Source organism: Xiphophorus hellerii, chromosome 24 (genome assembly GCF_003331165.1).
Source record: "Xiphophorus hellerii strain 12219 chromosome 24, Xiphophorus_hellerii-4.1, whole genome shotgun sequence".
Classification (NCBI taxonomy): Eukaryota; Metazoa; Chordata; class Actinopteri; order Cyprinodontiformes; family Poeciliidae; genus Xiphophorus; species Xiphophorus hellerii.
The window spans coordinates 6992205-7115711 of NC_045695.1; the positions used below are offsets into that span (position 1 = coordinate 6992205).

The following is a 123507-nucleotide window of genomic DNA, read 5'->3' on the forward strand; positions in this document are numbered from 1 at the left end:
AATATGGAAACATCTCCATATCATGACACCTAAGCTGGAAGTTCTCCTTGGAGTGACTCTAAAAACACCTACCGGTACATGAAAAATTAAAATTAATACATAACGCATATTTCAGTCGTTAATTGCAAAATTAATTTAATCTTGATGAATCTTTTTAATATGCCAAATCCTGAATGAGTTGCTCATTTTGTTCTGGAAGTGACAAATTCAGCAGCTTCAAGTGTGAAACGCGACAGACTGAGATGGTAGTAATTTATTATTAATAATAACAATAATAATAACAATAACAACAATAATAATAATAATTATGAAACTTTCAGCAGCATTCACCAGGAGATTAAAGAATGGGAGGTGAGGAAAGACTGAATTTCAAATATGGGGGAGGGGGAGGGAAAAAAAGGAGAAAGGAAAAGCTTTTTCAGTCAGCATGCTGAGGAGGGCGAATGTGTGGAGTGAAGAAAGTGTTTGAGCTGAAAAAGAGGAGAGGAAGAGAGAGGCAGAGAGGTGAGAGGGGTGGGATTGCAGCACATCCGTGCGTAAATGTGACCATCCTCGCCGCGGTCCCTCCATCCCTCCATCCCCTCCGTCCTCGCCCCCCTTTGCCTGCCTCTAGCGGCTCCATCTCTCCGCCTCTGCGAGCCGGGATCACCCGCGCGGTGCTCGGCGGAAACAACCACGGACCGTGGAGTCCCCGCTGTCTCGGCTCGGCGCCCTCCTCCAGGGCTTGGGAGGAGCGCCGGGGAACTCCTCCAGGTTCCTGCCGGGCTTCGTGACCACCGCCGCGGAGAGCCATGGCTCGGAGCGCAGGGAAAGACGCGGCTCGACGCGCTCCCGGATGCCGGTGATGCGGGGTCTGATTGCGCCTCAGAACACCTTCCTGGACACCATCGCCACTCGGTTCGATGGGACCCGTGAGTGCACCAATCTCTGTATTTCAGTGCGAAACCACCTTTTTTTTTTTTTTTTTTTTTATCACTTTAGGGACTTCTTTTATTTCTGTTCTTGGCCAGATTTGTTTATTGTAGAAATATGAAACTCCGGGAAAAAAAATAACTTGCTGATTTGGGAAATAAATCATGGTGAATTAATCCAAAGATGTAAACTTGTGTAGGTCTGGTTGCTAATATGAAGACAGAGAGATTCCTACTTATGCATGCTGCAAATAAGTTGTGAAATTCTTTTTAAAAAATGGACAGTGCTAAGTGACCCGTCTAATCTACAAGGATTTTCACAAAAGATTAAAAAATATAGAATGGAGAGTAGTAATCATATATTTTTCAACATTTAAACTACCAACATTAACTCAATTTATAGCAATCGCATGTGATAAACCAACATAAAGTAGTGAAGAACGCCGTTTTGGCAAATAAAAATCTGTAAAGTGTGGCATGTATACCTCTAGAGAGAACCCAGTGCAACCAACTATTCCAACTTATCTTTATTTAAATAAACAGTGTTCATACATATTATAATTCCTTGTCAGTGCACACTCTCTTCGCCAACAAAGGCGATAACCTAATTAATAATTTAAAGTCTAAATGTGTGTAATTTAAAAGCCGTAAGACAAGCCATGGAGGGGGAACAAGACAGCAAAATGAAAGTGCTGTTAGATTAAAGAGGAAAAACTGTCACATGGTGAAACACGGTGGCGGTAGCATCATGATGGCTAGCAGGAAAATAACCATAATTTATTTAACTGCTTAGGTCGAAGCATTTAGAATGGTCCAATCAAAGTCTGGATCTAAATACAATTGAGAAATTGATACTGGCCACAAAGTTAATAGAAATGCACAAAAAGAAAAGGTCAAGGTGCATTCACTGTATACTCAGAATGCTAATAATTATGTATCCTTTTCCAGCTTCGTCACAATTACGCACTTCTTTGTGTTGGTCTATCTCATCAAATGCAAATTACATTCAACTATAGTCATATTAAAGTCAGTACACCACAAACCTAAGGTATAAGATCCAACACAATCCATAGAAACAGAGGTTTCAGAATCAGAAGACAAACCAGAACACGTTTGAGGCTTTGCAGCCTGGCCACTGCCACTCTGTCAAAGTCTTACCTTTTAAAATTGAGAGCAAATTTGGTTCCCCCCCCCCAACAAAAACTCAGTTCAGTGGAAAAACCAGGTCATCACTTTTACGATGCAAATGTGTGGTCTCCTGACAGCATCTGTGGTGAGAATACATTCAGCTCCTGCATAATGTACTACTGTCCTTTCAATCTATAGTGGTAATTAATGCAGATTTGTAATTTATTCTAAAGCGTATGCTGAAATGTTTGAACATGACAACTGTCCGTCATGCTTCCACACAGCGCCGCTTTTAATCCACATCCAAACATGCCAGCCAGGCAGTCGGTTGGTTGTCAGGGCAGGACAGGTAGGGGGTGTGGGAAACTGAAATTGACTGTCAGGCTCCGATTAGCAGCTTGTTCCCACTTCTGTCGTCGTAGTGTGTCATTTTTCAAAGATTTAATCATTTCCTGTCCGATCTGGCGATGTCCTGAGTCACTTTTGACTCCGGTTTTTATCAACTTTCAGTCAGCCTTCGCCGCAGAGTCGGCCGCAAGCCTTGGCTGTGAGTTTCCTGCCAGCTTCGCACATCTGCAGACTTAAATCTTCCACCGGTTCCTCTCGGTCAGAACATCCGCGGAGTTAAATTTCCTAGTCTCGCCAAAGACTTGGAAATTCCTGGCTCCAAAAATAACAATCATCGGAGCGACAGAGCAGATTTGAATCAACACAATGAGGGGTCATTCATTAACACCGCCAAACATCTCTCATCCAAATACTATTCACCTGGTTTGCACTCGCTGCAAATCCCAGCTCATCCCTCTGAGTATTAACCCCACATTTAGTGTAAAGAGACTCCTGTCAATCAATACGCAAACCGTCATTGTTTCAGTTTAAGCGTCTTACGTAACGAGGTCCTGAAGGCGCATGCCAACAAGCAAGGAGGTGCTCCGTTCTGAAATGGAGATCCAAACCAAAGGAAATGTATATTTATAAATTTATATACAAGATAAACATTGCTGGTGTTTGCCACAGTCATATTTTTGCTTTCATAAAATGGAATAATCAGTCAAATACTGATAATCGGGGATATCTGGGAGAATTCTGTTTTCTATCTGTCTTAGAAGCTAATCAATAATCACTACCCGCTTATTCAGCATTGAGCATAGTTAAATAATTTTGTCAATTATTAATTTACATCATACGTCTTCTGTGCTCATTGTTAGATATATTAATGGTTTCATACATTTTGCAACCTGAGCAATTTTAAAAGCTTTATTTAGTAAATTGTGTCAAAATATCTTTAAAAAACTCTCAAAAAGAGTTCTACAGTCCAGTTTGGGAATTTAAACCCACAAGTCTTCCTAATTCAGTTCAGTTCATTCAATTAAATTCATATCTGGATCATCACAATCCGTCTTCTTTCCTCCTCAATTCCTGGTGACATAGATGTGGCTAGAGCCGCACATCTGCAGTCAGCTGCAAGCAAAAACCGACTGAAGCCGTTATCCGGGCTAACCCCCGCATCACCCCGAGGGATGAAATCGTCCCTCTGGACAGACTGCAGGTGTTTTCTGCAGGTAGATAAGTGAGGCTTATTTTTTACTCCCAAGAGCCCGAAGAGAAGGCTGCTGATAATTTGGCTCTTGCCTCCTCTGATTCATTTGGATTCCTCCATAATGTGCTTCTCAGCTCTCTCATTTTGAAGTGTTTAATCAGAAAGAGGCTTCACTCTGCATTGAGAGGTTGGTGTGCTGGTTACCTAAGAGATGAAGTCCTGAAGTGGTGAAGTCCAACTTTGACAATACGAGTTTGTCGCTGTGACTTTCACCATCCCTAAAGTTCGTTTGATCTGCATCCAGAGAACATGTAGATGTACATATTTTAGATGCAAATGCAGGATAAAAATGCAAACGATGTCATTCAAAGTGTCAGTTTGACTTTGCGTTTGGATAAAAAAAACAAAACAGATCAAATCTGTACTGTGTGATACGAATGAGGGTTGAAAAAGTTAGAAACCTGGACGATGAGCGCAGATAGCAATACTTCAAAAGACTATATCGTCATTTTCCTTTGTAGTTGTGTTGAGATATGTTTTGAAAAAGTATTTTTAAAAAAGAAAAGAAAAGGCACAAAGAAGTCAAGAAAGCAGCTTAATTTGCGGAAGCGTGGGGATGATACCTTTGGAAATGCTGAACTTGGGGATCAAAGCAAAACTAAAATGACAGCCAAGGCTAAAGTAGTGAGAGGAAAATCTCCAAGACAAATTTTTGTTTTGTAGAAACTAAAATTTATCCAGTGAGGAGGAGGAAGTCCTGAGAAATAACAGCGGGGAGTGGTTTGGAGACCTAACACACCAGCAACCTATAGAGAAATTTTAAAGCACTCTGACACAGGCTGCGTCTGATTGTAATTCACTAAAATGGTGAAAATATGTTATTTCAAAAGATTAAAATTATTAGGATTTTGAAGATGCTTCAACTATTTTACCATCATCTGAAAAATGGGACACAACAGATTTGGGATAACACACAAAAAAAAAGTCTAGCCAGGGAACACCAACTGGATTTTATGCGAACAACTTGCAATTTCTTGAAATACTGGTTAAACCATGATCCAACTTTATTCCTTTGTTTAATGTCATGGAAAAGTATAATCAAGTGACCACCAAGATGGTCTTTACATCAAGCCGAGTATCAAATTAAATTCAAAAGTACTTTATTGATCCCGAAGGGAAATTAATCCTATTCTCCTGGAGCGTTGGTTAGGAACAGGTGCACCATGGATCAAATAACTAACAATCTGATCTGTTAACAAGGAAATCAGCACTCATGTTTGGTATTTAGGATCTCTAATTCAGACTCTAACGTACCCAGTGCAGCTGAACCGCAGTATCAGTTCCAAACTATGCCATGCTGAGCGACCGCTGCTATCTCTTTTAAACACGGCGTAGTATCTGATGTGCAAAGATTTCCGCACGCTGTGCATGTTTGAGATAACAGCAAAAAAAAAAAAAAAATCACGATTGAAGTCTTTTCCAATGTGCATGATGCAACCCAGGGCAACCCAACAAGGCGAACGTACAGTTTTACGTCGCTATGTAGGTCGCACATTAGAGACAGAGCGGTGAGGATGAATGCTAACACAACATATTTCCTGTTAGCGCTGGTAGAATCAAGAGGATTGTTTTGCAATTGCTTTGGAAAGCTAGGGAAACTTCATCATCGAAAAGGCATCTTATTTTAAAAATCTAATAAAGGAAGTGAAACAGTTGCTCTCAAGCTATTGTGATAATCACTGTGGAGGAATTTTGGCCCACTCTACTTTACAGAATCCTTGTAAATCAGTCACACTTGGGAGTGTTTCAGGCTGTTTAGAGGTGAACCTGCAGATCATTGTTCTGTTACATAACCCACTGGGCTTCAACTGAACGTCACAAACCATCACACTGCCACCGGCATGCTTAACTGTCGGTCCATTCCTTGTAGATCTCCCACAAATCATACATTTTTGCAGCTGTTGCTTCCACACGTTTTCCTTCCACTCGATCTTCCACTCATATGCTTGTGAACAGCCAGCTTATTTTAGCACAGACCTTCTCGCGGGTGGCCTGAACATTTCTGTATTTTTATTGGTGTTATGTAACTAGAACTTATTGAGAAAGTGAATTTGTGTTATTCAAATTATCATCTAAAGAAACTGTGCGTAATGGATCATATTTGAGTTTCGATAACTGACCTGAATAGATTTTTTTTCTCTTCTTTTTTGATTACGTGTGGCATCATATGCTGAATCACGATGTTCCCACCTCCAAACTCAAACTGTTCAGTTCTTTGCATCGATTGCGGTGGTGTATTGGGTCGGCCGCGAGCCTGGCTGCCACAGCCACAGTGTAAGCACCAGGGTTTATCGGGGTTCCCGGAGCTCAGCGGCTGAGCGTGACGGGGGTTTGGAGTTCATCTCGTCGTTATTACGCCCGGATTGCAGTGGGGATGGGACGGGCCTGCCTGGCGTCTGGGGAGAGAGCAGGCGCTGAATGAAAGAAGAAATGATCAGAACCAAAAGCCAGGAGGGAAGTAATGGCGCACCAACAGTGTGACCAGATTTTTTCTTACAAAAAAACCCAAAACAAAACAAATGGCTCAATGAGTGGAAAACAATTTAAAATATTTAAATGCAAAGATCTGAGTTAGTACTAGTGCGTGTTCTTGCATTTATTTCAGCAGGAGTTAAAATAAAAATGTAATTTATATTTCTAGGATTTCACATGGCAGATCAACACATAGGAGTGTGCATTTGTGAAATGTGAAAGAAAAGATTCATTGTTTTAGAATGGTTTTCATGTAAAAATCTGAAAAGTGTGGCTTTTATTTGCATTTAGCCTAATTTATTTTAATACCCCATATGATGACAGAATTTTATTCTTCTTTTTAATAAAATCACAGGTCAAATATCAACATTTGAACCTGGAAAAAAATATTGCTCTTTAGAGAAAACAACAGAAGCTAATTTTAAGACTTTAACATCTTTAACATGGATATCTTGGAGTTATCTGCTACAGGTAAGACATTTACTACCCATAATCTCTCAAGAGAAGCTCACTGTAAAAAAAAAAAAATCTGAATAATCTCTTAAAATGCTCTTTTTTTGCCTGGCTGAACTATGACATGAAACAGTAATAATTTGGTTGACATATTCTCAAGAATAAAAAAAAAACAATCATTAAGCCACAATTCAAGCAACGACTGGGTTACTTTCCCTAAATAATACAATGTTCATCTTTTCTGCCAGTTAATCATCCCAAGAGCACAAGACTTTTTTTTTTTTCTCTGCAAAGTGATTCATCCAATCCTATTATACTTTCTCACACTCTTTAAAGTCTCTGGCGGCGTCATACTTATGGCTCAGAGTCACAGTGAGCCTCCGCCCCCTGCTTCAACACACAACCTCTTGAACAATCAGACAATATTACAGCCTTTCCCCGTCTATTTAGGACACCTGGTGGAAATGACACGCTCAAGGAGACGACAACGCCGTCGCTGTTGTCGGCATAAATCCGTCTGACTCACTGCACTTTGCGTTCTGTGCCAAGATCTACTGCTTGGAGACCTGTATTATATTTGCAAGACCTGAGCAGTAGGTAGGAGCTGGGAAAGAGATTAATAGCTCACACAGAAAATTATTAAAATGAAACTTTAACCGGGTGAATCTAACAGGGACAAGTCAGGTCCTTTTTAAGTGGGGTTTTGAGGAGAGGATGCTAGCAGTCACCGTTTCATCTGCTTCAGATCCGTTTTTCCTCGAGGCTAAAGATCCGATCCGACTTATTCGCCAAGCACGTTTAAAAGCAACAAATGTTTGATCAAAGAGAGGTAAATAACGAGAAAACGTAAAAATAGCAGATGAAGTCAAAAACAGACATGAAACAGTGTTAGGTGCAAGCGATAATAAAGGCGTGGATGATGCTTTCAAAATCCTGCCTGGACAAATTTTATAAAATATTTGACAAATCTAAGGTCCAGTATTTAATTTTTTTTAAGGAAAGAAAGGTCACAGTTGAACCCAGACCAAATAAAAACTGAAGGTAAAGAAATATTATAATGGTTAAAAAAAAAGTTGTTAAAGTAGGTGAAAGGTCAAATCTGACATGTTTGTGTGCACTGCACTGCATTCAGCCTCTGTTTTTGTTCAAAAGAAAACCGTTTACCATATACCCCATGATCAGCTCCTGTAGAAATAATACCATTTACTTTAAACTCTAGGATTACACATTATTTGCTTTTTCATAACTAAAAAAATCACAGATAAAATCTTTAGAAGCGTATCACTTACAAGTCAACTATGTTGTAATGAGCAATTCTCATACACAAGCCACAAAACGTCCCCCTTGCACATGTGCTTCCTTCAGCACTGAGAGGCTGTTTGTCAGACTCATGTTTAGATTAACGTTCTTTGTTAATATACAAATCATAAAACACCATTATCCGCCGTTCATCGTCTCTGCTGATCTCTGCTCTGTCCGCTCGTCTTCTCGCTCCCATCATTTATGCTCCTGCCTGTTCCGCCTGACTTTTTATTGCTTGCATTCTTCAAAGCGAGCGCTAATGTCAATCCGGATTCATTTATGTTGGGACTTTAATTATCTCCGTTGAAAATGAATGATTCGTCGGCTTCACTTCTTTACATTTCATTATGTCCTCAGTCCAGATTGTTCCAATACCTCAGGCTGTCAAGTCGCTCGTCAAAACTGCGGCTTTTATCGCTGCCTGATAACTTTATAGTTGTTCAAGAGCACGCAATCTTTTTGATTCGCAATCAGTGCCAGCGGAAAGCTTTAAAAATATTGTTGTTTTTGCTCTGACTCTTTTCCAAACTAAAAAAAGTCTGCTGAAAGTGATTGAGTTCAAAATGTAGAAATTATGTCAAAACTGTCCATATTTCTACAAGGATTTATGGAGTTTCAAGTGGTACTGTATTTTCAGACTCGGCAGAAATCAATGACCAATATTTGTTTATCTGTGTGTGGACTTTGTTCATTTTGTTGTGTATCTTGGAATTAAATGTCTATTTTTAGCCTCAGGAAAGCCCTTCGTCTGTATGAAAATATCCATAAATAAAATCTGAATGAAGGATCTCGGTGAGAAAATCCCTCTGCTAGTGTGGGAATAAATGTGTGGATGAAAACTGAATTGCAAAATGTTAAATTTAAGTTATAAAGATTAAATAATACGATGGAGCACAAAAAAAGTATTTTCTTCAAAGAACAATTTCCAAATTCCGACCTTGAGAACACTGTTAATGCTATCATAGCTGCAGGCTGATGACATGCACAGATTACTTTTAATAACCGCCTTTGCCCCATAGCTACAGGTTATCTTTGTAGCTCAGAGCAATATATTTTCGGATTTTTGCAGCAACACTTCTCTAAAATAAAGCCTTGTAGAGGGAATAGAGGTGGTAGAGCAGAGGTGACGTGAACTAAAATGGATAAGAAGAGAAACAAGAGAGTATGGTAGTAATGTAGAGTTCATTGAAAATCAGGAGGCTTGCTAAATACTCATCAAAGACTCGCCTTCAAAGTGGGATGAATTGCTTTCCAGAGCTTAGACCCAAATGCAGAAGGAGACCAAGAGAAGACGTTTTTGCATAAATGTTGCCTTCTGTGAATTAGCATGAAATCCTGGGGAAATTGTAGGTCAAGACCTCTCGACTTCATAAATCATGAAAAGCGTGAAAATGACGGCGCGAGTAGCGCAATTCATCTTTAAAGAGGCGCTTCACAATTGCCCCACATTCATCCGGCGGGCTTTGTTTATGAACAGCGGGAAGGAAAACCCAGATGTTTCTTCTGAAAATTACGCATTTCAGCGCTGTCATGTAAACACAGTATTACATGATGCTATTGTTTTTGTTCTTCATCACATTTACACGGTTTCACTGCACATCAATTGTTGTCTCATCAATACAGAAAAAAAATTCTCCCAAAAGCCTTGAAGATCATTGAAATCTTTTGGTAAATGAACATTGGAGCTCTCCTTAGGATGCCACTTCCACATAGTCTATCTTCCTTATTGTTGAACTCTGACCTTAGCTGAGACAGAACAAGTTCAAGAACAGATGACAGATAACCTGCAGACCTGTTAATAATATTTTTTTTGTCATCTCTTCTTGAATTTGGTCTGTCAGTCGACTTTATGTTGTCAGTTTGGTTTTGATTGTATCAGTAGGTTTGTGACTCATCTGTCCAAAAGAAAAATTGGTTTTATTTAGCTTACCATTGTCTGACAAAAGAAATTTGAGTGGTTTAAAGCAACTAAGTGTGAAGGGACAAAAGCAACAATAACAAAAAAATTAACCCTGTGGTACCACTAACTGTCTTTTCCTTCCCTGTGTGGTGTTTTCGTTTTCTTCCCTCTACCCAGACAGTAACTTTGTTCTGGGAAACGCTCAAGTCCAGTCCGTCTTCCCCATTGTCTACTGCTCCGATGGCTTCTGCGAGCTGACCGGCTTCGCCCGCGGCGAGCTGATGCAGAAGAGCTGCATGTGCCACTTCCTGTACGGCGGCGAAACCAGCGACCGGATCACCTCACAGATGCAAAAGGCTCTGGACGAACGGCGGGAGTTCAAGACTGAGATCGTTCTGTACAAGAAGAGCGGTAAGGGGAAGGAGCTGTCACACTCACACTATTATGTATATTTGTATATATACAGTATATACAGTATCACTGCAAAAATGATGTTCATGTTTGCACTTCTTCAACAAAAGGCTCCAAGTTCTGGTGTCTGCTGGACATAGTTCCCATCAAGAATGAGAAGAGCGAGGTGGTTCTCTTCCTGGTCTCGCACAAGGACATCACAGAAAATAAGGACCTGGACCAGAGCAATGATTCTGACATCGGTGAGCGAGAAAATGAGAAAAAGAAAAAAAAAAAAATCCAATTCCACTGTAATTCACATGAAATGATTCAGTGGAGGGACTGCAGCTGAGCTTTTATTAAGAAGGGAGTTTGGTAAGAGGTGAAACAAATCTTTTTCAGAAATATATTGGGTTCTTTGGTCATGAATCCTCCTTTCTGCTCAGGACTTCCTCCCATTTTGGTGAATAAACATGCCAAAGTGGTGAAATTTGTGCACCACTTTGCACCAGGCCAATATGCTAAATACATTAAAATGTGGACACTGTGCAATAAAAAAAAATATTCTGTGGTATTTCATTTGCAAACACAGGAATTGTAGGAAAAGTTCAGTCTGCATCCTTTCTTTCTGGGGATTAGAACTGAATGAAGATGGTCAAAAGAGACCTAAATTATGAACGTGCACCACCATCAAATACTCACCTTCAAATACAAACTTCTGAAAATGTAACATTTCTTTCTGTAAGCTTTTCTCCCTCACCCAAAATCTTTGCAAATATATACTTCCGGAAGGAATGGGATTGTTCTGAGGATGTGATTGATTTGATATGGCTTGTTCGCGAGAAAATCTGGCCTTTCCCTGTGAGGAAAGGCCAGGAAAACTTTCATCAACGCTCCGGATTCCCCAGTCCTTCCCTCCGCAGTCAACAGTTGCGCATTCCTGCAAGATGCTGCTCGGCTCTTTGACAACCATAGTAATTAATCCCTGCAACAGCAGCAGAGGGTTGTAAGAAGATAGCTTTGCGTTTCCACAGAGCTGCTTCCTGCCTTTGTAATGCAGTCAGAAGAAGCAACTGATAAATGCAACACTGAAAGACAAGCTAAGGCCTGCAAATGCAGAAACTGAGACCAATGAAAGCTTTGGGGGTGCTGTTTAAAACCGTAATATTTTTTATATATTCATTTTTTAAAAGTATTTATATGGAAGTCAAGGGAGACAAGACTTAATAAGATTTAATAATGTATCATGTACAATTTGTGGTTCAGTATTTGCAAATTGTTCTGTGGTTTTACGTGAATACTGAACAATGAATAACTTGGCTTGTTGGACTTTTTTGTGGATTTTTTTCAGATGAGGAAAAGGGATTGGAGGTCCATCAGGTCAATCGGCCCCCGGGGTGCAACATGGAGCGCCGGCGCAGTCGTGCCGTCCTCTACCATCTCTCTGGTCATCTCCAGAAACAGGACAAAACCAAGAGCAAACTGAAAATCAACAATGTGAGACATACTGTGTTTGAACATCTTTTACCAAGCGCTGTTGTAATCCAGGTGGATGGGTGGTAGAGATTGAAGCGGTGACCCGTTAGAACAAGTATTTGTTTTGAGCCTTCCAACTTTTTATGGTCTCTAGGGTGAGTTTTTGGTTACACGTGCTTCTCTGTTTGAAGAGTGTTCTCGGAGCCAATGCCAACCCAGTCCCAGAGTATAAGGTGGCCGACGTCCAAAAGTCCCGCTTCATCCTCCTTCACTACGGTGCGTTCAAGGCCGGCTGGGACTGGCTCATCCTTCTGGCCACCTTCTACGTAGCCGTCACTGTTCCCTACAACGTCTGCTTCACCGCTGTAGAGATACGGGAAGACGGCGCCTCAGCGGCCAGAAACCCTCCGAGTGTCAGCGACATCTTGGTGGAGATACTTTTCATCATCGGTAAGATTTCTATGTCTCATATGCATTTACTTATTCAATTATTTTACTTTGGCAGAAGCATTACTGATCTTTCATCCTTGGTTATCTTTTTATGATGGATCGTACTCCACCTACATCTTATTATTTCCTTCCCAACATGGCAAAACTGAGGTGTGCCATGTAATCGGATTCGTTGAAGTGCTGTACAGTTTATGCAGCATATGTTATCCGTTACCCTCAGCCCTTGAAACAGCTCCCTCTGTCACAATTTGCCGTTGACTGTCTGAGTGATTTATTTCCCTGAACGATTTCACGAACCAGGTCAAGCTCACATCCCATCCGTAACAAACTCCAAGACTGGGTGAACACAGTTTGCCCCTGAGTTTTATTTTTTCATATTTGCAATCTGGGTCAACCTGAGAGTGAAATTTGTGGTACCTGACCAGGTGTATGAAGAGATAACTTCTGTTTGGGAAGGAGAAATACTCAGTACTCACTGATAACTTGTCTTACACATAAAGCAATGAAATCTTCCATGTTTTTTGAGTTTCTTGGGACTAAAATAACTAAAAAAAAATAAAATAAAAAATGAAAGCTGAATTAGTTCAGTTATTTTTGTATGACATAAAAGCTTTGTTCATCTAAGACGCAAAATTTCAAAGACAGAAGAAGTGCGTGAGAGTGTAATTACGTTTTTACAGCACCGTACATCTATAATGTGCTGCTGATTTAACTGTTCACAGCCTTACCACACTACATACACTGGCACCATTTTACTGTTTGCCACAGGAAGTTGTATAAATGGTGTCTGTAAAGCGCCTGTTGGCTCTATTTGAGTTTCAATGGCTTCTTTTCTAAAGCTGCTGCAGGAAGTTTGTGTAAATTTAAATTTAGGTTATCTGGCAGCTCTTTTTTACTTCTGGTGGTGTTAGATTTGATCGGTTTTGGTTTGGAAATTTTAGAATTTTTTTTTTTTTTTGCAATCCTCCTCGTTTTATTAAGCTAAGCTACTAGTTTTTGCTGAACATTCCCCATATGGTAAAATAATAAGTTTTAAAAATAAGCGTACGTCCCAATATTTTGTGCCGCAGAAGTAAGTGATTGTCGCTGCCTCTCTGTTCATACACTGTGTTTACGTTGCAGATATTGTCCTAAATTTCAGAACGACCTACGTTAGCACATCGGGGCAGGTCGTGTACGACGCCCGCTCCATTTGCATTCATTACGTCACCTCCTGGCTGTCTGTGGATCTGATTGCAGCGTTGCCCTTTGACCTTCTGTACGCCTTCAACATCAGTGTGGTGAGTCTGACGCATTCAAAGACGTCCGTAAGCTGGCAGACCTCTCTTGTAGGAAACACAAAAGGTCACTCCTTCACTTCCCCGCGTTTAAGTGCGCAGACGTCATTCGAGTTTACCCCCAGTAGCCTCCCCCTGCTGTTAGTCTCTCTACAGGCATTGACTTAAGTAGATTTTAAATAAGGCTGCAAATGTTCGGCTAACACCATGGCAACAAAATTATATCAAGTGCGCGCAATTAGAATGTGGACAACAATATTTCCCTGAATTCCAGCCCTTTCAAAATGTGTTTTACTGTTCCTTCAAGGCAGAAAAAAACCAAAGACTTCAAGCTTCATTGTGTAACTCCTCATTAGTTAGCTGGCGATTAGGCTGATAAATGAGGAGGCTGAGGATAAATTACAGTTTAAAGGAACCAGATTAAATAAATGATGCCAAGCGGATGCAAGCTGTTGAAAATGCCAACTGAACTGTGGGGAGGCATCACTAGATCTTTTAGATCTCTACAAAATAAATGGCAATGAAATTATTACACATCAGAGAATATACAATAAATTTATAACCCTGAAACTCTTCCACATTATGTTGAGTCACAGTAATGGAACTTGACTGTATTTTATCTAGGATTTATGCGATAAACCGACACAACGTAGTGCATTTCGCCAATGAAAATCAAAAAAGCAGCCAAGAGGCCCATGGTAGCTCTGGAATAGCTGCAGAGATCCACCGCTCAGGCTCAGCTGCAGCGTAAGCAGATTTAGTTTTCTGACCACCTGTTGCTACTCAAAAAAAACACATGATGCTGCAGGAAAATCCGATCTATGATAACTGCAACAGGGTCCCAGTTTCAGTATAAACATATTTATCCATCACTAATCTCTGATCAGATGCTTATTTAATCTATTGTAAGTCTGTACGGCATTTCTGAATGCTTAAGTGTCATTAAAAACAGGAGTGATTCAAATTACTAAAGTTTTCTGACTGCAGGCTGATTAAAGTCACTCAAAACAGTGTACTCCATCTCAGAATAACTAATCACTTCCTAATATCCAATTCTTCTTACTTGTTTAATTTTATTGGACTTCAACCTTTTCCCAGAACTTTGGGGTCCACCTGCTGAAGACGGTGCGTCTCCTTCGGCTTCTTCGCCTCCTGCAGAAGCTGGATCGTTACTCCCAGTACAGCGCCGTGGTCCTCACGCTGCTCATGTCCACATTCGCCCTCCTGGCACACTGGATGGCCTGTGTCTGGTACTTCATCGGGCGCAGCGAGATTGAGACCAATAACCCCGCCTCCTGGGACATAGGTTGGTCTATCAGTCTGCTTGGATGGATGGATGGATGGATGGATGTCTTTCCATCATAGTACGTCTAACATAGTAAGCCCCTCATCATTCGTCCTGATGATCAACCATCATCTTAGCTGAACTCTTGTCTTCTTCTTCTATTGTTTAAAGTCTGAAGTTTTTTCCCTGAGGCTCAGTGAAAAGTCAAAAGTACTGACGTACATATTTCAGTGGCTGTCTCTGGCATTTAGAAACTCAATTGCTGAACCTTCCCAGAAAGCTCATGTATCACCAGACGTAAGATGGTCCTTCATAGTTTGTAGCATGTGAATTACTTTCCGGCAGAGCATCCAGGCACTAGGTGTTTGCCTGTTCTCTTCCTGAGAAAACACTTCTAATTCTGGAGATCCGTTCCCCCTCCCACTGCGCTCACCAGTGCTAAACAACAACACGATAAAGGCGTAAGTGAAGCTAGTGGCTGTACTGCTCTGGGGATTTAAATCAGAAAACTGTGATAAAAAAAAGGTTGCGACTGGTCATAAACAAATGGAAAGGTCTCTCCTTGGATGCAAATATGACCATAAACTGGGGGTGGGCTGCAACGCAGATGGTGAAGAGGGTCAGCCATTAATCAGAGGGTGTGTAATTGAGCAAGATAAAACTGCTTCCGATGGGCAGAGCAGTGCTCCTACACTCAGGGTTAATGAGTATGTGGATGCATGGCTTTTAAAATGTCGCAAAATACAATCACAAATTCAGAATCCTTCATCTGTAACCCTCAGCTGCTTTCATATTGTGATAAAAGTGAGCAAGTCTTTTTAAAAACATAGCACACTGAACTATAACCATCTAAAGACAAGATAAGCTCTTAATTTAAAGGCAAGACAAAATAATAATAATAATAATAATAATAATAATAATAATAATAATAATAATAATAATAATAATAATAATAATAATAATAATAATCTCCATCGCATGAGGAAATGTGGAAAATATATTTACACACTATAAATCATTACACTGAAAAGGATATTGTTTTGGTTCAAAGAAATAATGTAGGTAAGCAAATTCGTATCTCAGTCTGGACCATGAGGTGCCAGTACTACAATCAAAAACTAGAATTTACTGCTTATTTTCCTAAAACCTCCAAAGTAATTCTCCCAAAACTTACCAAGAACTTCCTGAAACATACCAGATACTTCCCAAATCTTAGCAAACACTTTAATAGAACTTACTAGTTACTTTCCTGTAACATTCCAGATAATTTGCAGCTTACCAGGAACTTTACTGAAACTTTAATTGGACTTGCTGACTTTATCGGAACTTTCCAGCAGCTTTACTCAAACAGATGCATTCTGGATCTTACCTTGTACTTTCCCCAAACTTTCTTGAATGACACCAGATCCTTTCCTGGCTCTTAAATGTTCCTTTTCAGAACTTCACTGAAAGTAATAGTTTCAGGAACTTCAGGAATGGTAAGTCTTGGAAAGTACTTAAGGGCTTTCTGAAAGTATCTGCTAAGTTCTGGGATAAGAGCCAGAAAGTTCCAGGAAAGTAGTTGGCAAGTAACCGTTAAGTCTTGAGGAAGAAATCTTTGAGTTTTGGTATAGAAAAGGCCGTAAAACTCTTATTTGTTTCCACACCAAAAGAAGGGATTGCAGCAAAGTCAGTGACTCTATTCCACCCACTGAGCTTGCTTAGGCTGCAAACTTTTTACCATTTCGGTATTAGGAAGTTATTTACTTACTGTATGTATCTACCTAACTAATTTTTTTCATTTCTATCAATGTTTCCTTCCAAACAACAAATAAAAATGTTGCATCTTCACTGAAAGGAAAAGGTGACCAATCTAATCTGTGTACAAAAATAAATGCATCCTGACATCTCCTGAAATGTTAGAGAGCCATTACTGTCTATCTGAATTCACAAACATGACAAAGTTCCTGCTGCGCTCCAAACATTGTTTTCACTGCAAAACCTTAAAGAAAAGGTCACCTATGTATTCTCATTAAGCTAACAACCTCTTCTGGACGGTCCCTCTTCTCCCACCAGGCTGGCTCCATGAACTGGCCAAACGTCTGGGAACGCCATACTTCCTGACTCCTCTCACCTCCCTGCTGGGCATTTCGGATTCCCCTCACGGTGCAGTGACAGCCGCCAACTCCAGTCACTGGAACGCTTCGGGGCTGGAGGCGCTGAATGTGACGGGGGCGGCGGGCCCGAGCCAGTGGAACGGCACCAGGACCAGACTGAGGATGTTGAACGGCTCGGGGATGATGCTGAGCGGCGGGCCGTCTGTCAGGAGCTCCTACGTGACATCGCTGTACTTCGCCCTGAGCAGTCTCACCAGCGTGGGCTTTGGCAATGTCTCGGCCAACACCGACTCCGAGAAGATCTTCTCGATTTGCACCATGCTGATAGGAGGTGAGCTAAACCTCAACAACTGTACTGAGGATTATCTTCATAATCTGATGATTAATCTGTTAAAAATTTATACATTTGGCAGATTTTCCTTTTAAGTTAGGTTAAAAAAGACAACAACAACAACCACTCCAAAGCTCACTGGCATTACCAAACCTTGATATCAACCACCAAAGTTTTTCTGCTCCTTCTGCTGGTGTTTTATGTAGATTATATGTCAACTGGATGTTTGAGAGGAAAACCAAGAAACAGCCTGCCATCACAAATGCAAATTCATGCCGTTTTCTGAACATACCTCTAAGTATGATGACAGAAAGGGAATTGCCTTATGAAATCTTTGAAATACTCCTCTCCTGGAGGTTTCGGCAGGAGAATATAAACAAAATACGAAAAACAACAAGAGAAGAGCCCGTATAAAGCCCGTCTATCCCTTCTGCTGTCTCCTCCGTAGCCTTAATGCATGCTGTGGTTTTCGGAAATGTGACGGCCATCATTCAGAGGATGTACTCGCGTCGCTCCCTCTACCACACCCGCACCAAGGACCTGAAGGACTTCATCCGTGTGCATCGGCTACCGAAGGCCTTGGAGCAGCGCATGATGGAGTGCTTCCAGACAACCTGGTCCGTCAACAACGGCATCGACGTCAGTGAGGTAGGAGGGCTCAACTGCATGAGCCAGACATGGAACTGTTCACCTTCAGACACCAAATGCCGAGGTATCGTACGCAAACGTCGAGACATTCAGAAACGACTCTGACATGTTATGTCTCTCATTATGTGGCATTCAGCAAATATAAATACTATTAAGAAGAGAAGCTGTTTGTAAATGTTTGGTTTTTGAAAGGTCAAGTGTCCAACAATCACTTCAATTCTTTGAAATGTGTCATAAAGCGTAAAACGTTTTCATTTGGATTGACTTTGCATGTAGCAGTAGGATTAATTTGATCTGAGGCCTCCTTTCAGTGGACAGGGAGGATTTGGGTTGTGTTTTGGCTCCCATCATGCTGGAGTGATTCTTAATTTAACAGATTAATGAACAGACATGAAGTTCAGACTTGGTTGGGCCTTTCCATGAATTCAAATCTAGATAATCCTTTTTTTTTTTTTAAACGTTAAGATGATGGTAAGCAGACTGTGTAGTAAGAAGAAGGAATAACTTGCGTTCCATAGATTCGATTTTACTTTCAGTGCTCTGAAAAAGTATTTGTCTCCTTACAGATTTATATTTCTTTTCTTCATGTGACATGTAAATTTGGCAGATCATCAAACTAATTTTAATATAAATCAACGATGAACTGATTTAAATTATGATTTTTCTATCCAAATCAACCGATTTCTGCAGATTCAGGAGATCTTTTGCCTATTACCTGTTGTCAAACAGGTGCTAGCGTAGGTCTGGTAGTATTTAAGTAGAAATTATTTTTAAAAAGGCATTTAGTTTTACTCAGGTTATCTTAATTTGATATAAAAATCAGTTTTATGAGTTGAAGCATTTGCTGTAAATCTGCGGAGACGCTGCGTAGCTGTTTGCTAGATGCATGTATCGGTTGTGAATATGTGGGAAGGTGAAAGGTTCAATTTTGCCAGTTACTTCCCCCCTCCCACACAGTAATGGTCAGAGAACGAAGCAGAAAGAGAAGACGTCTCTTAAACCAACGTAAAGACTTGGGCGTAGCCCATGTAGTGACGATTTTCTCCTGAATTTCTCCCCAGCTGCTGAAGGACTTCCCGGACGAGCTGAGAGCTGACATAGCCATGCACTTGAATAAAGAGCTGCTGCAGCTGCCGCTGTTTGAGTCAGCCAGCAGGGGCTGTCTCCGGTCCCTATCGCTCATCATCAAGACCTCCTTTTGTGCTCCAGGAGAGTTCCTCATCCGCCAGGGCGACGCTCTCCAGGCGATATACTTCGTCTGCTCAGGATCTATGGAGGTTCTGAAGGATAACACCGTTCTGGCCATTCTGGGTAAATGAAACCGTGTTACAGTGACCGTCATCAAAAGCTTACGTCCATGTTAGCTCCAGGATTTTATGTTCTGCTTCATCTATTGTCAGTAAGCTCATCAGATTCGGTGCGTACCAGGCGTTCGACGCTAATCAGAGCCATTTTTCCACCTGAATCTTGAAGGTCTTTTTTGTTGAGGAGTCCAAACCAAAGAAGCCCTCCTAGATTCCGGTAGGAAGGTGACTCAAAAACTGACACGTTGGAGCTTGGCTTAAGAAAACGTAGCGAATGCTGCATCATCATCGAGAAGAAGAAGAGTCCAATTATGATAAAAATCACTATGAACTCCGTTCTGACAAACGTTTCTGAATGATTATTGCAACCTGTAAAAAGGACCTATGAGGAAAAAGAAGCCATTCAGCACTTATGAAGTCATTGATCATTCAATGTTTTGCAGAGAGTCAGAACCTAATCAAGCACAGGCTCAGTATTCACAAAGCTGCAGTAATGTTGGTATTAAGCTGCCCCTCTGGAAAAACAATTCACGCCCCATCAAGTGGAATATGGAGTTTCACTGAGATGGTTAGCAGAGCCCTGAGGTCCTGATAAACTTTAAACTGCATGAATGTGAAATTTAAACTCACTTTCCGACACTGGTTAAACCCGAAATGTTGGTATCAGGGATCAACACTGGAAAATGAATTCCCGTTTGCAAATCCAGCTCCGGTCCAAACAGATTTCCGCAGTTTTTGCTTTCTTTGTCACGCTCAAAAATGCTGAGTGAACAGAAAAATCCAAACCAGAGTCTGAAATCTTGAACCTAAACATCAATGGCGCTGCCCTTCTTCACAACAATGATGTTGTTGTGATTCTTTACCATCTATCTCAGATGCTTGACATAAACGACAATGAGTCCTTTCCGTTGCTGGAGGAATGTTGTTCGTCTCTTCTTTGCAGAATTGTTTTAATGTAGGCACATTGGATTATATTTCATAGTGTTTAACGACAAGTACAGTAGAAAAAAAGAGCCTAAACTGAAGCTTTTGTAAAAGGCCAGTAAAAGTCTGAACTGAAAAACAACAGAGTTGCTTTAGCATTGCAAATCTCCTTCAGGATTTTCTGCTAGAGAGCAAAAAGTATTATCAATCCTAAAGCAGCAAAGCAGCTCCACATCACCACACTGCCACCACCATGTTTGACAGTGGGTATGATGCTCTTTGCTAGCTTAATGCCAAACTTAAAGTACCATTTTTGTCTCAATGGTCCACAAAATATTTTCCCAAAAGTCTTGGGCACCAAGATGTTTTTGGTAAAAGTGAATCGGGCTTTTGTTTTTCATCTCTGAGTTTCAGACTCAAACTCAGAGTTTTGCTTTCTGAGAGCTTTTTTGCCTTCTTCATGTTGTAAGACAAGTGTTGTTTTAGTAATCTCTTGAATTCTAACTGAAATAAAAACAAAAAAAACAATCCCAGTTTGTGGATAAACCAGAGGGGCACTTGTATTTTCACACAGGGTCAGGTTGGTTAGTATAGCTGTTTTTCCTAAAAGATGGAATCATCATTTGAAAACTGCTTTTTGAAGTTCAATCTTAAAAATTTGTTTGCTGACCTAAAACATGACCAAAAAAAGCAAAAAGTGAAGAAACTGGTAGCACAAGTGCAACCTGTAATTCAATAGGATAAAAAAAAGACCAAAAAAAATTCATAACCAAAGAAAATAATGAGTGGAAAAAAAAGCTAAACACTTCCCCCTTTGTTGAAAAGCCTCAGACGTGTGTCAGTATTACTCCTCCAGATAAAAGAGCCTCTCCAGGGTCATGTCCCGCAACGTGAACGCTGACACTCCTTCCCGTCCACAGAACAAGGATAAAACAGAATACAGAAGCACAAACAGAATCCCAAACAGTCCTGGAAACAGTTCAGCCTCATACAGAGCGCCGACCAAAAATTACCAACGCAGCTTTTTAAACCAAAGGCCTAACTGCTGTAAATAATAAAATGAGCGCTGCCCACAGAGGATAGACGCCGTGCTCATTAGTTTGATGCTCGTGCGCCGGCATGTGGATATTAAAACAGCACTGAGCTCTTTCTGCTCCCTCCTCCTCGTGTGTTTTCCCAGAAACACAAACACACACACACACCCACACACGACACTCTCTCCTGTGCAAAAGGAGAATTAGGAAATGCATGTGCTATTCTTCTTCCTTGTTGTTGTTCTCCCTTACATAACCACGTGAGCACTGAGCGGCTTTGGCAGTGCCACTTCGGCTTTGCGGCGCAGGTGGAAACGGTGCGCAAAGCAAGGAGGCAGAAGCAACAACGAGTAACACTGGGCCACTTTGCTTTCCAACGCTTCGCTCCGCACAGAAGAGAGAACACAATCAGTCGTGGCTTTGAAAGTTTTGTACAAATAAAAACCTGGCACGTCTCTTGGAAGTCACCTAATGAGTAAAAAGTTGTTTGAAATGTTATCTCAGGTTTGTCAGAGAACAATACTGAACAAACATGAATACTTACAACAGAACAGCCACTACTTGTGTTTTGAACAAATTTGGCCATCATGGAATCATGACAAGACTTTGACACAAGGTTTCTAAAGTGTTTGCGTATTTTAGTTATTTTGGTTCTTGTTCCTAACCCCTGCAAATACAACTCAACAGCACCAATCAGTTTTTTTTTACCTAAAAGCCTCTGGTGTGTGCAAGGAAGATGAAGAGAGATTTGATTTTTTTTCATCTTCACAGTTGAACACCAATCTTTAAGAGAGGGAAAGTTAAGGGAGAATTAAAATATCTGGAGAAAGGATGGTCTCATAATCTAAGGACTTGCACATCCTTTCTAACAGCAAAGTGTGCAAATACTTCCAAGTGAAAATGTGGGATTCTGACAGACTCCGGAGAAAGAGCGGCAAATGCCAAAACTGAATCAAAAAGTTATTCGGCGTGATATTAGTTCAAGGTTGTGAACACTTACAGAACCAAATTATTGCGCATACAGATTTGCTCGTATTTCAGGTTGTCCACGTATGATATGGCATTTATTCTGTTCAGTGCTGAAATGATCCTTCCTCTTTACAAGATTCAGATAATATGCATTAAAATTTGTGGCTTTAAGGTGGCAAACGGAGAAAAACTTTAGAAGGTATTAATAATTCAATATTTATTTGTATCATTGTTGTATTCTTAATACCGATCCTTCCATGCCGTGCATGCTTTAAAAACCACAACACACCGAGTGTTAGAAGCCATGTTACGAGACACAACTTCACTGGGAAAAAAGAAAAGATTTTCTCAGACAGTTTTTTTTTTCACGCTCGCCTTCAAGTACCTGTGTCTTTCCCTCTAAGGTCGGGGTGACCTGATCGGCTCCGACTGCCTCACCCAGGAGGAGGTGATTAAGACCAATGCCTGCGTGAAGGCCCTCACCTACTGCGACCTGCAGTACATCAGCCTCAAAGGGCTCCGCGAGGTGCTCTGCCTCTACCCCGACTACGCCCAAAAGTTCATCACCGAGATCCAGCACGACCTGACGTACAACCTGCGAGAGGGACACAGCACCGAGGTACAGCCGCAAGTCGCTGTCAGCAAAAAATAAATAAATAAATAAAAATGTTGGTTTTGTTGGCAAGGACGGCAGTATCAAGACATATTTTAAAAGATTTTTAAAAATATAGCAAGTTTTCTATGACTTGTATGCATGTGTGGTTCATGGTGAGTTAGGACTGCTCTGCGTTTTACCCGGTGGAGGTGATTTCCAGCATTTTGATTGGTTAGGGGTGCAGCACAAGGGAGGCAATAGTCACTGAGCTCTTAAGTAAAAATATGAATCCACTGATGTCAACAAACAAGGGCCGCGTTTCTAATTAAACTCAGAAATGAGAAGTTTTAGGTTGAGGTAAGGTTCGAGATAAGGACGACTTTGGCTCCTAGAAAGGCTTGAGGTCAAATCGCTGGGTTAGAGATTGAAAAATGAATCACAACATACCACACAGTGTGCAGGACTGTTCTGTGCACAAGCCATTACTCATATCTCTACATCTTGCTTCCAATAGGGGAGACCTTCCCGTAATCCTTCTTAAGTTTTGATTGAAAGTTTCAAAGACTCTCTCAAAGCTGCTGCTACTTTCTGGCCGGCTCTCAGTCTGACGCTTCAAGTTTTCGCTGGAACAATGAAGAGTGGCAAGCAAAAAGAAGTGCTTTGTCACAAGCTTGAAGAAAAACAGATGAAAAGGTTCTCTGGACTGATGAGACCAAAAGCAACCTTTTTGGCCTAAATGGAAAGTGCTCTGTGGCGAAACACGGTGCAAGCAGCATCATGCTGTGGGGATAGCATTCAGCATAGAAAGAAGAACTGGTTAAGTTGATGGGCAAACATGGAAGAAAACCTGAGACTGAGGTGTAGGTTCATCTTACACCTCAGTGTAAGATGAATGGAATGGTTTGGATCAAAGCATATGTACTGGAACGGCCCAGTCAAAGTCCAGATCTAAATCCAATTCACAATTTGTCGCAAGAGCCAAGCTTACTGAGTTCGCCGCTATTTTATAGAGCTGGTGGAGACATTCCCTCAAAAGACTAGGAGAAAAAATAAAAAATTGTTTTTTATTTGTAAAAACATTGAAAAACATGTTTCCTTTCTCTTCAACATTACACATTAATAATTTTCAACAAATAGAACCAGAATGAGAAGAGTCCCAATAAAGTACATTGGCGTTTGTGGTCTTTAGAACGTGGAGAACCTCAAGGGGCCCTAACACATCTGACAAAATGTAATGTCTCCTGCTTGTTTCATAATGGGTGACTGTGATGTTCTGATTATGGAAAGCACTTTGCACCGCCTTGCTGCTGAAATGTTCTACACAAATAAACTTGACTTGACGAAACGCAGAGTCCTCAAGCTTAAACTTGCACTCGTCTCCTAAGAAACGCAGGAGGAAAGCCATCCTCAGCCAGACGGAGCACAAAATCCCCTCAGCATGTTCCACCTCTGCTGAGCAGCTTTCTCCTCGTTCGGCATGCTCTCTTGTGTTCTCCTCAGATGCTGAAACGTCAGAAGATTTGTCTGGAACTGCGAAGACAACCGACTTTCCGGTTACCATTTCATTTGCTCTTTCTGGGTATCGCTTATCCACCTGCTGCTATCAAGAGCTTTTAATAGCCTCCTTTCATTTTAATCAGCAAATGCATAGTGTTTCCACCAGCTAAATTACAGTGATCCAAATTACTCTTAATGCTTTTTTTGTTTGTTTTTGGTTTTTGTTAGCTGATTGTTGATTGCGCCTTAAATCGAGAAATGATTTGCACCTTCACAGATTTCTCTTGTTTTTTCTTTTCTTTTTTTTTTTTTTGGTGTCACACTTAAATGTTTAAGTTGAGTAAATTAAATAAGGACAATTTTCAAGCATGAACAGCTTATTTAAGGTCATGCTAATTGTCTCAAATGGATTTCACAATTAGGATCTGCTTTACTGGCCATATCGGGTTCAAAAATTAGGAATCTGACTTCTTTGTCAAGCGATCACTGAGTACAGACCTAAAGCATAAATATGTAAGGTATGGAGGGATGAAAGTAGAGCACAAATTCAGAAAATACACACGAGTGGCAGTTTAATGTGCCTTCTTCAGTGGAAGAGTCCAAACATTTTTAAAGGTGCTCCAAAACCTTCATTTTTGCATAATCCAAGTGTGCTTTAGATTAAGGTCGCAAATTTATAGCTTATATGTCTTTAGTCAGGGGTCGAGTGAGGTCTGCAGGGTTCAGGGTTCATCTGTGACCTCCTGGATCAAATGCTGATGCGCTCCCTGGAGTAATTTTGGTTGGCCGGGGAAGGTGTTCCACGTTTTATTTGTGAAAGAGAAACTGATTTTCTAACTACTAGTGGCAATTCACGGCTCTCCACTCTTTACATCTAACATCCGGCTCCCACTTTTGCCCAACTGGAGATGTTTGATCAGGGTTTATTTTTCTACCTCCTGCATGACCGCTCACAGCACCCTCTCTATCTTAGACTTCTCTAATCTACAAACTCCTCTTCCTCCAATTTTAAATTTTTTTCTTTACACAATGCCTTTGCAGTTGAGAAGGATTAGCCATCTGGTCTGTGTGTGTGTGGGGGGTGAGCAGAGGAATCCACGGTTTCTGCTTGAGAGGCCGCCAACAGATGACAGACACGAGCTGCGGATTCAGATGCTGGGAATCTAGCGTCGGATCTCAGCTGTAGTCCACACATGAATGAATAGCTTCTGTTGGAAACAGCTAGGTCACATTTTCTCTGTGAGTAAACATGTTAATTAGAGCAGTGATTCCAGGGAAGCATCAAGAAAGAAGAAAGAGGGAAATGTGCACCCTTAGCTTAAGAATTAAAATATCACCGCAGCGTGTTCTGAGGTTTATTTTTTCACCTCAGAAGTGCAGGTGCATTCTCAATAAATGGAAATATCACTAAGAAGTGATTTTGCTTCAGTGAAACTAATTTGATATGGATTCCTGGCACACAGACCTTGATATTACAGAGGCTGACAGAGTGCTGGGTCTAGAGATGTTAACGGGAAGTTGAGTGGAAGGAAAATCTGCGGTAGAAGAAGGTGGATAACCACTTCCAAACTGCTGAAAACGATTCACTGAAAAAGAAAGTTATACAGTACAATGCATAAACTTACAGAAATGTTATGTAAGGTATTGGCAGCTACTATTTTAACATAGTAAGAAGCCCATTTTTCAAATGGTTTTATTTTGTTTACAGACGACGCTGTTTAATTTCACAGTTGCACCTGCAGGTTTGGTGTTGTGGAGCCAAATTTCGGCCCTCAGCCAGGAGGTAAGCAGGTGGAGAGCAGGAGATGGCTTTAATTAAAAAGAAAAAAAAAACTGCACATCAACGGGAGCAGCTCTTATTCTGAAACACTGCCAGCCAGAACAAAGCAACGCTCAGAAAGCAAGGATCCAATACAAGAAACCTGAAGTATGAAGTTTTCTGCATGCTAAGTGCTTATAGGGGCTGACGTTGCTTTTTTCTGATTAAAATAGCAAACAATTCTTTGTCCATTTGGGGGATGTTAATAGACTGTGTGCAAAGTATTGAACTTCCACCCCAAGAAGGTTAAGCAATACAAGCAATGACACATCATACTTGAGACACATACTTACAGGACTTTAACAAAATAAAGCAAATTTTAGATACACCTTTATGTGTGGCAATAATATAAATAATAAACATTGTGACCACAATTTTAATGAATATAAACCGAGAACATGAACTTAGAAGCGTGCAAACCAAGCTGGAGCCACAACCAGCAGCCAGGTGGAGATTATTCACCCAACTCTTTTCTGCCCTGATGCTCCTTCCACTCATTGCCCGTCTTTATGCCAGCTGAGCTGATCTCCTGACTTCAGCTTCATGTCTGCTAGAGAGTCCTGTCAGTCCTCTAATTTTATTCAGGCTGTGCTATATGAAGCCCCGCTGCATTAAAAATCTTTGTTTTGTGATTTATTTAAAGTATTACAACAAAACCGCGACTGCACAGCGTCTCATTTGATAAAGAGCAAATATGACTATGTTGAAAACAGTGATGAACTTCTGCAAATCTGGGTGAAAAAAAAAATTAGAAAAAGGGGAAATTGCCTGCATAGGAGTAAGCATATTACATGCAACATATCTATGCACGTGCAGGGAATTCAGTGGCGCATCCTCAATCGACCGCGGTGAGAGACTAAAAATAGCGCCGTCAGATGGGTGGGGGAGGGACAGGGTCATCCCTAACTGGATAAAAATAGAGCACCAACCAGATGGAGACAAGACGATAGAACATCAGGAATGAAGGGAAGTGGCAGGGGAGGAAAAGAGGAAGAAACTCGCTGATATTTGCATTCACGTGCCACCACACAGAGTCACAGCCGTGTCTTCACCGCGTCTAGATCTATTAGACTCTTCTCCTGAAGGCTTAACCTCACCCCTTACTCTTACCTCAAGCCATGCTTCACCTTGAGATTAAATTATTAACATCATGGCACTGCAGCGGCCACGATGTGACTGTGCAGAGAATCCCACATTACAGTTTCATAGACCTACATAGCGAAGCCCGGCAGATTTGTCCTTGCACAAAGATGGAAAGTTCATCCTCAGTGTGGAATCCGAAACTGCTCCTGGCCATATTTCAGCTCGCAAAAAGCATGCATGGTGCCTGCATGTCACCATGCATGATTACCCTCGCAGAATGCACGCGTTTACATCTGAAAACACGCATTATTGTGTTGGCACGCTGCTTTTTGAGGCGGCACGTGCTGCTCTCACATAAACAGACACTTGATTCTAAACAGTCCCTTCTCCACTCACTCCGCCCCCCTCACCCCTCCACTGCTCCTCCACAGGCAAACCTCTGCTAAAATTAAACCTCTGTGATCTATAAATACCAGTCGGGCATGTGAGCCAAGAACTGGATGGAGAAGACGGCAAACAGAGGGTGTGAGACGGGTGACAGAGGGAGATGGATAAAGAGTGAAGGGAAGAATGAAAGCTGTGTTTTAATCAGCTTTGAGAGAAAATGTGCAGAATCCCCCCCAAAAAATAACATGCCTGCATGTAGCAACAATGACTGCAGGTCTGCTTTAATGCAACTTGTTGGGATTTACAAACTAAACGAGGCCCTTCACATTTTTCATCTTAAGAACTCAAACGATTTCCATGCCTGCTTGATTTTGAATGGAGATGCTTCTTTGCTGTGCTCTCTGTTAAGCTGAATGGACATCAGCACAAATGCGGCTCTTGTGAATGGCGTTCGTTCCCTTTCACTTTTACTTTTAGTGACTCAGCTGCACCCCCTCCTGACTAAAAAGGGAAATGACAGCAACCGTAGTGAGAGGCATGAGAGGTTTCAAAAATATGAGATCATTACTGTTAAGGAACAAATAATGAATAAAAAAACATAACACTATGTGTACCCAATAAAGAGACCGTTGAGTATGTGCAACATTATAGGAACATTTAGTATGCAGGTTTTTGTAAGTGATTATAGTAAGAGAAATTAGGCATATTTCTTAAATGTGTGAGAGAAAGTAGCAATTCACACAACATGGCCAAGATGAATAATACTTGAAACTTGGTAATCTCAACTAGGACAAAGAACCCAAAATGTTTAGTTTAAACTCAGAAAAACTTACAGTTTAATGTTGTCTCCGATCTGGCAGAGTTTTTAAAAAACTTGCAGCTGGTGTCTCTTCCCCACACTTCTTCGTAGCATGAGTACTTTCTATGAAAAGGGCAAACAAAGAGTAAACAAATGTAATAACTGCAATACATCTTGTTGTAGCTCTATCTAAACAAGAAAACAGCAACAACAAGGGCACCAAAGTTGTCACAAAAGTTAGGTATTTGGGTTTAAGCTGGCCTGTTCAGTAAAAGTCCAACAGGTGGTGGATATGCTCTTCTGAATTGGCCAGACCACAAAATAGCACTCGTGGAAATGATGTAGTAGAGGCAACGGTACCAAAAGGTTTATCTTCTAAGTAAGGGACACAATTAAACATTGTATTATATGTATTACATGCAGTGTTTTTGGATGTCTTTATATTATAGTTGGTCATTACTCTTGTTTTATCATAACTGTAAGTAAAAGAGGTTGTCGAACAGCAGCCGTTAGCTTGTAAGTTGTTAAGAATATGAGAATCAGTTTTAGAACAGAGGTCAAGAATGTCTCTCCAATTTGTGATTTCCTTCATCCAGGCAGACTATGAGAGCAACGGAGGCCTTGTGAAGAAACTCCCCTCCATCAAGGAGGATGAGGAAGGGTCCGGGTCTGAGGGGGAACACTCTCCTCTGCCTAAGATCTCTTCCTTGGGGAGGTTGGGCCGAGGTCTGCGCTCTCCTCTGCGCTCCCCGCTGCGTTCCCCGCTGCTGCCACCGCGACCTTTCAGGCCGATAAGTGAGCCGGCTCGACCCTCCAGCCTGCAGATCCCCGTGGTGAGCTTCAGCTGCCTGCAGCCGGACCTCAGCCCTCGGTAAGGAGCCAATTAACTTCCATCTCTGTTGAACTTCACCCCGGCATTGATCTGGGTTAGTAGGATTCAGTCCTATAGAAATTCTTTAACGAATGTTTTCATTGTATGTTTTAAAAATGCAAAGAATGGGTACCTTTGCATATATCTTACCGTTTTACAGTCGCATCTCTGTCTAGCATGGAAGTAAACCCATTCATAAACCCCAGAAGACGGATTGTGAATCTAGGCCACTCAGACACACTCTTCAGGTCTGTAGATATATGGAAGTCTGGCTGGTAATTGTCATGCAGGTGTGTGCTGCTTCTCTCCAACAGTCCATCATCTGCTGTCGCTGAGCACGACCTCTGACCTTCCATCTTTTGACAGCTGGACAACGTCTCAGAAAAGCTCTCCTTGTAATGATGTATTTTTAGGCAGGTGCAGGAAGTCTCTGGCATTGAGATTTTAAAAAAACAGAGGCAGGTTGCAAGGCTACAATGTTTTCAGGATCCTGAAGTGTTTCTTCTTTTGTAAAGACTTGACAAGTCTCAGTGGCTTTTTGTTTACTGTAACCTGGACTCCAAACTGGCACCGCTCTCTCAGACCACATCAGGATGCAGGAACGATACCACAGGTATCGTCCGTGCAATATACTTTTATGGCCATGACCTGGATGTCATCTGGAAAATTTTTTACCTATATGGAATCCATGTCTAATGGTAAGACTATGGTCTAACCATTAGATCAGAGTCCAAGGAACAGCTAAGAAAGAGCAAAATCCTCAAACTCACAGTCCTCTGGTAGAGGAAACTAAGTTGAAGCAAATCCACCCAGGTGATTAAAGTGAGTGGGAAGTTATTAAAAATTTGAGGTTTTTGCACCTCCACCATCAGTTTCAGCCACATCACAGACAAGAAGTATCTTCATTAGCTTATCAACTTCATTTGGAAGGCTGCATGGTTTCTAGTATCAGTGGAACCAGAGTAGACCCATCATCACTGAGCCACCACCATGCCTCCAAATGGACACAATGTTCTTTTCAGCATAAGCTTCATCTTAAAACTGACAAGTTTCAGTTTTTATTCCGATCTCAAAACCTTTTTTGGTTTATTGATGTAGTTGCAAGCAAAGTGGAGGCGAGTTTTCTTGTGCTTTTTGGGTCAACAGTGGTGTACAGCTTGGAATTCAAGCATGAAATCCTTCAAGCTTAGGTATGTCCTGTCCTGTGTATGTTCAGATCTTGATACAAGTCTTTAACAGTCAGTCAGGAGTTTGTAACCAAGTGATTCCTGAAAAATCTGCAGGTGGAAGTTAACTTCCTCTCTCTGCCAAATCCAGTTGTAACTACTGTTCTTAGCAAGAAATGCTTCCTACTATATTTCTAGGAAGATTCAGTGACTTTATCCAGTTTGTGACCTCTTCTCTGAATGTTTTAGAGAATTATATCACCAGATATTTAACATGCAACAAAATATTCCTATGAGCAGTCCAGGTATTTGAGGTGTTTAACCCAAAAACCGATGATGGGGCCAATAAAACCATTTATTGCTCCTGAAACTGCATCTTATTTGCAAAACGCCTACTTTTTAGATTAATTCTGTGTAGGGGATTAAATAATTTTAGGCACAACTATAAATGCTGCTTATCAGAAATCACCCATGTTTTGCAACCATGTTTTGGTTGGAAATTCCTACACAGACAATAACAGTGCTACCATTAGCACTGCCACCTTTTTTCTGCAAACTGTCTCATTAGCATAAATTGACTGAGGCTATTCCTGCTCCCAGAGGGACGGACGTCGCTTTCGCAGCCCTGAGGAGAAGCTGTTTTGAGTCCGCCATGAGGAGAGGCAGTGGATTAAATCATGAATCAAGTCGAGAGTAAAAATTTTAATTGAAATGTTTGCTGATAGTCTCTGGCTGTGCCTCAATTACATCTCTAATTAGAACTTTAATAGAACTCTGTGGGATTGGTTTATTATTACAGCATCTCTACAGCACTAATGACGACCCTCTACTCTCTATCAAGTCTGGTGCTAAATCTAATTAGTGTTTTGTTTTTTTTTTGTTTTCTGTCTGCTGTGGAGACTAAGGGTCTTTTTTGCATTAATAAGGTACATTTCGATTCTAGTCAAATGCAGTGTGCCGTTGTTTTAAATGATCTGCTGCCCCCATGTGGAACGTCTTTCTTACTGCATCATAGTTATTTAAATCAAGCTAGATTCTCGCTCACTGATTGAGATGACTCCAGATCTTTTTTGCTGTGAATCTTCAGGTTTGTGGATGGGATTGAGACTGAAAACCACACCAGCTCGGCTCAGAGGTTTGACTTTTCTCCCAGTGCGACGCAGAGTTTTCTCCCCAGCCCTGATTTAGCCACCCCAGGTGACAGTTTGCACAAAAATTACCACAAAAAGCAACAAATAAGTCGATCTACGTTTAACAGCTTCCTGTTTCAACGGACTGTTATGTGTACCCAGGGGCCCAGGACGGAGGGGACACCATGGAGACTATTGAAAAGCTAAAACATGAGGTAAATTTGCTCCCCCATCTAAAAATGCGAATAGTACACTTTCTTGATACATTTTTGCAGAAAGGAGCATAGGTGTTATTTACTTTATGTATTTTTAGTTCATTCAAGTGTCCAGGAACTTTTAATGAGCAGGTTTGTGTTTTCCTGGGGGATGAATATGTGATAGAGGTCCATTTCTATCCTTTAAATGTTTCCGATGTCAGACTCATTATAAAATCAGACTAAGATAATCTGAGTAAATACAAAATGCTGTATTAATTTATTGTCTTATTTCAAGTGAACAAAGGTATTTTTACTAGAAACTACACCAAATATTTGGTAATATTTTGTGTTTTTTGCCATGCAAATTGGAAAGAAATCCTAATAAAACATCATACGGTTGCTGTCTGACCTCATTAATTGCCCAGTGATTTGCACAAATGCTCAACAACTTGCAGTGTTTCTCCTCCATCTCTCATCTCTTTCCCCAGATGTGCATCCTTTCACGCCAGGTAACAGCTGTGAGTCAGGAGCTGCAGGAAATGACCCGCCTCCTAAAGCCTCTCTTCCACAACTCGTCCACGCTGCTGATGCCCTGCACTGTGACTCCGCCCCCCAGCGTGTCCCCTCGCTGCTGCTCGCCAGGCCCCACAGTTTTAACCCAACAGGCTCCAGCGGATCCGCCGGACAGACGAAACGAAGCTGACCTCCACTCACCCCGGCTGGACATGGGAGCCGAATTTCAGGGGCAGTTTGATCCCCTCCGTTGCTCCCTAACCATCTCCCCTCCCCCTACCTCCCAGCAGATCCACCCCGCTCCCCCGCTTTCTCATCGCTCAGCTCCCCCTTCGCTCAACAGCTCCCCTCATGAGCACGCCGCTGTGTCGCACCCCTGCCTTTCGACCTCTATCCCCTCCCTCCCATTGGTCACCACTCCCCTCCTGGTAGATTTATCAGAACCAGGCACCAAGCTGCAGACCCTGACCCTCCCAGCAGCATCCCACTCACACATCCAGCCCTTTTTCCAAACCTCCAGCATGGCAACAACAAACTCCCAGATGCCCATACTGAACCTGCATGATGTGCAGCTCAGCTTCGTCGATGAGGGACGGCCGTCAGTGTGACGGGACTTTAAATCAGATCTGAACCGACGGAGGCGACACGACTTACTGCATGATGAACAGTCTGCCTGAAGTTTGCCATGTTACAGTGTAAATATGATGTTTTTAAGCTGTTCTCATGAGCACTCTGTATGAAATCTGATAATAAACTTGCTAAGCAGTTTTACTTCATGGGTTTGGCACTTCAGTGATTTTAGAAACAAATTAAGGGAATTCTGGGAATTGGAGAAAGTAAATCCTCAGGTTTGAATTATTAACTTTACAGATGCTCCTCTTTGTTAGCTTTGGGCTTTTAATGATTTATTTTAACTATTTCCGTCCGGAGTGGTGTAACTACGACTGCCTGGTGGCTCAGTTGGTAACACTGTTGCCTTGCAGCAAGAAGAATATCATGTGAACTGCATTTAAAACCAGAATTAGGTGCTTAAGTTTGAGTTTAGATTTTTTTTGTTATTGTTTTAAAAATCCCCAGATGGTTGAAGCGATAAAAGGCTTCAAAAAAGTTGAAACCAGCAGTTTAAATACACTGAATAGGAAAAAAAACTATTTTGTTCCTTATTCCCATGACAAATTGAGTCACATTAGACTTTTGTTTTGTCTTAATTTAATTCGAACTACCAAAATTATTTATATTCTCGATGTGCCAGTGGCTTAGCCAGAAGAAAATAAAGTTTTCAAATAAAAACTCATAAATCTGGTAAGGACTTGCAGGACTTAAGAGGCAAATATCAAGATTTGCATGTTAAGTGTTACACACTTACACAACTATGCATTGAAATACTGCCGTATTCTAATCAGATATTTAATCCTTCAAACTGAAGTTTTTTTTTTTTTTTTAGATGCAGGGTCACACAAGGATTGTTGTTTGTGGTCGCCTTTGATGTATATTCGCATGTGTTTATGTAAAGTCTCATTTTGGCCTCTTTTATGCCATCTGAGCCCTCTGTAATTGAGACAAGTGCTTTGTCATGGGAACCAGATCCAAAATATGACTCCATGGTTCCACTGCTGCTCCTGTTCCCCCCGCCCCGGAGAGAAGATGAGGAATTACTCCACAAAAAAAAAAAAAAAAGAAGTTCAACCACTGGAAACCTCACACTCTTTGATGATTTTGCACAATTTCAAACAAAAAGAGGTTCTCTGTTGTCTTTCTCATGCAGTGGGAAGGAAAAAAAAAAATCAACCTGTCAGCTGTCTGACTAAACCGTAACATCAACAGACGCCTCTAACAATGATTTTCCTGTTTAAATTTATGCTTACATTAAAAAAAAAGAGCAGAACAAAATAACAGTTGGACTGCTTTAAATTATGTCAGGTAAGGGGAACAATCATGGGAAACAACCCACTTTTATCAATCAAAATATGCTGCAACACATATTTATATAATTTCTGTTTAAACTTAATAAAGTTTGTTCTGGAAATATAAGAATATGATGACATTTTTAATAAATAAATAAATTCAGAAGGTACAGTTTTGGCATGTTATGAATCCAAGTATGGAAACGCAGCACTCTCATTGGTTCAACGTCGTTACCACGGAGTCACCACAGTGAGGCAGCATTTCTATTTCTACCATCTATGGTGGCCACTTAACGCTACTGCAGTCTGGGGTCCTTGTTTAGGTTTCCTGCTGGATGAACATTTGTTAGGGAAGAAATGATAACTATTTTTGTTAGAGCTGTATCAGCAAACAGGAAATGTCTCTATTTTTGAGTCAAAAAAAAATATTTGAGGTTATAACAGATGGATTTTATTGCACATTTAGTTTTTTGTGTCTTGCTGTTTTTCCCATAGTTATTTAAATAATAATATGGTACAGTCTGTGTGTATTTGCTTCTGTATGTGTGGAATGATAAACTGTAGTGGATCAATGCACTGATCCATCACCACTGATTATGAAAACTTCACACCGGTCCCCATCCAACTTGGACCCTGTACCTGTCCAGTGTTTATCCGGGCTCTGGGACATACATCTTTTAGGTGAAATGAAATCTGAAAAGAGCAATCGTCTGAGCCTTTTTCACCTTAACCTCAAGTAAGATGCTTCTAATCTGCCATCCCTGTTGCCACTGTACGCTTTTGTCCCATAGTTTTTCCTGCCACCAAACGTTCCATTCATCAGCTACATACAGCACTGCAGAAAGTTTCTTCAACGTCTTCAGCCCCCAAAAAACGAAGCTATTTTCCAATTAATTGTACTACTGTAATCAAGATGCATACTTCCATCTGAGATATTAACCCTATATGCCTATTTTTAACTGTAATACAATAAATACAAATATAAATTTGTTTCATAATTTTCTTTTTTATCTATGTGGTTGCTGACTTGCCTCCCACCTCTGGCACTAATTAAGATAATAACATTATTTTGCAGCCCTATTGATTATATTTTTCTAGCATTGCATTTTTGTTTTTGGAAAATAACCCTATGGTATTGAAAATGCTATTGATTATCAAGTATTTTTCTTAGTATCAGGACCAACTTTGAAAATTTAGGTACACAACAATTCCCTCCTCTGTATATACAATGCTATTTCCTTATCTCTAATGCATTTTTTACTTAAAAATTGCTTCAACAACATGTGATGTAAGTCAACTGGAGGAATAGCCAAAATGATTTACTCTGACACCATAATGCAACCAGACCCACATGTCCTTAGTGTGCTGCCAGTAGAGCACACACACAAAATAAAAGAAAAAGTCAAAATTTGTTATTACTTGACTTTTAATGTTTAATGTCAATTTTGTAGAGGAGCATTACAGTTATAAAGATATAAAAATGAGCAAATTAGTACTGGAAGTTGACTTTTCTGATTGTTTTAAGTGCTTGCTCCTAAGTTCATACACACTGTGTAAGTTAGGTAACATAAACACAATCAGGAGTGCCTGATGATGAACAACATGACTCTCTGCTGAAGCAGGTTAAGACCCTGGCATGCTTTCATTCAAGCCTTGGGAAGCCACTGCTAAGCCTACATGATGCTGAGTGACTTGCGGTGGAATGTCAAACACGTTTAAGATGATGCTGCACAGGTGGAGTGTTGGCAGCGACGAAAACCACAGAGGAGGAGGCAGACGGGCTGAGTGGTAATGATAGGTGACGATTCCTCCATCTTAAATAAATCAAAAACTGCTGACCACGCTGTTGGTTAGCAGCAGGCCTGTGATTTGGACGAGCCAGCGATGAACAGACCGCGCATATTTGGGAAATCCCGATCAGGATGGCCTAATTTTTGTTGCCCTCCTTGAAAAGAAAAGGATATATGTTTTTGATGATTTATTCGCTGAGGCATTTTAACCTCTGACCAGTCATGTTATTTTTTTTTCCCCCCCTCTGTTCCCAGTCATGCTGGGCCAGCTGCCACATAGTTCCTGCAAATGAGTAACAACATGGATCCTGTGAAGTCATTCCCCTAAAAAAAAACACACAATATGCAGAAAGACTAATAACAACTCATGAAGCAATTAAAATTGACCTACTAAAATAGATCATAAAACTAAATACTAGCCCTTTATAAAAAAAAATCAAGGTCATGCGCTTTACTGTATATATTTGTTTCTATTACAGGGAAAGCCATTGACAGGACCATTACTGTCATTATAGCCGTATTCTCTGAACGTTGTCCCTTTCCAAAAGAAAATCCTCCTGACTCAGCACTACTGTGTTAACCTGTGTCTTTTTCCTAAATAAAGCCATTTATAGAACTACTAGAGTTAACTTTGGGTTTGTAACTAACTAACTCTATCTGACTGTATTATAATGTGTAGTCAAATTATTCAGATTCTATGTAGTTAGATGAAATGGAGCCACATAAATAAACTAAATTGAAGCCATTTCAGCTGATTTATGGGTACACCTAAAAAAAAAAAAATCATATCGTGGAAAAAGTTTCAACAAATTTCTGTCCCTCATTTCAGAAAGTGAAATATTTCAAGCCTTTATCACTTGTAACATTGATTATTATGGCTCAAAGAGAATGAAAATTCAAAAATCCAAGTATGGAAATATTGCATAAGAGCAATAAAAGGGATATTTTAAGCAGAAATATCAGGTTTCTGAAAAATATATTCATTCTGTACTTGGTTGGGGCTTCTTATAAAGGAATCACTGCATCAATGCGGCGTGGCATGGAGCTTGTGGTTCTGCCGAGGCGTTCGGAAAGCTAAGGTTGTTTTGAAGTCATCTTCATCTTCGCGTTCCAAAATGAGTGAGAAACATTTTTTTAACGATATTCTAGTTGTTTTTTTTTATATGTACATATAGGCATATGTTAATGAATGCAAAAGAAAACATTACAAAAAAGCGTCAGAAATTAAAAGAGGCACTGACTGCACAAAGGATTGTGGGAAATGTTGCATTAAGGGAACAGGAATATGAACATTCCAGCTTGTATCCAAAAAAGTGGTGTCAAGGAAATTAAAGTATGTTTTATAGTTTCCCTTTTCACCAGCAGAGGGGACAAAGAACTCCGCCTGAGAGTGATGTGAAGCCGAGATAAAACTTCTAAAAAATGGTCAGAACTTCAGTATTTTCTTGAAAATAATAGATGTTCAGTCAGATGCACCCACTTCTAATTATACAGTATCAAGGTGTGACGTTCACATATTAATCACCTTCCATCATATTCCCCCCCCTCCTCCTCCTCCTGTTCTCCTGCCATCACAGCATCTGGGACATTAATAAGCTTTTCTAAATCTGCCATCACATTACTCATTGATGGTTTGAAATAATTAAGAAGCGCTTCAAATTCCATCCCAGCCTACAAGATCTCAAGCTAAACATTTACTTGGTGTTTTTTTGTTGTTGTTTTTGACTTAAAAGAATGTGTTTTTTTTGTCGTTGTTGTTTGGAAGGAAAAAAGATGCAGTTGTTCATACATGTTGTTTTGCCTCAGGATCTCCCTCCCTCCTCTTGCTCCCTCCCTCCCTTCCTTCTCTACATGTGTCATTTTACATCTCCTTACCGCGTCGGCAGCAGCAGTCTGCCCTTGTCACTCCTCCTCTGTGCATCTCCTGCTCTGCGTTCTGTCAAGAAAAAGGGGGGAAACGTTGGGGAATTCATATTTTTTCCAGGCTGGATTCACTCGTTTTCACCAATGGATGGAGTTTGTCGCCCGGCGTGCACAGTGACTTCCTAAAAAGTGAGTGAGTATTTGCTGGAAACTTTTCTATCAGGCGTGGAATTGAGAAATTTGCTTGTTTTGTTTTTATGAAGAACTTATGTGAACTTCTAGAAAAGCCTGCAAAATAAGAATTGTTCCACTTATATACTGTATGGCAATATTCTGTTTCTTTCTATGTAACTGCAAATGAATTGAACCTGTCAGGTGTTTTGACATTTGTTATAATTTGGCTAACTACAGGCAAATGCATCATGTTTTTTTTAAATGTTCTAGATTTCAAAACAGCAAAAAATATATTGTATTTTTGTCATCAGTTTTTATTTAAACAGTTATTCTTATTAACACTTAAATGGTTGGTTACTATACAATACCTACTGTCTGCTTCTGGTCGACACAATTTCAAAATTTAAGAAAATATTGAAGATAGTTGCTGCGTTTATTCTGAAAATAAATGCAGCAATTTTAAGTTTAGCATAAAACAGAGAGGCGGGGGGGGGGGGGGGGGGGGGGGGGGGGGGGGGGGGGGGGGGGGGGAGCAATAGTTCAAAACCTAAATAGTCCTAGTTTTAAAGCAAAAAAATAAAAAATAAAATAAAATGGGCCAGTATGGCAATAAATAACATTTTGTCCAAAACTTGACTCAAGTGAAGAATATTTTACAACAAGATAAATTGTTTTCACTCAAATTTACTTACACATGTCCAATTTAACTTCTAGAAACCTGAATGTTTCAGTTTTTAATGTCAACAATCACTTACCCACTAACAGCTCCTCCTTTTAATCCTACAATTGGTTAAACGCAGCTGCAGCTAATAAAATTATTAATATGTCCGATTAAGCATTCGCCTGAGCATGAATAATTAGCCGTTTTGTTGTTTCCCCCTCTCACATTAGGATTACATTGTAATTTTTGTGCTCCACTTGGGACACCTGGATCAAACGGAGCCATTATTAGCCTGATTTTATTAGCCGCAGCTGTGTGTTTTTGTAGCACACCGAGCTCTGATTTTATTTGGCGTTGCCTCTCCAGTTGAAATTTAACGACTGACGACGATCATACAGTGAGTGATAATGAGCATTTATGTATGCCGAATTTTTTACAAGGACATGAAGATTTAGGAAGCGTAGTAAAACATATTAATTTGACTCAAATTAGCTGTTATCAGTGACTTTTTCTCTATAAATACAGATTATTTCAAGGTAATTTGGTATTTAAGGAAAAACTAGTAGATTTGTTTTGATAAATTTTTCAAGGTTAAGTAACAGTGAGACTTATTAAGCGTATCGAAATTGCTTACAATTCTTAAACGTATATAAAATAAAATGTCAAAAGGCTAACATTTAAAGGTGAAGATGCTTTTATAGCTTTGGTTTGAAACGTTCACGGTTGAATCACCCAAAAATGAATATTTTTTTTTTTTTTTTTTTTGCTTGAACACAAAAAGATGAACTGTGGCATTTGAAATAAGAATATGAGTATAAACTATATAAGTAAAATATAAGAATTTGGTCATTTCAAATAAGTTAAAGTAGCTTATTAGGGGGAGAAATGTTGAATTTTGAAGTGCTTTGATATTTGTTTACCCATATAGGCTATATCCTATTCTCTGTTTCATAGATTCACGTGGATTCAGTCAGCATATTGATATTATTTTTATTTAAAGTAGATATATGCTTGGGGTGTGTGATTATAATTGATCCACAGGAGAGCAATATAAATTTTCTAGGCCAATTAGGCTCATCTAATAATTGATTCCAATTCTAGCAATGAAATCCAACTTAGAGCCACTGCTTGTTTTGATTAGAAATACTTGGCTATTTTACCAACTTGTTTGTTTGAATTCTCTGAAAACTTTCCTGACAGGTTTAATTAACCTGCTGTCCAATTAAATCCCCTTTAAATCATATGAACTCAAGAGAGATTTCATCAGACCCCCAGAAAGACCCTCAAGCCTCTGCTACACACCCTTTACATTAGACCCCTGTCTTAATAAATCAACTTTCATGCTCGCTTTGTCAATCAGTGGCTACCGAGTGCATGACATTTGTCCTCCATGTGTGCTAGTAAAGTGAACACAGTCTGTGCTGGGAGTGTGTGGTCCCTTAAGCTGTACACCCACCTAATATGTTGCTTGAAGTGGGTTTTAAATGCGTTTTAGGCCGCCCAAAACTTAAATCAAGGCTTTCATTGTGAGTGTTTATTCATTTAACATTTAAATAGATAGTAATTAAGTTGAAAATTTAAGAAAATAAGATGTGAAATGGTCCTTTAGTGTTTTTTTTCATTTTGCCTGTTTTGATATAGGCTCTCGTAGTTCGCCTTGCTCTGCATGTTTTTGGGTCACGAATGACTCAAGCTTACAGCATTTTCTTTTTTAAATTTCCATAACGTTTTCACCCAGAAAAACATTATGAGTGGCAAAAACTTCTGTATTGTTCTAATGCGTGTCATTGATGGATTCCATACCTTCTTATTCAGCAGTACTTCTATCGTTGTGTCAGACGTTTCCAAAGAAGAAGGCTATTTTTCTTTTTTTTCTTTTTTGACCTCTTAAAATTTTTTACGACACTCTTTTTAATTCAAGTTGCATATTTATTCCTCATGCAATAGCTTTCCTTGTGTGTTCTTCAAACACCACAACCATCCTTTTTTTTTTTTTTTCTGTTCCCACATTTTATGTCTCCCTCATTAATGGCTTGATAATTGCTCTCGTTAGAGGAGGAAATATGAAGCAGGGGAGAAGTGGAGGGGCAGGAGAGGGGGGCGATTATAATCCATTACCCCAAATATTCCAAAAACGTGTTTATTAGAAGCAGATGAAACTCAAGCTGAGGGAGCACTTTGTACGTCTGAGTTGCATCAAACCTTTCCTGCGCGGTACTAAAATGCATATTTGAGGGGATTTACTGAGAAAAAAAGGGGAGCAGGGGAGATGAGTTGACTGGAGAAGATTTGAGATGGGGTTTTTTTTAGGTTTTGGTGGAAGGGGTCATTAAATCAAGATAAAGGATTGATGGGTGAATTAGAAAAGACAGCGTGGGATGGACAGCTGCACCCAGAGGGACTCTGATAGGAGGAGATCGGCCTCTCGGTGATGCAACATCTGTTGTGGAGAAACATAAGAGGGAGGACATTTTGGAAGGAAAAATTGGCCACACACTTGACTACAATGTGCAACTAAAGTGTAAAATTCAACTGTAAAATGGTCATTTGATTGTATTTAGGAGCAGTGAATCAAAAAATGTGTTTGACTCAGAACAGAGAGCTTTAAATGCATTTATTTCTACGTGATGATTGTGGATTGACTCTCTCGTCCTCTCTTCAGCAACTCCTGCCGAGTCTGGCTCGGATTAACTTTGTGAGAGTTTGGACAGACTCAAAACTGCTGTCACTGTGGAAGCAAAACAACACACAAAAAAAAAAGAGGAAAGAAGCGTTTAGTTTGCTGTTGGCTCTTTGTTTCTTTTTGTTTTGTTTTTTTATGACTTTGATTGTTAAAGAAATTTAGAAGATCTGACTTCTGTCAATTCTAGACAATTCAGGTATAAGACTGTCACGATCTTAAATCAGGTTCAGCAAAAGAAGATATGATCTAAAATTGTTCCTGTTACTGCACAAATTATATTTACATCCAGATTACCTATGACATGTATCTTTTGTTGCTACAAAAACAGAAGAAACGATAAGCACCACTAAATGTAGTCATATTTTGGTAAATGTTGGTAAATTTGGGCAGAATTTGTTTTGCTTTTCTGCTCTTTATAGAGTAACGCAAGTTTAACAAACTGTTATTAGCTGGTTAGTTGGGCTTCTTGGTTTGTCAGCTAGCCAGCAGTCAGATGCCTACTGTAGTTTTAAAGTTGTTTTATAAGAATGAACGATGGGTTGCGTTCCTTTAGTTTCTCCATCACTGCATGACGACTGCAACCCGAAATGTTTAAGTTCTTTCAAGTGACCAGAATGGGTAGTATCCCCTTTCTTTTCAGCCAGCTATCTGGCAGTGTGCAGCAACAAGTGTTGGAAGGGCAAAAATTCTGGCCTCTTTGGCATCTAAAAAACACTACAGGTTGCAGAAATACAGCCGTTTTGTAGTTAAAACTTTACAAAAATTGGGTCTTTTGTCTCTCTGCAATAAATGAATAACAGTAAATGTTGGCCGAAGTTCACATTACACGGAGTTGCAACAAGCTACATTAAAATTTCATTTCATACAGCTTTATATGCCATTTGATCACATCTTTAAATCATCTTTTGGGAGATCTCAAACTGTTACCTTTGCTAAAGGCAATTTATAACTCATTTTGCAAATGCGGCTCATTTAGCCGCTTCTGCATCTGATTTAAACATCATTGTTTAATGTTTCTTTTAACAGAAATTAAGTCGGTCAGAGCATAAAGCAGCGTTATTTTCAGGTCCTGAAGTCAGATTTAGAGCTTATTAATCGTTCCAGATGATCATAAGTTATAAACCCACTTTTTAAAGTATCTTGTATTTCGTACTTTTGCAGGAAAAAGTTTAAATCGAGTCCAACAATTTGAGTTTTCTAGAAAGTAAAGAAAAGCAAAGGCGTGTTTTGGTGAGTAGTTGTTTAGAAACAATGGAGGGGGGAAAAATTTGTTGAACTCATGTCTTAGATTTCAAACTGATACTTTCAACAAAGATTATTGCATTAAAAATTCATACACAAATGCTTCCGGGTAAAAAAAAACAAAAAAAAACAGCTTTATGGATTTGATTTCTATCAGCAGGATTAGGAACTTGGACTTTGGCGTTACTGTGTGCAGCTGTAGCTAAAGAAATCCTTCTAGAAATGTGAAGATCAAATACAGAGACTTAAAATGACTCCTTGAGCTCAGTTGTATTTATTTGTAACTACAGTGCATTGTTATAATGTTCCGTCCACGCCTTAAACGCCTTCACGTCTTTCATGGTAGCCTGTTGTGTACTCCTGTGTCTAAACAGAGGATAATAAACAGTTCTGTATTTAGTCTGCTGTGGCCTTCCATGCCTCCTTTTTCTGTAAATAACTAAGATATTGGTTGGTTGTATTGACTAAAAAAAGAAAAAACGCAGAGTAAGATTATATATCCTCTGTGAGTAAACGTACGAGCAGTCTCATGTCAGAAGTGACGGTTCTGCATATGCTATTAAATCACGCTGGTGTTTAAGTTTTAAGACTGTTCCTCATACAATGGCTGTAATTATCGGGCCCTTTCTCGAGTTACGACTGTAGATCTTCCCCTTTCTCCACCAGCGTCCTACACCGTGCTGGGCGCTCCTCTCGAAGGTTATCTTGGGATGGAGCAGTGCGGAGGAGCAGGAGGGGGGCCGGAGAGCCCGGACCTTCCTGACCGAGCCAGCCCGGAGGAGAGGGGGGCAAAACCCGAGAGCCCGGCCTGCAGCGGACCCCCGCAGTGCAAGATGAGCCGCCTGGAGGTGAACGGCAGCCCGGCTAACCCGCAGATCCAGCAGAACGGCGGCACACCGCTGAGACCGTTAGGAGGTAAGGTGTCAAGGATTCCACACAGAGACCTGCGCGAACATCTAAATATATAGATTTTTTTTTAGATGTGAAATTCTCATGTACTTGAGCATAAGCAATAAATCAATGAATCACATGATAAATTAACATGAGTGCAATATTCAGCAGATGCTCACCTTTTAATATCGATGAAAATCGTTTTGAGAAACGCTTCAAATATTTGACACCCAGTTAGTTTGAACTGAATGCCACTTTTGCTTGTTTTTCCCCATCTAAACTAATTTATTTTATTTTTTTAATGCAATTTTGGTTACTGAAACTTCATAATCGAATTTACTTAGTTTCAGTTGCTTCTATTTTGAATATTTAAAATGTTTTCCAGTCCCAGTGGGATTTTTTTGTTCTTTTTAGAAATTAAAGGTTTTTTTAATCTTTATATTTGCATTAATAAGCCATTCATATAATATTAGCTAAAAATAGTCTCAAATAGTATTGTTTATTGCAATTCTAAAACCTCATTGTTGTTGTTGTTTTAGTTTTTGAAAAAATTTTCTTTAGAAACTAAAGTTGTTTTGATCTTTGAGTGGGTATACTTGTATTAATAGACCATTAATACTATCATAATTGTTAAAAAATGATCTCAAAATAATATTATTTTATTGCAATAATTTCTTAAACAATTTATTGTCCAGCAAAGTTTGTTACCATGATAGGCCTATTTTGCATGAGGACTGGAAAAATGACCGGAGAACTACGTCTACATTTGCCACACTAAGTCCAAATTAGAGAAGTTTATAAAGACGTGATTGTGTATTTCCTTTTAAAAAGTTATAAAGGAAACAAGTTTCACTGGTTAAATCTGAAAAGGTTTCATATTTAGTGCTGTTAGAGAAAAGAAACTCATGTTTTTGAGCAAAGTTTGAAACAAAAGTAAAATTAAATGCTGGAAATGTTTGAGCTGAATTTCATTAACTCTTATTTCTGACTCTGTCAGGTAAAAGGGATGATGTAAAAGTCACATATACAGAAAAAAAAACACTTTTTTTATTTACCAGGGCAGCAAATTGACCAGAATACACACATAACACCCTAATCTAGAGAACATCATCATGCATCATCACACAAACTATCTGTTCACACATGGACGCGTTGTGCCACCGCCTCCCTCCGCCCTTCCACTGAGCGGTCTGGTTATTGGCCGATGGCGTGCCTGGTGCTGCTGCGGCTTTGGCTCCGCTGATGTGTCCCGTTCTCGTCAGGAGAAGGATTGATAGCTTGCTAATTAACAGCTCCTGTGGGACAGACTGGTGGACTGGATGGGTGTGAACTGCTGCACAGCTCTTCGGCGCTCTGAGTGCCTGCCCCCAAAAAAAAAGTATAAGAGAAAACCCAAGTCCGGCCCAACCCGCTGAAACCGGTTGTACCGCTGGAGTTGTGGCGCAGCTCCTGAGTCCTGGATGAAGTGCTTTAATAGTGGTTCTGGAAGCGAGTTTTATCCCATGTGGGTTTTAATATGTGGTTGAAGCATAAATGCAGTTGTGCAACGTTACGACGAAATGCATTCACACAGTCGTCTCCCCGGTTGTACAAAAAGACCACCAAGCCGGCTTCCTCCAGAAACATGGACTGTACTGAGCAGACGACACAAACACAGAAAGGGCGACATTAATGATGACTTCCGGAGAAATACTGGTAACAGATGAACTTAAAATAATGTTGCAAAGAATAAGTGAGCCAGAGCCTCTTCCTCTACATATTCTGCTGGATTAGGTTAGGAAAAGATGCGATACTGGTGAAGGTTGTGATAAATTTTAAAAAATGCAACTATTTTATAGCCCTACTTTAGATATTTCAACATTGTCAGCTGTTTCTTTGCTCAAACATGGCTCAAGATGATGCAGAGCATCAGTATTTAAATCTAAAATCACTGGATTTAGGTCTGGATTTGACTAGGCCATTCATGCTCACGAAGATGCTTTGCTCTAACCCGCTCCGTTCTACCTCTGGTTGTGGGTTTAGTTTTGTTTGTCCTGTTTAAAGGTCAACCCATCTTCTCTGACCAGCTTCATAGGAATTTCACAGAATTGAAATAACCTTTATTGTCCCTCAATGGGTGAATTCAGGTGAGTCAGCAGTAAAATGACAGAAGGATCTAGATTCACAAAAGTAAAAATCATAAAGTATAGTCGGGGCTAAATTACAGAATAAGAAAGTGTCCATAAAAAGCATGATGCTGCCACTACCATGTTTCACTGTAGAGATGATGTGTTCAGGGCGATGTACAGTGTTGGTTTTCCAACCCCTCATCGTTTTGTCTGGCAAAAAAAGCTTAAATTTGATCTATTCTGGCTTGAACTTCTTTTGGTGTGGCTTTCTGGCATTATGGATATGAACGTTTCAGATTTTTCTTTGTTGGAAATTTTTTTTATTATTTTATTTTTCTATGAATCTGCCACATAAAACTGAAACCTTTGCATGTAACGTGATCAAATCTGATTATTTGGGGCAGCACAATGTGTTTTATCTCAACTTTTTCAAGTCTGCTGTAAACACTAGAATAGAAACAACCTTTATTGTCCCACAAAGGAGAAATTCAGGTTGATTTGTGTCCCTGGAATCTCACGTTTAGCTCTTTAAATGTTTGAATTAAAGACTTGGAATGTGGGAGAAAGTGCAACATTTCCTTTAAAACGTGTTAATTTCCCATTTGTGAAAGGTGTGTACGCCTCTTTTCACGGCAGGTTTGATGATCCCCATCTACTGCGTGGTGGAGCACGTAGACGCAGCCGGCGACTGCGACAGCCGCAGCGACCGTCACGCCGAGTTTGTGCTGGTCCGTAAAGACGTGCTCTTTACGCAGCTGGTGGAAACGGCACTCGTTGCCCTGGGATACTCGCACAACTCAGCAGCGCAGGCTCGAGGTAAGTCGATGGAAGATACAAATAGTCTTAATTTTTTTATTATTTCTTTTATAGCTTGTACTAAAAGATGTACTAAAGCTAGTCATTAGGATCCTTTTTTGCACCTGTTCCAATAAAATGTTATGAGTTTTTGATTTTTTAATTTTTCTTTAACAAAGCAACCCCAAAGTTTAAGTAAACTCCATTGCAGGTCGTTTCTGGGTTTTACAAAGTAACAAATAATGAAAAATCAAATCTTTACTGATGCTTTCAGTCATCCTTACTTAAATTAAATGTAGCTGGAGTGCTTTATTTTAAAAACTACAGCTTTTCTCCCCTATAGGTTTGGCCCTACCGTTTTTAGCTGCCTGTACTTTGGCAGCATATGAAGTTTTACCACCAACATGCCAGACATTAAGTGGCCGTCTGCTCAGTTTATCCACTTGAAAGGAAAACAGTTTTTCCTACCACTGTGTTGTTGCTGATGAGTAATTATTAACGGAAGCGGCTGAGTTAAAATGCGACTGTTTCCCAGATGTGCTGGCTTTATCGGACGACATGAAACATGCAGGAAAGGTATTTTATAGATAAAACCTGTCTGCTTTCTCTTTCCTTATCTCCTCCTGCGATTCAGTCCGGTCTGCCCACTCGGCATCATAATGGCTAACCCCAACAATAAGCTTATATCAGACAAACGCCACTCTTTTTTTTTTCTCCCCCAATCAGTCTGAGATCCAACCTAGAAGACGATGGTGTTCAATTTGTGATAAGGAAAAGCCTACAGACATGTGCACAGGGCACACACACATAAAATAGAGCAGTTTGACATTCCTGGTGTCCCGTAAACACAGGCCACTCTGACCAAGTGGCCAACGCCCTGCGACCCGTCCCCTCCTCCCCCCTGTCCTTCACCTCTCCTAAATAGCTAGGTTTTGTTCTGAAAAATAAGCCTTTTCTTTTCAAATAAATAATTTTTGGCTGGAGTCTTGCATTTTTTCCCCCAGTGTGGTTGCAACCAAAATTATACAGAGTCTCTTCTATTTTCTTCCGTGATTGAATTGCATCTTGCAGGGTTCTGACTGGATGATTATTTTTAAACTCCTAACAGATTCTCACTGGGATTTTCCTGTAGTTCCACAAAAAAAGCCGTTTCTTTTCTTGGGGGTGCGGGGGGTTAATAGTCGCTTCTGGTTTTTGTATAAGCTGAGGTGACAAATAAAGGTAATAAAACCAAAATGAATCTCACTTAAGACCCTTATTTCTAATGAGTAATGACCACAGAGGAAACTATTTGTCCTGAAGTTTTATGTAAAGCTGCCCAACATTCCCACTGGAGGCTCAGTGAGCCGCTGAATGAGCAGCTCCAAGAGAAAACAAAACTACCTGAGGAGTCTTTACATAAGATTAACAGTACAAAGGTTTATAACTTTCTTACACCAGTCTGTTAAATACGATTCAGTAAAATCCCGAATTGTCCTGCAGTTGGACATTTTCTTCTGGCTTGCTTAAAATGCCAAGCAGTCAAAATAAGATAAGTTGACAAAATGTGAAGTTAGTGTTATCTGAAACAAGCTGAGTCACTGCAGTGGGGAAAAATAAAGCAAGTGATTCAGCTTTAAAAAAATTTATTTGCTACAAGTAATCAAGTAAAGTTTGTCCAAGTGAATATTAAGTTGTCATGTTAAAGAATGAGAACATTTTGACAAACTTAATTTGATTACATGTAACCTTTTAACTCTGTTTTTTGTGTGTCTGTCTGTATTTTTTTTTTTTTCATTGTCTTTTTCAGTGCCAGACGGGGTTTTTAAAGTTTTTCAAAACTGCTGAAATGTTTTATCATAAAGCTCTGATGATTTTCAAGACTTTTACTAAGAAAGTTTTGGAATTTCAAGATTTTTCTGAAATGATGCAAAAAATTCTCTAAAAAACTAAATCTATCTGTATTGTCAGGATTGTTTGTTTTATTACTTTTTTTTTCCAGAGAAAGTATCAAAAAATATCAAATCAAAAAATATATTTATTAAGTGCAGTTTGGTGATGAATTGCATTTTATGTGACTTGTCCTAAAGAAGAGTATTACAAATGTTTATTTTTAAAGAGCAGTATTTGTTTGCTGTGTCAGGCAGTATTTGTTCATACAATTACCAAAAAAAAAAGTCTTAACAAATCATTCTTGTCACTTTTATTGGTCTCGCAATTATACCACAAAATATTGTGATAAAATCATAATAAATCCATATTGCACATCCTTCGATTTGAGCGTAGCATAATCCAACACTGCCCTTCCCCTACCTGTTGCTGCACCTTGCCAGCAGAAAGACAGACCGGACTGGAAGCATTATTTTCCAGGCGCTTCTCATTGCCAGTAATGAGAAGCAGATATGGTGCAGATAGATGAAACCTGCTCACATTCCAGGTTTGATTCACTCCTTGATCTTTGCACTGATTTCATATTTCTCCTCTGATTAATCAACTAGAGTCCAAATAGACAGTATTTTTGTTTCTCTTTTCCTCCTTGCAATTAAAAGAAGCGTCCATGCACACGCAAACAAGGCCATCCAAGGCTACACAGCCTGTGTTTGATTTCTGGAGATCCTAATGTGATTAGGTGTGTTTACATTTGTGCTTCCAGTCGAGGGTCGGTCTGAGGCTAGGTGAGCGTTTGGGCGACGCTCCAAGGCCAGGACAAGCACGTTCCGATTAAAGGAGATTTTTTACACTTGAGCTCTGTTTGTGTTTTCTTGCAGGCATTATTAAAGTAGGACGATGGAAGCCGATGCCCATCCATTACCTGACGGACGCTCCAGAAGCAACAGTGGCGGACATGTTGCTGGATGTTTACCACATGGTTACGCTGCGGATTCTCTTGCACAGGTCAGCTCACTGCAGGGAAACTGGGTCAAAGTTTCAACTTCAGCTAGCAGGGGGAATGATGGTGCCTCAACACTACCAACCTAAATTGTCCCAAAACGAAAGGAGTTAATTTAAAGGTCAGGAACGACCAGGGTGGAAAATGTAGCAAAGTTTACATGACTGAAACACGTCAACAACATGCAGATCACTAGGCTAAGTTTCCCTGGCACTTAGCCCTTTAAAAATCAAACAGAAATCTAGCAGAAGCTTGTTGTTGACTGAAAAGTGTGTAGTTTCTCTGAAACTTCAAACCAACAAAATATTAGTGCAGCTTATCAATAGATATACAGTATGCCATAATGTTGAATTTCCACCTTGTTTGGATTGGAGAAAAGAATTTTTTTTAAAAAAGTCCTCTCAAATCTTTTTAAAAATAATTTTATATTTGACTTATACCAAACTAGAATAGGCAAAGTTGAAATAAATCATTTAAAACCTCATGTTGAGTGTATGTTTAATTCCTAAACATATTAGAAGAGGTGAGACGGTTTGCCGTAACTTTTAAAACTTGACCGAAAAGAAGATTAACTCAATCATTATTGTGATTATCTAAATTCTTGGCTGAAATTCTTGGTTTTACAAATAAAAGGTTGACTTTAGGACCAAGATCTCTCCCAATTACTGCAACACAAATATCCTGAGCCCTATTTTGTGGTTCACCAATTAAGTCTCCAACCTTTTTTTACTAATTTAAGAACTGTGTGAATGTGAAATATTTGTTCCGCGTCAGCTCCAAATGAATATTTATATTGCAGCTTTTCTCGGCTGGAGGATCTGCCGTCGGAGCAGTGGACCCACGCCACAGTGAGAAACGCGCTCAAAGAGCTCCTCAGAGAAACCAACCAGAGCACTGTGGCTAAGGAGAGTCCCCTGTCCCAGGTATCTGCTGCAAGACCACACTACACTCTAGACAGGTGTAAGAAACAAAAACAATCCGTTCGGATATCGCATTCCGAGGCGGTGGAGTTAGGTTTCGATTCACACAAATGTGCAAGCAGAGATAGCCAAGTATTTTCTCTAAACACATGTTTCATCATCAGTTCACCACACACTTAGTGCAGTATGTAATCTGACTCAGTCACACGCGCAAAATATCGATACCATCCCATGGGAAAGGATGCAAGCACGCACACCTCAATTATCCTGCTGCTCACACACACCCTGTAGTCATTAGCCTCCAGTGTGTCATTTCGACTTGTGATTTATACACAAGACTTAGTCATGATGTAATTAGTGATTAGGGGAAGCGTGTGGGTGGTGTACATTCGCAGCCTGACTCATGTGAGTTTTCATCTTCAGCATTTCCCATGTTGAGTTTGTGCATCCCCTGCTCTGCGGAGGTGACCACAGGTTATATTAGGAAGGGAGGGCAGTAAGTGTTAATAAATCAGCACCGAGTCTCAAAATACCGTCACTCCCAGCACAAATACGCAGGTGAAGTGGTGTCAAAGATGAGTTTTGGAGCACTGCAGAGTGACATCCTCTAAAGAACTGTAAAATAGATTCGCTTTTGTGAAAATGTATTCACGTTTTGTCCCGTCACAACCACAAACTTGATTGTTTGCAGCGATTTCGCGTGACAGAAGTGCAAACAATTGTTGCTTGGTTGTAAAGAGGAACCAAAATGTTCCAAGAGTTTAATTCATATTCTGCCCTGCTGAGACAGCACTTTTAAGATATGACTCCATCAGGCTTGCAGACCGAGAGACTGAAAGGTTTCATCACTCTTTGCAAAATTGATCAAACTCAGTCAGATTGGATGGAGAACATCTGAATATACTTTGAATTATACTCTCATCAACAAGCTATTTCATTTGCCAGTTTTTTTTTGGTGGGAAATGGACTTGGACGTCAGGTAGATCCGAAACTCAAAGGGCTTTGGACGTTTTACCTTATTGGAAGAAAAATATCCAGTTTGCGAATTTTTTTTGAAGGGCTCCATTTTTTTTTTTTTTTTTAAGGAAACAAAAACAGGAACAGTCTATTCTCAGAAATAACAGGGTTTTGGTTGCTCTTTGTTAAATACAGCAATTGTTTTCAAACAAAGTTAAGCTAATTAAACGCAGATTTGGGTGCATCAAAGTCTTTTTCTTTTTTGAGTAAAAGTCTCTGGATAGATGTGGTCCTATTTACTATGAAATTAAAGACGAGGCAAAAAGCCTACTCGTAAAAAGACAAATACTTTGTGTTGCCACAAATAGCCCTCTGGGATGCACTTTGGACACCCCTGGCTTAAAACTTTGACTGGTCCATTCTAACAGATGAATATAATCTGATCTAATCCAGTATGTGTAGTTGTCCTGCAGGAGGTGTTGAATGTTTTGCAATGTTTGTGCTCTTCTTGTCTGGTCTCTCAGTTTAGTCAGAGCTCCACATTAGTGCCATAATGTTTCCATTTCAGGTGATGGATAGAGCAAGACTGTAAAATATTCAAAGCTTGTACACATGAAATAAACAAGAAGTCAATATTAAGAAATTATTTACTTAAAACAAACTCCTGTAGCTTGCTGAAAATGTATTTGTACTGTAAGTTCGTTTTGTCAACAGCATTTTATTCAAGGGTGTCAGATTTTAAAAGGTTGAATGGAAATGCATACTGCACACTTCATGTTTTTATTTGTAAAACCTCAGTTATGATCTACTTTTTGTTCGCTTGTCTCAGCTTCAGACCTTGACATTTCTGGATGCAATTTGACAGACTGGTTCAAATTATTTGAACACAAAGCACTGTAGTCAGGCCTTCCTTTAGCTTCAGTAACCAATGAGCTCAGGCTAATGTGTTTTCCTGTTTGTTTGTTTTTTCCCCTAAGAGTATGATCTCAGCGATTGTGAACAGTTCCTACTACGCAACTGTCTCCACCTCCAAATGCCACGAGTTTGGGCGCTGGTACAAGAGATACAAACGCTTTAAAGGTAACTTTAAACCCATACTCTAATTTTAAACGGTTAATAAAATAAACTTCATCACTTTCAGAAGGCAGATGAATGTCAGCAGCAGGTTCCCTTTGAGCTCTAAAGCACCACGTTAGCCTCTGAGGTTTCTGCTCCCTGTGAGGCAAATCCCCATTTTTCATCACAACACAACGATGTTGGAAATGTTTGGTATCTGTCAAAGTCGACAGCATGCAAAGATTTACCAGATCAGTTAGTAATTAGCTGCAGAGCTTAATGCCATTTGAATTCCTGAATAAATTACAGTTGTAAGATGTTAGGTTTTTTCTTCTGTTTTTTTTTTTTACTAAAAGCCGTCACAAGAGAAAATTGTTCCTTTATATTTAATCAGTTTCAGTAAAACTAAATTGTTTATGGTTACCCGATGTTGCAAATGACTTCTTGTAGTACACAACTGATTGTAAGAATTGAAATCCCTTTTAAAAAAAAAATTTTTTTCCAATTGGGTGAGTTTACAATTTTGTTGTTTTTTTTGTTTTTTTTAATACAGCTATGAATTTAAGCAAGGTGATTCTGTATACGTTTGGTATAGATATATTGGTCTATACAAAAGTTTTAGTAAAAAGTCTGAACCATAATATCAAATTTTGAGGACTTTTCTTGACCTTTTACCTCCTGATCTTCTTGACAGCCACATGTGGTGTGCTCTGACATCAACAACATGTTGTTCTCCACACCGCCGCCCCAAACTGAGTACTTTGTCATTTTTGAGTCCATTCTCAGGAAAGCAGGAAAATGGCTGAATGTGAAAATCCCAGTAAATCATCAGTGTTGAAATGCTCAGACCACCCCGTCTTCCATTGACAAACATTCAGAATCCATTTTCCACCTCATTCTGCATTCCAGCAAGTCATCTTCAGCATGCCTGTATACTATCTTGATCGGCAGAGTCACTATCTTTGATGATAATGACATTCCTTAAACGACTCACAAAGATAGACGAACTTCTACTTAAATGATTACAAAGTGCTCTAAATCCAAATTCATAAAATGGCTTCAGACGTTGACGCCAAACAACTCCACACCAGATTAATCCTTTGTCTTGGCACTGGTTTCTTTTGTGTTTTTTGTAAATATGTTTATTCTCTCATTTGTGGCGTTTGTTCCCTCAAAAGTTGTCTCCCTGCCGTCACGTTAGAAACTTTGACAGTCTGCCTCCCCTGCACCTCAGCCACCAGCAGTGTTTATACAGCTTTTTTTACTTAATGAAACCTCCTAAAGACACTCAGACACTCTAAAACCGACACTTACTGCTTGTCATGTCTTAAGTTAATAACTCACCTACCCAAGTGCCTTCATTTTCCTGATGTTTTCACACTCCCCTGTCCGCCCCCTGTATGCATATGAATATTTACCTCGGCCTTTACATGCCGACTGTGCTGCATGAGACGTCCGTCAGCGACGGCTCTCATTAGGAAGGAACTGTCACACATGGTTCACATTAACGTCACCCTTAATACACATGACAAAACTAAATGCTCTTAACTCCTAATGGAAAACAGCAGTACCTCCCTCCCCCCAAAACACACACACACGCAGTCTCTCTAAACCAGCAAACACCAAGAGTCGCGCACGTAAAGAGAAAATCTGATGCCCTACCAAGATGTATCAAGTTTTTAAGTTGCCAAATAATAGAAAATGTGACTATAAATACAGAAAATGACCATTTAAAATATAAAGGCAACATCCATACATCATGGTAGTTTCATTTTAATTTTAAGTAGACCCGACGTGTTTAATAGTGATGAATCGATGAAATGAACTAAATTAGTTTAGTTATCTATTAATTGTTAACTTCAGTATACAGACTCAAAATGCCTTCTGATGGGGGGAAAAAAAGAAAAATTCAAAACTGTACAAACAATATGTACATTTCTCATTTAACATAAAAATACCTTTGTCTGTAAACAAAATTTTGGCTAATGTGTAGCGTTAGCTTTAGTTCAAATTTACTACATTTTTGCATTTTAGGCAATAAAATATTTCTCATTAAAAAAAGGAATTGAACTGTTGTATCTTTTCATGCATTTGTAAAACTGTATGAAAAGGTGTAAGTGTTTGAAAAAACATCTGTAGAATGGGACGCTTTTTAAATCGGGTTCATTGCATGTTTCTCAGCTTCTCCAACTTTTAAAACCAAGCAATCTGGTGGAGAGCAATTGTTGTGGATTTTATTTAAAGACTTGCTGTTATGTCATGTCACCCCAGGTGAATACAATGAAAAGATGTGGTCCTCACTGGAAAAGTCGGACATAAAAGGTATTTGTGCCTACTTCGTCCATATTCAGTATTCACAAGTTCAACTGTTTTTTTCCCCTTTTTTGGGAGGGAGTGTGATTTTTTTTAATTTTTTTTTACTGTGTGTTGGTACAGTAGAGAGAGATTTGGACCTGAGTATCCTCAACCACCGTCCTCCACCTCTGCTTCCGTCTCCCGGCCATTTGGCCACGTTGGGCGCTCCAGGAGCCCTTCCCATCAAAAGCACCCTGGGTGACGCTCACTCCCCCCCTCAGCCTCACAGTCTGCCTCATCCTGCCGGCCCGAACCACCCTAGACCCCCACTCCGTCCCCAGGCCTCCACCCTGCTGGGTCACGGCGGACTGCTGTCCCCCCAGCTCTCCCCGCAGCTCGTTCGCCAGCAGCTCGCCATGGCTCACCTCATCAACCAGCAGCTGGCAGTCAGCCGCCTACTCGCCCACCAGCACCCTCAGGGAGTCAACCAGCAGTTCCTCAATCACCCGCCCATCTCGCGGACCTGTAAGGTGTCCGGGGTCGCTGCAGACCCCGGCCTGAGCTGCTCGGGTGCTGAAGTCTCCTCTGACATCTATCAGCAAGTCAGGAATGAACTGAAAAGAGCGAGCGTTTCTCAAGCCGTGTTTGCCCGCGTTGCTTTCAACCGCACGCAGGTAAGAGTTGCTGTTCCAGATTTAGCGCTGTTGCAAAGAAAAGAACTTCATAAAGTGAAGCTGGATCTCCTGCAGGGGTTGCTGTCGGAGATCCTTCGGAAGGAGGAGGACCCTCGCTCGGCCTCGCAGTCTCTGCTCGTCAACCTCAAGGCGATGCAAAACTTCCTCAACCTGCCAGAGGCCGAGCGAGACCGCATCTACCAGGAGGAGAGAGAGCGGAGCACCAGCACCAACCACGCCACCACCCACATCTCCAGCAGCAGCAGCTGCAGCAGCAGCAGCAGCACAATCAGACACACACAGGTACACACACACATTAAACTCTGTGAAGGATTTTTCTTATTCTAGCTAAAGTTATGTTAGCTCAACACATATCACATATATTACATTGCAACAGCTAATTTTTATATTTTAAAATATTGAATAACTTGTAAGTTAGTTTTGTCTTATTTCAAAACTAACTTGGTAGTTTTTGGTCTACATGTAAGTTAAACCAAAAACTAACTTACAAGTTATTTTACAGCAAAAAATAAGAACTTGTTGTAAGTAAATTCCTTAATATTGATGAAAAGGTACTAGTTATAAGTGAAATAATCAACCAGTAGAAGATGATATTTTTTTTCAAATATTATAAGTTAAGATGGGTTTTTTTTTCCAATGGCAAATTATTCCAAATGTTACTATTTTTTTCATCAATATTGACTTAAAACAAGCTCCTATATTTTGCTGAAGAGCTACTTGTAACTTTTTTAGATTTGATTTGTTTTGTTTTTTTGTTTTTTTCAATGAACAAATTTAGAACAGCCTGGTCAAAGTACAGACCTGAATTATTTTGCGGCCAGATATAAAAATTGATGTTCACAGGCGATTTCCATCCAATCTGACTGAGCTTGAAAGTTTGCGAAAGAAAAATTGGTCAAATAATTCATTTTCAAGATGTGCCAAGCTGGTAGAGACCCGACCCAAACCGCAGCAGCTTTAACTTCAGCAACGCAAAGCACTTTACTTGAAGTTTAAATACAAATAAACAATACAGTGTGATTCTTAGATCTTTATGTATAAAGAAAACCATACAAATTTGACAAAATATGAATAATTTAAAACTGTACAACTCTCTTTACGTGGCTCTTTTTTTGAACCATGTTTACATTTTCTGTCCCTTCCTAGACTAAATGCACCATCTCCGGTCCAGAGCTGCAGCTGAAGCTCGACTCGCTCGCCAACATCACGTCGGGGATCTACGAGGAGATCCAGCAGGAGATGAAGCGGGCGAAGGTCTCCCAGGCTCTGTTCGCTAAGGTCGCTGCTAATAAGAGTCAGGTCAGTTTCAACAACAACAAAAAAAACGCCTCCACACCCCTTGATGTTACTGTGATAATCCAAACATGCACAAACACCAGACTATCTACAAAAACTCAAGTCTAAACCTGTATGAATGATTTCCTGCTGCCACAGACTCTCCAGATAAAAAAAACCCAACAAAACATGAACCCAAAAATATTCAAAGCTTAAAAACCTGAGGCTTCTCTGATTCAACTTGAACATGTTTACACACATTAAACTCCTGTTATACAATCCTATACACAGACACATAGAAACACTAGCTGAGTTGATCATGTTTGAAGGAGCTGATGAGGTGTGTGTGTGGGTGTGTGGGGTATCTGATTACCCGCTGTGGCATGCCATCATGACTGCATCCTCCGATAAACAATGCGGGCGATCAAGATCAAAGCGCAGTCTTGCACTGGAGATGGAGACAACATCAGGAGAGTTCAGAGTGAAAATAACAAATCTCCGCTGATTCTCTGTGCAGAACAGACATATTTTCATAGCTGCAGAAAGAATCTAAAAGAAAAAAAAATGCCTGAGAGTTGAAGGATGATGCTGTAAAAGAAGCAAGACACAGATGGATGATTGGTTTAGTAGCATTAATTCATAGGATGAAAGCTGCTTGTTAAACAGCTGGTGGTAGATTCTGGGTCAGAGAAAGCAATCTTTGCGCATTCTCAACACTCGACTCGGATTCTGCTTCTCTTCCAACCTTTACCTTGGGAATAACATTTGCTGTTATCTTCTAAGGTGTTGGGAGAGTGCTAACGAGCTAACATGGACCACAAGTTGCTGAACTGAAATTACCTCATGTCGCGAAGAAATACAGAATATAAAATGGCGTATACAAATTAATACTTTTTCTCATAAGGAATTAATTGGAACACCTGTACATTCATTCTAACTTAGTCTCTAAGTTCTCCTAACTGAAATGAGAATGAACATAATATCCAAAAATGTGTCTGAGGTCTTCAGGAAGAAGCTTATGGGTGTGATGACGGCTTTTTTGCGTCTGATGCGCTCGACATGTTAAATGCTCAACACACTCCACACAGTTCAAATCACGCCCCACTAGACGCTGGAAAAGAACCGCAAAGGGCCCTCGACGCTCCTCCTCACAGACTTTGAATGTAAACCACACACGCCTGACGCTCAAAACGTGTTTGGTGTGAACATTTAGATGCACAAAAACACAACCTACCTAGCAAAGCTAAAGCATTCAAAAAAAGAATATCTTCCTAACTGTGAGGCATTGTGAGTCTGATGGAAGTCTCACTACCGTAGAATCCACTGGACATAAAACATAACATTCTTTTGGAGTTAAATGTTTTATCCGCTTCTTTCTGTTTCTGTGCCTTCGATCTGTTGATGGAGATGTTTCAGGTTGACTCGCGTCCATCATGTTTTGGCATCTGCTCTGACTCACAACCTCGGAATAACATGTTCCTCAGTAAATCTGATAATATCAGAGCTACTTGTTATCAGACCTGTTGCCAATAGGAACTCACTGCTTACTAAGCTACAACTGATTGGACGTTCCAAACACCTGAAGTCCAAGGAGATCGTCTTATGGCTGCTGATTTTGGAGAGTCTTTGTCCTTATTTAACCTGGAAAAATGGAAAAATGTATTCCTCGTTTATCCTGAAGAAAGACATTGAAAATCCAGCTTGTTCAGCTCATTTGATAAAACCCAAACATCTTTTTTTCAATCACATTTACATATTGGCAGTAAACTTTAGCTGTGCTTTTATTTCTTTAAAATTACTTTTATCCATTTTGTGTCATTGTGTTTTAGGGATATTTGGCTCCATAGCACTTCGATCCAACTAAAACTTTTTACGTGTTCTTCATAAATAAACGCTCACAAACATGCATCTAAAAAATGTATTTCATGACAACAAAAAATGCATCCATTATTCCCTTTAATTTTGCTCTTTTTGCCTTCTCTAATGTTTGTATTTATTCTGATTAGTTGGAGAAAACGGTATCAGTCGCTCAGAGGAGCTTAAAAACAAAATGTTTTTGTTTCTTATAACTATTTCATCTCTTGATTCTGCAAAATAGTAAATTGACCAATTAAAAACTAAAAGAGAAAATTATTTTGTCTCAATTTGCAGTCAGGTTTTGTTTTAATATTTGATAGTTCAGAAGTGTAATATGAAGAAGCGCAAACATAGTTGAAAAGCTTTTCCTTTAATGCTCACGCTTTCCAAAAGCCTCAGTTTTTTTTTTTTTTTATCTAAGAGTCATCTTGACATGTTACGAGTTTTATTTTTACACTTTTCAGTTCATTTTCTGAAAGTCAAGCATTTTCTTCACTTTTTTTTTGGCAGCTTGACACTAACCTCTGATTTATTAAAGTGTGAAAAAGCCCATAAACTCGGAGGAGCTGCTTTTTTAGATACTTTACAGAAAAACTTGGCAAGCAACAATTTTATTTGGTTTTGTAATATTAAGCTGTCATGAAATTGCTTCTGTTTCTGTGGCTGCATTGACAAAAATCTGTCCAAATTAATACATGAGCATAAAGCCAGCAAAGTGCTTTGTCGAGAATTATGACCATCCTGTGTGTACGGATCCCAAACAGGGTCAGATTTAGAACAGAACCTATTATGTGAAATTCACATTTTGCACGTGTTTGTGCTGTGGATCTCCCAAAATCATCCCTGCTGGTTTTTGGCAACAAGTTGATGTTTCTTGGTGTCTGGAAAAGCTCAGAAAGCGAGCTCTGATTTATTTAATTTTTTTCCCCCCTATAGATATTTCAAGGCTAAATGAATAAATTCTCCTCTTTCTGTTTGTTCTAGGGTTGGCTATGTGAGCTGCTCAGGTGGAAGGAGAGTCCGAGCCCTGAGAACCGCACTCTGTGGGAGAACCTGTGCACCATCCGACGGTTCCTGGCCTTACCGCAGGTCGACAGAGACCAGGTCTACGAGGAGGAGTCCAGGCAGCAGCACAGCGACAGACTCCACACCGTCCTGCACATCCCAGATCAGCAGGTAAACGGGATTCAATTTGACTAATTCAAGCTCGAAAATGCTTTCTGTTGTGCAAACTTTAAAAAAAAAAAAAATAGCTTCACTGTAAAATCAACCGGTTCTGCACAGAAAACATATCTGCCTGATCCCACCACCTGCTTCTCTCTGCCACCCTCCTCTCTGTCATGTTTGTCCCATAACTCATTGAAAATAGAAGTGGTAAATGACCGGCCCACACATTTCCTGCTAAACACTCCTCCATCCCACCCTCTCCCCGAAACCAAAACGCTCTCCAGTCTGGCTCTAACCTCAATATTATTCAGAACACAGCCTGTAATTATTGAAGCTGAGAAAAAAGGAATTGCCATTATCTTTATTTAGGTCCTTTAATTTTGATGGACCACAGATTTATGGTGTTGGATTCCTGTGTTTGGGTGTGCTGGCCACCCCACCCTGTTAATAGGCTGTAGTAGTCTGCCTGTTTGTGAATTTGGGAGCTTAGTGTGCATGTCAGAGGTTGATGGAGGCTGGTCAATCACACTTCCTCTTGTTTTTGTTTCCTTTGACTCAGCAGAGGCAGACAAGTTGATCTGCTCATTCGGTAACGGAGGAAAATTTTGAGCTTATTAAGCGTCACTGGATAAATCTTTAAAAAGATTCCACGAGAACAACTGGAAAGAGATGTATCAGGAGTCAGAGTTGCAACAGCAAATTTTGATATTATTGAGGTTTCCTCCAATGGACCAGATAACATCTTCAGTAAATCGAGTCCACCTCTGTGTAATTTAATCTGAACATCAGCAAGCAGCATCTTGAAAACTAAGGCAGTTCACTTTCCCTAAACGTACAATCAGAGCTGCAAGGTAAGCGTTTAGATCAGGGGTCTCCAACTCCAGTCCTCAGGGGCCGGTGTCCTTCAACTTCGACATGAGTCTCTGCTTCAACACACCTGAGTCAAATGGTTGGGTTATAAGCAGGACTCTGGAGGACCTGACTGCACACTGAGGAGCTGGGTTCATAAAGTTGTTTGAAATTCTGAAATGCTTGAATTTCAATATGGTGGTTTCAGGGTTTACAGAAAAGCCAAATGTACACATTCAAATGACACAACATTTATGAACTGTGCCATGCTGTGAGAGTTCTGGTGGAACCAGCTGCATGTTGTCTGGAAAAAAAAAAAAAAAAAATCCTCGTACTACTTCCTGTCTTCATTGTTTTTGCTGGTAGTGACATTAAGTTGTTGATCATGTAACCCGTGAAGTGTTTCAGTTTTGCAAAGTAAATCCATTTCGATTTATCTTGGTTCCTCCTCCGAACGCGGAAACTTTTTATCCAAAAATTGTTAGTTTCTTTCACACCTTGTCCTCATTTCTCTCTTCTTCAGCCTTTCCACAGACATCCTCTTCCTCCTTTAACCACTCCATCGCCAGTCCATGAAGAGCCTCAGCCCGTCGCCCTGATGCCATCGTTGCAGTGTCCGGAGGACATGCCGCAGCGAGGTTTGAGTCCCGGCCTGGGAGGCGGAGCGAAGAAGTCCAGATCTCGGACAAAGATCTCCCTGGAGGCCTTGGGGATCCTGCAGAGCTTCATCGGCGACGTGGGACTCTACCCGGACCAGGAGGCCATTCACACCTTGTCAGCCCAGCTAGACCTTCCCAAACACACCATTGTCAAGTTCTTCCAGAACCAGCGCTACAACGTGAAACATCACAGCCAGACCCGAGAGGACGACCAGGAGAGCTCCAGCCCCAGCGAAGGAGGCGCCTGCGCCACCGAGAGCAGAGAGGAGGAGGCCCTGTCTCCTTCTGAGGAGCTCAGCGAGGACGGCAGGGGTTCAGTGGAGATGTTCAGAACAGAGCGGGACGTGAACGACGGCGAGGCGGAGATGGAGGCGGAGAAGGAAGAGGTAGACGATGAGAAAACCTCAGGACCGCCAACTTCCTCTCTGTCTCCCTACAGCAGCGTGGACAGCCCCCACTCTGCTGAACAGCAGAGATAACAGCAGCGAAGGATGCCATCAAACCCCCAGAGCCTGTGAAGAACCACCCATCATCATCGTCACCATCATCATCACTATCATCTTTACCAGAGCTGCTGATCAGAGCTCGTTAATATCTGAACAACTGTGGACAAATATTTATCCAAGGACTGATTGAAACATGACCTGAAGGTAGTGTGAGGACCTTTGAGGTTGGACATGGCCTGCAGAGGATTTTCACTTTTTTCTTTACCCCAAGTTGATTGAAAATCATCAAAAATGTAATTGAACTACGAGAAAACTCTTATGGAAGGCATTGATTAATTAAGTTTGATGTTTTAGTTAAATATCTAAATATGAAATGCCATTGTTCTCAGCCAATTTGCTCCAACAGTCGTCTAAACTGCTGCTAAACCAGCCAAAGTAAATCCTTTCTACCATTTATTTTGCATTTCCAACAATTCAGTTTCTGTCACCACCCATTTCTAATCCAGTAATTTATAGATTCATATAAAATCATGCATATATGTTATATGAATGATTTCACATCATTTCTACCACTTACTCAGGTTATGTTGGACTAGTAAATCTAACAATGTTTCAGTTTAACGTTTTGTATCAGTAAGCAGGGAAAAACTTCTGCCCAAACTTCAGCTGATTTATTTATATATATATATATATATATATATATATAATTTGAATCATTCCCTAACCCATGTCCTTTGTAAAGGTGCATCTCGATATCCTCAGTTAATTTATTTCAGTAATTTAATTGAAAAAGTTGCTCATTCTAGAATCTTCACACACAGGGTTTGATTTATATTTTAAGCATTTATTTCATTTAATTTTGAGTGGTTGAAAGTGAGTGAAAACCCAAAATGTGAGTTCTGCATAAAACTGCTAAATGATTTAAATACAGAAATATAAACATACTGACCAGAACGTCCATGCAGTTCTCGGTCAGGACTACTTTTGCATGAACAACTGCATCAATGCGGCGTAGCAAAGACAGTACGCCATATATTGGTCCTTTTTTTCTTTATCTTCTTTATTTTGGTGCTGTAAAAAGAGCCATAAAAAGTCAACCATCCTGTGCTTATCCACACTGTGAGTAGTTTACACAGGAAAGAATGAGGTGATTCAAAATTATCCCCAATTTTTTTTTCCTTCCACTCAACTTTCCGTTAATAGCTTCGGGTACAGCTCTCAGGGTAAGCTGCAGAAGAAGATCGAATCTGTTTTTTGGCTATTTGGCAGGTAGGCAAGGATTCTTTATGTATTCAAATTTTTTTCTGATTGGTCATGTTTTTCAAAGAACTGAATATTGGGTTTTCATCAGTTGCAAACCATAATCATCAAAATTAACAAACAAAACAAAAAAACACTTGAAATATGTTAATTTTTAGAGTGCAAAACTCTATTTTTCAACGATGATATCCACTGAGATGTTCCTTTATTGTACAGAGACTCTTCATTGACTGATCTGTATGTGAAACTGTCACATAAGCCTCTGTTGATAATAAAATAGTTTCACAACGTCACTCTAAGACATGTTTTGGTTTCCTTTTTTCAATTAAATTTCACCATTAAAAAGCCAAATGGTTTAAACTGAATATTAAATTTTCATGTAGAACCCATAATTTGGACTTTTTTCCTCAACAGAATTTGAGTATCTGATCGTTGAAATGTTTTTAAAAAAAATAATAGTTCTGCATATAAATGTTCATTCTGCTCTTGATCTCGTTACAAACCATAACTTAAGGCTCACAAACTGTAAAATGACTAGTAAATCTGAAGAATGTGTGGTCTCTGACCACACACAAACCAAATATACACTAGTGTTTGCTGCCATTGGGTGGATTTTTCAGCCATGTTTAATCTCCCATAACCTTTTGTTTGTTTTGGGGTTTTTTGCATAAAACTGAATATCAAAAGGTTCCACTTCTTCTTTTTATTTTATTTTATTTATTTAAAGGTTCTACTATGACCAGTAAGTGAGATTAACTCAACTTCTACTTTATCTCTCTATCATACCTGTGATTCACAACAGGAGTAAATCTTCAGCTTTGTGGATGTCTGTGCTGAATTATCGGATCTGGGAATCATTAGGAAGGGATTAATTTATGAGTCCTGCTAACTGTGTGCAGCTTCTTGTCTTCTTGACTTGCCAGAACACCTGCTAACAATTTGAACATGCTGCTTTACTTCTTCACACTGGTGCTGGAGAGCCAGGAGGGTGGCGTGTGAGGCCCTCTGTAATCTGTAGCTGTCTCTTCAGAGCAGATTAAGCTCAGGGAAAGATATACTTCAATTTGTATACACAGACTTCCAGTGATATTGGATTTAAAATACAAATGTGTTGTATACTTTAAAAAAAAAGAAAAATCATGTGGAAAGGAAATGAGAACAGTAAATGTTTTAAAGGGTAAAAGTCCATGAGCTCCGTGTCATGTAAACGTTGCGTGAAGTATTTGTGCTCTCATGTCGCCTTTTCCTTGTGTTCATCGGCTGTTTTTTAGTGTGATGAAAACTAATCTGAGATCAGTTAACTCATCAGTGAGTGCCGGTACGCTCCACCGCTTTCCTGCTCACACAGCTGGCTATTAGAGCCGTATGGCGAGCTGATACATGGCCATTAGAGGTGTGTGTATGCGTGTGTGTGAGAGAGAGAGCGAGCTGTGGGACAGGGACGCAGGTGCTCCATGGGCTGATATCACCCAGGATGCCCCAGTTGGGGGGTGTTCAGGTTATATGGGGAAGGAGGCTCTCCGTGGAGCTCGCAGCCACACCTGTGATCCCCTGCTAAAGTGTTCACACACACACACACACACACCTTCCTCAGCTCCTGCACTGCAGCACGTTAATATACACTCTGATAAACAGGCTAATACTCGCAGTGGCAGCACTTTACACACCATTGAACGCAACACATGGCTCGGAGTGCTCGCGCGTGATGTTTGTGGAGGTTTTCTGAGTTAATCTCGCGTGGACTGAACACAGTGAGCAGGTACGGCAAGTGGAGAGGAAACAGCTCGGCGAGCTGTTGTTTTTCGGCTTTTACTCGAGATTTTTCTGTGACAACTCTTATTAAAAACGTCCACGCGGCTCTGGTTGACGCGCCTTTAGGGATTATTCCCACTGGATTGTGGCACATTTGCGACATTTACTGTGATGCACGACCATAACAGACGTGGTTGCGGCCGCTGAAGCTCAGCAAGGCTCAAGAAACTCCTTGAATAAGACTCGAAACGAAAAGAAAGGAAACGTTGCAAAATATGAGACGGAAATGTTATGATGCAGATGCAGTCATTTGTTTTAATGAACTTCATATCAGTGTTGTTTAAAATTGTGCAGAATAAATTCTGTTTAGGGTCTAATATGAGTGAATCTGACTCAATGACCTAAGTCTCTCGCTGTTGGTTTAGAAAATTCTGTAGGTTCTTCAAAATAAAAGCACTTCCTGGATTGAATGTTGTGAAAAACAACCAAATAGAACAAGTTCAGTTGTTGAATTAGGTTTAAAAACAATGATTTGCCAGACATGTCTGGTGTGTGAATGGTAATGAGTTGTGAAAATCTTTGTGTCGCAGTCCAAAAAGATGCATGTGAGTGTGTGTGCATCTGTGTCTGATAAAATCGATGCAGAGGTGCATCGATTTTATCCGATTTTATGGTCGTTCTCTGAACCCTCACCACCCTCCATACTTCTTTCTTAAGTCATGAATTAGCTGATAACCAAAATGTGTTTTGTTCAGTTTTATGAGTCCTGATTAGTCCCAGACCCATAGAATGGAAACAAAATCACTTGAGCTTAAAGTTTTCAAATGGCAACACATCTTTCCCTGAGCTAAAGAAATTGATAAACAGCTGAGACAGAATAGTATTATATATATATATATATATATATTTATTTTTGACCTGAAAGGTTTCAGCAGAAAAAGAATACATTTGGAAAGGGGCAATGACTTTTTCAGGAAATTTTAGAGATGCGTTTGGAGGCAAAGTGAAGATTAACAGCACCGACTTGTTCTCTCTGCCATCGGCCGAACATGGCAACACAAAGCCCTGACAACTTTGACACACACACACACACCCACACACAGATGGTAAAACACACCCAGAAAACAACCGAAGATGAAACGAGTCAGCAAACAACCACATCACATCTCCTTGAAAAACAAACATTTAATTATAGCAGCTATGCCGCATTATTGGCAGAGCGGCGGGTTTTGATGTGCGCCACTAAATAGCGTTACTTTGAGCCAGTAACATTTTTACACCCACAAAAAGACACTCAAAGCAAATCCCTTTAAGGGGAAAATGAAAAAGAAAATTCCAAATTAATACGGCTTTAGCTTCTAACAGTCTGGAATCGGATAATTTAATGTCCCATTTCGAGTAATAAAAGGCTACATTTGTGGAAAACACAAAAACTTGCCACCAAATGGATTTTATGTCAAATTATGGAGCTAGCTCCTCATTTATGTGCAACAAATGGACTCATTCTTGGTTATGTCTTGGTTTTCTCTGAAACTAATCAACAAGTTTTCATTAAAAAATGATTTTGTTTGCTGCAGCTAAGACAATATTTAACGTGTTAAATCCACCTAATATTGATTTAAGTTCCCTGAGAAGGTTTCTACTGGATGGTTTGGTGAGGAAATGCATCACCTCATTTATTGACACGCCTGGGGAAAAATGTGAGCATAAAAGGAAAGCACAAAGATGAATAAATCTTTTATAGCTGTTGCTTAATCCTGCGCCTGTAATCTTGACAATGACTTTAAAACAGATCGTTGTGAGGACTTTTTTATTATTATTTTCTCATGGACTTTTTCAATTCGATCAGATGGGACAGAAATAAAAACTAAATAAATAAAATAACACGACTCAGCCTGTCGTTTCTTTTTGTCGCGCTCCGAAATTTTAAAGGCGCGAGAGAACATGGCGCTCAAGTGAGACGCGCGTGTTTAGGACAATCAGAGCTAATGACACATTTCATGTTAAACAAGGCTGACTGAGAATTTTCCTGTGAAATGCGACTCCGAATTATTTGTGGAAAATTTGCTGATTTTTTTTTTTTTTTTTTTTTTTTTGTGCATCGTTTCTAAATATTTGAAAGCAAGTGCAGCTTGGTAAGCTGAAATACGTCGACAAAATGCTATTTGAAATACTTTTTGTCTGGTGTTCACAAAACGGCTAATTCTGGAACGCCTTTTATTTTCCTCGGCGCTGATTGGTTGATCCCCTAGGAGCCGAGAAAAGGAACATTGTACATTTTATACATTAGCTTTTGCTGTAGTTCGTAGCCTACTGTTGTATTAATGCATATTACAGTACACTGTGTTCCAAATTTTTATGCAAATTGGATTTAAGTGTCATAAAGTTTAAATATTAAATTTATAGATGGTATTGTGTGTCAAGGCTCTTTGAACCACTATAATTAATTTCAGAGAGCTGGTTGATTAGTTTGTCTGGTGAGCTCAATTAAAGGAAATCTACTTAAGAAGGATGTTCCACATTATTAAGCAGGCCACAGGTTTCAAGCAATATGGGAAAGAGAAAGGATCTCTGCTGACAAAAATCATCAGATAGTGTAGTGCCGTATGACAAGGTATGAAAACATTAGATATTTAAGGAAAACTGAAGCGTTATCGTACTGTGAAGAGATTTGTGGCTGATTCAGAACAAAGATGGGTTTGTGCAGATAAAGGCATAATGAGGAAGGTTTCTGTTTGACAAATTCATCAGATTAAGAGAGCAGCTGTTAAAATGCCCTTACAAAGCAGCAAACAGTTATTTGAAGCTGCTGGTTCCTCTGGAAGCTCAAGGTGGAGGATCCTCCAGAGACTTGTGGTACATGAACCTACTATTGGGCCCCTAACCGGAGCTCACAAGCAGTAACGGTGGCAGTGGGCCCAGCCGTACATGAAGATTAATTTTTAAACAGACTTGTTCACTGATGACTGCTGTGCAACCCTGGATGGTCCAGATGGACGCAGTAGTGGATTGGTGGTGGATGGCCACCACGTCCCAACACAGCTGTGACATCAGCAAGGAGGTGGTGGAGTCATGCTTTGGGCCGAAATCATGGAGAGAGAATCATTGGTCGGCCCCTTCAGAGTCCCTGAAAATGTGAAAATGACCTCAGCAAAGTATAAGGACTTTCTGACTGATCACTTTCTTTCATGGTTCAAAAAGAAGAGCCGAACCTTCAGTAGCAAAATCATTTTCATGCATGACAATGAATGCTGCAAGGAATACCACTGTGTCATTGGCTGCTATGGGCATAAAAGGGGAGAAACTCATGGTGTGGTCACCATCCTCCTCTGACCTCAACCCTTTTGAGAACCATGGGAGTTTCCTCAAGCAGAAGATGTGAGGGTGGGATGCAGTTCATATCAAACCAGCAGCTCTAGGAAGGTTTTCTGACATCCTGCAGAGAAATTCAAGCAGAAACTTTCCACAAACTCACAAGTTCAATGGATGCAAGAATTGTGCTGTTGCATTGACCAGTTAAGAAAATCTGAGAAAATATCACTTGCATAATAATTTGGAACACGGTGTATATGCTGTGTTTTTAAAGAGGGCTTTAGTGTTACTTTATTTGGTTAGTTGCTGTTCATAACACCCATGAATACCAGAAGTATGGAGCTAAATTGGGCCCATAAAGTTAGTTCAAAAGTTAAAAAAATAAAAATAAAAATGAAACTGAACAAAAAATTTTAACTGAAAAATTATTTGGAAACTAAAAAATAAATTGAAGCTGAAAATAAAAATTTGAAATTGGGAAAAATACAATTTTGAAACTTAAAAAATTGTCAAAACTACTTTTCAGATTCAAGGTTTCTTTTTCAGTTTCAAAATAATTTTTCTGTTTAATTTTTTTTTCCTTTTGAGCAAACATTATGCCCCCAATTTAGCTCCATACAAGGATTCGTTATACAAAAAGTTTATACCAACAGGACCGATATTCATTTTAGCACAGTGATTCTGGAAAATCAGTGACTCCCCCTATATTGATTAGATATATTCAAATTAAAGATTTTCAAGATTTTGGAGTTAATTAGCGCTAAGGGTGTTGTAAATTACCTGTCAGTATTAACTTATTTTGTCTAAAGTAGGTTAAAATAAGAAAAGGAAGGGACAAAAGTTTGAAATTACCCCCAAGAGGTCAGGAAAATGTCAAGATTTGAGGTTAAAAAGCTGGAATGAAATAAAATTCCCTATTTTGCTCTACATTGAGGAACAAATGTATGCTCAGTCACAGAAATGCTTTCCATCCTGGAAGGACAGAAAAACAAAATGACATGGTTATGAACGGGGGGGGGGGGGGGAGGGGGATTCTTCTCATTTTTAAGCTCAGACATCCAAATATATGTCCACAAGCTCTACGAAGTGTCTTTTTTTTTCTTCAGTAACTGTCTCCTTTAAATCTTAAAGGGTGTTGATGATAATCTTCAGAAGTGGTTTGTCTATTGTGGTTTCTAAGCAGCAAAATTCCCTTTTAACTCCAATACATTCCAAAAAAAAAAGTATAGGAAAGGATGAAAAACTGCTTTATACGACTGCTGATTAATACTATTGTCACAATTGGTTGGAAAACAGGAAACGGGTGCAGAAGCAAAATTCTTAGTCATCAGCCAAATATTTATTGCTAAATGAACTTATCTTGAAAGCTGAATATTGTGGAGTTTAAAGGACTTTAGGAGAGACGTTTTTAAGAGCTCTGGAAGATCTATGTCATCAGAGTCAGTCGGTTGAGTTATGAGTAGTCATTATCTTCCCTGCAGTAGAGAAACACTTAACGTAAAATGGCACCTTTTTGCACACAGGGCAAAAAGGTCAGCATCGTCTTCCACTTTGATATTTGATCTTTGATATTTGTGGCAAATTGCAAATGGCCAAGTTTACAGACACTCCTGGCTGCCAACTTAGCTGACTTAGAAACCATTGCAGCTGATGACTTGACATGATTTTCTCAACGCATGAAGTCAAACAAAAGCTAGTTGTGTTATATGTATTCGTTCAGTTTCACATAAGTTATTGACACTGATTGGACCTCAGCTGATTTTTTCTTTCTTTCTTTTTGTTGTCCTCTAAACAAACTCAGACGGAGTAAGTACTGGTGTTGCCTCATTGTAAACCAGTCTAGTCGTCGAAGAACCACAGCTGGGCAAATGGTTGCGGGCTCCCGGCACCAGCTGCGGATTCTTGTACAGAAAGAGCTACCAGGTGTTTGGGATTTCACGCTCCTCCCCTCCTTCTCCTCCTCCGCTGGCTCCCACTGCGGCCTGCTGGACCGTTACTGGGTTGGATTGGCACCGGCTGTTACCCCACAGCGCCACACGGGCCGACAGATTAGCATGCTTTACTGCATGTCTTCCCTCACACCGAACACCACAAGCAGCCGAGAGTGTTTGAAGTTTATTTCGATGCACTTGAGGAGAGTAGCTTCCAGGAAAACTTGTACGTCCCCCCCACCCCCGTTCTCTCCGTGTGTGTGCTGCTCTTTCTGCTTAAAAGTGGAAAAATGCATCCTTATTTTTTTTTTGTTTGTTTGTTTCCTCCTCAAGCATCAATTCTGGAAAAGTGAAGAAAATCCAGTCAGAGGAAAATATTAGAACATAGATTTTCCTTAGACAACTTTCGGCTTCTGAATGGTTTCTCTATTTTTGTCTGATTTGATTTTGATAACTTTGCTCCTCTTTTGGGGTTTGCAGATTTTACTCCATGTTTGGTATCCTTGCCTAAAGCCTACAGGTTGCATTATGTTTTTCTGTTTATCACACAGAACTCTGTTTTGCATTACCTGGACTTCCTGCATGTGCAGCATATTAGGGATTGTTTATAAAGTTCTGTTTATTCCCTTCAGCTGCCCGGTTTCCTGCACCTGAACCCGTCCAATATTCTCAAACGAAAACTTAAACTGATCTTTCTTTATGGCAGCAAGGATTTCCTAGATACATGCTGATGTCATTCCCACTTTGTATTGTAATACGATGCACATGAATTGACCAAACTTTTACCTTTTTGGTTAAATGTCTCTCAAGAATGGCCTTTTTTCACACTCTATCTAATTTTTACCCTATTTTTATTTCTTCAAATAATAGATTCCTCCTGGTATTGCATTTAAATGTTTCAGATCATTATACAAACTTTAATGTAACTTGAGTAATATGAACGTTTGCGTGCATTTTTGCTTAAAACATGTTTGTTCTTCCTTAAGAAGTTATTCACAATGGGTAGAGTATCCAGAAAGTTTACTCAAGTAGTAGTAGCATAAAGTATGACATGGTAAAGCTACTAGTAGAAGTATAAACGTAATTTTGTTTTGTTTTTTTCAAAAAGTTACTGAAGTAAATGTAACTTTTCTACCCAACTCTGCCTTTGGATGCCCTAAATGTGCCTCAGCTTAATGTCACAAACTGATGGCTGGATGTTTTCCTTCAGGATTTTCTGCCCAAAGAGCAGAAGTCATGGTCTCATCCTGCAACAGAAGGTTGCCCAGGTCCTAAAGGAGCGAAGAAGCGCAACACCATCACACTACCACCACCGTGTTTGACTGTTTCTGAAGCAGCTTCCTTTGTCCACATCAGTCCAGACGTCTGTAGTGTCTCTTTGGAACAGGAGTGGTTTTTGCCTAGGAACTATCCCATGGAGGAAATCTTTCCTCGGTCTCCTTTTGTTATTGTTGAATCATGATCTGAGGCCAGTGACATCTGCAGAGCTTCACATGTTATTCTGAGTTGTTTTGTGAGTCATGGATGCTCCAGTGGAGTCTTTTTTTTAATAGGCAGGAGGGTTCACAATTGTTTTATGTTTATGCCATTGGAGAATAATGGCTCTCAATGGGGGGTCCTGAAGTCTTAGAAGTGGATTTCTAGACTGATAGAGGTCAGATGTGTTAATTTGATGCGTTTCTTTTTGAGATTTCTTCGTCTACTTCATGTTGTCAGACAGATTCTGTTGTTAAATCACGGTTGATTCGAGATTATATTTTCACACAGAACCAGATTTGTTTGGATTGGTTTTTTTTTTTGGTTTTTTATAAATGTAAACATCATTCATAAACCGTTTTTTTATGTTTCTCTGATTGTTTTCTTTTTTGCCTTAGATTAAAGTCTGACTGATCTTAAATATGTAAATATGCAAAAAGTGAGCTACAAAAAACTCGTTTTAAAAGTTAAAACCTCGCAGAAAGGAGTTTTACGTCTCTGTAAATGAGAGCGAACACAAAGATATACTTAGGAGCATGTTCATAGAAATACACGGATAGTGTTTAGCCCAAGCAGCCTAAACAACTGCTAACAATTACAACCATTAGTGGTTTGGCATTGCCAGCACCCACTCTGCCTGTTTGTAATATGATGGAGCACAAATGTCATAACAGTGGAGTTTTGAGACAAACAAGATGCACTACCAACTGGATGCCCAAAGTCCAGAGGAGAGGAGTGTAGGAGGTCTGGAATCAGTCTTTTGGAGAAGGATGAAGTCTTCATTTTCTGCAGGTTAAACAGAAATGGTAATAATGTCTCACTCTGATGCTGTAGACTGAAATAAATCGACTAAATAAAGTAAAACACAGAGTCTCTGCAGGACCAAAAGTAGCACTGAGATTACAACTGTGATTTACATTTAATAATTCATCCATGTTTCTAATAAATAATGGTATGTGTTCTTTTTGCGTATTGGATTTTGTTTGATTGCTCCTTTTCCCTTATTTGCCATTTCATTGAAGTGCAGATCAGCTGCCAGTTTTCATTTTTAACTTTCCCTCAGTCTGCCTGTCTGCCCTTCCCTCGCAGCTGCACCGTTAGCAATCAGGGTGCCTGTTAGCGATGTCAGTCAGTTCACCTGTCAGTTTACAGCATCTTGTCGCACCTTAAAAGTTGAAAAACTGCAAAAATATCAGAAGACAAACAAAGATTGGCAAAAAGAAAGCCTCAAACGCAAACAAAGGAACTGCGGAAATACAAAGAATCCAAACTCTCAGTTCACATAAAGCTGAAGCTGCATTATTCGGGTTCAGGAGAACCGACGGTTCGACTCCATCAGGACACAGCAGGAGGGTTTTAGACTTAGACTTAGACTTAGACTTAGACTGACTTTATTGTCATTTTGCATGCACAGGGTGAATACAGAACGAAATTTCGTTGCATACGGCTCAGGACAATGTTTTGAGCTTTCAATGTTGTGAGGTTACTCCAGAATAAAATAAAATACAGTATAAAATATGAATATAAATATAAATATAGAATATAAAGTGCAGTAATGACAGTAAAATATAAGTTATTTAGCTCTGTACATGTGCAAGGTATAAGTGGAGACCAGATTTTAAGTGCAGTCCAGTTAAGAGTTCAGCAGTCTGATGGCAAGTGGGAAAAAGCTGTTTCGGAACCTGGTGGTCCTGCACCGGATGCTGCGGAACCTCTTTCCAGAGGGCAGCAGGGAGAACAGTCCATGGCGGGGGTGTGAGGGGTCACTGATGATGTTTCGGCCTCGGGACACGCAGCGCTGGGATGAAATATTGAGCAGCTTTAACTCAATTAGGAAAAGAGCCTTAACGTGAACAAAACAAGGTTAGTGGGTCCTGATTAGGGGTGTGTGTGGGTGTGTGTCTGTGTGTGTTTTATGGGAATATTTATTTCACACAGTCACCTCACACGGGGTTATGCGTCACCCTTTTGTGTAAACAGGAACCCCCTGTATAAAAAAAACCAAATCGTGCATTACAAAGTAAGTGGATGATTTAAGGTGGTATCAAGAGAGTCCATCTGACCTGTTTGATAATTAAAACTAAAGTGTAAAATTAATAACAGTGAAAATGCTTCAAAACTCTTCAGATTTTCCCAGGCGTCTTTCACATTCATGTCTGTTTATAACGCTGCTTTCACAATATGCAAACTCTGCTGATTAAACGCCATTTAATGTACGTAAAACGGTTAAATATTTCACCCAAAATGAACCAAATCGTTTATTCAAGCATCCGTATTTGATGTGGATAGCATGGCAATCTAATCGATGGTGGTTATAGTCAGGTCGACAACTCTTTTACATGCAATTTCTGGTCAGATGAACAATTTTTGATGATTGTTTACCCCTTTTTTTTAACATCAAGCATTTAATTGAAACCTTGAGAAAGAAGACTGTAGTTGCTTATGGGTCTGTGGGTTTTTGAAGAGATTTAAAATAAATCTTACCGCCCAGCACAGACTGACACATGCTCAGTGAAGTCTCTAAAAACCCTAAAATGTCATTGTGGGGCCTATAGTTGGCATTTAACACTCTTGATATCAAAGTCAATCAAAAGCAGGCTGCATATACAGGTAGTGTGATGAAACTTTTCTCCAAAAGATTAAACATGACAACTAGTCTGCAGATTTGCAAAGAAAACACAGAGAAAGACCAGAATTCTACCACATGGAGACTAAAGCCCAGTTTTCCAATGTTCGTCCCGTGGATTAACATGTGTGAAATCCAAGTTTCTCTCTCTAAAGTTGCCTCTCTTCCTGGTAGGCAGCAGCAGCCTGTCCTACGCTGGGACCGAAGCCTCCTCAACAGACAGCAGCCCTAATTTCATTAATTATAAACCAATATGCTGCTGGCAGTCCCTCTGGAGAAGACTTTACCCAGCACTGGCATCTGTTCAGCTTGAACACAGCGAGGGGCGAAGAGACGGAGGGAGGAGAAAACAAGGACATCTCTGACTCCCACCACAGGTGAAGCACGGTACTGTGCAGGCGAACGGGGGAAGGGAAGTTAGTGACGATGTAAATCTCTGTAAATACACATTTATTATTTATATTTCCAAGAATCCGTGCTTAATTTTTTTTCTTTTGCCTTTCTCAGCATCTTAAAAATTGTTAAAAATATATATATAAGAAATTATGTCTACTTGTATCTTACATTGGTTTGTATAATGACAAAATGTTTTTCCCCAGAAATGCTGCAAATGAAATAAAAATATTAATGTTTTTTTTCCCCCAAGAAATCAGAGCTACAATGTCACTAAATGAACATCATCCAAAGCTAATGCAGTGTAAAGTAAAACTGCTGTGTGAGAAAGGGGGGGAAAAAATAAAAAAAAAGTTTAGTCCTTTAACATTTAAAGCAATTTTAAGTCACATTAAACTAAAATTTGAAATTTTTCAAGTAGACAGCCTTTAAGACAAAAAGAAAGCCAAGCTACAAACCAAAAATAACATATTTTAATGTATACCAAAAACAAGTCCGATCAAAGTCTAAACATGTGTTACTCAAACATGTTTACGCTCTCAGCGTTTATCAATTAAACCCATATATCCACGTATATATATGCATTGGTAGCGGGAATCAAAATGCTGCTTTCTGTATCACAGAGCAGATTTAATGTGATTTTCAGCTCTAATTAGAGTTAAGTCACTTAGTGTGTCGTAATGATGTTTAGCTCACGGAGCAGTGGTAGCCGTCCATCAGCCAAATGAAATATTAAACTGACCTACCGCTGCAGTGTGTTTGTGCGGGTTTATATTGGGAGATGTGTCGGGGGAATTCTCGTGGAACAATGTGTGTCTGCTGCATTCCTTACAGTAAATACACACAAGCGCGCTAACGCACGCATTCCTGACCTACATTCACCATACACAAAACAACGGGGTGTCAGGAGAGGCAGACCGGCGTGTGCATGCGTGTGTGTGTGTGTGTGTGTGTGTGTCGGGGTTGAAAATCTGCAGGTGCACTGGGCCGTGAATCTAATGCAAAATTAGTGTTACCTTCCTGCCGAATAATTCATGAGCCCGCATCCAAAAGACTGCGGAATGACTCAACTTGTCATCCCCTCTGTCTTTGTCACACTCCCCGATGAACCATGTTTTATTTAAAACGAAACATGGAGCAGAAGCTGGTAAATAAGCGCAGCTGCAATTGGCAATTGTCTGATTTGATCCTAGATGGATCTTTGTGGGCCAGAGTTTAACACTGAGATAAATAAGCAAACAACAAAAATGAAATACTGGCTTGAGTATTACTTTGCTCATATACGAACTCAAGTTTTTGTCTTTTTACAAGCACAAAAAAAGGATAAAGTCTGCAGTGTTGAGATTGCAATAGACGACAGACAATGCCCTGCAAAAGTATGACTGTAATTTGAAGATATTAAGTGCAAACTTTATTGTCTATTGGACTGTCATGGGTTTGAGTCTCGAGACTTGCAGCCTCCGACAGCTTTTTTTCCAGGATTGTTCTACGTTCAGCTGCAGCCCTCTTCCCCGTCCCTGCTGAGCAAATCATGTCCCCATAGCACCATGCTGCCACCACCAAACCTTTACCGTTAATTCATCTGATGAAGAGGGAACCTTCTTCCATATGTGAGAAATAGCAAAAAGGACATCTTATGGCTCGCTTTGGTCAATGGCTTCTGAGTTGTCCGTAATGTTCTTTCTTTTATGGAGAATCCTTTGCATAATGATCTCCAGAAGTTTCAGAATGGTCTCCAGAACAGAACCATCCTTCGTTATCAAATATAATTTCCTTATATTTTAAGGAATATATCATTTTGAACATAAAACTTTCGCTTTCTCACCACTTCCAGTCCCTTCTACAGTAAATCCCCTATCAACCAGGGTTAGAGAGATTGCAGTTTTGTTTGGGGGGGTTTTCCCCCCTAAAACTTAAATTAATATTTTTCTTCCCTAAATCAGAACAAGTTTTACCTCCAATAAAGGCATTAAGAGTAAGAATACAAAACCGTGTCTTTGCTGAGAATTCACCGGCCAGAACTCAGTTGACTATGTTTACTTTATTATAGGTCAGTGTGTGCACACCCACTAACTATAGCCGGGGCCCCGGCATATAAAACCCTAAATAATATGTCTACATTTAGAGAAATCATCGGGTGTTGCTGTGGAATGCAACACCATTGTGGTGAGGCATTTTCACAAAAGAACAAACAACCACTGGAGAAAGCCATAAAAGGGACGTTCTCCTTGTGCTAATGCGATTCAGTGTCAGGAAAACGTGTATTTAGGGCACTTTATGGACTGATTATAAAGTCTATTATGATTTTTTTTTTTGCTTTAACACTTGTTTGAGCTTCAAATTGTTCAGAATTTGGTATGCGAGACCTCATATACCTTTATGATTGACAAGGCTCATTGATAAAAGTTGTTGTTGAGACGCACTGATATTTTGGTGTCTTTAAAAAAAACATTGATTGAATCTTAATGTGTTTTTTCATGAACATTTCCTTAATGAAGTCATTATGAACCTTTTGCATATTTCAGTGTTGAAATAAGTAAGAATTAAACTTTAGACCCTAAGTAAACTATAATTTACTCCAGCTTATTCAACCTGTGCATAATCTATCTTTACTTGGTGTAACACACCATATATATCAGTTACGGAATTTTAAAAGAAATTACTGAATTTAGGGGTGTGTAAAATTAAAAACACCATTATATTTTCATTTCCTAGCATAAGGAAAAGAAAATATCAAAGTACTTTGGTTTCAGCAGGACAACCACAGAAGAATGCAGATTGATACGATGCACTTTGTCTTCCTCCTTTTGCATAAACACGGTATATCAACATATTTACTAAAAAGAAGGGAAAAAACGGTATTTTTGCGTATATTTGATCCTTTCGGATATATTCAAATTTTAAAGACAAATTCCTAGTTTATGACCACATATCTAGAGAAAAAAAAGCTGATTCTGATACAAATTGTTGATTTTATAATTAGGTTTTGGTTTACAGAGTGGCCATCACTCAGTGCAAGCTGGGGTGAACTTTGAGATGTTTGAATTTATGCCTGTTACATCCCACAAGTTTTACCAAGTTTATAGCGAGAAGACAGCTGATCCTTTTTGATGAATTCTTTAAGATAAGACCAAAGAAGCCTTCCAGACGACGGGTGAAACGCATTTACGGCCGCTGTGACGTTTATCACTGAAAATCGAAGCAAACGTGAAGATATAAACCTGCAAAGTGTTACCACGAGCAGGAAAATGTGAGTAATTAAACATTAACTCGCCGCTTCCCATTTATTTGTTTCCCCATGAGGACATGTTGGTTCCGAAACACGTAACTTGTGGACCTTGTTTATGTCCGACGCACTAAATTTGACAACAAACACTGTTGACAGTAAATCCCTCCTTTCCTTTATAGTCTAAACACAGGCACGCAGAGATGCGCGCGCACAGCGATTGGAGCGCGATTGCGCGCGTTCACACTCAAAGCCACATTATCTTAAACGATCACATTTCCCAGCGGGGCCGTGTGATTGTAACACAAACAAAACGAAACAAACAAAAAAAGAAGAAGAAGAAGAAGCACACAGAGCGACGTCGGGGCCTTGCAGCTACCTGAGAGTTGGCTCGAAGGTGAGCCTTTTTATTTCCCGCCTGCCATGCAAGGCACGCGCCGCGCTCCAAAGCCATTTCAGTGGAGCTCCTTTGTTGAACCATAACATTACTCGCCACCGGCCCCCTGCACCTCCTCCAGCAAACCCACTGCCGTTTGGAATAACAGATGAATAAATGGATGAGGGGGGAAAAAAACAGTAGACTGAAACCACAGTGGAACTCAGCAATGGTCAGCCAGGCCCACCACGCCTCAGCAAATGTTTGTCCAAACCTGTTATTTCTGGCATTGTACTGTCTCAAAGAGATCATTTCATTCTCCATAAGGAATGCGGCGGCTATAAATAGCCTGTAGATGAAGGAGGGGAAATCAGAGATTTGTAGACTAATTACAGAGCTGGAGTTGAACCCTTCTGTTATGGTTCATTTTTCATCAACCTCTGTCTCCATGACTGTCTGACTGACTGACCAACCGAGGCGAATAGGACATTTTCTCAAAGGGACACGAACATCTGAGCTGATTGCTGACCTCTTCGTTTTCTGCACCGATCAGCGTGCAAGCAGCACTTCAACCTCGTGATCCTCGAGAAAGACAAAAAAGGACGTGAATGGATGCAATTATCAAACACACCCTTCTCGTTTTTGCTCCGACACATTCACTGTGCATTAGGGGAAAAAAAAAAAAAAAAAAAAAAAACTGGAGATGACTGACAAGCAGAGGTGGGGCCCAAATTAGTCAGACGAGGGCGGCAGTGGTAGGAAATGCTACTGTAACACTGGAAAATGTTCCAAACTCAATAAAAGAAGAAACAAAGACATAACACGTGCAGGTTTATTGGAAGGAATGTGTTTCTTCTGTTTGTGGTTAATTAATTACTGCTCCTACTCAGTCAAATAATGTAATTTCCTTTCAGATGGAGACACTTTGATGTCTTTGTACAGTCACTTTGTTGTGGCTGAGGGAGGAGAAGGGAAAGGTGGAGGCGTCCGAAATCACTGACAAGTTTATGACACCCAGGATGATTATTTCAAGATCAGAAAACGTTCGTTAAACCATTACTTTTATAAAATACAGCTATAATCATTATCAGATCTTTTCTAAAGGACAGAGGATCCGATATTTATTGGAAAAAAACAAGGAAACTAAGTTTAAATTATTGTGGAAATGCCGCCCCCGTGTGGGACTAATGAAGAACTGCATTACGTTTGAAAACATGCCGTTTATTTTGTCTTTTTTATTATTATCTTATTTTCAGAATTGTGGCATAATATTTATTTTTTAGCTGTTTAGACTACTTACATTTCCACCCCATCATCTGGACTAAAATGTGTTAACGTTATTATGTGTACAAGTATCTTAGACTCTCAGTCACGCTGGTAGAGCGCCAAATTATCTTAAGATAACCCCTAAAGGTTCGGCTAAGCTGGAGTTTAACCGTAACTTTTGCAATATAATCTTAATATAGACCTTTAGGAAACTTTTCTCTGAAGGTTAGTTATTTTGTGTTGAAAATTAAAAGAAAATACTCTACAAATGTTCCCTACACATTTCACTATACTGTAGAAAACCAACTTCTTGGAAGGTTCCTTCGAGGTTCTTTAAATATTATCTAGAACATTTACGAGAACCTCTTGCACTTTCTTAATGTTAGTTTCAACACGGAGTCTGCAGTTTTGCGTTTTCAGGAAACGTTAACAACGACTTTGCCGATGATAATAATAAAGTTTCGTCTCCATGGTTACCTTAAAGTTCCACGATCACTGCCCGACTGAGGTTTGCTCGGGGGTCTCCGGCTGACTCACACCGTTGGAGGCGACTAAACAAGCAGAGCTGCACAACTTTTGCGGGCCATGTTTAAACTCGGATTATAGTCCGAATACATCTTTAAGAGGCAAAAATTATTCGGATGGATGTGGCTATGGAGGTAGAGAATCAAAACACGGTGAGTAAAACTGTCTTTACGACGTTGCTAGCCGTTCCGCTAGCCGGCAATGCTAACAGTTCTAACGTTTTTGACGTTGAATATTTTCAGCGGGGACTTTCTTCTCTTTTAACTTTGCTGTCAGTACGGTATCGCCATAACATTACATTACAAGACATAGTTGGGTCAATTTTTCACCAAGTTAAATAAATTGTAGGCTTTTGAAATACAGTCTTGGTCAAGCTAGGGTGCGACGGTGCAAATTAAACGGAGGAAATGGAAAATGTATTATAAAGATAATGAATTTATGCTTAAGAACGGTCCTGTTCGCAGCTGGCAAAATGTAAAATGTATTTTTGTGGTAAAATTGCAGTGGAAAATGGTTCGTAATCTAGTTTGTGTGAAGTTAGCATCTGATTCGTAGCTTTCAAATGCCAAAAAAGGGCTATTTCACAGTTTTTTACGGGATCCGCACCGTAGCCTATTGTTGAACTTTCATAAAATAGAGTAATATCCTTTAAATAATTCAATATATGTCTGACATGTCTAAGTATTGTGGTTTGTTAAGCATGGCCTCAATTCAGGTGGCTTCAAAGCTCCCCAAACGCATTGAAATTGTTTAAAAACGCTGTATTAAGATGCACATAATTCTCCCAAAACCATCCAAAATGCTACAATCTTAATGCCAGAAAAACTTTTTTAAGTTAAAAAAAATTCAAATAAACATTTGTGTTTTTATTAAAATAATAAAACAACCAACTGTCTTTTAGATAATTGTTGATAGAAATAGAGCAGGGTTCTCCAACCTCTGGCTCCGGAGCTGCATGTGAGTCTTTGGACTTTCCACAATGGCTCTTATTAACTAATGACACTAGAACTACTAGTAATGGATTAATTTAGATTTATGTCTAACAAATTGTGAAATTGCCTCAGCTTCAAATCAGATGTTAACTCCAGTGTTGTTTAGAATAACAATTTTACTCTTGCATCAAAGGATGAATATGATGAAAGCTGTTGATTTTATCTCAAAGTGTAAAAAGTTTATTTAAAAATGCTCTTCTAAGTAGTTGAGATCTGCAGGTTCTCCCATTTTCTTTTTCTCCTCACTGTTTATTTTGTGAAATTTATTGAGCACGACGATGCATTTTGGGATTCTGTTGCTTCTCTAACATTGCTTTGCTTTTTAAAGCTCACATCCTGCCCTTCGTCGCTTAATGACAGCAGCTCTTCATCTTCAGATGTCTTAAATCAAGAGAACCCTCTGGAGAGCCTTACTCACCACCCTCCCATTCCTGGCACCATCATTCCCAACCGGATTTTCGTCGGGGGAATCGACCACAGGGTGAGATTTCTTTAACGCTCACCACTGTGGGACGGAGATCAGTCCAGTCCGGTAAAAAGAAATGTGTCTGTTTGTTTTGAGGTCAACGAAGGCGACCTGCATCAGATCTTCTCGCAATACGGTGCAGTGAAAGATGTGAAGATAATAATAGACCGCTCAGGAATCTCAAAAAGGTTACTTCCTTCCTTCTGTCCTTTCTTTTTCTTTTCTCTCTACTCCCTACCATTTTAAGCATGCTTCATAAATCTTTTGTCTGCCTCCTGTTTCTTTGAACAGATACGGGTTTGTTACATTTGAAAACCAAGACGACGTATTGGGAATCCTCAGTAACGTAAGTGCCACGATGCATCTGCATCCGTCTCATCTGTCCGGGTTTAATCGCGTTGTCTTCATCAAAAGGCGACTGAAATCTGCTTTAAAGAGAAGAAGCTCTGCATTGGCCAGGCCGTTAAAAAGAACCACTCTTCAGGAAAAGGTAAGCTGAATTTCAGCCAGCTGACTTTCTTTTAAAACTTTCCGTTTAGATGGATTGTCTTTCTTTCTTTTTTTTTTTTTTTGTTGTTGTGTTTTTTTTCTCAGCTAAGAACGCCCGCATGGCCAACCTTGACCCTCAGATGTCCTGCGGGACATTTTATCTGACCACATCCACAGGACATCCATACACCTACCATAAGGGCGTGGCCTACTTTCACTGCCCCAGTATGAACCCTTTGGCTCACCACTGGTCGGTAAGGAATCCGACCATTTCACTTAAAATCCCGCCGAACGCTGCATAAAGTGTGGAGAAGTTCATGGGACGTGGTTTCTTGCAGCCTCACCCTCAGCTGATGCTTCCTCAGTCCCATCAGCCTGTTCACCCCCAGCAGCCACCTGTGTATCCTCACTACCAGGTAGCAATAGCACTTTTACCTTTAGAGTCAATTAATTCATCAAGATAGTAGCTATTTTATATTTTCTGGCTTTTTACAGGACATCGCAAACCAGTATCAATGGAACATCGCTCAGGTTTGTGAAACAAATCATCATTCGGCTGTTTAGGTGAATTTCCCCACTGATCAACCCTGTCGTGTTTGAGTCCAGGTGCCGACCCCTTTCAGTGCAGCGATGTACTCACAGCAGCCAGAATATCCTTACCAGCCCCTGGATGGAAGCTCCTACCTGCCTCCTGGGCCCGCCATGGAAGGCAATACCCCAGAGGTACCTAAGATTAACAAAAAAAATGACAAGATTATAATCGGTTAATGTAGATTCAGTTTGTGAAATGTCTGATTTAAGATGTTATAGCACCAATGCTTGCCTCTTGTTTGCAGTTTTTAGAGTCGACTGCTCCACATTTTTACTCAGGAATGACGCCGATTGCTCTGCAGCATGACCCCAGAGAGGTAAAATTCTCCCCACTAGATATCTCTAATGGTTAGATTTAGGGCTGGGACGATTAATCGAATTGATCACAATGAATCAATTTTTGAAATAATTGTCAACTAATTTAGCCATCGATTAATCGTTAATTGGAGTTTACGGACTCAGAAAAGGCTGTTTGCTGAAGAAACAACACGCTAAACCAAAACTGAACAAAAAATGTATACAGTTTTTGCATCTAAGACAACATATATCTTTGTCTGTAAATATATTCACCCAAAACTCCTGAAGTGGCATAGTTTTATCTTCCCCTGGTTTAAAATCTTAAAAAAAGAAATCATCCCATTAATTATCTTTGTCCAAATATTAATTAATCCAGAACATAGTCAACAAATTAGCCCTACACTGTGCTGAGAAGTCAAGAAGAAAGGGCTGAGCTTTTCACATGTTGAATTTTTTTTTTTAGAAATAATGTTATAGCCTAAAACAGGCTATAAAAGAAATGCATCTTTCAGTGTGTTTCTTATGAAGCATAAAAAGACTTTAAATGAAAAGTGTGCAAAACATGACAATTTTTTTTATCTGATTAATCAGTTAATTATCAAAATAATTGATTAATCGCTTACTAAAATAATTTGTAGCCCTAGTTGGATTTTGATAAATGTTTCAGTGTGACATAAGGTGCCTGTAGTAGAAAATGAATTTGTGTCGCCTTTCCCAAGGATACCAGTAAATCAGTCACTTTGTGTGCATAAACGGAATCAAATCTAACCCTACAGTTGGTGGATTTAACGTCCGTCCCAGGGAGCTTGATGGTGTTCGCCTTCACTGAGGCATTTTCTGGTTTTTCCCTCCATAGAGTCAGCTGTTCCCCCGTCCGCGTGTCCATCTGAAGCCGAGGCACCGCCGCTACACGCACCCAAAGGACTACTACCATCTGCCCGAACCCACAGAGTTGCCGGACGCCGCCGCGTTTCCCTTCCACGCCCCTCGTGTAGGCTAACCAGACGACGTCTTCCCAAGCAGAACGTGCCACACTCTCCGCCGACAGTTCCTACTACTTCTCCACGAATTAGCACACGCTCATATCTGCTCCACAGCAACACAGTGAAACTCTGCAATGCTTGCTTTTAATTTACGCATTAGGGTTACAGTTTTAACATCTTTGCACTGAAGGACATTTTTCACAACAAGGCTTTGAGAACCGGCAGGGGTTTCAAAATAGGTTCTCTACTGATTTTTGCGAACAGCGCAGCTATCTTCAATGTCACATTTACACAATTCATGTTACTGGAGGACAGATCTAATGATCTTTTACGTGAAAAAAAGCTGCTGCGGCAGTATGTCATCATGGTGCCTTTCTGTTTCGCGTCAGTGCGGAAACATCTACGTTAAAATCCACAGTTAATTTTTTCTCTTGGATCTGTGCCTGAATATAGAGGGTGAATGCTTCACCGTTGGCGTTTTGCCGTGTAGTTTTTGTGTTTCAGGGTCTCGGAGCTGTAATATTAAGGCGTTTTATCAGCGTCGACCCTTCCAGGGACTGGGTCACATACTGGTTTTTTAAACAGGGTTCCTACATAGTCTTAAAAAGAATTTGATGGAACTGTTTTCCAGAACTAGAACTACCAGTCCCAATTGCTACATTATAAATATCTGGATTTCTGAGAAAAAAAAAAAAAGTTGCTCCAATCAACCATTTTGGCTTGTCTGATAGCTTTGAAATAAAGAGGGACAAAGAAGTGATAGATTTGTTCATCCCATTTCTCCCATCACTTTGTCCAAAAAATATCCGTTGTGCATTCCTCCAACTATTTGTTAGTCTGCTCATTTAACCATCCACCCATCTATCTACCTGTTAGTTTGTTCAATTATCTATCCATGTATCAGTCTGACTACACATCCATCCATCCATCATGTACTGATAACTCTAATTAGAGCCTTGAAAATGATAGAAAGTTGTCCTAGAATATGTAGGAACCCTGTTGAAGGCACTGCTTCCCTCTGCCTCTTTTATTGCACATTCCCCTTTGACAGATGTCGATTATTGACTCGAGTCATGAAGGCAACAGGCTTACTCTGTACCATGTGCCACTGATGCATGTTGAAGTAGATATTTAGAAAGTTGTCGTTGCACAGTTTGTCCACAAAAGTACTACAGTTGCTCCCACGTTGTGTGCTTTAACGTTTCAGTGTGGACGAATTGTGCTGAGAACTGCTTTGAAGCACACAGGAACTGATCAGTGCTTTTCCACTGAGCAGCTTGGCGTGGGTTTTGTTTCTCACACGTGGAGCCACCTGGATTTGTCCTGTGAAGAAATCCTGGCCGACACATTTTAAAAGAGAAATAAGAGATTCCATGTTTGGAGCGGATCGGAGCTCAGCATGCAGACAGGTCGTTTTAGGAACTGATTGAAGCTTCATTTCTTTGTCACAATAGTTTTAGCATTGTTAAAAACAGAGGAGGTGCTTCTGTAAATGTGCCTTGTTTTTCCCCTTGTATTTTTTATTTATTTATTTTTTTACTTTCAGACTTTTTAACATTTAAATTTTTTTTCCCCTTATTTTGAAGTTCAAAATGTTGTAAAAAGTCACTTCTTCTCAGAGGACTCAACAAAAAAATTCCTGTATTGAGAGAATTTAACTTTAAATCCACTTCAGGTATGATTAGTGGGTACTGCGACTAGTGTGTGCTAATTGCTTTCATTGCATTGCTTTGTATCTTATTGTACTTTCCTATATGCTTTATGGGTGAAACCCAGTGTTTTCTATTTAGACCAAAGGCACATTGTAAACCTCCTAAACAACAATCCAGTTGATAAATATATAGTTTTAATATTGTAAAGGTGATGTACAGCGTATATTTGAGATCTAAGTACGCCGCTTTGTAATGCCTTATATTGTCAGACAAGTTGTTGTAACATTGTTGTGGTTCAATGTGTTTGTAGTTTTCAATGCAAATAAACATTTTTGCTTTATGTTCCATGAAGTCCAGGCGTGTTCTGTGACTTGGCGATCTTGACTGAATACACGGATCAATTGCAATGAAACGCTCTAAACATTAGAGGGGAGGTGTTTGAGCGTGTGATAGCAGGGTCGGTAAGCTGCCAGTAGGGCCACTGGCCCTGATGAATCAGGGTTTTATCTGAATGAATGGATAAAAGACCTTGGCACGACGGCAAAAACACCTGCCTGCAAATTACAATAACAAAAAGACCAAGTCTCGTGACACCAGATCGAGGTTTCTAAAACAGCTGGGTTTTTTTCTGGGAATCTTTTACGCTGCTTTATACAAAAACGTTACTTACGACACTTTTCGGTTGACACGTTTTCAGCTCTCTTAATGTTTCTAATTAAAAGGCTGCATCTCCAGCAGACCAGTTTTGCTTCCCACCATATCACCTGGCCACTGAAGGTGGAAAAATGCCGCATAGGCTACAGTCATGTCCACAATCATCATATGACTAGAACAAGTGTTTACTTGCCTCAATCAATCGGCATAAACCGTCCTTGTCATTCAGATTACAGTTTCATTCCAATCAAGCTGAATCCGATCAGAATATTTTGGTTAGGGCCTTTACATGGACACATTTTATTCCAGTCAGCTGTTCAGAATATTTACTTGCATGGACATTTACTTATGTCCATGTAATTGTGTCAAGGACTATAACATCTGTACATGGAGCATCTGCTCTAACTTGCCACGCAAAAATCTAAAGAAATACAGCAATGGATCGTTAACACTTAACAAGTGTTGCACCAAGTGTCTGCAACAGACACCCAAACATGCTAATCCAAATGTTGGACGTGATTTTACGTTTGCTAAATGCTATTTCAACCATTCCTCTTAATCTGCTTTCTGAACATTTTGGTTTTAATCCAGAGTGAGGGTTCCCCCAATTGTTTTTGTGCTCTAAAAGGATAGCTGAGGGATTAGCACCTTTAGACTTCATTTTATTCAGCGGAGACAAAACACTACAAAAGTGTAAACGTGTGGTACCACTGCTGAAATTCGATGATTAACCCACCCTTTCCTGACTTTTCTTTCTTTACCAATGAACAATATCCCCAACGCTCCTTTTGAGCTTCAGCATCTCTAAAAAATTCATCACTATTGGACATTAAAGGCAGTTAGAGTCTAAATATTGTATATGATTGATTTGCAGCGTGTGAAAGCATCACACTTGAAATAAAATAATCTGCCAAGCACTCCTTCACAAATAGGAAGCGCCCAACATTGACACTGTGATGTCAGAGACATTATGCATCTCTTATTAACATGGATTAATTGGACTTGGTCGACAATCAGTGGGGTTAAACTTTCCATAAACTTTTTTTTAAAGGCAATAAACTGTAGAGTTGTATCCTTAACCTAATTAGAGCAATCCATCTTCCCGAAAAGACCAAAACCTCCTATTTGTTGTTCTTTATGTATGTGGATTTTAGGATCTGTGCAAGTGTGAAACTATTGGAAAAACAAGAATTCAAATCACTGTGGTGTTTTTTATTCTGCTGATACTGGGAGTGGTGGCCTTCGGATAACCGTCTATCAATAGTGATGAACATGTGGAAAGTGAACAACAATAAGCCATCATCGCGCCGCCGTTCATCGCTATACATAACCAGATTTGTGTTGTAAAAACCAATTTGGATGACAATACTTTATGCTGTGCCATCACACGGCTACTTTATATAAAAGGACAACGGCACAGAGAGCATCTATTGAGCATCAGTCTGGCCTCCACTAATACAGCAATGGGAAAGGTAAGTTTATTACATGTTGCTAAAAAAAAAGATAATTTTCTTTGGTTTATTTATATATACTTAGAGAAATACGACTTTTGCAGATCATATTCTACGAGGACAGGAATTTCCAGGGTCGCCATCATGAGTGCATGAGCGACTGTGCCGACCTGCACCCTTACTTCAACCGGTGCAACTCCATCCGAGTGGAGAGTGGCTGCTTCATGGTATACGACAGGCCCCACTACCTGGGCCACCAGTACTTCCTGCGCAGGGGGGAGTACTCCGACAACCAGCGCTTGATCGGCATCAATGACTGCATCCGCTCTTGCCGCATGATCCCCATGGTAAGAAATAAATGGAAGAAAGGCTTAAGATCCACCCCTGTAACCTGCAAAAACTCATAAATGCTCCCCTTGCAGCACCGTGGCTCCTACAAGATCAGGCTGTACGAGCGTCCGGACATGGGCGGCCAGATGCAGGAGATCAGCGACGACTGTCCCAACGTCCAGGACCGTCTACGGATGTCCGACATTAACTCGTGCAACGTGGTCGACGGCCACTGGCTGCTGTACGACCAACCCAACTACAGGGGGAGGACCTACTACCTGAGACCCGGCGAGTACCGCAGATACAGCGACTGGGGTGGTGCCAGCCCAAGGATCGGCTCTCTCAGGCGAATCACCGACTTTAACTAAGATCCTCATTCTTCCATCTGTTCCTAATAAACATGCTTGGCTTAAACTGTGTGTAAAGGTCATTGTACCCAAATGTCATCCTTGGGGAATCTCTTCATGTAATCAGAAAGCATTTGAATGGTTTAATTGACTTTATTTGTAGTATCTTACATACACAACATTTTGCACATCCCGTCTTTCACATTGTGATACGCCTGACTGATCCCACCCTGGGGCTCAAGCTTCCCCACTCATGAAACCTCCTGTACTGGCCCTGGAGCAGCAGGAACTGGCGCCCCCTGTAGTGAGGATGCTCGTAGAAGAGCCAGTTGCCTTCTGTCACGTTGCAGGAGTGCACATCGTTAAAATGGAAGCGCTCATACAGAGAAGGGCAGTCATCAGTCAGCTCCATCATGGTCCGTCCAAAGTCTGGGCGCTCGTAGATCGTCATCTTATGAGACCCTTTGTGCTGCTGGAAAGATTGCACTTATCAGTTGCTTCTGCTGTGAAATTTGGATTGTACCTTTAGGGGTCTTACCATGGTAATCACGCGGCAGGATCGAACACAGTCGTTGAATCCCATCCAGCGTTGGTAGTCTGGATAGTCGCCCTTTGTCAGAAAGTACTGGTAGCCCATGTAGTTGTTTTTCTCGTAGACCATCCAAGCTCCACTGTCCACCTTGATGGAGTTGCAGCGGCTGAAGTGGGAGTGCAGGTCCGAGCACTCGCTGCTGCACTCATAGGAGCGGCCCTGAAAGTTTCTATCCTCGTAGAAAATGATCTGTCAGGAATGGAGGAAGCGTTGGATCAAGTTAAGCACAAATGGAAAAGATTTGCCTCCACTTTTCTGATTTTGGTAAAGTAATTTACAGGAACATTAAAAAACAAATACACCAAGCAAAACGAGGAGCCTTACCTTCACCATTGTGTTGGCTAATTTTGGTCACACTGTAGCAGCAGCTGTGGGCTCCCGGCTGCATTTATAACCCACAGATGACCTGCAGCATTGTGATTCATAACAATGATCGGCCCTGTCAGCTTTTTTAAACACTGTACCCCACAATGCATTTCAGCTGTTTGCTTTGAGGTGCAGCTGCCACCTGCATTTGTTTGACGAATGAGCGCTCATGGAACTTGGAGCAATCTTCCAAGCATACGCATGGGTTGAACTGGACTGATGCAAATAAAAACACAAATTTTAAAAATCCCACTTTTTTTATTGTTAATGTTTCTTTTACCAACATTTTGCAAGCATGTTTAATTCTGCTCATGTTTTAGGGCCTCTCTTTCTAGAGGATACAGTTAACACCCATACTGTTTCTAGCCTTTGTTAGATCTGCTGTATATTCATCGGATGTATTTTAACATTTCAGAAGCGTCATTTTTATCACAACTCTAAATTTGTGGGAGCACTTCCACATCTGCCATGGTTCTGTGCAACAGACGTCCTCCATTGGCTTTTATAACAGTAAACAATTCACAGATTGTGATTCACTTTGGTGTCAGCGTGTCAACAGCTTGTTTTTGGATAGCCTCCAGGGTTTTGGTTCTTGCTTTTGTTTGATTGAAATCCCCCATATTGTGATTCTCTCTTTGGGGCTGAGCTCTAGAAAAGTAATTTTCAATACAGTCTGCATGAGACAGATTTAATACAGAGCAGCAGGGGCCACATCAGAGCTGTAAAGTTTCAATATTACCCAGATACTTGAAAATGGTCAAATCATACACATAACTACAGCATGTGCTGCATTTTTTCTGCAAAATTGATATTTTTATAATATCAAATCCTATTCCACAGCCAAATAAAAGGTATAAATCTAAACACCTCAACATTTTGACTTATGCTGTGCTGTCTAAACTAAAACTGAAGTAAACTTGCAGAGGAAGAAGGAAAAGTAAGTCTATCCATGTAAATTATCTGTATCCAAAGTCTGTTTGCTGTTTTGCTTATAAGTCCTCAACAAAACCTGGCAGGCCAGTCCAATATGGACAACAAAATATATGTAGGTGGGTCACCAAAATATGCATTTTGCTTTTTTCTAGCCTGCAAGCTTCCAAAGATTCCTGAGAACATCAAGTAAATCTTTGTTATAGGAGCAGAACGTATACAGGGGTGTCAAACTCCAGTCCTCAAGGGCTGGTGTCCTGCAACTTTTAGATGTGCCTCTGCTGCACCACAGCTGAATAGAATAATTAGGTCATTAGCAAGGCTCTGGAGAACTGATCTACACAAAGGGGAGGTAATGAGCCATTTCATTCCAGTGTTTTGTACCTGTTGCACATCTAAAAACTGCAGGACACCGGTCCTTGAGGACTGGAGTTTGACACCTGTGACGTATGAGACTTGTGATAGAGAATGATCAGGTTTTGGGACTTTATTGGACTTTATCACCTAATTAACTCCAAAATATCAATTTATCAATGAGGAAAGGCCAATATGGGTAAAATTGCGAAGTCTTCTTGAAAAACCAAAAAGTATTTTTTCAGCTGGACCAGCAGCAGGAGTTTTATTGATCAACTAGGACGGCAATACAGTTATCAAGATAGACTAGTTTCTTAACATCACTCAGAGACAGCAACCTTTCTGTTTTTGAAAAATCATGGAGGGGAAAGTTGAATACTTGAGAGAGCAGGTTATCGTGTTAATTAGAGTATATTTTCTGGTCAAAACTGTATTTTACGGTTGAACAAGAGTCAATGTAATCTTATCCAAAGTGTCATTAATGAAACCCCATAGAGCCAGAGAATTCTTGATATTTTTAGGAACAGTAATGAGAACTTCTGTCTTGTTTTTGTTCAAGAGAAAAATGTTTTTCATCAGTTAAGCATTTATATCTGCTAACTTGACTACAATCTTTGCATTTTGATGGTTTCTTTACATCTGATGAACATGTGAAACAGGGTATCATCTGTGTAGAATTGAAAATCAATATCATTTTTCCTGATTATATTGCGCAGGAGGAATATGTAGCATAAAAACAGAGGGGTTCCCATTTAAAAACCTTGTTGAATCCCATAACTAACTCTAGAAGGACTAATTGATGCACTATAACCACCAAAGTGAGCATGACTGGCAGATAATAATGCATCCATTTTGGTAGATAATCATTGCACAGTTCCCTTTCTGCACATGAGAGTTTATTGACAGGTGAGATCCACAACTTTAATAACATTGAGGGAGTATATTGTGAGTTAGAATGTATTTATAGCTTACGAGCTCAACATAATGTTGACTTTCCATGGAGGACACACCTGACTCTGTCCCTGTCCCACTGTTTTTCATCCAAAAGCACTGATTATATGAATATGTCATGCACTGGACATACTTGCATGTTTGTTTGCCAGTTCTACAAAAACAATGCATCCAACACATTAGTTCACCAGTTTGAAACCAGTTCATTTATTTTGCGTATCACAAATTAAGAGGTAAATTATACAGTGAGATTGGAATTAAAAGCAAACAATGAACAAAAGGCACAAAATCACAGATTCAGGATCAAAGATGAGGTTCCCCCTTTCTGCCTTCCACTGGTCATCATTAAACTCGTCGGCTGAAGAGAAACCATGAGAGTTAGGACTCTGTGATGCGTCTGATTGAGCTGAATCTGACGCCATTGCTGATTTCTCTGAGGTTCTTGTACTCCCCTGGCTTCAGATACAGCATCCTGCCCTCAAATTCAGGCAGCTCGAACATCAGCCAGTAGCCGTCCACCACGTTGCATGACTGCAGGTCCGACATGTTGTAGCTGTCCTGGATGGAGTCGCAGTCATCAGTCAGCTCGTGCATTTGGCCTTCGAAATTTGTTTTCTCGTAGATCCGCATCTTGAAGAGTCCAGTGTGCTGAGCAGGGCAGAAAACAAGCAACTTTAATTAGCAAAGCACTATTTTTTACATTTCAGGCAGTCATCATCTCTCATTGTTTGATACAATAGTGATTATTACCACAGGGACGATTCGGCAGGACTGAATGCAGTCATTGAACCCAATCGTATCCTGATACTCAGGATAGTCCCCTTTGGTCAGGAGGTACTGTTGGCCCCTGAAATTGGGTTGCTCGTAGACCATGAATATCCCACTCTCCACCCTGCAGGAGCTGCATCGTCTCAGGTGAGACGTGATTTCCGAGCAGTCACCGACGCACTCGTACGAGCGGCCCTGGAAGTTCCTCTCCTCAAAGAAAATAATCTGATCAGAAAGACATAGTTTTAGAGCTTTTTTTGGTCACCCCAAACACTCACCATTGATTTAAAGTACTGTGCATAAAACTATTAACTTTTTGGGAGTGTGTGGAGCAGTCTAGATAGTTTGCACCCTCCATTACCTTTCCGCTCATGATTTCTGTTGTTTTTCTCTCTGGCGCGCTGCCTTTTATGCATCATGTGACATCAAAAGAATCTGCCCCTCGATTGTACAAAATACCTGAGTCAGCTCATCATGGAAATCCCCACTATACTGCACATCAAAGCTGTGAACGCTGCAGCCTTCCTGATTAAAATGTATGGAGGCAAATGTTATGATGACATTGCAAAGTGAAATTATTGCATGTTAGCATTTTTCATTGAAGGACTGGCGGCGGGTTATGTTTGTTGGAGAATAAAAGATAACCTGAATAAATGCAAAAGCTTTTTTCAAATAATTTAATTTATTAAGGATAAAACCGTTATCTAATCCAATCTGATCCGAGTCGGAGCTCATAATTCGACAGAAAGGAAGGGAGTCTGGACAAAAATAGCAAATTATGGCAGACCAATACCAACTCAAGCAACCCACATCACGTTTGCCAAAAAACAATCTCAATGTTCTCCAAGAGTTTTTGTCAAATATTCTATAGGTTAAGATGCACGTCTCAACAAATCTACAGTTAAAATCATTTTAAATTTTAGAAAAACTTATATCAAACAGTCAAATGTAATCGTGGTAAAGTGATGCGCAACTCTATATTCTGGAATGGGTCTGGATACCTCAAGCGTCACCCAAGATAATCAACAGGTCGCTTACTACTTCTCTGTAGTTAGCAAAATAATTGATATTTAGAGATAAATCATTCAGTAAAAAAAACTGATGAGTTCAATGATACTCATTTGTGTCAAATTTGACATAAACAGATACATTTTCATCTCGCCAAGTTGTGCTTTGGCTAACGTGCATCTTTTGCTTTTTTTTTACCTTTTAGATGTATTCTGCCAAAATATGCAAAAGTGCCATTAGTCGGTATCACTCTGAAGCCACTGTCACATTGTTTTCTTTCTTGCCACATATGCCAGCATGTTGAAAACATGTGGCTCTAAACAAAATTAAATTTGTGAAAGTGACATCTGTCACGTCTTTTATCTACTTGTGTCACTTGTGGTGTGCTCCCGTTTGGAAAACTGCACATATATTGGGATCAAAATCTGTGGAATTCATAGAGTTCAACTAGGGACAAGGTAAGTAACTTTTTTCACCCCATCACTGTCCCATTTTATTTATTTACTCTTTTTTCATATTTAAGGTTCAATTACCAATCTAGGAGTTCATAATTGTTGCTCTACTGCTGCCCCAAAGTGGTCAGGTCAGTCAAAATAATAATAAAGTAGGTCGTGCTGTCAGTTTCACTTTTGATTTTTAAACATCCTGCCTGCCGAGTTGACTAAAGCGTCTGCATAGTGTGAAATGAGATTAAGTAACAATATTACAGGGTCATTCCTGCCATTTTTGAGTCGCAGTTTCATTGATTCTGTAGCAATGGTGCACATGTGCAACATAACATTGGTGGAATGGTTTGTACATAGTCACCGTTTCATTTCTAATTGCACAGTAAGGTGATCCTGGGATGCTCACATAGTTTTGTCTCCAATATATTTTTAATATGAACTGATGTAATTCCAATTTAAAGAGAACAGAGTCTTTAATCCCTGCTTGTCAAGTACAGAAAAGATGCAACAAAGATACTTCAAAAAATGTTTATTATTTTCTTTGATAGTTTCGATCACAGTTAACACACATCCATAATGCGTCTGATGGAGCTGATTCTCATGATGTTGCTCATTCCCAGTTCACGGAGGTTCCTGTACTCTCCTGGCCTCACATACATCATCCTGCCTCTGAAGTTGGTCTGCTCAAACATCAGCCAGTGGCCATCCATGACGTTGCAGGACTGGCAGTCAGACATGTAAAACCGATCTTGGAGAGACTCGCAGTCATCCATAAGCTCATGCATCTGACCGCCGAAGTTCTCTCTTTCGTAGATCCTCATCCTGAACTGTCCCCGGTGCTGTTAAAGGAAAACGAAAGATTTATTCTTTTCTTTTTTTGCTGGCTCGCCAATTCAAATCTCCTCCTTAAAGAGATAATACAAATATCATACCATGGGAATGATACGACAGGAGCGGATGGTGTCCATCATGGCCATACCCATTATGCCCATCATGTTTCCCATGTACTGAAAGTCAGGGTACTCTCCCCTCCTCAGGAAGATCTGGTTACCCATGAAATTGGGGCGGTCGTACCCCACGAAGCACCCGCTCTCGACCCTGCAGGAGTTGCAGCGATTCAGGTGCATGTGGATGTCGGAGCAGTCGCTGCTGCAGTCATAGGAACGGCCCTGGAAGCCCCTCTCCTCATAGAAAATGATCTGCAGCAAGGACACAGGAGAAAGGGTGAGACACCGCGGCTTGTGCCAAGGATGATTAAGTGTTCGGACCAATTTTCTCATACATGTTAAAGCCAATCAGAACCCTGAGTTTTTCCTTTTGCAGGATTTTTTTTTTTGACATGTAAACGGAGGACAAGTCGGATATTACCCTGCCCATGGTGACGGTTTTCGTTTTTCCAAATGATGCCAACCGGCGTTGCTTTTATATCCACCATCAGCTTCAGACCACCTAGTTCACCTTTGTTTGAAACATCATGACTCATCATTAGGTTCACGTGGCCTTGCATTGATTTCTTTTTACGCTACACCTCAATAGTTATTATTCTATGTTAACTGTAGTTGTGAAAGGTTACGCGAGGTCACAGAAATGTCATATTTATTTTCAGTTTTTTATGACAAAAAGCCAACACTTTCCTACTCTTCAGTTGACAAGATCTTGTTGTAGTTTTAGTCTTTTTCCAGATTCATTACTCATCCTTTATATGAGTATTTTTTTGGATAAAGAGATGAATTAAGTTGTAGGAGTTGCTGGAAGCAGGCATGAAACCCAATATTTAGCTGAGAATAAATGGATTATTGCAGATTCTGATGTACGCTAAAGTCTGCTACCCTATAGTGCAGCTCTGTGCCACAATATAGAGTGATGACTCAAAGCTTTCAGCACAAGCCATGTGGAAATGCTACGGCTGTGCAATGTATAAAAAGGGAAAGGGCCGATGTTGGTGCGCTGAATCTCACAATTAGCTCACAATTATCATGACCATGGGGAGGGTAAGTGAAATTTCCCAAACATCAGATGCAAAATGACTCAGATTGAAGATCAACTACTAGCTGATAATTTCTTCTGTGGTTTTTTTTTTTTTTGTAGATTATATTCTATGAGGACAGGAACTTCCAGGGTCGCTCCTATGAGACCAGCAGCGACTGCCCGGAGCTCACCTCCTACCTGAGCAGGTGTAACTCCTGCAGGGTGGAGAGTGGCCTCTTCATGGTCTACGAGAAACCCAACTTCATGGGCCTCCAGATGCTGGTGAGGAGGGGCGAATACCCCGACAACCAGCGGCTGATGGGAATAAGCGCGAGTGACTGCATCCGATCCTGCCGTATGATCCCTATGGTAAGTGGAGGACTTCCCCGTCAACAGGTCAATGTTGTCGTTTAAAAGTCTCACTCACCTTCTCACCACAGACGGCTGTTTGATTTCAGTGTAATTTCTCCCTCCACAGCAACGAGGACCCTTCCGACTGAAGATCTACGAGAGGGAGAACTTCGCAGGCCAGATGCACGAGCTGGTGGACGACTGTGAGAACATGATGGACCGCTTCCGTATTTCCGAGTGCCAGTCCTGCAACGTCATGGAGGGCCACTGGCTGATGTTCGAGCAGCCCAACTACAGGGGCAAGATGCTGTACCTGAGACCAGGAGAGTACAGGAACCTGAGGGAGATGGGGTTGAGCGGCTCCACGAGGTTCAGCTCCATTAGGCGCATCATGGACGCCTGTTAGCTCTGGAATGTAGCTGGTGAAAACCAGAATAAAGCAAGCTGAAATCCAGATGTGTTTGTACCTGTGCCTTATTCTGACCTAAACTAGATGGGAAAGGACGTGTTTCTGCCATTTCTAGCGCATTTATGGGAACTTTTTGAAAATAAAGCACAAGGTTTGGACAGTTTTGAAATTAAAGCACAAGGTTCATATTTCAACCCTTCATATTTCTAAAAGTTCCCATTAGCAGAACAATTACATTTAAAATGTTGATACGGTAGAACAACTAATAACGCCTTAAATTACAAATTTTAATAGGTCAAGCGTTGAATATATCATACTATGCATTAATATGCACAGCAAAACCGTCTTGGCATAAGATCTACAGCTACGGTCATCCTAAATTCCGACCGTGGGGAAACAACCAATCAGTGCAAAGGAAAATCAATGGTGCTCCTGGACTGGCTGCTTTGCAAAAAACAGCCAATAGCATGTCGAGTGGCATTGCTCCTATTTGGCTTACATATTTCAGCTTCCAAACTGTATTTTTTGAAATATATTTTACAAATGCTTTACAACGAGATCCATGAACTGGCGAGGTTTCCGTAAAAAATTGGTAGTCACATTCCAGAGAAATATCCACGAAGAGACCAATCTCTGAATAGACTGGAGTCCTCTGTTTTTAATGGATTCTGTCAGCAAATCAGTCTCAAAAATGAACACAAGGAACAGAACGAATGAGGAACTAAATGCTGGGTAACACAATTTAATTGCTTGAATGCAGTTAAACGCCTTCTGCGCAGAACGTTTTATTCAAATGTGCTCTTTAGATATCTGTGTGTGGACCATGTTGCCAAACTGTTCTGCGCAGTTGTTCATATATTGCAAACAGTTATCTCTTCCAGCTGTATGAATTAAGTCACTGATGTTGCAAGAATCCCTCATCCCAACCTACGGAGGTTATGGTGCAAAATTTATTTTTGACATATTTCTGTCTTCAAATCAAGCTGCAAAAACCGTCACCTTGAACTACATTTTGCATATATTGTTTTTAAATTGTTATTTATCTCTCTTCAATCAAACTAGTCATACACAGCTAGAATCAAAATTAACTTCCACTGGAAAACGAAACAGGCATCACTCTAAATATAACAGGACATAATAAAGGGGGGGAATTTTATTTTCTAAATAATTAAGGACAAATATTGGCACTATTCCAAATAAGTCCTTTTTACACTGACCAGCTTTTAGCATTTTTCCACTGGTATTTGGGTGAGTTCCTTTGTCAATGATCTCCAAGTGTTTGAAATTGGAAAGCCTCTTTGCCATCACCCTAATCTTTAGCTCTCTCCATAGAAACTCTATCAGAATCAAATCAGTATTCTGGACTTATAATAGCTACAACTTTTTAATAGTGTGGGGGGAAAAAACCAGTAAAATAATATCAAAGCTCTAAAAACTGTAATAAAAAAAACACCCAGACATTATTTAATTTTCACAGTGTACTGTTCAGGTTATATAATTCACATATCCCCTTTCCAGGACATTCTACTGACTATGCCCACAATAAAACTGCAAAAAACCTCACTGTTGAAATAAAAAACAATAGCAAATTTATGTAAGATTCCTAAAATACAGATTCAGATGCAGTTAAATGTGAAAGAATATGATTATTTTTTGTCATCCATGCTGTTTGCAGATGATCCTCTATTGTTCCAGCATGTGTTTGATAGAGGCTCATCATGAAGCTGGAACAAAGGCAAATCAAATGACACCAAGCTGTTTCTGCTGATATGCAAATCCAGCTCATTTGGGTATCAAAGACTTGCCACGCTCTGCACATTTTCTTTACGGATAAATACTTTGATGGGCCTGCAGCAAAGAATCAGGTTTACATTGCAGCCAAATGGGGAAGGTAAGATCTTCCACTGGGGTAAAGTGTTTAAAAAGCTACACAGAAAAAATGTACTCATGCTTTCCCCTTGCAGATCACGTTTTTTGAGGAGAAGAAATTCCAGGGCCGCTGCTACAACTGCAGCAGTGACTGCGCCGACCTGCACACGCACTTCAGCCGCTGCAACTCCATCCGGGTGGAGAGCGGCGTGTGGGTGATCTACGAAAGGCCCAGCTACAAAGGTTTCCAGTACATCCTCAGCCCCGGGGAGTACGCTGACAGCCAGCAGTGGATGGCCTTCAGCGACAGCGTCAAATCCTGCCGTGCTGTGAAGAACGTGAGAGTTTGGATGCAAAGGCTTCAGAAAACACCTGTCTTAGTTGAATTTAAGATTATCCTGACAATGACCCTCCCCCTTATGTTTGTTTTTAGATTTATGGCAGTTCCTGGAAGCTGAGGCTCTATGAGAGACCAGATTTCGGAGGGCAGGTGGTGGACTGCTCTGACGACATCACCTCGGCTTACGATACCTACAAGATGCGCGAGGCCTACTCCTGTGTGGTGACAGATGGCGCCTGGGTGTTGTACGACCTTCCCAACTACAGGGGGCATCAGTACCTCCTGGAGAGGGGAGAATACCGGCAGCACATCGACTGGGGGGCATCGTCTCCTGGTATCGGCTCCTTCCGCAGGATCACAGAGTTTTAAGTGATGGAAGCTTCTTCTAAATGCCTGCACAACCAATAAAATTAAAGCAAAGCCTGACTTGTGTCTTCATTAGAGTTTATTAGAGTTCTGGTCAGAAGTGTATACGCTCATCATTTGCATGAAAGTCATGAATATTTGAATGTACCTGGCATTTGAGGATATAGTCCAAAAATGTTCAAAAGGACTTTGGGTCAAAGTCTGTTGTCCCAGTTACATTTATCCCAAAACCAGTTCTGATGTTGGTGTGATTGATTGTCTAGGTTGTCATCCATTTACTACAAACCAATGCACTGCTAATTTCAGTCAAACTTGATAGTATTCATTTTGGAGCAGCACCTTTCTTGACTTTACCCTCTATGTCCATGTCTACGATAAACTGATGCATCAGCACCTTCCAGATGTAATAAAGTCTTCCAGGACATCCTAGAGTCCTGGAACTTTCCACTCTGCTCCTCCACACTAGCAGCAGCAGAAATCAGCAAACACTAGGTAGAACTGCTGAACTTACCATATGAACTCCTAAGGGCGATTATAGATGGCATAATCACAACAGCATTGTTATGATTATGTGCTGAAGGTGGAGTGTCTGAAAGACAGAGGTCCAACGTCAAGGATTAAATTGCTAAGTAAAATTTATTTTATGTTATGTTTGATATATGTAGCATTTTTATAAAATTAAAGGTAACATACTTACTTGATTGTGCTGTGAAATGGCTGAAGTCACATGTACGTGCAGGAAGTAGGGGATGTATCCAAGTGTTAAAGGTGGGGAAAGAAAATTTGGCACAAACATAAGACAATTTGTGTTTGCTCGAATATTTTTTTGTTGTAGGCATTCTTCTTGGTAATAATTCTTACACCGCTGAAATTCCCTTTTACTTCTCCTTCAGTGATGCCACACTTGTAAGGAAAATGTGAGCTATGGCTTGTACAGCCGAGTTCAGTAACGAGTAATGTCTGCTTAGATGAAATTGAGGTTTTTGGCTTCTATGCAAAACGCTGTATGGTGTATAACTGACCACACACATGACACTGAATGCTAGGGTGAAACATAGTGGTGGCAATATTATGCTACATGGATGTGTTCCTCCAAGGCAATTCTGGAAAAAGTTGCAAAAGGTTTAAGATTGAGGTAAAGGCTCTCCTTCTGGTACGAGGACAACCCTAAACATACAGCCAGACCTAGATCCGATTTGGGATCTATTGGAAAGTCTTCACTTCACTAGCAAGAACTACTTTCTTAGCAGTTCAATAAAACTTTAGACATATTATTTTCTGTTTCCAAGTAGAAGTCAACAGTCAGACATATTGAATGTAAAACGTTTATGAAATAGATGGTGCAGTCCAGGGTCTGCACAGCCTCTGGTGCTTTCCTACCTTCCTGCTGGGTCACTGACTCAGCTCTAGGCGCTTCACTACAACCCAAATGTCCTGCAGTGCCCTTGTTTTTGTCAGCACTCTCTGCTGCATCCAGCGGCTTTGGGCCTCTTTGTTCAGGGAAACAGGAGTCACTGCTTCAGAACAATGTGATCCGCCTGGATCAATTTTTGAATCGCTGATTGAAAAATCCACTTTGCACAAAGCAAACCATGTGCTTGGCTTTATTGTTCTTGCTCTGTATAAAGAGCATACCGGAGGTGGCAGGTGTAATATTTTATTCACCACACCAAACTTATTGAAATTAACTATGGAAAAGGTAATGTGATCATTTAATATATACACATGTTAGAGTCGCCGACTTAACCTGGTGTTTGTGTTTCAGATCATCTTCTACGAGGATAGAAACTTTCAGGGTCGATATCATGAAAGCAGCAACGACTTCAGCGATCTGCACACGTACGTCAGCCGCTGCAACTCCATCAAAGTCCTGGGCGGGTTCTGGGTGGTCTACGAGAAACCCAACTACATGGGCCACCAGTATGTGCTGAGTCCAGGAGAGTATCCAGACTACCAGTACTGGCTGGGTATCAATGATGCAGTCAGGTCTTGCCGTGTCGTTAGACATGTAAGTGGTTTTTCTATCACAAACAACACAAATGAACCACTTCTTCGGCATGTTTTCAGAGTGGATTTTCTTTCTTGACACTCCAAGGTGGGAAATATGTGGCGGATGAAGATTTGGGAGAAGCCAAACTTTGAGGGCGAGTCTGTGGAGCTTTCGGACAACATGCCCACCTTCCATGAGCGCTGGCAGACCAGAGACGTCCAGTCCTGCAAAGTGTTTGAGGGGGCCTGGATCTTCTACGAACACCCCAACTACAGGGGGCGCCAGTACCTGCTGGAGAAGGGCGAGTACAGGCGGTACTCGGAGTGGGGAGGCAGGCAGCCCAATGTGGGCTCAGTGCGCCGGGTGAAGAACTAAGTTCTAAACTGCTCTGTATGCATCTGGGGAATAAAATCAGGATGGAAATGTGATGTTTTTTGTTATCAGTTGTTTCAAACTGTTGTAGTTTATAACATATATCAGCCAACAAGAATAAAATACATTTATAAACTTCTAGTTTAGCAAAAAAGGTAGTTATATATTTTTGAGAGTCTGAGTCTTTGCCATCGCTGAGGAGGAATTTTGTCCCACTTTTCTTTGCACAATTATTTTTAATTTAATCACAATAAAGAATTTTTGAGTGTTAGCTACTACATCTCAATCATATTTAGGTCCAGACTTTGACTAGACAAATCCAAAATATAATTTTTTTTTTATTTTATTTTATGTATTCATTTATTTTTAACCATTCAGAAGTGGATTTGGCATAATTGATGGTTCTGTCAGCTACAAGCATTATTTGTTCATAAGAAGTGAAAGCACCCCAGACCATCACACTACCACCACCAGGTTTGACACAAGGCATTATCTTTGTTTTTTTTTAAATGCTGTATTGGTTTTCACTGCAGATGTAGAGATAATGCAGCTTCTAAAACCAGAGTATTGGAGGCTGTTTTTGACCTATGCCTTTCTTGAAGTTAAATTATGATCTCTGACCTCAACTAAGGCAGATGAAGTCCACAGATCTTTACAGATGTCTCTTTGTGTTCTTCTGTGATGTGTCTTTGGATTAAGTCCAGCTCCACGATTTGTGGATGTTGTATTTTACTTTGTTTTGCTGGAGTCCAAAAGCCTCCGAAATGGTTCCAGATTGATGGAAGTTTGTGATTTGTTGCTTTTTGGGATCTACTCCATGCTGTCAGACAGGTTCTATTGATGTGAAGTATTTAATAGTGACTAAAGAGCCCAAAGATTTTAAGTCCAATCATTTTCACAACACTATGTCTGTTTAATGGTATGGATGTTCGGAGTTTGCATCTTTTGAGCGAAATATCAGCATCAACAAAACATGTCAGGAAACAATTGCCAAATCAGCTGCTGCATTAATCGAGAGCTCATTTGAATGACAGCAATTGTGCTGGTTTTGCATTTCATCAGCCTTTATATAAAGGTGGTGGATCGGTGATGCAGTGTGAATTAGGTGGGGGACTTTCATTTGATCTGCTTTGGAGGACCATAACGTCGCCTAATCATGGAGCGCACAGGGAAGGTGAGTACAGGGACTTTTCTGCTACATTAAAGAGCTTGTTTTTTACTAAATATTCTCCACCATGGTGATCAGTTTACCTGGCTAGTTGCTTTAAACCAACATGCTTTTGCTGATTCTGGTATCAGTGCATCTGTGTTAAGAAGAAAAAGCTCAGAAAAACTGTTGAATTTAATGAAAAAAACAATATATTTGCACAAAATTGTTATTGTAATTTTTTTTTTTCTTTTTGACTTTCTAAAAAAAAGTTAATATGCATCATGTTTCTCTGAAACAGTTTCAGGATAATCTCTAATATAGCAATAGATTATCTCAGTTTATTCATAAGGAATGACCTGTTTCATAATGTTGTAATTAATAATGGAAAACAAAATGAAAGAGAATAACATCAAATTTTTCTAAAAATATTTGGTTCAACCATACTGTATATATACTGTATATAATACAATTATTTTTGTTTAGAAATCTATAAAATACAAAGTTAAAATACAATTTAGATTTTTAATTATTTTAAAATTAGTTGATTATTTAATATTTTAATTATTTCATTAAAGTAGTCAGAAAATGTAAAGTAATATTTTATGTGTCTGAGGAATTAATTCAGTATTACATTGTGTAACAAAACAAATACCAAGTGTTTCACTGTTTTCAATGTATCAAGTAGAATAGAACAGAAATATTCTTTATTGTCCCACACAGGGGAAACCCAGGTAAAGGTGTAATCGCATTCGATGTGGCATTTTTGATTTCATAACATATTCTTGTCTAAATCTGGTGATTCTCCTATTTTACCACTGGAGGGCGACATTATACTCTAGCTTGAAATCTGCTCCAAGAGCAAAGTTCATTCAGAGGCAGAATTTTAATGAACACATTTTGTTAAGTCGTCACAGAAACAGACATGTAAATGCATTGCTACATCATAGTAAAAGGTTGGTGCTAGAGAAAGTATAAGGAACTTTAAACTTATCTTGACTTGGGTAAAATCTTTAATGCTCTTTAATTAGTGTTTGCTTGCACTTTGGTACTGGTACTGGCGGCCATTGTTGTGGATGCAGAAGTTAGTCAGGTATCTCTAACTGAGACCTCCTCTTTTAGATTTTCTTCTACGAGGACAAGAACTTCCAGGGCCGCTCCTTTGAATGCAGCAGTGACTGTCCTGAGCTCAGCTCCCACTTCAGCCGCTGCAACTCCATTCGAGTGGATGGTGGGACCTGGGTCATCTATGAGAGACCCCAGTATATGGGCTACCAGTATGTACTGTTTAAAGGGGAGTACCCCATCTTCCAGAGCTGGAATGGCTTCAGTGACACCATCCGTTCCTGTCGCCTCATCAGACATGTAAGTCCTGGCAGATGTTTTAGGAAAAAGGTTCTGGTTTCTAATACATAACAAAATAAATGTTCTTATTTTAACTGATTTCTTGATTGTTCACCATCCAAGCCACCCAGCACGTGCAGGATCCGCATCTATGAACGTCCGGACTTCAGCGGCCAGATGATGGAGTTCAACGAAGACCTCTCTGACCTGCAGGACCGCTGGCGCCAGCACGAAGTCCACTCAGCTCACGTCCAAGACGGGCTCTGGATCTTCTATGAGAATCCAAGCTACAGGGGACGGCAGTACCTGCTGGAAAAAGGTGAATACAGGCGCCATTCGGAGTGGGGGGCCCTCCATCCGGCGGTCGGCTCCATTCGACGTGTCGTGGACTTATAAACCTCCTCTTCAGCTTTGTGATTCCCTTCTCTTATCTTTCACTTCTAAACCTTCATACTAATAAAATATAGACAAACTGCAACAGAATATGTTTTTTTTAATTTATTTTTCATTTAAAAGTCTTAAAAACATGAATGTTTTCTAGAGATACCACAGCACCACTTGTGTGGTAACTCTAATTGAGTGACCTGCAGAAAGGCAAGAAGGTGAAAGGTCAAATCTGACAGGTTTGTGTGCACTACAGCAGATATGGGTTTAGGTGTGTATCTATTTTGTTGTAGCATCAACACTCGTCTGCTTCACTTGACTGGCATGAGCTCTGATCCAATTAAAATTAAAGTGTATCGCCACCCTAAACAGGAAGGAAGGAAAGAGAGAAACAGCTTAAAAGAAACTGAACATTCACATAAACAAATGATTTTTAACGATGGAGATGCTTAAATATAGAGATAAAACGTTTTTATCCATCAACCTTTTTTATTTCATGAGTTTCATTATGCCCATTTCTCAATCGTTTACAACATTTTTTCTTTGATGTAGTCATGGTGAGCTTTGTCCTTTGGGAGGTAGCTTATCTGATGTACAGCTGTTCACTAGGGTCACTGTTATTTAGTTTCCACTATCTAGAAGACACTATCTATGTTAATCCAATCAAATATCAAATCAATATCTTTGCCTTTTTTTCCCTTTACGTAATTTGTAAACAAAAACAAGTGATGACTTAGACGTCCAACAATAAGGAGAAAAAGGTCATGCTTGCATCACAATCTGCAGATATGCTTGATAATCAGCTGTGAGACGACAGTGCAATTTCCTGTGACAGGATATGTTGTTTTATATCATGCTTGTTGATCTGCCAGAACGGAAGAATGAAACGGGCCCATGTGGCGTCGTGCACAGGAGTCGACGTGTGGCGGCCGAATAAACAGGAGACGTTGCAAATCAGTAACAGAGCTGCTGAGCTCAGCTGTTGTTCGAACTGGGACTTTTATCACACGCAGATCCGTTTCTGCCATCTCCCGACGCTGACCGGGCATTTTTTGTTTTTTTTTTGCTTTTTTTGAGAGGAGTGCAAACAATCAGTGCAGCTCTACAGAGAAAAAAACGAGGGGAAAAGTCCACTCAGGTCATCAGACACTGGGAGTTTCTTTGACCACCAATGGGATTTTCAGCTACTAAAATCCCAGTAAGAACCTCGTCTATTCCTCATTAAACAATCTGAATACAAAGTGTAAAGATTCAAAGTGTAAAGATGAATAAATTGTTATCCGGGATGGACTTACAGAGAGGTTAAAAGTGCAAAAATTGTGTTTGCCCTTGACTGTAACCAGTTGGTTCTCTCTCAGTTCTTCTTTGATCAGTGGCAGGAACTGAGGATTTTCTGGCATCGCAAAAGCCGCAAAAGGAACATTGGATTGTGCTGCATCATAGCTGCAGCTGACCTTTAATCTTCTTATGTGCATATCTGGATTAAAATCCCCCCTAACTACAGTGGGTTTGTTCTCTCTATTGTGCAGAGCCATCAGTCATGAAGGGGAGGGGTGGAGGGTGCTGTATGAGATTTTTTTTTTTCCCAAATAATCACATGAAGCCTTGGCTGATTTTGCTGTAGCTTATGGAAATGAACTGGAAACAGATCAAAGCAAAACTAAAGGGGGAGAAATTCTGCATCTCACGTGGCATAAAAACCCTTCTGCAATACAGGAATACATATTATAAAGTGTTAAGCTATGGATTATTACCCTGAGTTGCTTCTTCATATAAAGTACATGAAACAACCTGTGAAAATCTGGAATTTGCACAACTTTTTTTTAGGTTTTAAATCACAGTAGTTCAATATATTACCACATCTAACTCTGACATGTAATAAGGTACAATGCAACTTTCCCAGTTCTCAGAACAGCAGAGTCACCAGAATACTGTTTTTCCCCTCGTCAGCTGTACAGTGGTAAGCTAAAGCAGTATGAGTTCAGACAGCCAGAGGAAAATCATGTAAGTATTTCCATGGCTTCAATATCCACATCAGTATCAAACCTGGCTTGAAGCAGTAATTGGAAACAGAGTCACGTATAAGGTAAAGCCCCTTGCAGCTCAAATGCAACTTGAGTAAAAACTAGACACTACTACTAACCACAGTGTTTACAAATGCCAGCCAATGAGCACAGTATTTGTGTTTCCTTGTGATGTCATCGACTTGAATACACACAAAGCAGAACTAGGAGTTATTTTCATTTTTGCACTTTAAAACATTTTTGTGAAACCCTGCTTGGGAAAGCTTGTTTAAATGTATAAAATTATAACTTGAGTTGTACTAAATTACAGTGTTGCGTTGTTGTTCCATTGTGTTATATGAAGATACATATTCAGTCGAAAGATGTTAATATACGTTGATTAAATTTTTATTATTCTAATTGGTGGCTCTGGCCGTTTAAGAACGCTGTGAATTCATGAATGAAACGCAGTCATTCATAAAAAAACAGAACGGACCCACGTCGGAGCTATGTTGAAAGTGATTGGCTCAATTTTCGATTGACTTCCTCTTCAGCCAATGGGAGGGCTGTACTCTGCTTGGCTAATCTGAGAGCTCTTCATTGAGAAAAATCCACAGCCGAGTGTTTATTCGTGGAGCTGCAGGCGATGTAGGGGGAAAGAAACTGCGACCACTTATTTTAAATCACTCTCCCAACAATAACTTCACCACCCAGGTATGTTTTGCATTATCTTATTGATGTGTATATAAAAGTTGGTCGAAACGTGCTTGTTTTTTTTTCTCCGTCTATCCAGGCGAACCGCAGTGTCGCGGTTTGTTGCTGGCTGTGAAGGGAGCAGATACTGGTTAAAGAGGCGAACGCCATTTTCTAGCAATCAAAGCCAACATGCGCCCATTTCCGCGCATTTGTCGGCCCCGCAGAGCCCTGTTTCTGTTTGCATTGACTGTTCTTTTTTTATTATTATTATTATTCGTTTTGTTAGCTTTGTGAATATTTTTTCCGTTCTCGCTGGTAAATTTCTCAATGGTGCGCTGCCCCCCCTTTTCTTCTCCTCCACCCCCTCCTCCTGCTGAAGATCAAGTTTCACTTCATTGAGAAAAACAAGGAGGTCCCACAGCGGTCAGCGCCAAACTCCATTCACAATTGGTCCAATTTTACGTTCGGCTCTCTAGCTTAGTACATTTTGGTTTGGTTGGTTTTCTTACAACTATGTCGCAAAACTTAAATACATTCTGTTTACGTAGTTGTAAAACAAGTTGTCAATCACAAATGATCTGTTTTTGCTATCCGTAGGTCAGTTCCTTGAAACTTTATTGTATTGTATTGGGATTTTGGGTGATAAAACTAGCCGAATGTGAGGTTAAACCGAAGCCGAGGTGGACATTTTCCTTATAAACTGAGGATAACTCGTCATCTTGAGAAAACCATTTGGAAATTAACTCCTTATCTCGAGCAAACCATGGGGGGAAAGTATAATGCGGTAAACATCCACTCTCGTCTTCCTAAGGCTTACATTTTGAAGTGGAAGGGAAGGATAAATAAGGACCAATCTGAAAAGTGTGGTGTGCGTTTGTTCTCCCTTCAGAAGTCGTCTTGTTAGTTAATGGCGATCATGTGGGTACTTCCATTTCAGTGTTAATGCAACTGTTCTGTTTATTTGAGAGAAACTGTTCCACGGAGAACAATATTCATGTGTTCAAATGGCCTAGTCAAAGTTTACACCCAAGTCCTTTCCTAAAGGAAAGGGAAAATGCCTCATGTGCTGTCTGGATATAATTTTGCCCATTGACAGTGAGCACTTCAAGGCCATTGTGAACAAAACCGAAAGACATCATGTTTTCCTGCTCTCTCTCATGCTCATAATTCATGATGTCACACAGCTTTTGTTTGCAATGAGGCTACTAGAGCCACAGCTAAGCCCTACTGTCTGGTCGCAGAGGTCAGAACAACATAAACCAATTGAGTCACTTTAAGGGGATGATTGTTGTATGAATGGAGGGTTAAATCAGGTGGAAAGAGCCGCAGATCTGATGCATTGAAGTGTTTATCTAACAGCTCCCGCTTGTCCTGCCCTCCAGGGTGAACACCGCTGCAACATGGACGGCTTTTATGATCAGCAGGTTCCCTTTATGGTTCCCGAGAGTGTGAGTTTTTAACCTGCCAATTTTATGTCCCGTTATTTATCGGTGTGTGCATTGCAATCCTGATTTGTTTCTGCCGCTGCCGGTTGCAGAAATGCCACACAGAGGAGGAGAGGAGTCTCGGCGACAGGCGGAGGAGGTTCTTGGACACAGAGCTGGCTCAGGACACAGAAGGTATATCAGCTTGGTTTACTCTGTCTGGTGTTGATGTTTCCAAACGCAGCAGTTCACCTGTAAATTTACTCCGTGTTTGTCTTTCAGAGCTTTTTCAGGATCTGATCCAGCTCCAGGAAATATGGATTGCAGAAGGTAAAAAAAACAAAAGGGGGTAAAAAAAAAAAAGCAAAGCAAACATTTATTTAAAAATAGCAGCTACAAAAGCTACCAGCTATTAATAAGACCAAACGCGCTGCATGTATTGATTATTTTTGGCTCGGCGTTTAGCAAGTCCTTAATCATCCCGTCTTCTGCCGTCTGACAGCTCAGGTTCCTGATGACGAGCAGTTTGTCCCAGATTTCCAGTCCAATAACTGTGAGTAACTACTTCTCCTCTCGTATTTATAGATGTCACCCACAGTTACACAAGAAGCATTTCATAAAAACGACAGCGATTTATTATGCAAACGTTTATTTTGGTTGAGAACCTTATGTGCGAATCATATTTGCTTACATAACAGAGCTAGATTTTTGTTTATAAACTATGAGAGCCAAATAATGGAGCCATTTTGTTCCCTGCGTGGTGGCGGCTGTGTATTTAATCCTATTCTGTTGTTGCAAATTGCAAATGAAGACGTGTGAAGGGCTGGAAATAGTCTGAGCAAACAGTCCTGCCCACTCACTTGAGGAAAATAAACTGCTTTCCAGATAATGAGTTTGTTTTATTTATTTTTACCCTGGGTCTTGGACTACAAGTAGTGCGGAGGAGAAAATTAGGTTGTGCCACAGCAGCCACAATGTAATAAATAAACCATTAAATCAATATTAAACGTGTAAGGTCATACGTGTACGCCGCATTTAACTGTTTTGTTTTGCAGGACCCATGAGAAAAAGTAAAATGTCAAACATAATTAAATTAAATTACGATTTGCTCTATATGAAAACTGAATACTCCCGATTTCCGTTCATTTGTTGTTGGTCCCTTTTTAGGTCAAGTGAAATATCAACTAAAACCGATTCAAACCACAAACCCAAAACTACATATAATTACAGTTGAAGATTTGATCGTGTACAAAAACTTCTGCTGCCTCTTTATGCATTATTCTTCAAATTTTTCTTATGCTATGACTATTGTTATACAGATATTTGATGTAAATGTACTGAGATTCCCCACAATCCCGCCAAAACACAATACATTTTTTTGTAGAATCTGAACATTGGATTATAGAAAATAACAGAAAGCATAAATGTAAATTGTGTTCCTTAAATTATTCAGTATTTCATTGCATTGTGGATTACCTTTCCACACATCTAATTACTTTTATATTGATTTGGCTGAATTTTGGCACTTTTACTTCCCCGTATTTTGACAATGAATTGGAGCAATTTTAGCGCTCCATACTTTTTCAGAGAGCTCCATATTAATCATTTAAATTTTTCCAGTTTTAGAGCTGCATATTCCTAATGACCTCCATACATTGTAGACCTCCATACATTCACCGAATGTTGGCACATATTGCCTTCTATATATTTGCTCCTTTTGTGAAATAAGACAAATAGAAACTGATCCAGCAATGTCACACCAGTTTACAAAATGCAGCAAAAGGTGTAAAGAAACCATAAAGGTTTTCTTTTAGAGATCTATATAAAAATATTATGATTTTAATCACACTAAAAGAAACGCTTCACAACATAAATCTGAACAGAACACCTCTATACTTTGTGTAAAGCTGTTACTGAATTGGAGAGCTCCTTCAGTGACAGATTGTTGCCTCCTACGTGCACAAACAACCATAATCAGAGGTCCTTCCTCCTAGCAGCTGTTGGCCTTGAAAGCCATCACTGCTCCCAACACATTCAATATTCCATTGTGATATAGATGAACCCAGTCGACCTTTCCGCATCTGTTTTCCGATATCATACCACCGTGTACTGCTGTGTTTACAAGCAAAGATTGCGCCACATTGCCCAGAGACACACAAATGTGCTGGAGCTTTGCCAAATCAATGCTAGTAGTCACAAGAACAGGAAATGAGAGGGGTTATAAGATGACATCCGGGGCCGGTGTGTCTAAATTATGTCGTGAATCAAAATAGGTACATTAGGTGCCGCTCCCACACACGTAGTGCGTGTACTTATTGCCGATTTAATGACGGCTCCCGTGACAGAACAACTCCAGGGTGAGGCCATAAAGCCGCCTGCGAGCGTGTCGCACATGGAAATGTTTGTGGCCTGTTGGCGTCACGGCAACATGCTGATGGCAATCTGACGGCTCCTTCCAGGAAAGCTGAGCTCGGATAGAAAAACACACAGAGGAGCGAAAGGGAGCGAGGGGAAAGGGCTCTGCTGAATCTGAGAAAATACCTCAGGAATCAGAGAAATCATGAGGAATGGAAAATCTTATCCTTGGACGTTTTTTGTTGTGGGAGCATGAAACTTCAAATATACTGAAAAATGTTTTGTAATGTCTGTTTGTAGTGATGCTTCATGGACCGCCTGTCAGCAAAGTGAAGCGGGAGCCCAGTCCATCCAAAGATTTGTCCCCCTGTGGGACCCCCCAGACTGATATGTGCCTTTACAGTTACAGGTACCAGATAAAGGTTTTACACTGGATTCCTTTGTTCACTTTTACACATTTTTATGTTATCTTACTACCATACTTGTCATATGGTGAAGAGATTTTGGGAAATAACTATAGAGCCAACCTCCAATCTATTTATATTTTTGCAAAATAAAAAAAGCCATGAGGATTGTAAACCACAACACTTTATGAAATCTTTTTGACTTTTTGGATTGCAGTTGGCGTGTTGAGTGACTGTAATGACTATTGTTGTTATTATTATTATTTTTTGTGTGTTTTAGATTGAATAAGCTACACTATTTATGTCATTGTCTCCCTTAGTGCCTGTGAAAACAAACCGGGTCCAGCCAATGCACCTGCAACACAGTGTAGCGCCATCCACCCTGCGGGACCTCCACCCTTACGGAGGCAGCTGCAGCCTTCCCCACCTCAAATGAGCAGCCGAGCTCCAACTTCCAACCCCTTCCACCGCCAAAACGTCCCACAGGCCAACCAAAACCAGCAGTTTGCGCTGCGGCATACCCCCATCGGCTGCTCGGCGGCGGCTTTCAACACAGACCAAAGGTGAGCTCTGATTTTCACCTGAGTGTTTGCTTTTGTTTTGCGTGCATTTCCACGGACGACTCAAACCTTCCTTTGGTCCTCCCAGGTTCCACCGGCAGCTGTCTGATCCCTGCCTGCCCTTCCTGCCTCCAGAGAAAACCCCGAACCCGCCGTACCACCCCTCCAGTTGCGACGGCCGGCCTCTGTACCAGCGCCACCTGTCGGAACCCGTCGTCCCCCTCCCTCCCCGCGGTTTCAAGCAGGAGCTGGTGGACCCGCGCTATCCTGACCCGGGACCGGCTGGTCCAAGTCTGGCCCCGCCCCAAGCCAACTTCAACCACGTCAAAATCAAGCAAGAGCCAAGAGACTACAGCTTTGAACCTGGTATGTTCAAAGTGCTTGTTTTTTTGTTGTTTGTTTTTGTAATATGCATAATAACCTTTGGGCTAAATAATTTGTGCCAGAAGCTTTATTGGATCTCTCACTTGTCTCTTTTTCAGAGGTTCAAACCTGCCAGTCGACATTTGGAAAGTCTCCAGTTCTATTTCAGAAAAACATTGCTGGTGAGTTCTAGTTAATGGTTTGCTATTCTCTGCCTTATGGGGGTCCAAACTGCCACAATTTAATAAGTAAACACGGAGAATCGAAAAGTTCCCTAATTTAGGACAGATGGAGGATTGAATCCAAGTTTCAACTAATAACTTAAATAATTCTGTATTTGTAATTATTTTAGAACTTCTTAATTGGACAGTGTGACTTTTTGGGACTTAATGTTGCAGAGGACTATGAAATTTGCAGCTAAACACAACAGTAAACTAATTATGAATTAATAAAGTTAAGTTCTGTTGACTTGCTTTCATATTAAATGTTTACTTCTTTTCTATTTATCTATTGAGTTGTGGCCCATTTGACCATTTATATGCCACAATTTAAGACATTAATAATATCCAAAATTTCAAAAATAAACGGTTAGTTAAATGAAACTGAAAGATAATATATTAATATATTTCTACAAGAAACATAATTGTTTGTTTTGTCGATTCTCAACTATCGACACTTTTCTTAACTTTTATTGAATAAGTATTTCTTTTAAATTATGACACACACACACACATATTTATAAATATTATAATGACATACATATGCCATTAGATGTGTAGCTCTAACTCAATTTTTTATATTTTTCTTTCCCCACAGGATTTGGTTCTGACAGAGAGCCTCTTCGGTACTTTGATGACACCTGTGTCGTACCAGAAAGATTGGAAGGTAGGTTACCTCCACACTGCTTAAAATCCTCTTTTCTTTTTTTAAATGTTATTCTCAGTCATTAGAAATGAGTGGAATCTGATTGTTTTGGTGGCCGAAGCGAGACGCGCGAGCTCAGTGTTTGTCTCTTGAAACCAGGGAAAGTGAAGCAGGAAGGTTTGCCGTACCAGCGCCGCGGCTCCCTGCAGCTCTGGCAGTTCTTGCTCACGCTGCTGGACAATCCGGCAAACAGACACCTGATCGTGTGGACAGGACGCAACATGGAGTTCAAACTGATCGATCCAGAAGAGGTGGTGCTTTTAGACTTAAAACTATCAGCTTTAAACCATTTGTAAGAAGAATTCTTTTATTTGAATCATTTTATTGTCTTTCTTTGTTTCTTTTTTTTTCAGGTGGCTCGCCTTTGGGGCATCCAGAAAAATCGGCCAGCCATGAATTATGACAAGCTGAGCCGCTCGCTGCGGTACTACTACGAAAAAGGCATCATGCAGAAGGTAAAGGCGAGTCATCTTTCTCATCTACACAGTTTCACACGATTCTCTTTTCTTTAAAGAGTTTCTTTAAATACTTTTATTTCCTCCCGCAGGTTGCCGGGGAAAGGTACGTCTACAAATTCGTGTGCAACCCCGACGCGTTGTTCTCCATGGCATTCCCAGAAAACCACAGGCCGAGTTTGAAAGCCGACCTGGACGCCATCTTGCCTCCCAGCGAGGAGGACGGCTTCCCCCTGCCCAGCTACGAGGAGGAGGGTCCGTACCTAATGGACGGAGGGGAGCAGTGCGTCCAGGGACTGGCTTTCCCCGACAGCTACCCATACTAGCAGCTGGAAGGGGGAAAAAAACACAATATTACTGTATTTTACAAAACGAGGCAAAGCGTAAAATTACTGAGCAACATTTCAGATAAGAATTTATTTTTTTTTGTCTTGACAAGAAGTTTTGTTTTTTAAAAATTTCAATGCAACCAGAAAAGCTGGAAGTTGGAGTCACTGAGACTGTTAAACTTGCTTCTTCAGCGAAGAAAACAAACTTTAGTTCCCATTCAGATGCCTGTGTTTATAGGCACTTCAAGGATAACTGTTTGAGCCGGCATGGGAAAGGTTGCGTTTTTAGAGGAAAAGTCGGTCGTTTTTTAATTGTTACACGTTGCTTTACGTTATGCACAAAATAACTGCAAGAAATCTTAACATTGAAGAGGAAAACGCTGACTAGAAGATGTCTCAACGTTTAAAGATATGGTTTTAATTTTATACAAAAGAATTGCAAGTTTTGCCCCATAAACAAATATTCAGTGGCGGTTCTTGATTACTCAGTGGGCCAGCATGCATGCATTCATTGTCATTGTGTTTTTTTTGTTCTCAAATAGAATATTACTTGACTTTCAGAAATCATTTTAAATAATGTCATCAGTATTTCACTTTTCAGTTAAACTTTGTATATACTGCGGTTTTCACGCTTGTCTCAATCTCAAACGTCAGCAGTTTTTTTTTGTGTGTTTTTTTTTACTCTTCTCTAACTGTCGCAGCACTAAGTTGGTTGAGGGCACAGTGGACTTAATTTTATTTTTGTTGCTGTTGCCTCCCCCTAATAGATTGACACCCCGCATGGTAAGCCACATTTTTCATATCAAAAGCCGCCACTGCTGCTAAGGAATCGGAACAAGTAAGGTCAGATTCTGGGAAAGAACGTTCTTTTAGCAATTTCTCTTGATTACATAACTGAAGCTGTAACTCTACGGCTAATGTCTGTAGCATTTTCTTCTAAAGTGGCATCTGCACTTAAGCACAGATATGCAGTGTTTTGTCCCTCGCAAACCTTGTCATCAACTTTTTCTTAGTGTTTCAGTTGCAGCTTTTTCTTTTTCGTCGGTTTCTCAGTCCGTCTTTTTTTTCGATGGTGGTAATTTTGTAGCATGGCCACCGCTTTTGTTCTCAAATTTGTAAACTCTGGGACCCGTTTGGCAGCCAAAAACAAGAACCTTGAAGCCATGGCACTCCTTTTGTTAATTTAGTAAGCATATTACCCAGACTGCTCGAAAGGGATGCTCTTGTATTTTCTGGACCGTATAATCCTGAAACATCTATGTTGAAAATGTCTTTTTGTGTACATTTTTTTCCCCTTGGGTTTTAAAGCTAATATTTTTAGCATTATATGGACTTGTATGTATTTCCTATAACGGCTTATGATGAAAGTATTGCTTCTATTTTTTTGGATTCTGTACGACTGCCACTCTTATGCTTATGAAAGGCATGTTTTTTTTTCTTCAAAACGCCTCACCACTTAATGTACCGAGATAGGTTTCTGCATTTTTGTATAATTTGTTTGCTTCAGTGTGTAGAGAAAAAAAAAGTGTATAATTATATATGGATATATTTTTGCAAAAGGCTGTATTTGCTTGCAAATATGTTGCATCAGCTCTCCAAGGAGGAAGAACTCTCTGAATCCTTCAGGCAGAAGATGTTCCTCATATATTTTACTATAGATCCTGACGCTGGTGTGACTTTTACCCTCAGATACTGTATGTGTGCCTTCTGTTTATCTCTACTGATAAAATAAACTATTTTACTCTTTTATTTTTGCCTCAGTGTAGATCACAAAAAACCTTACGCAAGCCCAATGAGGAGGAAGTTCTTGCATTCTCTGGACATCCTCTAGGGGGCGCAGCTGCTGGGTCAGAGGCTACAAAGACCGCAGGAGGTGCATCTCAAATTTTTTAATTCAGCAGTTAATTCAACTTATTCAATTAAGCTCAAATTTCAAGCCTTTAGTTAACCTGATTTAGATAATTATTAACTATTAAAGGATGCAACAACTAGATGTGGAAGCAATAGAGGCCTTTGTCCACTAGAGGGCAACCAAAGAACCATACAAACGCCCATTCCCTGAAAATATGCTTTTAACATTAAACAGGCTATTTATCCAGAAGCATCCCTCTTCTGTGTTATTATTTATTATTAATTTCCACTAATCACAGTAAAAGAAAACAACAGTGAATACAACTGCAGAACAACTCCTTTATTTTGGAAAAAAGAAAGCCAAATGTTTTAAATCACTTAATATATATTGGGAGACACCCAGGGCCACTCCCTCGACTCAAACTCAAACAGCGATACACAATTACTTGAGAGAGAAAAAAGATCAACTTTCCAGTTGAATCCAGTTCAGATCAAAACTCCATGAAGACTCTAAAATTTAGAGTCTAAATGGAGCCCAGTTTGAATTGGATCTTTATTGATCCAAAGAGATAAACAATATCAGACACTAAATGACAGACAAGAGAAAATAAACAGGAGGAAAACCTTTGACACAGAATGCTGCATTAGACACCAGACAGATAAAACACTGTTTTTAAATAAATCACTCAGAAGCTGAGTTGATGCTTCTAAGTACAATTCGCATATTTAAAAGCGAATCGTGTCGAATTTACAGCACCAGGCTCACTTATAGAAGTGAGGATTTTTCTGTTCTAATTTGAAAATGAAATGAGAAAAAAACTCGGAACATAAACAAGTTTAAAAAAAAACACAGAAGGTGCAACAAACCTGCAGCAGCCTCATCTTGTTTATGTCAGCTAATGACGTCATAATTTACAATAACAAATAGCCCATAAAAGCATGACTTGGACCCAGAATCTACCTGACTTTTGTCATTTGAGTTGTTCTACATTAAACCCACAGTCCATTTCTTATTCTGTGGTAAATACCATCTGGGGCCCGATTGTTATCCTGACCATATGGGTCCAATTTGAAGTGCTGTTATTTATTATTTAGTATTTAGTGAAATATGCATTTTCATATCAGGCAGTAATTATAAACCCTGTATTGTTAACTATTACATCATAAATATACCATATATGATGCAGTTTTTTCCTATTTCTCTCTTTAATGACACACTTCCACCCCTCCTAGATGAATTAGATGAATTGGTTCATTTCTACAGCAGGTAGAGATAAGAGAGAACCAGCAGGACATAGACAACTGAGAATCAATAACCAGACAGTCAAGACATAATATGTTAGATATCACTGTTTGTTTGTTTTTTTTAATTTAGGTGGGTTTCATTTTTTTAAAAGGAAAAAAGGAAAACTAGAAAGAAAATGTATTTATAATAAAGCAGATGTTGAGTTTCTCTAATAAATGAAACCTGGACTCTGAAAACACTGATATAAAGGTTTAATAAAAATACAACAGATTTATTAAGTTTCATTGTTACAGGAGCAATGAAGAAATACTTTAGTAAACAATTATATGGTTTCATTTCAAAGGTTAACTTTTAATGTTTTTAAACTTTCCTCTGGAAACTGCTGACAGTTTTTTATGTTTTCTAAACTCTAGATAAGTGTTTAGAAACACTAAAATGTTGTACATATGTGTAAGTACCGTATGTAGTTGTAAATAGTTGTCTCAGAGCTGAATCCTCTTTGGTTCTGATTGGTCCATTCAGAGAGAAACCAGCCGCTGAGCTGCAGTAGCGTCAAGGTCCAGTTCTCCCAGTGCAGTAGTCCAATCAGCCACTAGAGGGCGCCGGACGCCTCCAGCTCCTCATGGTTCTTCTTCAGCTGATTTTCTGCAGGTTTTCTGCTTTCTTGGATTGATAAACAGGAAGTGTGAGGATGGCAGCTTCACCTTCATCGTCCTCCTCTTCCTCAGCTGCAGCATCAGTGATCCTAGAGGTCCAGTTCATCTCCTGCTGATGCTTCCAGTTCTTCTGGGTTTCTGCTGCTCAGCTTCAGATCTGCTTCACTGACAGCTTCAGCTTTTCTGTCTGGACCAACAGATGATTGATTTGCTGCTGGAAACGGAGATGGTGCAGCAGATCCTGCAGGGGGCGCTCTGGGGCTTCAGTGTTCAGGTCGGTTACAGTCACATCTCCCAGACTCCTGAATCTATTGGTTCCTTCCTGAAATGATTTCCTGCAATAAAATGTTGGTTGGAAATGACCTGAACACTGAGCAAAACCTGAAAAAGTTCAAATCTGACCTAAAGTTTTACAGCTCAACTCATACAAAAGGAAAACATGAAAATAAAGGTGTTTGTTGTCACCTGAAAGGGGGAGGAGCCTAAAGTGCTTCCAGATGCTTAAAGTGTTTGAACCAGCACAGTGGCGAATCCATCGACCAGAAGGTTTTCTGCACTTTCATCCCACGGGTGGTTTTCATCAGAGCAACATCTGAGTGGTCTCCTAAGAAACTTCAGGAAGTAATGTTGTTAGTAGTAACTCTTAAATCTGATAACAAACTTCTTCCCTTTGCTGTTTGCTGGCCATCGATTTTAACCACATCTATGGTAGTGAAATAGTTAAAATCCTATTTTAGCTCTAACGATGATTGAAGCTTCATTATTGCTTTAAAAAGTGTATTAAAGGTAAATGTTAACTATTTATTTTAGAGTTTAGCGGTAAACGAACTACGTCTCCCGTGATGCTTTGCGCTTTCTCTCCTATAGGAAGTAGTGGAATCCAAAAAGTGTTCCTCCCATCATTTGGTGAAGGTAAGACTCCACACGTGTCGACGGTTTTAGCTTCTCTGTTCTCTCTCTCTTTTCATTAGTAATTTAGTTTGTGTGCAAACTTTGCATGTTTTTCTCACTGTGACTCCACGCAGTGTGTGTGTGTGTTAATGTTTAGTTGCGTCACATGTGTCCCCGCAGCTTCCACGGAGGGTCAGTCCACCCACGGAGAGCGGGGAAAGCACAGCAGGCGAAACGGGCTGCGAGTAATTCTTGGTTCATACCAACAGAGGTTGGTAAATGTTGTGCATGTCGACGTCTTTTTGCTGCTAGATTCACTTTAAAGTCAACAATATTTAGAAAAGAAACGCTTAACAGTGATGGATGCAAATAAAACCTTCATTGTTTTCTAGCGGGATTTTAAATCTGCTCCCAGCTTATTATATGTACTTTTCTATCAGTTGGTTTCAGGAGGTCACATGAGCCCAGTGACTCCAATCAGAGTTGAACATGTTCAGCCAGGGTCCAACACTGGACTCTCTGTTCTCCCAGAGATTGGCCCGTTTATCTTTACTCTGTTTCTGCAGTAATCTGGGGCTCCAGATCAATGCCGATTGTGTTAAAAGTCCAGTTTCGTTTTTCTTCCAGCTCATTGGTTTGATCTCTACGATTTCATCGGACCTCCATCCCCTGGAAAAGGTCACGGCTCTTCCTGCTAAAGGTCAGCGCTTGCATAATTGCACGGTGGCTTCACACGGTGAGAGAAAATCCTCCTTCAAGTCGAATCTCTTGTGGTTCCAGTTGCGATGGCGGAGCGGGTTCTGGTGGTAGGAGGCGGGGGACGGGAACACGCGCTGGCCTGGAAGCTGGCCCAGTCGCCCCAGGTCCAGCAGGTTCTGGTGGCTCCCGGAAACGCAGGAGCCGCCAGCTACGGCAAGATCAGCAACTCTGGTACCTGAGGGGCTGTTGGACCTGCTAACTGCTCAACATAGGATGTATTTTAGCTGAAGTCACTGGACAGAATTGAAAACCAGAGGTGAGCGTCTGTAGCTTTCTGTTGCGTTTCTGCAGAGGTGTCGGTGAGCAACCACAGCATCCTGGCTCAGTTCTGTAAGGACCACCACGTCGGTTTGGTCGTAGTCGGACCCGAGGCGCCGCTGGCAGCAGGTGGAGTCGATTCCAGTTTCTTATTGTGGGATCAAACCTCAGGCGGTTCTGACCCGTATCTCTGCAGGTATGGTGGATGATCTGACGGCGGATCTTTTCTTATTTCTGTAGACAGTCTTTAAAAACAGATAAAAGTTTTTAAATGACATTAACAGCAGCAGCATAATATTGTATGTGTAATACATTTATTTACAGATTAATTCAGTTCTACAAAAGACTGCAATTAATTAAGTAATATTAAGTACTAATAATTTCAACTTTATTAACTTTTTATATTTAATTTTTCTCTATTAGCCGCTTTAATCCTGCTTGATGCTCCTATCGCAGGTGATTGAATTTTATTTCAAACACATTTTTATTATTTATATTTTTTCAGGCCTTGAGTCTCAAAATTTCCCACAGTGAATCGTTTTTGGAGGATTTTTATAGAATAAGTTTTATTTTCCATGTACTAACCCTGCAGTGACTCTTATTTAACATTAATGTAAGCTGATTTGATTTGGCCTGATAAAAGTGAAAATGAGATTAAATAAACTGTAATTAATATGAAGAGGAATATCTGTAGTTGCGATAGTTCACCACCAGAGGGCAGTGAGCGCTCATAATCCTCCATCAAACGCCTGTTAAACTGCAGTTTGTTCTGCTGGTTTTCTGCTGAATCCATGAAAAAAGCTGCTCAGCTTCAGATCTGCTTCACTAACAGCAAAACAGAAATACTGAAGCTTTTCCATCTTCACTCTAGTTTTTTCACTCTGTTAAATCTAACTGAACTATTAATGTTTATTCAGATGAATCAAACTTTGGCTCTAGAGGAAAACACAAGTTACGTGACTTCCTGTGAAAAAAGAAATTGAAACCAACTTTGGTCTCCTTCAGATCAGCCTCCATTTTGAGCTGCAGGATGGAAATAACTTGCTGACTTGTTACTAGAGGTAAGTGTTGCCGCTCCGGGTCCCTCCGTGTCTCTCGGCTCTCTGGAGCCTTTCTAACCGATGAACCCACCGAGGCTTCCCGGGGCCTCAGTCACCTCGGCCTGGGTCGCTCGGCTCTCATAGGGCCTGGTCCCCGCAGCAGCGCTCTGTTTACTTTATTGAAGGCCTGATCTAGAAAGGAATTAGATCAAATGAAAAACTTTATTGTGAGACGTTGCTGCTTATAAAGTGATGCTAAGTGAGGTTACATTATGCGACTATAAGGAACAAAAAGAGAAATATTGAACACACTATAAACACACAGCTCAGTTACTGCGCAGTTAACCTGGTGAATGATCAGCTATGATCTACCATGACAGCAGCATCTAAAGCTGATCTGTTTGTGTGGAGCAATAATGAACTTTTCAGATTTAATCTAAATAAACTGAGAACTTAATGTAACTTTTACAGTCCATCAGTTCTTGCTGCAGCGACTCTCTCTGGTGTTTTAACCTAAAAAGCAGAACTAAAACATTGTAAACTAGTTTCTCTGCTTGTTGAAATCAGCAGGAAGTGAATCACATCACTCCGTCCCTCATCAGTCTGGGGTTCAGCAGAAACTGATGTTTCTCTTGTCTGTGGATCAGAACCGGCTTTAAGCTGTCCACAGATTTCCTCTCTTCCTCCTCACTGAGTTTGATCTTTTTCCAGGTTTTCCTCTTGTTGCTCCTTTCAGCAGGAAGAAACTCTTTGTCTCTCAAAGCTCTGCTGGAAAAATGCATCCAGATCCAGACTGACTCTTACCTGAAAGGTTGCTGTGTTTAGCAATCAGTATCTGCAAAATCGGAATCAATCAGCCAGAAAACTGCAGTCGGTTCAACCCTAAAAATAACAAAACTTTTAAATGGAGCAATAATAATAAAATAAATAATTTCACAAACATTTTAGATCAGTTGTAACAAACTAGTTTCTAACTAAAAGAGTTGCATTAATGTGTCTCTTTATTTTGAAGTTCAATCAGATCAATAGACTAAATATGTTTCAGGCCTCGCTGAGTGTTTGGGGGCTTCATCCCCCTATTGAAGCAGCTGTTTACCCATGATTCCTTGCAGTGGGTCCAGCTGGTACCTCAGCTGGATGCTGTGGTCCCTGAAAGCTGCTTTGTGTCTCTGGAGCTGAGAGGAAATCCTGCTGAGCTGCACACAGAGGCTGACATGTTGCTGAGATCCCAGCTGGACCCGGTTCTGTCTGGAGGAGAGCTGTGGACCCGACCTGAGCTGCTGCTCCCTCAGAACCTTCTGCTCACTGACTCCCTCCATACAGAGCTACAATAGAGTCATGATGCGTTCAAGTCCACTGGGAGCTAAATAAGTTCACTAGTTCATAGGAAATGTTCACTCATTCATTCAAATGATTCACTCTGATCCTCTGAACACATGATGGGAACCAGCTTTCTGCTTCACAGGACAGTTACTGGAACCGGATCACTGGACTGACTGGTTCTGGTTTCTCTCTCCAAAAGGCCAGAAGATGAAAGATCAGGACAGAGCAGAACCTCCAGGATCCATCAGTCCATCTATGAGGAGTGACTGGTCCAAACCAAAACCTCCATACTTCAGTAATGAACCTGAACCATCAGACAGAAAGTAAGAAACCATTTTCTAACTGATTCATGTGAATCTATAGATATAAAATAAAAGATATTAACTGGTTGATCTTCAGTGTTTTAATAAACAGTAACTTAATTTTCTGAGATATTAATTTAAAGTTAGTCATGAAGGATGTTGGTCAGTAAATCAGAGTTTGAATGAAAGTCTGAATGAATCAATGATGAAAATGTTGCATGAAAACAAAAACAACCAACAATGTGAGGAGCAACGACTCAGATTGTCTCTAAACCCAGTGAAGCACTGGAGCTTCCAGACTGGGAACACTGGTATCAGTCATGATACCAGATATGATGCAATGAAGAACTGCAAACCAGAGATCATCAATGATCTCAGGTTCTGTTCTGACCCAGTTCTGGTCTCTAGTTTGTGGTGGACCTTCATGAACATGTTCAGCTCCAGCCTGTTGATAGTGAAATATTTCACTGATGAAGAAATGTCTTTACAGGAGCTGTGAGTGTGAAGAAAGACCCAGAACAGGAGCTGAACGGCCGACAGCCAATCAGAGCAGCTGTTCTCCAGGTGAGACTGAACTCCTCCAATCAGAGCTTCCTGTCGTCTCTGTTGGACCAGATCCACGTCTTTAGTTGAGATTTGGAAATTTAAGGTTTAAAAGTCTTTTAGTGATCAATTATTTCAGCTGGTGTAACTGGAACTTATGTGCTGGTGATGATAAAGAAAGGAGAAAAAAAGTGATGAAAATGTTTGTTAATCAGTCAATATTTTCATCACAATATTCACCAATAATATTGAGAGTTATCAGCTCCTTGATGACCTTCTATCAGATCGCGTCTTTAAACATTCAGAGATTGAAGGTAAACTTGAGAAGAACCAAACCAGAGCAGACAAGGACTGCAACAAAATAGATGCTGTGATGAAGAAGAACAGAGAGCCTGCAGATTGATGGTCAAACATCTTCAGCACATGGATGAATTGAAGGTTTCAATTAATTTCCGTTTTTGGGATTGCTTTTTCTTATATTGTGCCTCCATATCTGGCTTGTCTTTATTTATTATCGTAGCTGCTTCAGGTTTGCTTTTGTTACATTGTGCAGCCGTGTTTCCTGGCCTATTCGCTCGTCGGTTTACGGGTCAAGAGTGGCGATTTCAGCTCGACCTGACCGAGTCCTGTGAGCGTGAGATGCTGGGTGTCTGGGGTCACTCTGGAGGCTATATGTGCAGCAGCCTCTTGGTCATCCCCAAATACCTTTGCTGGGTTTTACAGGGTTAACTGGGCCACCTTTCACCTGGGATCCTATCCCAGCGCTCATCATCATCCCAGTGAGGTGGGCATGTTTTCGGGGTTGTTTCTTTTCTGTGTGTGATTTCTCAGGACTCTCTCGGTGATCGTCATCCAGTGCTTTAATCACCGCCTCTGGCGGTCAGTAGGGATGAAATAGAACAAAAGTTTTGACTGTAACTACGGTTCTATGAATCCCGGATGACCGCCAGAGCGCTCGGTCCCTCAGAATCATCGTGTTTTCACGAGAAGATTAAGGGACTGAGCTGTCATTGTCACGTGACTATATAGACTTACTGGTGTCACCGGGGGTCACATGTGACCATGTTGGCATAAGATTCTCGACCTGTGCAAGAGAGATCATTCAGTGCTTTAAGCACCGCCTCTGGCGGTCATCTGGGATTCATCGAACCGTAGTTACAGTCGTGACTTTTGTTATTCTTACCATGCAGAGTTTTTATAAAATTTGGGCTTTTTATTTATTGATTTACTTTTTTCTCATCCATTAAAGCTGATGCACAAATTGTCTCTGAGAATATCAAAAAATTATTGTTTTCCTTATGTTCAGCTGAAGTGTCTCCTCTCCTGTTTTTGTCTCTTTCTTCAGATTTTGATATTCGGTGTCAGAGTGACCATAAAGCGTCTCTGAAGAAGAAGTTCCAGAGTCTCTCTGAAGGCGTCGCTGAAGCTGGAAATCAAACCGTTCTGAACCAGATCTACACAGAGCTCTACATCACAGAGGGGTTAACTAGAGAGGTCAACCAGGAACATGAGGTCAGACACATTGAAACAGCATCCAGAAAACAAGAAACAATCAGAAGAGAAGACATCTTTAAAGTCCCACCTGGAAGAGATCAACCAATCAGAACAGTGA

The 123507-nt window shown here is 40.2% G+C and overlaps 13 protein-coding genes across 15 annotated transcripts; 10 read left to right on the forward strand and 3 right to left on the reverse strand.

The window, feature by feature from the left end:
- The first annotated feature begins 414 nt into the window (after positions 1-414).
- Positions 415-34776, forward strand: LOC116715523 (potassium voltage-gated channel subfamily H member 8-like). The gene is made up of 15 exons (XM_032555958.1): positions 415-911; positions 9944-10177; positions 10288-10419; positions 11508-11653; positions 11824-12082; positions 13205-13362; positions 14458-14665; positions 16700-17071; positions 17520-17719; positions 18781-19030; positions 22355-22569; positions 28727-29001; positions 31255-31364; positions 31460-31512; positions 31983-34776. The coding sequence occupies exons 1-15, from the start codon at positions 836-838 to the stop codon at positions 32613-32615; spliced, it is 3321 nt and encodes a 1106-aa protein (XP_032411849.1). The 5' UTR covers positions 415-835; the 3' UTR covers positions 32616-34776.
- A 2796-nt stretch (positions 34777-37572) lies between these two features.
- LOC116715529 (DNA-binding protein SATB2-like) lies at positions 37573-62722 on the forward strand. Its single transcript, XM_032555971.1, has 12 exons — positions 37573-37753; positions 42991-43239; positions 45960-46139; positions 48866-48992; positions 49787-49910; positions 51842-51944; positions 54192-54242; positions 54357-54889; positions 54965-55192; positions 56057-56209; positions 59027-59218; positions 60582-62722. The coding sequence occupies exons 2-12, from the start codon at positions 43035-43037 to the stop codon at positions 61194-61196; spliced, it is 2511 nt and encodes an 836-aa protein (XP_032411862.1). The 5' UTR covers positions 37573-37753; positions 42991-43034; the 3' UTR covers positions 61197-62722.
- A 6633-nt stretch (positions 62723-69355) lies between these two features.
- On the forward strand, positions 69356-85121 carry LOC116716293 (protein boule-like). Its single transcript, XM_032557213.1, has 11 exons — positions 69356-69487; positions 80627-80779; positions 80861-80952; positions 81056-81110; positions 81179-81254; positions 81359-81507; positions 81592-81669; positions 81749-81784; positions 81860-81976; positions 82090-82161; positions 82998-85121. The coding sequence occupies exons 1-11, from the start codon at positions 69356-69358 to the stop codon at positions 83139-83141; spliced, it is 1104 nt and encodes a 367-aa protein (XP_032413104.1). The 3' UTR covers positions 83142-85121.
- Positions 85122-86868: 1747 nt separating this feature from the next.
- On the forward strand, positions 86869-87625 carry LOC116715558 (gamma-crystallin M2-like). Its single transcript, XM_032556021.1, has 3 exons — positions 86869-86902; positions 86986-87228; positions 87304-87625. Exons 1-3 carry the CDS (start codon positions 86894-86896, stop codon positions 87577-87579), a joined length of 528 nt encoding a protein of 175 aa, XP_032411912.1. The 5' UTR covers positions 86869-86893; the 3' UTR covers positions 87580-87625.
- A 62-nt stretch (positions 87626-87687) lies between these two features.
- Positions 87688-88532, reverse strand: LOC116715560 (gamma-crystallin M2-like). Its single transcript, XM_032556023.1, has 3 exons — positions 88475-88532; positions 88097-88339; positions 87688-88027 (listed from the first exon to the last, which is right to left on the reverse strand). The coding sequence occupies exons 1-3, from the start codon at positions 88481-88483 to the stop codon at positions 87758-87760; spliced, it is 522 nt and encodes a 173-aa protein (XP_032411914.1). The 5' UTR covers positions 88484-88532; the 3' UTR covers positions 87688-87757.
- Positions 88533-90930: 2398 nt separating this feature from the next.
- LOC116716294 (gamma-crystallin M3-like) lies at positions 90931-91935 on the reverse strand. Its single transcript, XM_032557214.1, has 3 exons — positions 91881-91935; positions 91502-91770; positions 90931-91399 (listed from the first exon to the last, which is right to left on the reverse strand). Exons 1-3 carry the CDS (start codon positions 91933-91935, stop codon positions 91130-91132), a joined length of 594 nt encoding a protein of 197 aa, XP_032413105.1. The 3' UTR covers positions 90931-91129.
- Positions 91936-93487: 1552 nt separating this feature from the next.
- On the reverse strand, positions 93488-94369 carry LOC116715554 (gamma-crystallin M3-like). The gene is made up of 3 exons (XM_032556016.1): positions 94342-94369; positions 93906-94172; positions 93488-93812 (listed from the first exon to the last, which is right to left on the reverse strand). The coding sequence occupies exons 1-3, from the start codon at positions 94348-94350 to the stop codon at positions 93534-93536; spliced, it is 555 nt and encodes a 184-aa protein (XP_032411907.1). The 5' UTR covers positions 94351-94369; the 3' UTR covers positions 93488-93533.
- A 535-nt stretch (positions 94370-94904) lies between these two features.
- On the forward strand, positions 94905-95746 carry LOC116715555 (gamma-crystallin M3-like). Its single transcript, XM_032556017.1, has 3 exons — positions 94905-94964; positions 95062-95310; positions 95420-95746. The coding sequence occupies exons 1-3, from the start codon at positions 94950-94952 to the stop codon at positions 95696-95698; spliced, it is 543 nt and encodes a 180-aa protein (XP_032411908.1). The 5' UTR covers positions 94905-94949; the 3' UTR covers positions 95699-95746.
- A 1798-nt stretch (positions 95747-97544) lies between these two features.
- Positions 97545-98336, forward strand: LOC116715559 (gamma-crystallin M2-like). The gene is made up of 3 exons (XM_032556022.1): positions 97545-97592; positions 97666-97908; positions 98004-98336. The coding sequence occupies exons 1-3, from the start codon at positions 97584-97586 to the stop codon at positions 98277-98279; spliced, it is 528 nt and encodes a 175-aa protein (XP_032411913.1). The 5' UTR covers positions 97545-97583; the 3' UTR covers positions 98280-98336.
- A 1539-nt stretch (positions 98337-99875) lies between these two features.
- On the forward strand, positions 99876-100694 carry LOC116715561 (gamma-crystallin S-1-like). The gene is made up of 3 exons (XM_032556024.1): positions 99876-99975; positions 100042-100284; positions 100372-100694. Exons 1-3 carry the CDS (start codon positions 99967-99969, stop codon positions 100639-100641), a joined length of 522 nt encoding a protein of 173 aa, XP_032411915.1. The 5' UTR covers positions 99876-99966; the 3' UTR covers positions 100642-100694.
- Positions 100695-101435: 741 nt separating this feature from the next.
- On the forward strand, positions 101436-103612 carry LOC116715556 (gamma-crystallin M2-like). Its single transcript, XM_032556019.1, has 3 exons — positions 101436-101812; positions 102908-103150; positions 103253-103612. Exons 1-3 carry the CDS (start codon positions 101795-101797, stop codon positions 103523-103525), a joined length of 534 nt encoding a protein of 177 aa, XP_032411910.1. The 5' UTR covers positions 101436-101794; the 3' UTR covers positions 103526-103612.
- A 2487-nt stretch (positions 103613-106099) lies between these two features.
- LOC116715538 (ETS translocation variant 5-like) lies at positions 106100-114775 on the forward strand. 3 transcript variants are annotated; one of them, XM_032555986.1, is made up of 13 exons: positions 106100-106230; positions 107595-107660; positions 107750-107831; positions 107919-107966; positions 108139-108189; positions 110292-110400; positions 110716-110958; positions 111044-111321; positions 111438-111500; positions 112135-112203; positions 112342-112493; positions 112596-112703; positions 112790-114775. In XM_032555986.1, the coding sequence occupies exons 2-13, from the start codon at positions 107613-107615 to the stop codon at positions 113021-113023; spliced, it is 1485 nt and encodes a 494-aa protein (XP_032411877.1). In that variant the 5' UTR covers positions 106100-106230; positions 107595-107612; the 3' UTR covers positions 113024-114775. The 3 variants fall into 3 exon arrangements, with proteins under 3 accessions (XP_032411877.1, XP_032411880.1, XP_032411878.1); XM_032555989.1 differs by having other exon boundaries at positions 106101-106230; positions 112596-112697; XM_032555987.1 differs by having other exon boundaries at positions 106120-106230; positions 107572-107660.
- Positions 114776-117751: 2976 nt separating this feature from the next.
- LOC116716295 (trifunctional purine biosynthetic protein adenosine-3-like) lies at positions 117752-118927 on the forward strand. Its single transcript, XM_032557215.1, has 5 exons — positions 117752-117941; positions 118298-118370; positions 118451-118600; positions 118721-118816; positions 118884-118927. The coding sequence occupies exons 1-5, from the start codon at positions 117837-117839 to the stop codon at positions 118925-118927; spliced, it is 468 nt and encodes a 155-aa protein (XP_032413106.1). The 5' UTR covers positions 117752-117836.
- Positions 118928-123507: the final 4580 nt, after the last annotated feature.

Coding starts and splice junctions, on each gene's coding strand:
- LOC116715556 (XM_032556019.1), top strand. Junction 103,151..103,252: donor CCTGTCGCCTCATCAGACAT/GTAAGTCCTGGC, acceptor TCACCATCCAAG/CCACCCAGCACGTGCAGGAT.
- LOC116715558 (XM_032556021.1), top strand. Junction 87,229..87,303: donor CTTGCCGCATGATCCCCATG/GTAAGAAATAAA, acceptor CTCCCCTTGCAG/CACCGTGGCTCCTACAAGAT.
- LOC116715561 (XM_032556024.1), top strand. Junction 100,285..100,371: donor CTTGCCGTGTCGTTAGACAT/GTAAGTGGTTTT, acceptor TGACACTCCAAG/GTGGGAAATATGTGGCGGAT.
- LOC116715523 (XM_032555958.1), top strand. CDS start 836: ATGCCGGTGATGCGGGGTCTGATTGCGCCTCAGAACACCTTCCTGGAC. Junction 13,363..14,457: donor ACGCCTTCAACATCAGTGTG/GTGAGTCTGACG, acceptor ACCTTTTCCCAG/AACTTTGGGGTCCACCTGCT. Junction 14,666..16,699: donor CCCCGCCTCCTGGGACATAG/GTTGGTCTATCA, acceptor TTCTCCCACCAG/GCTGGCTCCATGAACTGGCC.
- LOC116715555 (XM_032556017.1), top strand. Junction 95,311..95,419: donor CCTGCCGTATGATCCCTATG/GTAAGTGGAGGA, acceptor CTCCCTCCACAG/CAACGAGGACCCTTCCGACT.
- LOC116716294 (XM_032557214.1), bottom strand. CDS start 91,935: ATGCATAAAAGGCAGCGCGCCAGAGAGAAAAACAACAGAAATCATGAG. Junction 91,771..91,880: donor CAGAAATCATGAGCGGAAAG/GTAATGGAGGGT, acceptor GACCAAAAAAAG/CTCTAAAACTATGTCTTTCT. Junction 91,400..91,501: donor CCTGCCGAATCGTCCCTGTG/GTAATAATCACT, acceptor TGCCCTGCTCAG/CACACTGGACTCTTCAAGAT.
- LOC116715554 (XM_032556016.1), bottom strand. Junction 93,813..93,905: donor CCTGTCGTATCATTCCCATG/GTATGATATTTG, acceptor TTCCTTTAACAG/CACCGGGGACAGTTCAGGAT.
- LOC116715529 (XM_032555971.1), top strand. CDS start 43,035: ATGGAGCAGTGCGGAGGAGCAGGAGGGGGGCCGGAGAGCCCGGACCTT. Junction 46,140..48,865: donor CTCAGCAGCGCAGGCTCGAG/GTAAGTCGATGG, acceptor GTTTTCTTGCAG/GCATTATTAAAGTAGGACGA. Junction 48,993..49,786: donor CTGCGGATTCTCTTGCACAG/GTCAGCTCACTG, acceptor TTTATATTGCAG/CTTTTCTCGGCTGGAGGATC.
- LOC116715560 (XM_032556023.1), bottom strand. Junction 88,028..88,096: donor CCTGCCGCGTGATTACCATG/GTAAGACCCCTA, acceptor TCTTTCCAGCAG/CACAAAGGGTCTCATAAGAT.
- LOC116715559 (XM_032556022.1), top strand. Junction 97,909..98,003: donor CCTGCCGTGCTGTGAAGAAC/GTGAGAGTTTGG, acceptor GTTTGTTTTTAG/ATTTATGGCAGTTCCTGGAA.
- LOC116716295 (XM_032557215.1), top strand. CDS start 117,837: ATGTGTCCCCGCAGCTTCCACGGAGGGTCAGTCCACCCACGGAGAGCG. Junction 117,942..118,297: donor CTTGGTTCATACCAACAGAG/GTTGGTAAATGT, acceptor TTTTTCTTCCAG/CTCATTGGTTTGATCTCTAC. Junction 118,371..118,450: donor CACGGCTCTTCCTGCTAAAG/GTCAGCGCTTGC, acceptor TTGTGGTTCCAG/TTGCGATGGCGGAGCGGGTT.
- LOC116716293 (XM_032557213.1), top strand. CDS start 69,356: ATGGTTGCGGGCTCCCGGCACCAGCTGCGGATTCTTGTACAGAAAGAG. Junction 81,255..81,358: donor GAACCACTCTTCAGGAAAAG/GTAAGCTGAATT, acceptor TTTTTTTCTCAG/CTAAGAACGCCCGCATGGCC. Junction 81,508..81,591: donor CTTTGGCTCACCACTGGTCG/GTAAGGAATCCG, acceptor GGTTTCTTGCAG/CCTCACCCTCAGCTGATGCT.
- LOC116715538 (XM_032555986.1), top strand. CDS start 107,613: ATGGACGGCTTTTATGATCAGCAGGTTCCCTTTATGGTTCCCGAGAGT. Junction 107,832..107,918: donor GCTGGCTCAGGACACAGAAG/GTATATCAGCTT, acceptor TTTGTCTTTCAG/AGCTTTTTCAGGATCTGATC. Junction 112,204..112,341: donor CGTACCAGAAAGATTGGAAG/GTAGGTTACCTC, acceptor TCTTGAAACCAG/GGAAAGTGAAGCAGGAAGGT.